The 144,179-nt window shown below is 40.9% G+C and overlaps 2 protein-coding genes across 2 annotated transcripts; one reads left to right on the top strand and one right to left on the bottom strand.

The window, feature by feature from the left end:
* Window positions 1–38,058: 38,058 nt before the first annotated feature.
* Window positions 38,059–122,183, top strand: STAB2 (stabilin 2). The gene is made up of 69 exons (XM_051785077.1): window positions 38,059–38,429; window positions 41,091–41,224; window positions 42,048–42,163; window positions 46,150–46,235; window positions 47,051–47,120; window positions 49,368–49,463; window positions 49,769–49,894; window positions 51,824–52,020; window positions 53,044–53,177; window positions 58,095–58,228; window positions 59,981–60,063; window positions 60,717–60,866; window positions 62,142–62,285; window positions 63,042–63,104; window positions 63,191–63,310; window positions 63,907–63,960; window positions 64,644–64,724; window positions 65,687–65,839; window positions 68,922–68,984; window positions 69,747–69,830; window positions 70,986–71,072; window positions 71,590–71,701; window positions 72,962–73,142; window positions 74,139–74,232; window positions 74,447–74,605; window positions 75,001–75,096; window positions 75,861–75,956; window positions 76,915–76,962; window positions 78,938–79,074; window positions 79,438–79,552; window positions 80,500–80,577; window positions 80,749–80,841; window positions 80,959–81,066; window positions 83,818–83,949; window positions 85,001–85,126; window positions 86,396–86,452; window positions 87,677–87,772; window positions 88,499–88,694; window positions 89,224–89,319; window positions 90,307–90,352; window positions 91,811–91,887; window positions 93,359–93,484; window positions 94,018–94,091; window positions 95,867–95,938; window positions 97,844–97,963; window positions 98,476–98,523; window positions 99,585–99,668; window positions 99,770–99,916; window positions 100,300–100,425; window positions 100,764–100,823; window positions 101,364–101,540; window positions 101,623–101,712; window positions 103,003–103,149; window positions 104,222–104,278; window positions 104,741–104,864; window positions 105,933–106,082; window positions 107,912–108,016; window positions 108,404–108,511; window positions 109,191–109,384; window positions 110,361–110,502; window positions 110,829–110,962; window positions 112,081–112,246; window positions 112,478–112,584; window positions 113,193–113,312; window positions 114,096–114,254; window positions 116,477–116,584; window positions 118,833–118,961; window positions 119,932–120,051; window positions 120,686–122,183. The coding sequence occupies exons 1-69, from the start codon at window positions 38,283–38,285 to the stop codon at window positions 120,734–120,736; spliced, it is 7,710 nt and encodes a 2,569-aa protein (XP_051641037.1). The 5' UTR covers window positions 38,059–38,282; the 3' UTR covers window positions 120,737–122,183.
* Window positions 122,050–143,730, bottom strand: NT5DC3 (5'-nucleotidase domain containing 3). Its single transcript, XM_051785078.1, has 14 exons — window positions 143,475–143,730; window positions 140,274–140,458; window positions 137,270–137,344; window positions 136,790–136,845; window positions 133,385–133,475; window positions 131,784–131,921; window positions 130,210–130,270; window positions 129,883–129,985; window positions 129,644–129,745; window positions 128,581–128,662; window positions 128,170–128,256; window positions 126,846–126,986; window positions 126,420–126,484; window positions 122,050–125,323 (listed from the first exon to the last, which is right to left on the bottom strand). Exons 1-14 carry the CDS (start codon window positions 143,713–143,715, stop codon window positions 125,062–125,064), a joined length of 1,689 nt encoding a protein of 562 aa, XP_051641038.1. The 5' UTR covers window positions 143,716–143,730; the 3' UTR covers window positions 122,050–125,061.
* Between the last annotated feature and the right edge of the window lie 449 nt (window positions 143,731–144,179).

Here is a 144,179-nt window from a genome sequence, read left to right as displayed (position 1 = left end):
GAAATAGATGCAAATAATTTATCAGTGTATGAACCCACACTCTCCTGCATGATATGCAGTATATTGCAGACACTTAACACATCTGCCACTCTACAGCAGCATTTTATTTAGCGCTCTGGAAGTACAAATGCTTCCCCACTAGTGGAACCACACAGTTTCCAAAAGCTGTCTTCCATTGAGAGGACAATTGTTTTCTATAGAGATGAGAAACAAATACCCATGACCCACGTCACCTTGCCCCAGCAGGCTTTTGCTGCGGCTTCCTCTGTGCAAATACAACAAAGTCTGGCAGCAGTCAATCCTGCCAGCCCACACTGAGCCACCACAGAGTGCGTAGCTATTTACCCTTCCTATTAATCTGTCAGTGTTCTAGTCAAACATGTAAAACAATATGGTGTGTGCATATCTTGACTTGTCATTGCTAAGTTACTGAGGAGCAACATGAATGAGTGGAAAACCACGCAACAAATTATAACATTAGATTTTTAAAGTATGGAATATTGGAGTTTTCAATTGTCAGCACGAAAGGAGCAGCCATGGTGTTCGTAGCATGATGACAATAATGCAAAAGCCAGAAACTATAGCCAGTGTGCCTCTTTCAGCTTACAATAAACGGGTCCTATTTGTTTTGCTTAGATGCAGATTTAATCCCAACTCTTTCATAGGCTCACTGCTCTGTGCAGTCAGGAAACAATTAGGAAACCTGGGATCCTGTCCCTCACTTTACTTCACACAATCAGACTGCTGCTGCAGTGCAGAAACCAATGACTGCAGTCACGAGGAATGTGGTAGGGCTATATTTTGAAATATTTGGAAGTTAAAATACTGTTTAATTACAAACCCTTTTAGAGAAACCCTGTTGAATCTAAAAGCTGTGTAGTGGATAATGCCATAGCATCCACTGCAGCAGTCCTCACTCAGATATATTCAGGTAATTGGTGGTAATCCTTGCCCAGGAGAGCACCTTTAAGAACAAGTCAGTACATGCTGAGCCAAACACCCTGCTTGCCCTTCTCAAAGTAATAATCTTATTTGATGATGCTTGAAGGCCCTATTAGAGCTGGAAATTCACACTGCCTGCTATCTCTTTAATCCATTTCCTTGTCATGAATAAAAGGAAGAGTGTGCATATGAGAAAGCAGAAACAGAGGATATAGGTCAAAGAGTATATTCTGAGTGTCAGGAAGACTTTATCTCAAAAAGAATAGTCTTTCCACAGTCAGCAAACTCCCCAGAGCCAAAGAGAACTGCAAAAAAGCATGACTACAGACATTACAAAACTAAATGACAAAGTGCAAATAATAGTATTTAGACATTTTCAAAAACCTTGACTCATTCTTTGCTTTATGGCCAGGAGTTCTACTTTGGCACTGCTGGAAGAGAAGATACATTTTGCATACATGCAAAAGAACATATATAAATATACATGTCTGAAGGCATTTATATATATACACCAAATTATGCCAAGCAATTCATAATGAGCAAAGGCACATTACAGACTCACTGCTGCAACCACTTCAATAGTTTTATACTTTTAGTCCCATCAGCTTCAGTAATACTATTTATGTATGAAAGTATTCAGATGGATAATCCTTAAAGGTTTTGGCCTCATGGCCAGTCTTGATTGGTATTAGCAGAACTATACAAAGCTGTAAAGAATTCCTGGATAAGGCTGCAGATTAGTGATTTACAAAGTGATAAATTGCAAGAATTAATTATGTTGTAATTGTCCTAGCCAATACCCATTTGAATATGAGGTTCATTGCCTGATCAACTTCAAGTTGACCAAAATAGGCCATAGTATACATCTCTTTGGACTTCTGAAAGATGAATAGTCCAGAGATGTCCAAAAAACTGTCTGGAACAGATCCAAAGGCAAAGAATATATCTTAATCTCAGTCCATGGTCAAGCAACAACTAACGAAGCATACAGAAAGCAGATCTGCCCCACACAACCAAGCTATCAGTCTCAAGTTCTCACAGGAAAAATATCACCCTTCCAGTAAATCCCTGTTGGCCACATTGAACTTATTTAACCTCATTATCACAAAGGACAGGTAAGCACATCAGCATTTCAAAAGGAATTGGAGAACCACGGTTTTGCCAGAAACATAATTAAGGTGCTAAAATCCCTGACTGCATGTGGCACTGTAATGTCTTTAAACGTGCAAGGAAATGCCACTTATTCCCAACCCTGTTCTGACAAAGCCCATGGAGACTGGGAACAGCAATAGCTCACCTGTCCCATCTGCTGCTGCATGCTGAGGTCTGCATGTTATCACCAGCACACCAAGGCAGAATCAAGTTTTCACAAAATAACCCAAAGTTTGTCCTAAACAAAAAATTTTGGTTATGCTTTAGCCAAAGATAACAGATTGCTGTTTAACTCAGGGTAATTAATGCAGGTTCAGATTCTAAGAACACATGCATGTACATTTGATTTAAAATTCCTAGATGTAATACACTTACTGTTCTGATAAGGCTTGCCCAAAGGGGTAAAAACTCACAGAATCAGACAAGTATGTCCCTGCACAGCAATTTCAATGAAGTTTTAAGTGAGCCAAAGCCCACTGAGGTCAACAGAAAGATTCATTGTCTTTGACTCAACTCTACAGTTAAGGTCTCTCTAAGGAGTAAAAAGCCATTTCTTCCAGTCATCTTAATACAAAAGATAACTACTAGAAAAGTAGGAGTTTTTCAGCAGGAAACAATGTTTTGAACTACAGTACTTTAAACTGCAGCTTTAATAAGACATACTAGACCCCTACAAGACTAAATTGCAGCTTTAGAATTTTCATACTAAATTCTTCTTGTGCAAGTATCTTCAGGGTTCTTAGACATCTGAAAGGTTTCCAACTATCTTTAAAAAAAAAAAAAGTGTTCTTTTTTTAATAAAGCATATTCAAATTGTTTAGGGAATAGAGAAGATTATTTCATTTCTTAAGACAAAGTAGATCATATTGCTCAGTTCATCTTTTACCATGAGTGGCTTCCAATTTGTTCCAATTTGCAGGAAAGTTGTACAAAGGAGCTGCAGGTCTCAGGCTAATGATCTTGAACAGCCAAGCATTCTTTTACTTCTGTGGATCCCTCAGAAAGGCGACTCTCTATCAAGTAATACCTTAAACTGGTATTTGTGTACCAGTTAAAAAAGTCATGCTTCAGTCCAGAGACTCCCAAATGAAACAAGATGTGACAGTTCAAGGCACTGAGGAGTGTCATAGGAGAGATGGGTGACCATGCTCTCATTTCCCCGCCTTTGATTAATTCCCTAGCCAAGATATCAGATCACTTTCTAAATGAAACATGCAGCAATTTTCTCTGGTTCAAATATACTATATTTCAATCGGTCAACAAAGTTGCCTGCCTAGTTATATTGATAATTGAAAAGAGGTAGGAAGAGGTAGGATGACGTTTGGGGTCAACTGAGGAGACTTCTTTTTTCTTTTTTTTTTTTAACAAAGTTTTTAACAACAGAATTAATCAAGACAGAGAATTATGGCTTTTTATAATTTACCAAAGTAAGACACATTTTAGTAAATTTAAGATTGCAGAGTAAAAAGAAAACATACCAAGGGAAATGTGGACTCTTAAGGAATTGAATCCAAAAGGAAAAACTGGGAAGAGAAAAGGGAAATGGTGAAGGATATAGAGAATCATAATAAGATATATCAATTTGCTCAAATTGCAAGACAGTCTGCTTCATACAAAATTTTAATTTTATGAAATAATGAACCACTTTAACTGTTCTGGAGGGAGAAGAGGTTTCTCTATGGGCAGAGCTCTCCTGGCTGCTAATGAGGATCTTCATTACAGGTTTTGAAAGAAAATAACTACCTATTCTGAAATGGATGGGGCTGTTTACCCCAAGAAGTATTGGGGACCTGGCTCACACTATAGCTACTGGAATGAGGAATCTTGGAGTGCAGAGATGTCTACTTCACCAACCTGAAGTCAGTGAAGCTAGGGAGCCTTTTTATATGTCCTCTTAATCATATTTTGTTACTTTATTCCAACATAGAAGAGGAAGAGAAAAGCTTTTTTAACAATCTAATAATATTTAACTAGTGTCTAGTACCAAGTCTGGACTGAGCCCCCTTAGGCCAGGTTGTATATGTAACAATGCTCCCAGGACTTCAGCTCAGGTCCTCACTTAACAGACTGTGCGGATTTGGTGGCCATTTCAGAAGGAATAATAGAGTCTTAGTTCCTGCAGCACTGTTGAAGAGAATACTGATACCCTGCCAGATTACTAGGTTGATCTTTCCATTTCTCTTTTCACCTCATTTCTCTTTCCCAAGCTTAGCATCCTCTAAATTCTGGCATTTGTATTCAGTAATATTTCTGGGGCTTCTCTAAACTCCATAGTCTCAGATGAGTTAAAAAGCCCACCATTGTAAACAATTGTGACATGCAGTGTAACTTGAATACAATATCTTGCCTCGCTATTTATATATATTTTTTTGTTTGTGTCTTTTACAGCTCCCTCTTTGAAAACTACAGGTGTTTGCAGGGATAATGCCCCCGATGCTGTAGAAAAGAGTTTATTGTGAGCAGCCTTTTCTTTGCCACTTGTCCTGAACCTGTTCGCAAAGTGCTACATGCGTTCTACCGATCACCATAAAAATCAAGGAACAAGAAGTCCTCTGTAAGCCTGCCCAGCAGCACCACTATGACATTGGTTGCGACAGCTTTGTGACCCTGCATTGTTTTCCATTCATTCACAAGCTTCTTTCTTTGCTTTTCTTTTTTTTCTTTTTTTTTTTTCTCCACTCCTTTGGGAAAAAAAAAAAAAGGGAGGGGTGAGCTTTTATAGGCATTTTTATCTACTGTAAAAAAAACATGTGTGTGTGTGCTGCCATAATAGATTAAAAAAAAGCCAAACAAAGAAACCCCCACTATGTGATAGCTACTTTAGAGAACACTGCGTGGAGTTACAGTAGTTATAGTTTCAAAAACCACCTGCAAACGAGTGCAGATACCATAGCAAACTGCCCTTAGGATTTCTTTTTTCTTTTTCCTTACATTCTCCTTCTTTTTCTTCTTTTTTTTTTTTAAAGTTCCCTCTTGCCATTCTAAGCCTGCCATCAGTAATGAATTTATGTGACAGCTATGAAGTAGTATTAAAATTGTGAATAGTGGCTAACAGTGCTCAGGCCCTCAGTGTTAGCATCTTCACACAGTGGTGAATGCAGGGCTGAGGCTGCTGAAAGGGAGGGGAGAGAGGGGCGTGGGTGGGCAGGCAGGCAGGCAGGCAGGCAGAGGGCCTGGGTTTTCTCTCTTGTTTATCTGTACACCAGTGTCTGAGGGGGGGCATATGATGGAAGGAGCAAGATGCAAGCTCCAGGGCTTCTCCTTGTCAAAGGCACCAGCTTTTGCTTTCATTTAAACACGTTTGAGCAAACTGAGGGAGTTGTGGCCACAGGCAGGTACAGGAGAGGGCACACACCCGACAGGGCAGGTGGGAGCAAATTACTTATCTCCTCAGCCTGTTTTCTGCACTCATGCACACAAACAAGGTTCAGGGGGCAAAAGGAAGAGGAAGAGAGAGGTGAGTCAGTGAAGGATGTGTGCCTCCGTGGGTCGGGCTGGGGAAGGGGGCAGAGGGACCTCGCAGTCTCCCCACCCCTACGATGAATGGGAAAGAGGGCAGGATGGAGAGGGGTGCAAGGTGGGACAGGGCTAAAGGGTCTTGGGGAGTAGGGGAGGTGGCTGCATCTAGAGAAGGGAAACGGTGAGCACTCTTTGATTCTCTCTGCTTGCAAAAGGATTTCAACAGGAGAGGAAGCAGGGCTGGAGCTGGGTGGGCAGGGTGAAGACTCAGACTCCTCTCTCCCCAGCAGCGCTGGCAGGCTGTGATGACGGGACAGGGGGCGACCCGGGGGAGAGGAGGGGGGAGATGTTATTAGCGGAGAAACCTCAAGACCGAAGTTGAAGCTGAAGAAGATAAAAGGAGCAATATGATCAATATGGTTTCATTGTTGAGCCCCGTTTACCTCGGCGGGAGACCATCTGCTCCCTGTCAATGCATCACCTGCTTGTCTGGGCTGTTGGCTGGGCAACGCGGGCGGGGGGATTAAGGGGGCAGGGAGAGTCGGGGGGCCCAGCCAGGGGCTCTCCCCTTGCCACCGGGGCAGGGACTGGGGGAGGCTCACCCGGACTAGGTGGGAAGCCGAGCTCGGGGCTCTGCTATTTCCAGAGGAGGACATAAAACAAATGCAGTGTTTTTAGCCAGCGGGGCGGTTTCAGGAAGGCCCTTCCTGCCCCTGGAAGTCAGCATTTTGCTGCACGCGCTGGATTTAGGGATGCATGAATGAGCCTGCCACAATGGACACCAAGGGAAGAAAGGGCAGCCGAGGGGTCCCCACAAAGCCAGGCACATCACCACCGCAGTCACAGAAGGGAAACAAGGCACAATGCTCCCAAATCCTCCCCACCCTGAAAAAAAATTCGCTGTGAAAGAAGATATTGAAATAGAGCTAATATTTCACTAATCATTTTAATGCCACCACAAAATCAAGACATTTCCATAGGCTCAGTGTAAGGAGGGGGAAAAAAAAAACAAAAACAAAACAAAAACCCTAAGATGTTCTACAGCAGTGAATGCAAATAAGGTGTTGAGTCTGTGTGTGACCCAAAATATTTGATTTTTGGATAATTTTGAATATGTTTGATATTAAATACCATCCACTTAACAAGCAGATAAATAACAGCAGATAAATAACCAAAGCACTTAACCAATCCCTCAGAAACTGTAACAGAGACAAAATGCTGTGGGTGTGGAGTACCCTTGGTTTTGGGACGTGCATAAGGATGGGGCTACCTCCTGCTCCTCACTGCAGCCAGGTGCACCCCTGCACCAACCACAGGAGCATCTCTGCTCCTGCTGCATGAGCACACCGTTCTTTGCAATATATGATTGCACTGATTGGGGGGGACATTAGGTATCTATACATAGAACTTTGTTTACATATATATGCGTATGTTTGTGCCCATGCGCTCCCACACACATCATCCTCTCAAGAGACGTTGCATCTGCTTTATCCCACATCACCATTGCCAAAGCAGTGCCTGCTCTCTGTGTTTTACAGCTGCATTACAGCCAGCACCAATACCCACAGTGATCATGTTTGGGTATTTGGTTTCAAACCTCACCTGTGAAGCAGATTCTCCCCAAAGCAGGCTGACGTTCTTCACCCAGGGGAATCATTGAAGATCCACAAGGAGTTACACTTCTAAGTCAACAACGCCAATATTTTGAGACAACATCACACCTTACCACCTAATAAACAAATTCACAAAACCCTTGGCAAATCTTGGTGGTCTATTGAGTTTCTCATTAGCAATTTTTTAAACTATTCTAACCCAAAATAGGAGGTCCAGGCAAGGATGAGGGTTTATAAAGGGAGTGCTAAACTCTCACCCCTGCAGAGTTTTCTACACATCAGTCACCGGGGAGCAGATTCCTCAGATGAAAACCTGGAAATAACTTCCATTAGAAAAAACTGTATTTGGATATTGTCGTGCACTGCAAAGCTATAACCAAGCAGACACAAGCAAGTACTGTTATTTAGAAGTACCTCTTCTTACACAGAGCAAGCCATTTTTCCACTGACTTTCTGAACACAAGCAGTAAATGCTTTTAGGTGTCACAGCTAATAGCCCTCACTCCTTGTCTGAATCAATAAGAAGAAACCAGACTCTTAAAGATGGATATTTTTTCCTCAGAATATTATTATTCTTTTACCTACCATGTAGTTCAGAGCAATGCACACAGAAGGAATATGGAATATTTGAATTCTGGATTTACCTTGCATTTTAAATTCTATATTTCTAAGCCAACAAAAGGTTACTGCATCAAGTGTACAATAAATGTGGAAGAAATGGGAAGAATCACTTCTAGGAAATAAAATCAATAGATGGATAACTAATACTGAAAAACAAAGGTAGAGCACACATCTCATGATGTTATATAAAGTACAATTTTTGCAATCTCCTTAACCAAATTATTGAGGAAAATGTGTATATGTCCAGTGCTAGCTTCTTTTCCTGTTTTTTCCAGAAAGAATATTTTAATTAATTCATTGCCTACAATTCAAGATGCAACACATCAGGACAAAAAAAAACCTAAAAAAATATCCTAGTTTAAATGAATAAAGGGCTTCTGTTATTTCTTCACTCTCTAATGTACAGATTCACAAAGGCATTTAAAAGACTCCATCCACTAAGATGTGATATCCTGAATGTCTTTTCCAGTCTGAACCTTGGAAGTCAGACATCAAGACCTATCCTGCACAAGGGGAGTAAAGGGAACATTTCTGTGCACTTGAGAAAATGGGCCATTCAGGTCAATGAACATCACTACAGATTACGTCATTAGCTTGTGTTCCTCACACTTTTTTACTTCACAGGCTGTGCTGATACAGTGCATTTGAACTCACACAAGACATCTAATTTGGCAAACCAAGGCACCTTAAGGAAAACCTGCTTTGTAAGGAATGAACATGACATGCATTAGATAACATAAACAAAGACTCACTGTTTCAAACATAAGTGATCACAGCATTCCCAGTTCAAAGCTGGAAGGGACCTTTTGAGATCACCTGGTCAAACCTCCTGCTTCAGCAGGGCCCAAGGAAGCAAGTTGCTCAGAAATTGTCCAGATGTGGTCTGGGTATTTTTACAGACAGAAACTCCACAGCCTCTCCTGGGTGACTCTCTCACAACAACAACAAAAAGTTACTGTCTTTCGTTCAGATGGAATTTCATGGGTTTCAGCTTGTACACATTGCCTCTTGTCCTGTCACCAGGATCAGCAGGACATCCTGCTGATAGCACCAGCTATCAAACTGGAATTATCCCATATTTCCTCCTAGAAATAGACTTGTTCACCTTTATCAGGAGTTTTACTGTTTGTACTAAATTAGAATTCAGGGCCCCATCTAACACCCGTTTCCCCTTGGGGAATTATATTATATTATTTTATGTTATCTTTATATTATATTATTTTATATTATTGTATTATTTGTATTATCAATCTCTGAAAAGAAGGGCAACTTCTGATCCAAACAAATTTGTATTAACTAAGCTAGTATACCTTAAAAAAAAACCAAAACAATAAATACTGAAATGGTAAACAGAAACAGATACAGGTAACATCGGTAAGATTTCTTAGTTGCTCTGGCCAGCTGTGTGCAGGCTGTGATGCATATGAATTATTTTAATGACCATTTGCTCTCAACTAGATTTTTAAAAAACAAAAAGGTGAGGGCAGACCAGAAAAAGCAGCAGCAACAGATAAAATGTGTCTAGGGACAGACAAATCATTTGTCACAACCAGCATCATTGAATAAAATGAAGGTGAGATAGAGTGTTTTTGAAAAGTAGCCTAGATACAGGAAATAGGGATGTTGCAGAAGAAAAAATGAAAATAAGAAGCAAAATCAGGATATTGAAGTATGGAGAAATTTGGAGAAAAGACTCCAAGATGATGGTGATATTCTCTATGCGATGCAACAGAAACACCTAGACAGGTACAATGGATGGGGCAGGCATTCAGGAAGTTACAGAAGTTAAACTGATCTGCAGGTGAGGGCCTGTGTGAAAGTTTCCACAGTGTGGATTAGTAAGAGTAGCCTGTCTCCATGAGACATAACAAAGAGAGAGACCAGATAGAGTTAGATATAACACCACAGTGAAGGACAAATCAAAAACAAAGTAAAGTCTGGAGGAATGTTTTGGCAGGATATTTTGTTAAACCACTCTAGCCATGGAGAGTAAGACTCTTCCTTACAAGTTGTGCTTAGTGCTTGGTCTGAGCAGAAGCAATCTGGCTGTACTAAAGCCATGCACGTGGTAGAAAGTTTCTCTAAATCTGGATTACTTTTCACCAAAGGAAAAGAAAGCCTTTCTTGTGGAGGTTGTATAGTCACACAGGTTTGCAGGAAGTACTTTCAGTTGGGATTCATTTGCCTATGAATATCACCATTTTATATATTATCGTCATTTTTTTTCTGACCCACATCATCCAAACCCCACATTCTATGCATGCAAAGAAAGGTAGCAAATTCTAGTGAGATCTCTAGAGATAGTCAGAGACTAGTAATAGTACATCCTTCATTCCTCTATTAATTGGAGCCTGAAAGAGTAGAGGCTTCAAAAAATCCTTCTTAGAATACATGAGGATCAAAACCCACTTTGTACCCTGTTGTGGTGATCAGTCTCTAGAGAAGAGAAACTTTATCAATCTTTCATACTTCCCAGGCTTCTGTCACCCTATATGCTATTTAAGATTTCCAAGCAAACCCACTGAACAACGTTTCACGGATATATTTGGCCATTTTATATTTTCAGTTGGTTTCTAGCAGATATCAGTTATCTGTAGGTTACATCCTTATTTGCTCTACCGTGGAATTGCTCTACTTAGAATGGGTCCACTGTGTTCACATCCAGGTGAAAATTAAGCAGTATTCACAAGTTAAAATACACCACTATGGTACTGTATGCAGTTCTGAAACTACAGGTCACAATAATAAATGAGTTTTTTTGTTTGTTTTTTTTTTTAATCACAGGAATCAGAGGTATAGTCCTGTACAACTCTTGTATGGAATAGTCTATTCTTTATCTCAAAACTGATTCTATTTCCTCCACTATCATTTCTTGGAAGTTTATTGTTTGTAAGTTCCATACAACTATCTATACAATCAGTTGTAAATCCATGAAATGCCACAAAATGTCTTATCCAACCACCATACCACAAAAACATTGTATTATATTCTCATTTGCACTCAAAGGATCCATCTGTAAGTAATAGATAAAGTTCATAATACCAAAATTCGTAATACCAATGGCCTTCTTTTAATAGTTTAATTTCTAAAAATTAAGTGCTGAAAAGATAACAGCTTTTCCAGGTAGAAGATAACCTACAGTTCCTTGTGATAGATCTGTGGTGTCACTCTCTTATTGACTGTACTCTGTGGTCAAGGTTTCACTATATTTAATTTTTGCAGGGGAAAAGGAATATTAATTTTATATATGTGATGATTCAAAATGTACTAGGATATAGAGAGGGGAGCCCAGAATTTATTCTCCTTTTTGCAGAATTACCTATGGTTGGCAAGCAGAAAGCAGAGCGACCTCACATCCCCAAATAACTTTCGTCTAATCCCCCAGTGCTGCCTCTGCTCAGGCTGGAGCCACAAGAATGCAAAAACGGGATGATGTGAAGCTCTTTCACAGATGAAAGTCTGTCAGCACAGGTAAATAAAAATATGTGGTCTGAGTTCAGTCGTGAGGAAAAAATTACTTTGGAAGACATTGAGTCAGATAATTAGGTGGTAATGAATGCAGAACTGCACTTGGAATTCCACTTCAGCACACTGGGGGTGAGTATGGGCAGGATGCAGAGTGGGGTCTCTGCCGCTCCTGCCATGCATCACTGAGGCCATACACAGCATGGCCTTGACTTGATTATTGCTGCTCTCCAAGAGGTTGTCAAAATATGTAAACTGTCAGCAGGAGACACACTTTTAATAAAAATGCCTATTCTCCAGTGATATTTTTCAGTTATGAAAACAGCATCCTTTCACATAACATGTGCATGTGAGCAAGAGAGCATGTAAAACACCACAGCAGCATTCCCAAAGAACAGTATTTTCATTACAAGGAGGCAAATTGGATGTTTATGTAGACTAACATGCTCCATGCTGTCTGTTACATGACAGCAAGATGATTTATTGTGAACTGACAACTACACTGCATTTGCAACGTGGGTAACCTGAAGTTTCATAATGTCAGTCAATCCCTTGATTTTGTCAATTCATGTGTCTTAACTCATCGTTTTGGGTGAGAACTTACAAGCCCAATTTTCAATATTGCTTGTTTGCGTGTGTGTGTCCACATCTGTGCGCGTTAGAGTGGATGATGACTGCAACACTAAGGTTTGAGATGCATCAAAACACCTTTAACACTCATTATGGCCCAGAACTCTGTGGATTCGCTCGAAAACATCTCCTTTTTTCTCTATGAAAAGAGGTGTAAATGGAGCCCAGCTGGTCCACAATACCTGCTAAAATAATCATGGAGGAACAGAGTTGATATAAGCATGTCTTGCATGTCCTATGTTCCATTTCAAAACCAACAAAAGCATTTTTAACAAATGCAAATTTCAGTAACTTCTCTGAGATTTAGGACTCTACATTTCTCAGCTGCTTTAAAAATTGCGGTCACTGTCGGAGGGAGAGGAACAAGAACTAAGGAGATGTTACAGATTCAATGGACGTGAGAAGAGGATGAGGGCTGCCTCCTCCTAAGCAAAGATCAAGTACCATCTGCCCTTGCAAAGAAGGAATATAAATGCAGGTGAGTGTATAGATGAAATTGCATTAGAGGTCTAAATGTTGATGCCTAAAAGTTCTGAAGGGCTGGATAGGCACGGCTGTAGAGGAAGCTAGGAGCCCTTTTTCTGAGTACCTTGAACCACGGCACTTCAGTTCAAGAGCTTGGCATGGAGATTGAGGATTGTAGTGACTAGTGTGTACAGTCATTTCATCATGGGTGCAGAGGAAAATGAAGACAGCAAACACACACTGATCTTTACCAATTAACAGCTTTTCCCCCCTTATAATATACCTTGTCAAAAGCATCTCCTAGACAGCTAAATACATAAGAATTATTTTGTTACTGCAGTCTATTAGTATGGTCTCTTTTTTTCTATACTCTTCTGCCTCACGTGGTCACAGACCCAATAACAGTGCCAATGCTTCCATAACCAACCTTCTTTTTTTTTTTTTTTTTGTTCTCTAATAAATTATCTTATTCAAAAACAGGCTTCCCCTGCATTGATCAATACTAGTGGGAAAAATAACAGTAGTCTTTTCAAGAATGACAAAGTAAAAAGGGAAAACATGACTCCACACAGTGCATCTTTCACAAATAGAAGTTAATTGATATATTTGCATTTGCAGGATTTATTTTTTATTACAGTTTATCTAGGATTTAATTTTAGATAGAGTCTTTGTCTCTTCCATAGTTTGTTTTCCTACCACTTTACTTTTCCATTGTGCATCATTCTACTCTGAAGTTTCCCCCACCTATCCCTTGTCTGCTCATTGTGTGGGTTTTTCTCCCCTGCATTGCCACAAATGTCATAGAACTATCAAAAGCCCATTTACTTTTTCTTTGCTATAAGAGAGATTTAAAATCCTGTAGAAAAATAAAGTGACAGCCAGGGAATCCTTTATATAGAAGGGAAGTGTTCCTCTAAAGTAGCACTGCCAAAAACTAAATGGGAAAAAAAAAGGAATGGCCATATTTTTTCCATGCCTTATATTTTGTTCCTACAAATAAACTGTCTCAATCTATGTTGACAAAGAGGTCGAGGACCACATCTTTGCACCTCAGAATCAAAGATCAAAACAAACCTGGCGATAGGTAACCATGCACTAGTATTTGTCTTCCTAAGTAGTTGGTTTGTATTTAAATTTATCATTTTCTAATGATTGCGGGCTGGTTTTGCTTTTTTTCTGCCCATGAAAATGCCTCGAGCAATTTTCTGTCAGGGTAACCTGTGACTAATATCACAAGCAGACTAAGATAAGTATTATGTTTAATTCCTCAGATGATGGAAATGTTTGAAAACATGGCAAAGAAAAAAAAATCACATTATACTGTCATGAGCAGGAAAGTCAAACACAGAAACAGCCAGAAGCCAGGCAGGCACCCATAGCAATGGTTTCTTCTCTTAGCTCAGCCAGCTGTCAGCAGCAAAAAAAGACTCAAGCTATTCTTCAGTGCTTTCCTTCATGAAGAAATATGAATGCTAATCAGGAGGCTGATAGACAAATTAATAGACAATGTCTATCAGAGCCCTAATTAGTACACATAACCCAGTAATTCTCTCTTTGTGAGACACTGCTTACCTCATTGTTTTGGGAATCATGCAGCAAGGAGACTCAATAGGTATTTTCAATCTTCTTTCAATCAGAAGGACTCTGATTTAACCTCTACCTTTTCTAATGGCTTTAGGTTTATCAGCCATAGTCCTGCCTCTGCCAATATGGTGATTTTGCACCAAGGTCCTCCTGCTCACCAGTGAGCAGCGTGGTACTTACTGGGACAGCATCTACAGGAGTGGTGGCAGTGGGCATCCACACTGGCCTCACCTCCCCTGGCTGCAGGGTTCTGCTTCTCACAAGCTGACCTCACTTCCCCCAACTTTGTACCCTTCCATCCTTGCCCTGCTTTTCGCTTCTTGTAGCAACTGTGCAGGTTTTATCCTCTTTGGGCTCTGACACTGAGATCTCTGTTTCTGTCTTTTTTTTTTCTGTCTTTCTTTTTTCTCTTGTTGTCCTGACTCTAGATCCAGCACAATCAGGTTTCAGGGAAATGTTGATCCTTTAATATAAACTTCATCCCATAAAGCGTAATTCTGTGGATTGGCAAAGTCTAGCTGTGCTGTTTGCCATTATTTCTGAATTGCTCACAATGTGAGGTGTTCAGCTCTGAGCTGCAGTTATGACCTAACCCTCAGAAGATTAGTTTCCTCCCATGATGACAAAAGATATAACCTCAGCTCACTCAAAAATGCTTCATCTTTCATTTTGGTTTCTGATATAGAATTAGTGCAACATTCCTCAGCACAGTTTCACACCTAGCCTGTCCTGCCAGATTTAACTATAACTACTGAGGCATACCAGAATATGAAGCTCACTACTGCCTGTAGAAATAATGAGACTTTTTTGCAGTCCTCTTTTATAAGCACACACGGCTTGCAAGCACAAAACAGTGGCCCATTTAAGGCTTCCCATACTTTGGAGAATTTCACTGCTGGCAGAGCATTTACTTGCTATTTTCTTAATCATAGAATCATAGAATTGACCAGGTTGGAAAAGACTTTTTATTTTTGGCACACTGTGGTGTTTGGGGATGTCACTCTGCACGAAGGAGCTTTGTTTTAGTCAGTCTGCCTCCTAATATTAAGGTACGCAATCTTTGTTATACCTGCCTTTTTTTTTTTCCTCAAGAATCTGCATCCTCAAAGGACTCCAAAATACCAGAACATCCATATGCACTCTGAGCTAGAGGCTGTCCTTCCCTACACAGAGAGGGGAGCATCTCTAGGAAACTTCACTGTCAACATGAAGTTCAAGTTCAGTGATTGACAGTGAGGCTGCCTCTACCCTGCAGGCAGTGGTTGCAGGTCACCATGGAGTTTGCTGCTAACTTGCTAATTCAGGCATTAAAACCACCCAGGCTTCAGCAACACAAAACACAATGCAAGCTCCAAAGTTCATAAAGAATCTGGATAAATGATCATTTCTTCAGTCATGCTGAGAGCACACTGCTAAGGCTACATGCCAGTGGTAACCACTGCAGCTGGCTGAGAGGCAGCTCCACTGTGTGTCCAGACGAGCATTCACACTGTTTCACCACAGTGTAGCCATACTAAACATCATCATATAAGGCTTCTAGTTTACTTATTTATAAAATCTCTATTTCCAGTCTTTCAGGAAAAAGAAAAACAAAAACAAAACAACAACCAAGACTGAAAGTATTCTTAAAAGCTTTTCTAAAATTCTTTTTTCATTTTTCAGTGGGATTCTGTTGCAAACTCGAATGTCATTCTTCAATTAAAAGCTGCATAATAACACATATACTGCAGGAGATTGCTGAAGGAGGTTTGGTTTCAGTGTTTCTTAACTCTTACACATCTTTTTCACAATGATAATGTTCTAAACATAGTTCAATGTAGCATTTTAAAACAGCTTACAAAAATTAGGAACAGAAATATAAGTCCCAGAGGCGATGGCACAATTATCTGATGAGCCATATCTTTGACACAGTATCATGTATAATTTCTCCAATTAAATTTTATGGGAAAGAGATAGCACAAAGAAGATAACTTCCTCTCATTACTGTCTCACATCAGTCTGAGAGAAAGACTCCACAAAGCTTTTTCACCAGGACCATATCACAAGTCAAAGGTCACAAAATATAGCCTCAAGCCAATATATAGAATCATAGAATCATTCAGGTTGGGAAATACCTTAAAGATCATCAAGTCAAGCCATAAATGTAGCACTGCCAAGTCCACCACTAAACTGTGTCCCTAAGCACCATATCTACGTGTCTTTTAAGTACGTCTGGGGATGGTCACTCCATCACTTTCCTGGGCAGCTTGTTGCTATGCTTGACAACCCTTTCTATAAAGAAGTTTTTCCTGATACCCAACTTAAATCTTTCCTGGTGCAAATTGAGACTCTTTCCCCCTATCTTATCACTTGTTACCTGGGAAAGTTCCTCTTTCTCCACGTCCTTCCTTTGCTCTCTCCAGTCCTTCCACCTTCCTCAGCTGGTCTCCTGCCCTGTCTCCTCTCCTCTCTGTGTCTCTGGGGCTGAGAACAGGTATCAGACTGGCCTGACCCAGCATCACAGCCCCTTTGGAAGAGACTTTGCAGAAATGTCACCTAACAGGAGATGAGGAGGCAGCAGGTACATGAAAGAGACAGCTTTTGGTCTAGAAGATCTTGGCCCTATTTTGCTCCCATTAAAGTTATTCAGGATTAAAACAGACGACATCAGTGGCTACCACATTAGGCTCCAGCATGTTCAATTAACAGAAACAATTCCATGATACAGAAAGATACTTATCTACCCCCATTTGCCTTTCAAAGAGGACTCTTCTCTGTGGACTTCATGTCAGTCTTCATGTTCCAACATATTTCTCACATGCTACCATGCTACATTGGGTTATTCACATTAGCCAGTGCCACAGACATCTAAGTGTTCTCCATTCCCTGTTGTTGGTTCACCTAGTTTCATCAGCCCAGGTTAAGAATACAAACATTATATATATAATTCACGTTGCTGTCTAAATTTAAGCCATATTAGACTTTACAGTAGGGGCCATATTCTACACTCAGCAGGCTCTGCCTAGTCCCAGTGTCCATGGGGTGGTACACAAGTGAAAACACATCTTTTCCCTAACTATATTAAAACTCAAAAAATCAGCCAAGCTAATCCAGTCTTATTTGATGTTCAGCTTGCAAGAAATAAATTACTCCCTTTTCTAAAAAGTCACACAAGACTATGCATAATCAGGTGGGTTTTAGTAACAGTGCAATGTTCTGGTAAGTTAAGTTCACATGAAAAAGAAGATAGCACTTTTTAAATAATTTTTCAGTGAATTGGGTACAATTTACCCAAAGTACAACCTCAGCATTTGCAGATGATAAGATTTGTAGTTCATTTATAAAATTCATCTTTTCATGTATGTTAATTACTGAAACACTGAGGATAGAAGTATGTCTAAGAATGCTTTGCTAATGATCTAGAACTGTTTTTTTCTTTAATGCTTCCCTCTCTAATTCTAAATTCTGCATGAAATGGGCATAGAGATGGTTCTATATACCTTTTTTTTAAAAATGAAGATATTTCAAATTACTTAGTTCTAGTCAACTTCTCTGGATGATAGTATGGAAAACAAACATGTTTCATCTAAACAATGGACTACCACATTTATATCTAATCCTGCTCTTGTCTGTGCTAACATAAATCAGGACAATAACTAAAGCCAATAGGATGACATGGGGTCAAACCAGTTTGAAATCTGAATGAAGACCACACACTTTTCATCCTTTAGAAACACTCATACCATTTTGCTGTTGCTTCTCTTAACTAGGCTTTGCTTTCTGTTTTTACATACCAAGCATAAGACCAGCACACAGACATTCATGCATTTAAACTGAAATGTAACAAAAGTAAATTCAATTACATGCCCCTCTCCGAGATTGTCAGACGAGCTATAAACTTTCTGATGTATTTCCTTTAAAGATACACAGGATTATTTAAAAAAGCAGTTTTGATGCACTTTGAAAATTGCTGTTATAAAACTCTTGATCTGGTTATTTTTCACTGCATGGTGAGCCTAGAAAGCTTTCTCAGCTTGACCAAGGAATTAGGGGAAGAGATCCTTCAGTCTCTGACAGCAAAACAGGATATTCATTGACTCAACAGAAGGGACACCATCCAAAAGTTCACAGAATTCTGTGAATCAATGGTGATTTGGACCTGGGGTGGGTAAAAAAGGAAAAAGATGATTCCAGAAATAGTTTCTCATCCAGAAAGGCAACAGAATCATGAGACAAGGAAAGCAGCTCTTCATCTTGCACTCATTGACATCTAAGAAGCACTGATTAATATTGTATTTTGGGGTCCAAGGCAGTGCATCCATACTACATAATTAAATATATTTCACGTTTTAATATATATGTTTTGCTGCAGTGGCCTTTTCTTCCATTTTTTTTTTCTGCATACTTTGCACTTTGATATTTAAATGCAGGTGAAAAATGCTGAAAGAAAACATTCAGTTTTGAGATGATGTGTTTCTCTGTATCATTCGAACTGCCACAGAAAATTTTATTTAGGGGTTTTTTCTTTGTTATATTTTCTCAGTTTTTCCTAATTAACTGTATGCTTTGTTTCAAATATTCTTCCCTTTTATTTTAAATACCAGAGCTCATATCTTAGTCTGTTTGTGGCACACAGACTCCTTCTGCATCCTCAGATGGGAGTTTGTCGTGCCCTTCAACTGCTCATAGTTCCTTTTAAACAGTAGCTTTGTCCTCTCCAGTTTGAGATAAAAATCCTTAAAATCAAAGGCTACTAGTTAGAAGAGCCTGCATTTGAAGTGCCTTGAAGTCTTTGGTTTTTCTTTCATTTCTGTGGGCCTCGGATCAGCCTGTACAGTTTTCTTTGTTCATTTATAAGCACAAAGAGGAGATTCTCTTTCATTTATCAGAACCGTAGCCACTCAGATTAAAAAGACATTTTTTTATAAGGCATGTTATGGAGTTATTTAATTATCTTATAAGTGGAAAGCTCGTTATGTGTCTCCTTTTAGACCCCTGCTAAGGACCTAGCAGGACTAGCCCACGCACAGAGACAGGGCTTGTCTGGCTGGTAAGCTGAGCCCATGTCTGCAGAGGACTCAGACTCACTCGAGCATGTTGGCAGAGCGAAGCCAAGCACGAGCCTGAGGTGGCTTGCCAAAGCCAATGGGGTAAATCAGAAGCTGGGCTTGGCCCCACACGTCTGTGCTGGAATCTGAGCTGTCACCGCCACATGGAGCCGGGATTGACTTATTAAGAGTTTGACGAGAGGCACTTGGTATTCCACGAGGAAGGCGGCCTTTGCGTGTGCGTTGGGAATGAAGGAGTTATGGCGTTTCTATGGGTCCTGCAAGCCTTTTATTTCATTCAGCTCTCCGCTGCTGCACAGCATGAACTGACTGAGCCCCAGAAGAGGTTAACGAGCACAACAGCCATCATTTGTGAGGAGTGGGAAAGAGCCATGTGCTGCACCAGCTTCTTTTCAAGGCTTCTGATTTTTTTTTGTCTTCACACTGGCACAAGGGCAAGCACCCAGCCTAGCTTGTCTTGAGGAGCTTGGCAGCATTTTCCTCTCCTGGCAAACCTGATGAAGCCAAATAAAGTAATCTGTGCATTGTCTATTCCTTCGCTTGGGTGACTTTTAAGTTGAGGAAAAAGGGAGTAGGGGGGCGATAAGACTTTTGGATTTGGGGCCCTGTTACTGCTCATACTATGAGCATCTTGCATGGGACAAACTAACTGAACTTGTCTATTGAAATACCAATTATTAAGTAGAAATTATTTTTTTTGAGACAGCTACTTCTCCACCATCCACCCTCCCTCTTTTCTGAAACCATCATTGCATAGATTTATTCTATTCAGCTCTCACATTAGCAGATGTGAATGAGGGAATCTGACTGAGCCTGTCAAGGCAAAGAAAGCCATGAAAGAAAAGAGAGAAGAAACATTACACAACTATAATGGCAGCCACAATGGAAATATGCTGGCGTGAAAGCAATTAATGCAATCGGTGCTCTAAGTTCACGGCTTACTCCAAAACCAAGCAGCCCCTGGAAGTAATGTAAGGGACAAACCCTGAGCCACTGAGGAAAGCACAAGTAAAAAGGCTCTGCTGCGCATACAAAGCTGCTCCAGGAAAGGGCTTTAGCAAAGGACTTCTCTGCCATAAACTGCTGCAAAGGCCGCTACATGCCGGAGACCCACTTGGGGACCAGAACATGGCCAGGGTAATGTACCTCGAGGCTGTGCCTTGTTGATGTGTGTGGACCCTTGAGCTGACCTGAGCAGCCTTCCTCTCTGCCATCCGAGGATCCAAACTCTTCCTGTTCCCAGTGGAACAAAAAGCCAAAATCCTGAAAAGGTTTGCAAATCAATAGCCACGGGGAGAGAAAGAAGGGGAGGTTCAGATGAAATGTTTTCTTTTTATAATCTCAATTGTGCCAAAGTAGAAAAACAAAAATTTCATCTAGAAAACGCTGAAATATGCAGTTTCCAGAATTTGTCTTTTCCTGAAAACAATCTTTGCTGTAACTAAGTTTCATCCCACAAGAAAGAAGAAAGAATTTTTTTTGGCAGAATCTAACTAGCTCTGTTACAAGTATACCCAACTACAGCTGACTTCAGGTGTCCCTCATAGCACTTATGAGTCACACAGGACTAGTAGTAAAGTACAACATTTGAACAGCAGAAGTGCTGGTTTTCTGTAGCTTATTGCCACTAATGACACATGGGAGCAGAAGCAATCATTAGACCCAAAAAGTGAAGTATTACAGAGCATGCAACACCTTACTATCTTATATGGAAGCAGGTCTGAAACAGGATTAAAATCCATAAGCTAATTTGGATATTTTTACCTTCCAGGACTAATACAAACAAGACAAAGGAACACAAGGGAGAGAAGTGGAAGTTTTCCTCTCTGAGCTGTTACGATGTAGGAAGAGGTAAGAAGAGAAACTTTCTGCTGATCTCAGCGGTCAGACATGTGACCATCTAAGTCACCCCCCATCTTGTGGGCCTGGAGGGCAGAGATCAGGCGTGCCACGGAAGTTGTTAAGGCTCCCACTGAGCACTCCCAAAGATTTCTCCCACACATCTCCTCCATTTCCAGGAGCACCCTGAGAGGACAATGATTTTTACCCTTTGAGGCAGCTTGATTTAATGTCTTCTCCACAAATATAGGGGCTTTCTTCAACCTGCTTCACAGTAACAGTAGCACTTTGACTCAGTTGTCACTGGATCTACTATCTGGTATGGACATGTGTATAATTATTCAAGAGGACATCCAATGAATGTAGCTAGTTCCTGCTCTCTTTGCTCACATCAGGATTTACTTTTGAAAGAATTCAACCTGAATTATAGGTTAGATAGATTAATTTTTTTTCTATTATCTACAAAAGGACTTTTTATTTTCTAAAATTATATTTGTATATATTATACGATAGGTTTCTATCTGTCTCCCCACATTGTACCATCTCATTCACATCTTTTTTTCTTTTAATTCAGCCATAAAACAACAGTACATAAATTTTAGTTCTATTTATAACTTATCTCCTTGTATAAATAGAAATGATCCCTCAAAACACAAAGGAGATTCATCAGCACATTTTTCCTTTCTTTCTTTCTTTTTAGAATCACTTCTTTCCTTTGTAGTTATAAATGAGGCTTCTTTTCTTCCTTTTTGTGAAGTCTAGGGGAGCTATCAGTCACTGCTGTAGGTCACAAACTTGTTACACACTATGGTGATAAATCACTGTCAGGAGGCATCTACTGTAGAGCTAAACAGGGCTCTGCCCAACGTTATTGAAACAACACATTCAAGTGGACCTGAAGTGTCTCACTTCACCTGAAAATCCTCAAATCCACACAGTTATTTTCCAGAAGAGTCCCCAGCAAGTCTCTTCTGTCTTCTGTTTTCCAGGGGAGGTGCATGTTTCCACCGAATTCTGTAGAAGCCTGGGTGCTCCAGGGCAGTCACTCTCAGAGCATGGAGCTGGAAGATCTTGGGGGCTGCTTTGGCATTCCAGGTCCCAAAGAAACAGTTAATGAACCAGAGGGAAAGGAAGAGAAGAAGCAGGAGGCAGTAGGTGACACGTAAAATCTGGCCATGAAGAAAAGGGGCTGAACAATAGTTTTACTGTTATAGAAAATAAATGACTTTAGAGTCAGTGCAAAAGTACAGCACTATCAACAAACTCAGATTGTTAGGAGAAGGTTTGACAAATGCCAAAAAATAAATCAGATATCAAGTGTCATACACCAACTTTCAAATCGGAGTTCGAGCCTCAGACTGTGGAATTAGTTTGTATCTCAAATTTTAATTTCAAAAGGACAAAACTATATATACATTATCCAGTTACCTTCTTGCTCCACTTCATATGCAGTCCCTAAGGTGGTACTTAAGATATCCAAAAGAATATATTTTCTCTGCTCCTTTTTTGTTCAAAATAGAGTAGACAACATAAACAAGATGTTATAAGCCCACTATGCTAATTAGATTATTATTAGAATGCACAACTTCTAACTATTTGACAAAAAAAGCAGGGAAAATGAGGAGAGCAGCGGCAAGCGGCGGTGTTTGCCAGCTCTCTATTATGACAGGGTGTAAATAGAGGTTAGGCTCATGCCTCTGTCTGCGAGGGGGTCACATCAAACCGCTTTCACCCCACAGGCAAGGTGAAAACAAGACCACACAGACAAAGAGGAATTGAGCTTCAGCTGGCATGACTGGAACCAATGCCAGTCAAAGAGTTCATTGAACAGTTCAATCATTTATCTTGACAGGATATGATTCTTTTCAGGCTCCTTCTAGCACTCAGGCACAGCCAGCTTCTTAAAAACTGACAGAGGATTTAATAGCTCTAATGATCCAAATGAATATTTAGTCTAGAAAATTAACTTTTGATAACAGTGGCTGATATACCCTCTTATGGCATACTGTGTTTATCAAATGTTATGGTAATTCATCACCGGGGAAAACAGAATGTTAGCTTTTATGGACAGACTCCAGTACTTGTTTTTAAATGGAAGTTTAGAGAGGGATTTACAGTGGTCCATACCACACAGGTTGCCAGAGGATGAATTTGACATCCTTGAAGCCAACACACATACCTCTGTCACTCGAGAGGAGGCAACAGTGCTGGTGGACCTCCCATTCAGCAGGGTATGAACCATATTTGAAGCATTCATCTGGCTTAGTCTGAGTTCCAAACCTAAAACTACCAGAGAATTTTCACATTCTCATGAATTACATTACTGACATGTTTTAATACCTCCAACACAGGAAAACCAGAACTTAAATATAGAAGATTTAGCCAAAACTGAAATCAGACAGTAGCATGTCCCAGTTTTCTTGTAGCTTTGGCCTGACTGAGTCATTTCCACGTAGCTTTGGCCTAACTGAGTAATTTCCATGTTTCACAAGAGTTTTGCTGAAAAATGTTCAAAATAGAGTACTGGAATAAAATCATGTAAATTTGTAACATGCCAATCCATCCTATGCTGCATCACAGCACTGTGCTGCTGTTTTGTTTTACTGTTGATTTTCAGAGGAATGAATCCAACACTAATTACTGTAGAAGTCCTACCTATGACATCTCTAGGCCAACTGACTGGAGCCAACAACATATTCTTCCTTTTTAAATCACTCCTTTTCTTACAGCTAGATGGCTCTTTTTCTTAGCTGTTCTTGAATGAATTTTGGAAATACCTCCTTAAGTCACAAATCAGTTTTTCTCTCCTTGTTCTGAAAACATTTTAGTTATAATCAGGTGCAATTTCTCTACTCTGCTGCCATGAAACCACGAAACCACCTTTTGGGCTGCAACAAATGCGGAATCCAATCTACCTCATAAGTTCAGCTTTGGCATTATTAGCATCTCTCTGACAACAACCCAAAATCAGGTGATTTAAGTGAAACATTCCATCTTGTTCAGTCATAATTCAAGCACGCATCCAAGCCAAAATGTGCAAAAGGGCTAAAGCCCCAAAGACCAACATGGGCAGAAGTTACAGACCAGTCCCCACAATCCACCCTAAGCCCTCCAGTACAACACTTAGTCCCACTCATAACTATTCATACAACTGTAGCAGACGCTTTTGAAAGATACCTAAAAATCTCCCTTCACTGCTTGGTGACTCCAGCTCACTCCAGTATGTTCTTATCTGGACTAATTGCCTCAATTATAAAAAAAATGCATTGTGTTTCTCTTCTGAAATTCTCTAGCTGTGCTTTCCTACTACGTCACTGTCTTAATTATAGAGATACTAGCTAGCATTTTTGCTATTAGTTACCTCTTGGCTTTGTGTAATTAAACACTTAGCCTCATTAATCTCTTACACAAGCCCAGATTTTTCAAGAGCTTTGTTTTAACACTATGACATTGACATTACTTCATTGTGGCAATTAATTTCTAACATCAATAAAAGATAAACTTGTGTTATTGCCTATGTGTTCATGTCAGAATTCATAATTCCCAGTGCTCATAATAGAAACAGGCAAAATATTTGACTGATAATTTTGGACCAACAGCATCAATATGAAAGTTTTCATGAAAAATCTTAATTATGCTTTATATTCCTAAAAGAAAAAAAAAATAATTAAACATTCTGTTTCCTGTAAATTTTCCATGGTGTTTAGATAAAGAAATGCTTTCTACCAGACAATTACAGAGATACCACTTCAGGAATGCAGGTATTTTAGCAAGACAGCAACCCTGTCCCAGGGCTGGTGATACATTTTGCAGCTAACAGACAATGGAAAAATAACCAAAGAGAGGTCAAATCCCCCATTTTCTGAATGACTGCTCTAACAACTAGGTTGTTTAAGAGAAGACAAGTGGCAAGTGGTACCAGCAACACCCCAACATGTGCAAACAAAAACATATATATCATCCATGAACCATATACCTCCTGAATTTCTTGCAGGTCCCACTGCCCATGCTGCCTTGCACTACAGGTGGGGATGAGCTCTTGTGTTCTTTGGTGGCAGGCAATGACTACAACATCATTATGACCAAAGATTAATAACACGAGACATACTCTAACACAGGCCTGGCAAGCATTTATGAGGAGCAGAGAGATCTCTTCCCCTCTCCATCAGGTTACCCAAGCCAGTTAATTGCACCCAGTTCATAAAAGGATGCTTCACCCCTTCTCAGACTTTGCTCCTGCCAGGATGACAGTGTATCCTGGCGCCCACAGCCCAAGAGAGTGAGGGGCTCCTCAGGACAAAACAGAGGTGCAGGCAGGAACAGAGGTGCCCAGGCATACTTGGTGGTCCTGGACCTCTCCAGTTCACAAAGAGAGCAGGGTGAAGAGACATCTAAATGTTTTGTGGGCCTAATCATCCATGTCTTCAGCTGCACTCAGATTAATTCTTAATTGAATTAATTAATTCTTAATACTAAACATTAAGAAGAAACACCAAACCCCTTCTTAAGTAAATAATAATCAGAATGAGAGAGATTTCTGAATACTTCTGTAAAGGGTTCCGTGTGACCAAGACATCTAAGAGACAAAACATCTCAGTGCATCTATCATACAGAAGACAATTACAGAAAAGCAATCTGTAGCACTTGCTGACAAATAATAATTTAGGAAATAGAAAATAAAATTCACCCTACCTGGTATCATAAACTGTAGTTTCACCAGGGAATATCATGGTGTTATTAAGTTTGAGAGACAAGCTCAAGTGGTTTAAATAATTGAAAGAAGAAAGTACAACTTCCACAGCATCATGTCTCAAAGCACACTTCCTTGTGTATCTAATATATAGGGCAGCCTCAGTCCAAATACATTTGAGATTTTCTATTTCATGTTCTGCAGATGATGTTTGCAGCTCTGTGCAGGTATCTAATTTCCAACCAAAGAAAATACATCAGGGGCAGCATGAGGTTATAGCAACGAGAGAGTCAGAAAACAAGTTATTCAAAGACTGTTCAAAATAATGCTGTAATTCTATCTATTGTGCAATACACTGCTCACCAGAGAGAGTTTTCATGAAGCCGACATAATATAGTTTAGACACCCTTATCCAATTTTAAGCAAAAATAATAAATATTTCACTTTACAGTATCACTTCCATACTAACTTTGGTTCTGCATGAATCCCAAATGACCAAACACTTTTCATTTCTCTGCCTCAAACAGTAAAAAAGTGTGAGTACATATCTACACCAACACCTTGCTTTGTGATAAAGAAATGATAGATGAAATACAAAGTTTTTGTGACAAGTTGATGACACAGCTGAGCACCTCGGTCAAGAAACTGAGATAATAGATTTTCTTATGCAGTACTTTTAAGAATAGGAATTAAAGATTTGTGATTTCTTTAAGACAGATAGTCTGCTCTTCCAAGGAGTGTAGATCCTCAATTCCATCAGAGCTATAGCAGTCCATATGACCCAGCCATTCAGGCTCCAGAGCATAATAGCCTTTTACATAAGCCTCTGAAAGGAACCAAGTGGTATGGAATGAAGTTCCTCAAGTGGATTATCAACTAGCTGAAATAGTAAATAAAGGAAAGGAACAGATTGCCAATTTTTCACATTACACTGAAAACACTGGCCAGGAAATGAGATGCATGACTATGCTGAAAGCATACATGAAAATGGCATTAATAATGAGGCAACAAAACATATCATGTTACAAAAATATTTGGAGAGGTTGATTGTAAAGCTAATTGAGTGAAGGGATGCAAGAGCATTTCACAGCAAGTTGGGGGAGAAGCAGTAAATGAAATCCCACGTTCATCTACACACACAGGAAAAAACAACCATGACCCAAGGAAAGCCTTTAAACCAGTATTCACACTCCATAAAAAAATCTGGGACCCTTGTGCCTCCCTCTTTGCAACATCAGCTCCATGATTAAGAGTAGACAGAAAATCATATACAATGCTAAGAATTTTAAGGTGAATTGAGAACAAAACAGAAAAAAAATACTGTTAAATAACAATAGAAATCTGAGGCAAAAACATCTTGAATGTTGAAGGCAGTTTGTCTCATCCCATTTCCAAAGCAACAGAGGTGAACTAGAAGAGGTTTTAGCCCAGAGAAGGGCAAAATTCAGGTCAGAGGCCCAGGAAGACTCCCATTTGAAGAGAAACTACATCAACTATAACCCTTGTACCTGGGAAAAAAATAACAGGGGCAGAGGATGGAGGGATACGATACAATTCCACAAAGTCACAAACAGAGTATTGGTTATTTCTCACACCCCAGCATGCAGGGACACACAGCACAGTATCTGACAAAAGGTTGGAAATAAAAGAGATGAGGTTTTTCACATAGCATGAAACTACATTGTGGAAATCACTGCCACAAGATGCTATAGAAGCAAAAGAATTAATATAAACCAGACAAAAATAACTTCTTAGAGGTAGAATCTTGGAAAAGCACTTTAAAAACATTATTCTACATTTGTCCTGTTTCTTATTCTCTTTTGCTAGACCTCCAGTACTAAGCACTCTTGGAAAGAGGACACCAGTCTAAATGAGCCTTTGATTTTACATGGTGTGTTGCTATGCTCTTGCATTTTCACATATATTAAGGGTTAAATTCAGAATAATGTGTTCACTCAGGAGTTTTGCCAAGAACACAAATTCTACCTTTTAAGCACTGTGATAGGAATTAGTTAAATCCAACTTTGTAACAGACACAGTGCTTAAAACCTTCACCGCTGTCCCCAGTGCCGCCATCCTTGGGTGCAAGGCTGCTATCAGCACAGTCTCTTTTCCCCCTAGTCTTTGGTCTTGAGGTATAACACTAACTGAAGAATTCACCCTCATTCTTCTACCATGTCTGCTGTTGTTACTCATCAGCAAATACGGAAACTCTGCTCAATAATAGCATTCAAGTTTTAACACGATCAATTCGTCAATAGGAAGGCTGCATTTCATTGATTCTGAATTAAGAATAGCACACCCAAGTGTAGCCTATAGCTGCTCCACTACTCTAATTTTGCGGAAACTGTATCTAAAACAGCTCAAATGCTGAGAATATATAAAGGCAAATCACATGCAGGGAACATGAAAATTTAAGTTTGATAATATACATTGCTGCTTGGTAAGATTATCCGGAAAGAGTCAGCTTTTACAACCAGACTCAGATGCTATTTACTCACCTAAATAATTATTAAGACACTTTCAAAGGAGTTCAGCACTCAGTCTGTTGAAATCTTTTGAAAACCTGTTCATAATAGTCACAATAGGAACTGAGTTCTTTTGAAAAACTAGTCAACAGCAGAGAGTGCCAAGCCTTCGAGAGCTGGGTCTTGGGCAGAAAACTTATTTCATAACATCTCTTGAAATACTCAGCAGTGGTTGATGGAAACAGATGAGTATCTACTCTACCCTCTGATTGCAGCCTGCATCAGATGAAAAACACATGATTCTTTCTTTATATTGTTTTTTCCAACAGAAGCCTTGGCTCCAAAAAACCTTTTCTAAGTGAAGATATTGATTTCAAGGAATCAGTTCGATTTTCCCTCATAACATCCTTTCCATGCACTGGTTCCCAAGACCTCCAGGCAGCCTAAGTTCCTAAGTTGTGGATTAACAAGTGAGTAAGAAGGAAAACTATATCTTAAAAATTGTGATTCTGTAGATGTTTGCCTAATGGGGACTAGGAAAGGAGATATCTGTGGTCATCCTAGGCCCTGTCCTTGTAGTCCCATTATCTCTGCAGCTCTTGACACTTTCAGGTTACTAGTTCCTTGGAGTCCTTATGCCCATAGGGTGTGTTTTAGTTGTCTAGGACTGTTTTAGATGCCTCATGGTATCCATGTGGCTGCCAAGTGTTACCCCAGGAAATCACAGCACTCAGTAATCCTGAACATCCGAAGGCATCTAAAGAGGCACCAGGTGCCTGTATTTAGGCACCTAAATTGCTCCTCAACAAAGTTTGAGACAAGCTACTGCATCTCTGAGGGGTCCAGTGTGCTAGGCAGATGCTTTATCCAGCAAGTGAGGTAAAAAAAGGTGAACATTTATGTTTTCCCTGCAGTAAAATTTCTTCAACTCAACCTTGTTGAGTTGAAATAAAACAAAGTTATTCAAAATATTTTCTACAAGAAAAAAGAATTTCCTTCTTATAGATTCTAGCTAAATTCTCCATAGGAAGTTTGTGGAACAATTTTCTGCTTTGTTCCTCTCAACCACAAACTTCTAAAAGATGTGAAGACTTACCTACCTACAATTATGCAATAAGAAACTAAGAAGTTGCATTAGCAGAAAAGACTAAAAGTTTTTAAACTCTTATTTGCAAAAAAATAACTTTTTTTGTCTTTTTTTCAAAGTAATTCTTTCAAAAATTCTCTTACTGTAGAATTACAGTAGTAGAAAACTTGAGAATTTCCCATTTATTATCTCTGTACAGGTCATAATACCTCTATTCATTTTATCTCTTTTTTAGTCTTCTATCTACTTCACACAGATGTTCATGACTTCATAATTTTCTAATATTTGCCATTTTCATTCTCCAGATTCTTCCAAATCATTCTATAACCTTCACAGGATGGGATGACCAGAACTAGTCACCAGAGTCAAAAGAAGAATGAAGAGAATCTTTGTCATTAACATATTCAGGCCATATCTTTAATTACCTATTTGGTCTTCTAGGAAGTAGAGGTAGTATCTCCCCAGGAGATCAATAATGTAATTTCCCCAATTGATACCTGAGGTATTTATGTAATTTCACTTCTGCAGGTCAAAATTTTAAAATAAACAAACAAAGCTGATGCACAGAAAAAGGATGCTGAAGAGGGTGTGAATGTGAAATAGTCTATCTTTACATTGTTATAATATTACTCATGTTAAACAATATTAAAATACATTCTGTAATCACAGAGATAGATAATGCTGGATGAGAGTCTTGGAAGACTATCTGGCAGTACCAGGAAAAAATATATATACAAACATGAGTGATGGTATCAGGGCTAAAGAAGTGGCATTGTTCCTGCTTAGGGTTTCACATCAACAACCTTGTCTCTGTTCCTTATAACCTGCGTGGATTTGAAATGACTACATTAAAACTTCATTTCTAGGTGGGTTTGGTTTTTCTTTTTTTCCTCTTTTTTTCTTTTCTTTGTTTTAATATTTTAGGTGATTACTTTTCCAAAAATTGAAAAAAAATCCAAAACACAAACCCCCAACATTTCCATTTTTAAAATTTAAAAACAAGTCAAGCATTCAAAGACTAGAAAGTTTCTAATTTATAACCCCTACATACTATATTTTTTCCTCTGTTCAGGCGAATACTTCATGATATTGTCTAACTGCTAAAAGGAATAATAACCTTGGGGAGGACATTTAATTCTGGACTCTTCATACTTCTAAATACTTGACTTCTCCATCAAACTTTTCAAAACTGTAGCTCTTTTGTTTTACATTAGACATATCCAAAACTTATCTATGACGACTTTGCACAGTCCTTCACAAGTGCCTCCTGTACAGAGCCTTGCTACACATAGTGAGCCTTTGAAGAGATTTTTTTGCATGTATGCTCAGCTTAATCACATTGCCAGTAACACTGACTTTACATTTGCATGTTTATTTAGACTTTCCAGTATGTTTGAAACAAAGTATAGCCTTTTTATCATACCTTTTGGGTAATTGGACAGAATCCTTGTGTGTTTACTTCATCACCATAAAACCCAGTAAACTTTCTTACGAAAGTTAGTCTTCAACATATAAGGTACAAAGTAGAAACTTTTAAATGGAACTTCAAGGGACAGTCCCATGTACTTGAAAGCCTACAAAATTTTTGTTCATAGTGTGTGTACAGCTTTGTGGGAGTCAGAGGAAAGAGAACAGTTCCCTGGTTGCTCATTTTTTGAAACGCAGCATACGTTTGTGCAGGTATCTGATATATCCTCTCCTCTCTACCTCATGTACTACTCGGTCATGTACATGTGCCTCATGTCTATGCACCCTTTGCAACTAGACAACTCAACTGTTTCCAAACTTCTCCATCATCTAAAAACCATGCATCATTTTAATATTGCTATAATGACATTTTTATGAATTTATTTTATAGATTTTATATTTATTTTCTATATATCTATGTTCTATGTTTATTTTATATTTTTATAATTATTTTATACCATTTAATATTTATTTTCTATATTTTATGCATTCATATGATTGTTTTGTATCTTTTTACATTTTTAATATATTTTATATATTTATATGTTACCATGTTTGTTTATGTATTTATTTTATATTTTAATTTTCTACGTTTATAACATATTATATATTTTAATCTACGTTTATTTAAAATATTTCTTTATACCCGCTTTCTCTCGGATTTTTAGGAAACCACCTCGGTCATGTCAACGCGTTCACGCTCACACCGCGGCTTGTGCGGATTACCCAGGCAGGGAAGCTGCCTCCCACAGGGCTCTCGCAGCGGGTCGTGGGGACTCGAGGAGCCACTTCCAGGTGCTGCTGCCCGCGGGTTTGGGGGGTTGAAGCCGTGGCTTGGGCTCTGCTGCCCTCCGGTGGTCCCGCGGGGAGGGTCCGGGACCAGGGACGGACCCCCGCCCGCCCCCGCCTCCGAGCCCGCTGCAGAACTGCCCCAGGGGTTCTGGCACGGGGATCGGAACTGGAAGATCTTTACGGTTCTGTGAACTGAACTGAAGAAGCCTGGAGGATCCTGGTGGAGAAACTGTATTTTATTCTTCGGCATTAACTTGCACAGGAGCCATCCTCGCCCCAGAGGCACCGACACAGGGCCATTGTGAAAGCCAGACAAACTACAGAAAGGCAGAAAGAAGATGCAGCCAAGGCAGAAGGGAAAGTGGCTTGTCTGTATCTTTAAGCAATGGAGCCAAAAATGCAGCCTGATCTTCCTTCTCCCAAGGCCAGCTCTATTTCCTAGGGCAGTGGTTGCTGGCCAGCCAATACTGCACTTGGCTCTTCCCAGCAATATCAGATGTCCCCATGGGCAACCTGTTGCCCTTGGATCACGGCTTAGGGATTTCCATTCTGCATTCCCACACTGTGTTACCCAACTAGTACAGCACATAACAGAGCCCTGTAACTTGATATAAATCACAGCAAGTTTACACATCATAAGAAGGAAGACAATGAAAGAATAACATTGTGTTGTTCTATTTGTCGAAATTATGCCCTATTGTTTTCTGCACAATTTTCTTTCTCAATCATATTTTGATATGGCTTTTCCTAGACAAGATAATTTGTAGCTGAAATCAATCCACTATAGCCATAAACACACACATTTAGATAGTGTTATAAAGGCTACATTTAAAAGGATGAAAAGAAAACCTGAGCAGGAGATGATTGCTCCATATCATTATCTACAATTCAGTTCTATTAGTAGTAAATTATTAACTATATTAATCTAACTTTGTTTAAGTCTGACTAGTCAAAACTATTACTATGAAAGGATACAAGCTCTATGTAGGCCAAAATTACAGCAAGCTCTCTGTGTTGTCTAGAGCAAGGAAGGAAGTCAGCAGAGCCTCTCCTCCTTCCCTCGACTCCCCAAAACCCCTTACCTTATGGTGCCTGGATTTTCCAAAAATCCCCAGTCCTACCATGGCCTACTGCTAAGCTGAAAAATGTGTGCTGCTCTCTGTCCTGCTTCTCTGCCACAGGGTTAGAAAAATCAATGTAACATTTACAGCACCAGAAATCCATGCCCTACATCCCTCTGCCCATCCTAAATCCTGGAATCTCAGGTTTTTCCTGGTATTTTTGCTTTACATACTGCAACCTTAGCAGAACTGCAGAAGTACAAGACATATACAAACAACCCCAGTCTCCTTCCTGCATGTTTATAAACTGTGAAAGAGGTTTGCTTGAGAATTGCCATCAAGATCCATTTGAGCTAACTTCTTATCTTGTGGAAGCCCATTATTTGTTCCTAGCTTCCAATATCTTTTGATCACATCTTAAAGCTGAAGCTCCTTACATGCTGACATTACACAGATGTTAAGTCAAACTACAAGTTTGTTTTGGTGTATTTATCCAGCAGCTCATAAATGCAGTTAATTTTATTTCAAGTCTCTGCAAGGAATACATGCTATATTTATACTCCATTATATAGGAGATGTAATGATTCTGAAGTGTGCTATATCACCACAAAGACCCATAGTTTTTTTAAAAAAATTCAAGATTTAGTACCAGGGCAGTACCTCCTCCGCTTATCACACCATTAGTGGCAACAACATGGAACCAGAGTCTATGCATGGTCTATCCAGAACTACAATGAAGCAGATGCAGAGTAGAGACAAGGACAAAAATATAGTTTTAATATTCCTCTATGCCAATTACACATCCAGGTCCTGTTTACTAAGTCCTTTCCTGGGTAGCAGTGGAGGCACTGCTACCCAGGAACCCTGTAGCTTCATGCCCTTGTACATCTGTCTCATGGCTGTACATGGGGAACACTTTCCAACAAATCAGGGACTTATTTATACATCCTGTATCCTACTGGACCTACAAGACTTGGGGCCTTACCTATTGCTTGAGGATTACTTTCATTTTTTTAAACAACTTGCAATTATAACATGAAAGGGTAGCAGAGATACCTCTGAGTGGGCCCTGATATTGTGGTCTTTCTCTTTAGAGCATGATTCTGATTATAAGCTCAGCCTTACAGCTCCCACACTCAACACTCCCCTTAAAATTTGTAGTAAATAACATTGTCCAAGTTAGTGCCGCGTACACTACTCTACTCATGTCTCCTTAGCAAAGCCCTCTCTGCCACAGCTTTGGCTAGAATGCCTTTTGTTTACAATTTCACCAGCTGAAAGACTCTTTTGAGAACACAAAAAAAAAAAAAAAGAGAAAAAAAAAAAGGAAGGGAAAGAAAGAAAGCTGAAGAGGCCACTATGAGGATCTAATCTATGGCTAAGACCACCCCTTGACTGGCAGTCTGCATTGCCATCAGCTGTATGCACCATGAACACATTCGGGTTTAGATCAGCTGTCTGTGCCTTCTCCCTCATTAACATCGATAAAAGCGATGGCCTCTGCCGGGTGCACAGCATTCCTCAGCATACCAGCTGCAGCTCCATCTTAATGCATCCCGTGGGCTTGGAGAATTAATTAGTTCTGATAGTCACCATGTTTCAAAATGATGGCTGTCATAACCCCACAGATAAAATTACACACCCCTGGCATTTTCCACATTGCCCATTCAGGCTCTCCATAGGCTGCCGTTGGCTTCCTCAGATGTATGGCACTGGAAAGATTTAACTTGCCAAACCTTTTTTTTTTTATCTCTTTGTTACGTTCCAATTAAGTCTGTGTTAATCAAATGCAGTATTTCCCAAATATTCCCCCCTCCTTTCCCCAAGCCTCCTCCTAGGCAACTTGATGGTTTGTACCCCCCTTCCTCCCACCTACAATTAGCATTCAGACGTTTCTCTTGGCAGAGCCAAAGCCTCCCTCCCCCTAGGAAACTTTCTTCTTTATGAACACATTTTATCTTTCCCTACCCGGTTGCAAGGTGCTTTAGCCAGTTTCCAAACAAAGAGCAAAGTGACTTCCCTCAGACATGTGGAGCCTCAAACATCCCTGTGATAGTTTTCCTGCTGTGATTGGCTCTAAAACAGAAGCCACATACAGTAAAAAAACAGTAATTCATTTATTTTCTGCTGCTTACTTCCAAATTAGTAAGTAAGAATATTAATTTTAGCTCAATACTGCCCTCACCCTTGACACTCTCTAAGATCTCACTAACCAGGCTGTACCCCTGGGAGAGGAGCTAAGTTGCAAGTAGGGCAGGACATTCAGATAAAAGCAGTACCAGCTTTTATCACACATAGCTCACAAATGTTCAGACTGCAATGAGTGCTTTGTTTTGAAACAGTCTTATTTCTTTTTTATTTCTTCCTCTGAGATGATGCTTTTGCCATATGATTGTGAAATAGCTGAGCTTCGTGTGAGTCTCTGAGAGTTCATCATATGCTGTTCAGCCATCTCTGGTTGAGAGAGCTTTAAATTCTGAAAGTTAAGGGGAACAATATACAATGCAAGTTGTGCAGTCAATAATCGATTAAAAAATTTTTAAATGCAAGAAATTGTGTGATCATCAAAACTGTGTAGAGGAAAGCAAGTACTGCAACCATCATGTATGTCTGCCTCTCCACTTTTTTTTTTTTTACTTTTAAACTGACCTCATAAACCAGTGCCTGGCTGTGAAAAAGAGCAACTGCCTCATTGTAACACTGAAATAAATTGTAGTACAAACATTGTCTTCAAAAACATCTACATAAATGAAGCATCATGTTTTCTCTGGTTGGTTGACATTTTCAGCACAGAAATAGGAGTAACTTGAAGAGAGGCAGTAGGTGGAAGAAGAAAATAAAAGAGCAGCCAATTCACATCTACTTGAAAGCAGGAGCATCCAGTCCAGGAATGCAATAGCAGAGCAAAGGTAAGTTGTGACACACACAAGGATATGCCACAGCACGTGTAGTGACACACACAAGGATGTGCCACAGTATGTACAGTTGCAGAATTACAGCATACACAGTGACTCTTCCTAAATTTTTTCACCAGGTTGCTTGCACCTTGAATGTTTTCAGAGGTACAGGGGTGACTAGCAGCTGAAACACAGAGCATCCAATTGGTTGGAACATCCCCAGGGACAGTTGGCTGAGCTCCTCCATGTCAAACTGATCCCAGCTTTCAGGTGTATCCATGACCACAGCCACTGCCACTCCCACATTTCTTGCTCTCACTTCCCTCAATTGTATCAATATTATTTAAAAAAAAAAAAATCCAAGGGAACAAACTCCACAGAGTCATTTGTATTTTGATATTTGTCATCTAAGGCTTCCAAAATTTTCATCTTCTTGCAGGAACCAAAGATATCCAAGACCTCTCCACCATTCCAACTGGACACAGAATGAGATACAACACAAAGCTAAAATAAGATATCCTGGCTAAAGCCAGGAAAAAGTAAGAGCAGGGAATGCAAGAGCACAAAAGTCTCAGCAAGCTATATAAGCAGCAAGATAATGAGGATGGGATAGCTTGCCACCATGACCATGGAGGAGGACAGCCCCAGAAATACATGGGCTGCAAGGCCAGGACAGGATGAAAACACATCAAGAGAAGGAGCTGGCGGATGGCCAAAGACAAAAGTTGGCGCAGTTGTGCCAACATGCAGAGCAGCACATTGACGAAATCCCTACTGGGGATCTCAGGGGACTCCTCAGCATTCTGTGGCCCTGGCACAAGGGGAGGAAGGACTCAGGTTCCAGCCTGCCGAGAACACCACTATCATGTTTCCAAAAGCAAAGGGCAAAACCTGGCAGTCAGGGCTTCCTGCCCATGCCAACAGCACGCCAGCACACAACACCAGCATGGCTGCTGGCACCTCAGGCCAGGACAGCCTCCTCCCAAGCAAGGCAGTGTGCCAGCTCCCTGGCTGGAGAGGGACACTGCCACACTGCACAGGCTGCTTTAAACATTGAGGTGTCACCTTCCCACACTCTGAGGCCCAGCAAGCCCTGTCCTGTGTGCCAGGGGACCTATTAGCCTATATTTCTGCCCAAAGTAGGGCAGGAGCTGGCCACACAGAATTATAGTTAGAGCCTGGCACAGTCTGTATTTACCCTCCATGAACAAGGAAAATGCCCATCACCAAAAGGAGGAAAGGGTGTCTGGTTCCTCTGGAGCAAGGAAAGTGGCCGTCATGGTAGTTAGTGGGGAGGCCATGCTCTGACAAGGGAGAGGAAGGAAAGGGAAAAAGAGTTTACTTCACACAAATGCCTATACAGGAGGCAAGAGCAGATAACAAGAGAGCTGATGTTGTTGCTCTTTATCTCGATCTACAGGACAGGAAAGGGACGTGCTCAATTTACAGCTCCTTTCATCGCTGTACTGCCTGAAGTGGTAACACAGGTAAGAAACCCATCTGACCTCAAGCTGCTGAAGAAGCTGTTGGCTCCTGCCATCACCCACGCAGGGACCAGGCAAACGTGTTTGCCCAGGTAGCACAGACCCCTCCCAGTCAGACATTCTGTCCATGCTCCAACAAGGCACATCTGCAGCAGAGGGAGGACAAATTTCGCTCCCAAACATCCCACAGAGAATGGGATGTGGCCGTGAGCTATCACCACATGGAAGAGAAGATCCTCCAGGATTCAGCTCTTGGAGAAAATCCTGAGCCATTCCTTCCGCCACGCCAGATTTTACATTGTATGCAAGGCCAAAGCAGCATAAAAGGCCTTGACCTCATAAAAGAGAAACAGCCCTTCTCAGGGACATACATATTGTCAGCATGTACATCACAACCCCTGGCTGCTATCATGTCTGCATAAACAAGAAATGATTTACCTTCCTCATCGTATAGCAGAGAGGAACAGGATCTGATGAGTGCACAGGAAACATCTTGCCCTGCCGTCTCCTACCAGCAATTTTGCAACATTCTGTTAGAGCACATAACAAAAGTAGATTAATTTGTACATTATATTATATCACACTTCTTTCTTTAGGAAAACAACACAAAATTAAAGATAAGATGTTACAAAGCACAACTTTGTATTAAGGCAGTCTTACGGAGTGTCTTCAAATGACTAAAAAAATTATGAGGTCAGGGGCACCAAGAAAAGATGACAATCTGGAGGTATCCAAGTTATCAAATATTTAAGACACAAGAGAGTCTGCCCTTACAAGACTGACCACAGCAGCAGCAAAGAGTAGCACTAGAAAAGAGCTGAAGACCTCTGAGAAGAAAGAACAGTCTTGCTTTTGACAAATCAAATTGTCTGTATACTCATCCCTCCTAACCATATCCAATAACATCTGAGTTAATTTTCCTCTGCTTAGATCCAGAAAATGAGTCAAAATTATTTAACAAAAATAGCAAAAATGGGAGGAAAAAGTGCCCCTTTTATCCAGCTAACCAAAGCTGGAAGATGTTCGTTTGGTCTCCTGAGATAAAGTCCCTAGTATTTCTCCCAAAACCACATTCAGGGGACGCACTCTTACAGTAGGTTAATTGCATGGCTGATAAGACAACTTCAGAGATCCATTGCTCTCCTTTAGATCAGTTAAACAAATGAATGATAACAAGCACAGCAGTTACTCCAGTCCCCTATCAATGCCCACCTAAAAGAAGAAATCCTCTTCTGTCATAACAGTTCAGTGTCCTTCATTTTGTACTGTCAACAGTTTCAGAGAGAGGAATAAATGATCAGAGCCCTGTCAGGATATCCTGTCATTCAGTTAGGAAGGCTTTATTCAGCTTTCCAGTGAAAACTTTCAGCTAATACCCTGCATTTTGGAATCTCTCCTGGCTGGGCAAGCTCTACATGCCAAATCCCACACTCATTTACATTGGGGAACACAAGAGTCCTGTTAAACTATTTACCTAAGAATGCAGAAGGAATAGCACCTCTGAAGAACAATAATTTTATGTCTGAATTTGAGTTTCCATGTTTGGAGGATTCTGAAAGAACAAGAATCCAATTTTTCACAATGGGAAAAAATCCAGGTTTTTTATTCCTTTTTGCTTTTGTGGTTGCAATGAAACTGTGTTCGTCGTCACAAGTCCAAGATGAGGTAAGAAACAGCTTTTTATTTAAGTAATGGATTATTATATGTCTGTATTACTCTGTGTTATAGAGAGACCAGTTACCAGATACTGTATCCTATAGAAGAAAAATCCACCTTAACAATCATTGATGTATATGACACTGAATTATAAACCACAAGTTCTGTAATTCAGTCCTCTGAAATAACAGAAATGCATCTGTTTACTCCCCATGAGAATTTGGCTCAAATGAAATGTTATGAGTACACTGAAAAAGGCTCTGAAAAATGGCAAATGTGGCAAAAGACTGTAGCTGATGCATTTATCAAAAGAAAATTCTTAGGATTTCTGATAAGTCAGAAGATGAAAGTAGAAATTTTTCTGTAGTGAAAATTATCCACTCTACTAACTGCAAGAAGGGACAGCTGTTTCAGATAAGTAAGGAAGAAAAATCTAAGGAATTGAGTTTTTGAAAGTAATTGTACAAAGTTATAAATTTAAGATCTGTAGTCTTTTCGGGAAGTGGTATGTTTGTCATGTACAAATCCTATGGATCTGTGAAATATCACAACATGTGTTTCCATCACCCTTGTAGAGAGGCAGGAAGCATTGGGTCACAAATCTAAACCAGGAGTTCAACAGTGAGACTCTAAACTGTCTCACATCACAACATGAGACTTTAACTTACCGTGTTCTGAAATAAAAACACTTGTAGAAGAGGAAATAGAAAGGCAGAGATAATTGGAGAGGGGGGGAAGGCACTTCAGGTGTTTTGTTGGTTGGTAGTTGGGTTTTTTAAACTGAAAGATATTTTGAAATGTACAAAAAGTACTAGGAAATGTGTTAAATTTATTCTATCTCAAAAAAAAAAAAAAAGTCACTACAAATTCAACTTTCTTTGATTTTCCCTAAAACAAAAAAGGAAATGAAAGAAAGTTGAAATAATACCACCATTCCTAGTGTTGTAGATCTGGTCATAGGGGAAGGGTATAAGTTATTTTTATTTAGATTTTACCTTTTCAAAAATCCCTTTGAATTTTCTCATTCCAAAAATGAAAATCTACGGCATTCCTTCTTTTTGATGACAACATCTGCAATAAGATCATTTCAACCACTAGTGCCAACAGCTTTTCCGCTTCTGGACCTGAATACTCTACAGGCCCAGCAGATTATCCAGCCTCAGGCTTACACCAAGCAAGTGCAAGGAGCAGGGCTTCAGTAGCATACTTGGTAAAAGACTCAGAAAAATCAACCAGCACTCCAGATTTTATGATTCTTCAATATTATCAGTAACGATACCACCCAGTGGAAATGCTCATAGGATTTCATGTGCATGAACTGTGCATTTGTGCTGTTTGGTTCTTACTCCAGTGCATGGGTGCTCTGGTGCTTTCCTTAGGGATGAGCTGTTGAGGTGGTCACACTGGTGCTGAGCACCAGGATTATTGGAAACATTCAAACTCCCTCATGTTGTTGCCTCATCAGGTGGTTTTGGTTTTTGCAACTCATCAGGTGCAGAGGTGCTCTGGTTTGAATTTGTGGGAGCCTGATGCCAAAAAAGCCAGGTCTTGTCCAGTGCTTCACCAGTGCTGGGTTCTGCTGCAAGGGAAGGGAGGCTGCTAAGCCCTGCCAGCATGGTACTGCTCACCACTGCTTTACCAAGTGTCTGATCAAGCTGTGTCCACATCATAGCCACATATGGAAAAAGGTCACATTTTTACTTCAAAGATACCTGAAATGCATCTACACAGCAAGGGGCTTCACTACCCAAACACTTGAGCACTACCCAAATTAGATTTAAACAGTGCATTTATAGACTAAAATTTGACAACTAAATTGATGTTGAAATGTACTTACAACTGGATGATGACAATCAAGGGTAGTCCCTCAGAGGTTATCAAACTAAATCTCCTCATCATGTCTGTGATACATCCTCATGAGCTTTGCTACTGAAATGTTCATCTCTCAAGAGGAGAAACCATAGGGGTGAGGGCCTCATCTGGGACTACCAGGCAATGGGACATGTAGAAAACCCAAGGTGCCAGTGTACCCACCTAGACCAATTGTGTGCTTCTGCAAAGAGGCGTCAGCATCCCACATGTGCCCAGAAGGTCCAGTACTATCTGGACTGCACAGGGTCATTTTGCTGGTTTTTAAAAATCATATTCTGCATTAGATCATTTCTCACCATTTGTGAATTATAAACTTACTTCTACAAATAGCAGGAAGAAAGAAGATGAAGCTGACATTAGAAAGAAGATAAAGCAGCTCATCAAAGACTTGCTGCTTTAAAATAGGTTGACTGTTTAAATGGTAGGAAACAGACACTATATTAGGTATATAGACATTTTCACATCTATGATTTCTACAACCCCAAAATATAACGCCACTACTGTGACAATACCCTAAGCCTTTTCTCCTTTTGTCACCTTCTTGAGTCATTTGTCAGATCTGTATTCTTGAAACTAGGACCACAACAGCAAGGGGCACAAGCCTTTGGCATTTAAGTTATAGCACTATAGTCAGGTTTCCCAAGCCCTTTGGTCCAATACAGTGGTGCTGATAACACAAAGTCCACTTCTGAGAGGAACATGTGTGTGGGAGTGAGAGCAAACTTGAGGTAATTTTTTCAGAAATGTCACTGGGGGCAGAGTTTTTCCTTCTTTTTAATTATTCTTCTCCTATTACAGATGAAGAAGCAATGTGATCAAAAGTTGCTCATTAGAATGAAAACTGAATGTGTACCTTGCTCTTTAAACCTTGACACCCGGTGCCCTGCTGGTTACACCAAAATTACCAATGGGACTGGGATACCAGACTGCAGGTATCTCTTCTGTCAGAGTTTTTCTCTGTTAATGCTGTTCCTCATGAATTAGAAAATGTTAATTCATATCACAAATGCTCTAGTCTATGCGATTTCATTATAGAACATTTGCTATTGGCTTCATCAACTCCAGAACTCAAGCTTCATTCAGAGTACTTGGTGCTTAAACTAAATCAGCAAATGGTATAACAGGAAAATAAACATTGCTATTAATGGTTATCAAATTTTCTTTTGAGTGATATCATATAATCTCTTCCTTGTTTTTTCTTCATACTTGATATGAATGATACAAAAATATATTAAAAATATATATAGTATCAAATTACATTTATGTATTATCCTTATCATATATTATCATGTAAATAATAGATTTTTAAAACTGCCAAGTTGGGGAGGTGAGGGGGTGAAGGGCAGGGAAAAAATCTCAAAGCAAATTTGAAATATTGCCTTTCAGACTGGAAAAAAAAAAAAAAAAGCAGTATTTTAGAGAAAATGCAACTATTTTGAGTTTACTTAGCCTTTCAGTAACTTTGATATTAAATAATTTTTAAAATACTATTTCAAATCAAAACTTACAGAAAAAGGTTGTATTTATGTTGAGGGGGGAAGATAAATATACTATTCAAAAGAAAGAGGATCCAAGGATCTTTTTAGGCCCTTACATTCAACATATGTTTTAATGAAGAAAAAAAGGCAGATCAGTGCAACTAAGCTTAAAATGCTCTTGTCTGACACTGAAAGGAGAAGAGGAAGTTAAGAATTTTATTTTTCCCCATGGGAGGCTTCTAAGTACTTTAAATCAGCTCCAGCTTCTTCTCCTCAGGTATTATCTGGAAATTAAAACACACACACTTTCTTTTCCGGGATGTCGGCATCATTGTGTGAAGGAATTTGAACAACCTGAGTGCTGCCAGGGACACTGGGGCCCAGACTGCATGAGTAAGTTGTTTTGGTTTGGTTGGGTTTTTTTTTAAATATATAATTTGAACAGAAATAAAGCAGTGACTGTCATTCTTTTCAGAACCTATTGCTATGAGAAGTTTGCTCCTCAGAGCTTATTACAGAAGTAGAAATAAACGGCAGTTTTCAGCTAAAACTTAGAGGATTTAAACAGATATTCAAAGCTTCATTTAAAAAGAAAAAAATATAGAAAACTTAAAAAAACTCAGGAAATCTCCGTAATTTTGAGATTTTCAAAACAAATCATTTCAGTCAATGCCTGCAAAATTATTTCATATTTTAAAAGTTAAGATTTTTCAAACTACAAGTTTAAATGTTTCATTTTAAGTCAAAATCACCCTCACCTGTGTCTGAAATATTTCCAAATCTCTTTAGTTCTCTACTTTCTGATGCAGGTAGGGTCTTTTCTTTTAGATCAACTTGAAATAGTTTCTTGAACTGCCAGCGAATCTGAAGGCCATTACTGAAGCAGGGGTAATAAGCTACCCCTTCCTCAGGAAAAGCCTTTCAGCATCTCCACAAGTGCATCAAATCTCTGGCTGCCAAGATAGGCATCAAGACCCAATTCCAAGAGGAAGTTTCCCTGCCCAGCCAGAGTGTTTCCTTCTTTAGTTAATGGTGTCAAGGTCTGTTTCAATGTCTGTGAAGTCCTTTTGTCCACAAAATAGATTTTAAAAAATATAATTTTAGCCCGAGCTATTATTTAAGCAGTTATTTATCTACTAAAGCAAAACAGTCCAACTTTTAGCTACTGCAATAGAAAACACAAGCAAATATCTGAGTGCATAGTACGTGGTCGTGTTCTTCTGAACATAACCACTTGAGGTTGGTGGTTTACCATCCCACTGCCAAATGCAGCCTTAGTGCTCATCATCCCATATTGAGAGTGCCCTGGGAAGCCATACAAGGGACATCAGTAGTTCTGGAGAGGAGCAGAATTCACTGCCCCTGAGTCCAAGCCCTGCCTGTAACACTGCGTGAAGGAAGGTGCGGAGGCAAGGAAGCCCTCTCTTCCTTTGGACAAACTTCCTGACCCCAAAAAGCAAGAAATCAGGGTCTCAGTATTGTTTTTGCTGTCGTTTGTAGGAAGAAAATAGCTCTCTATGTTATCACAATCTTTCTAGTAGGATACAGCACAACTTGAAATGTTTGGAGGAAAGACGGCCCTTCCTGAGGCCAGTGAAAAATCCCTGACTAGGGGTTTACTTCACGTTTAGCATCTGATGGCAAGGATAAAACTAGGTCTTAAATAACACTCTGACTTCCTTAAATGATAGCTGAAATGCACAAAGTGAATGAAAGATGTCTTGTCCCTTTCCCTCCCACGAAGCACACCAAGCCATCCAGCCACACACCAACCCCTCTGTAAAAAGTCATAAAGTCAAAAGGGAAAAGTACCACGTGGGGAAAGGTCCAGGGGGAAAGATCACAACCTTTTAACACTGCCAGTATAACCCAACCCCAGACACCACAGGTGGTGGATCTCAGATGTCCCCTGTCTGTAACTGATGGACTGCAGCAGGAGCTACTCCCTACCCCAGCACTGGTTCCCACTCTGGGCAAATATTTACATGACTCCAAAGAAAAGCCTGGGTACCAACTGAAAGGTGTATGATATGACCAACTGAGCAGAAAGCACTGTAAGACTAAAGGGGGGGTTGGGAATTGTGAAAAGTTAAAAAAAAAAAAAAAAAACCAAAAAAAAAACAAAAAAAAAAAAAAAAAAAAAAAAAAAAAAAAAAAAAAAAACTAGAGGAACAATAATACATTTAATTCTGTGCAACTAAATGGTCCAAAACACATCTTCACAAGTTCTACCCACTGCTTCGGCCTCGCAGGGAGTCAGGTGAAGCAAAGGATTTTAAGAGGCTGCATTTGATGACACTTGGGAGGTGCTGAATTGAACTGCATGAGGCAAAAAAAAGGCCGATAGATTTAAGCTCTTTTGGCCTAGATATGAAGATTTGGCCTCTATACTCTGACTGCTGTAAGAGATAAGCAAGAACATCTTTTTCTCACTGCTTTTCAAAAGCAATCCTCAATAAAAGCAAAGGTCTCACTTCTCCCCAGGGTGGCAGCAGGTGACTGTGCCCAGCATTGCTCCTGTGTCCCAGCACTGCTTCCTGTGGTCCCCCTGGTTGCAGGAAGCACTTTACCTGCCTGCCCAAATTTGTACAACGATATGGTAAATTTGCTAAACTTCTGATAAAGCTGTCCCTTGGTAATGGTATCAAAACAAGAGACAAGATGTAGTGAATACAAGGGGAAGTGTAATGAATGCCAACTGCAAAAAAAGCCTATTTTGTCAACAATTTTAACATAACATTTCCTAGAAGTTATACCATAAACTGAGTTTTCTGTATCTTTGCACATTCAGTAAAGCATCAATGCAGGTAACATTTTCCCACGCTGTGCAAATACTAAAGAGGTGGCACAAGTCCTAAAGATGAGATTTAGGTATTGTACGGTAGCCAGAAAACAAGATTCACTAAAAGCAATTTTAAAGATTAAAGTATATATACATATATATTTATTACTTTACCTCAATTCTGGTTATTTCACCATGTACAAGACAAACTGCACTAAATTTTTTGTCTTTAAATTTATTAGCTTTTCACAAGAAGCTTACCTGGATACAATAGACCTCACAGACTACATTAAGGAATAAACTAAGAAATATTAACAGACTGGTACAAAGCCAAAGCTTTCAGTGAAATTAGATGTATGCATAGGCACATCGACTTATTTACTCATCACTCTGTCCAAATCAAATTCATTTTTATTAAAACTTCCACATTATTTAAACACTCTAAACCAGGATTAAGTTAGGCAGTGGGAGCATAAATCCAGTGCTGCCCAGCTCCACTCACATAGAACAAACTCTGAGACTCTTTATAAGCAATAAATCTACGAGTAAAGTGCAGCAGAGAACCTGTGAGGCCAGTAGGAGTTTGATACAATAAGATACCACTTGCATCTGAAGTATGGTACCTAATGGGAATTCTAATTACAGGAAGGAAGGGCTTATAGAAGAGAGTTAATAAATCATTTCCAAAGAGTGGCTGGACAACTATGAAAAATAAGGGTATCCCTACAGGAGAAAAAACCTGACAAAATTATTTCCTATAAGATACTATAATATACAGTTCCTATAGACAATCTTTTAGTGAAAATTTGAATTTTGAAACATTTCAGACAAAAAATAAACTATTTTTATTTGGAAATATGGTCATTTTCTCTTATCCAATCCTGCTGGCTAGGGTTTTTGTTCAGACTGTCCCACCTGGTATACCACTGCCTGTAATCATGGTTTTAGCAGCAGAGGATCTGAAGAGCATAACACATCTTTGGCACACAAGTTTTCCTAGTGACCCCAGCCCACTGGATGGGATTTGCTTGTGAGATATCCAAATTCTAAATTCCAAGATCATTTGAATCAATTGTCACAGTCCTACCTAAGTAGCGGGGAAAAGGAAAAACTTTCCACATAAAGCAAATGCAATCTGGAGGGCAGGAGGGTAAGTCTTATTAAACTCTAACTTAGTATCAAATGTAATTCTGAGAGCAAATTTTCAATCCATCAGAGTTGTATTAACATACAGGAGTGATCAGGCAAACTCCACTTGCATCAGAAAAGCTAACAGCTTAGAGTGTCTGCAGAGAGAGGTGGATTTTCAGGGACAAAGTCATTTGGTACTTTAGAATAAGAAAACTAATTTTTTGTTCAATCCTTTGACTGTAGTCACTAGCTTAAGTTTACAGACAAGAAAAGACTGTAAACAGTCTTTACAGACTGCTGAATTTGAGATTCTAGTGAAGAGATTCGGGCAGTTGCAAAACAGCAGCTGTCACCCAAAATCCCTGCCTGGCCCAAAACCCTGCAGCTTCTGAGGCTTCCAGACTGTGCAAGGGAAGCATAAGGGTCAGAGCAAGCTGACTGATGGCTTAAACATTGTCATGTCTAGCATGTCCAGGAGGAGCTGCATCACCATGCAACGGGAGAGGACAGTGCTCACAGGGTATAACTGGAAATGGAACGTGCACTTGTCAGGTATGTCCTTTCTTTTAAATGGAAAAATACAATGATAGTACGTAAGCTCTGCTAAGAAACAATGCATGTTTCACTGTATAAATACATTAAAGCTAAGTATTCCAGAAACAGCAGAGAAGATCAGCTTGGAGTTCATTTTTTGCTTGGATTGCAATAATTTTCACACTATTATTTCTTGAGCATATTCAGGTGAAATTCTTAAAAACTTTTTTCATCTTGCCTTTACAAAACAGGTGTTTTGAGTTCCTCTATTTTTTAGAGTGTGTTATTACTTATTACTTTTTTTCCTAATTAGAAAGTCCTTACACATGCAACTGAACTCTCAATACAATGTTCCTTTGCCGAGAGTGCAACATGTAGTGCTTAACTTCAGGCAAAAGGATTTTTTTAAGACAACAACTCAAATTAATCTTTTCTACCTCCCCCTCTACTGGTTGATCTTTTCTTTACATCAAAAATGTTTCCTCTGGAGACATGTGAAAAAGATACAGAGAGAGAAGTAGTCAGAAAATGCAACCTAACAGTTGTAAGACTGATTAGGGCATTAGGATTGATTACTGCAGTTTATTGTTAACTTGATAGTCAGAACATCTGATTTGAAGATCTACAAATTATTTTTAATAAAGGTGGAGGGGGGAAGATTATTCAAAAGACAATGTCTAGATTGTGGTAGTTATTTTTTTATTTGCTGATTGAACTTTCATGTTATTTTCTTTTGGCAGTGAAAGAGGCTATTTTCAGGCTGCTAATCATGTATCTATCTGTACTGAATAGATGAGAAACCTAAATTTTGATTTCTGTTGTGTAATTCACAGAAAGGGTTTGGTGGGACAGCCTGTGAAAAATGTGCTGAAGATAATTTATTTGGTCCTGACTGCACATCAGGTAAGTTTGAGTTTTCTTTATTTGATTACATAAAAGAAGGTGAATGAAAGCTGTATTCAGACACTAAGAAATCACAGTGAAATGCATAGAGGGCCTAAAGGCCTCTCAGGGTAGTGCTACAAAAACATCTGCATCTTGTCTTGAATATCTTTGTTTTAGCCAACAGTCAAATAAACTAAGGATTAGAATCATCCATGTGTTCCCACAGGTATGGCTCCCTGTTGGCCAGTTATCACATTATACATTTTTCAGCCTAAGTTATGGATTTGCATTTGTTTGATCTAAATACAGAAGGTTGTTATGGTGTTTAAAATATTGGATGGGAATATATCAACTGCATAATATGTCATGGCTTACAGTGTTTTGGTAGATTTTCAAGCATATCCACAAACTGAACCATCTGTATTAAGGCATGCAATACTCATATGGTATTTAAATCAGTATATCTGACACAAAAAAGGCCATTTTTAATCAGGCCAAAATCTTTCTAGCCTAGTATCTCATATTGGAGGCCAATAGTTTATATCTAGGAAAAGAGTAGAAGCACCCAGAGACTGTCTCTGAATCCAACTTGCTTTTGCTCTTCACTCTATTCTGTGCCAAGGAGCTCCACCATTCTGTCAGAAGTATAAAAGAGGGTGGGTTTGGTTTAGTTTTGGGGTTTGGCTGGTTGATGATTTCATTGATTAGCCATACTTCTGTCAGGAGAAATGGAACATTGAGGTAGGGACCAAAACTATGTGTATTTTTTTACAGTGTATATGTATCACAACTGTATATATTTATACAACATTTTCCAGTCTCACCTGTTTCTTAATGATCTCTAGTATTTTATTTACCTTCCTGATCCTTGCTGAAAATTAAACTGACAAACCAGGAAACTGCCTGAAAAAAATTAAAACTGTCTCATTCTGAAATGGTAATAGTTGCTTGTTTATCTCTAAGTAAAACTCCCTTTCTTCCCTCAAGATCTACATAATGTTACTTCTGAAGAGTTACAAATTATCTCAATTTAAATAATCTGTATTCGCCTTTCTACACTAATCCTACACCACTGCTGACTCAAAGGCCCTTTTTCCACCAGCTGTCCACTGGATGACAGTGTTGATACACAGAAATGTAACTGAGCCAACATTTTCATGAATATAGGGTACTTGAATTAATTCAATATATACAGGTAATTATTTTCCAAGAAGCTACTAGAGGATTCAACTGCATATTAATTTAAGCAACACTTTACCCTTCAACTTTCAGATATTTGAGCTCCTCCAAGTTTTCCAGAATAAATAAAATATAAACAATTTTTCATTTGTGGCTAACTGCTTTTCAGTAATACCTTAGACATTCCTGGTTTTTATATTATGAGTACAAACATAGGTAAGAAGTTAATAATTAATTAGTGCAGGTGACTTGCAAGAACACAGGATATATTTTTAAGAGAAAGAGGATATGCTACCTCACTGCAGCTTAAACATGAAGTCACCAATACAACTCTGTACATCTTATAGGCTTTTTCAAATGTAACTATAAATGGCCTTTTTAAAAAGCATCATTACCACAATTCAAACAGTTATAACTAGAAAGTTTTTTGAGTATACTTAAGGCTTCAAAAAACACTTACGGCAGGGTTTCATAGTTGCCTGGACTCTGAATGCAGCATCTTGTGTGCTTATTGTCACAGGGTTTATAACCAGAAATGACAGAGTATAGGAAAAGGAAAGAAGCCTGAGACCTATACTGTGATTAATTATGCTTTTAACTAAATAAATTCTGTTTAGGGATGGGAAAAAAAAGTCACAAAACTCAACTCTTCTTGAGGTGTTTGAGAGACACCAATAGAATTGAAGCAAACTCAAGCAATTTGTTAAGAGTTATAAAAATTGTCTGTATTACATGTTATATCCCACTCTGGCTCCAGACTGTATGTCAAATTTTACAAGTTTTATGGCATCAGCAACTAGTCAATTTGGTGTTTATAGTGTGTATCCTGTGAAGATTTTCAGATCTCAGGCTATTAAGACCCTTCAAAAATTAGTATTTTTGAATTTTTTTGCACAAATTTACTGATATGTGCAACTGCAAATACTGATCTTCTCATTAATGGAAGCCTAGAAATTCAGGCACTCAGGTCAAAGCTTGGTTTGGCCAAAGTTATTGGCCAGTACACCCTTTGCTATGAGTAAGCACTAACGATGCCTTTCTGAACACCATTATTATTCAGTAAAGCAAATCCCTTTCTCCATATAGTTTGTGACTGTGTTCATGGAGTATGCAACAGTGGAATTACAGGGGATGGAAGATGCACTTGCTTCTCTGGATACAAAGGGCTCAGCTGTGATCAGCGTAAGTAGATTGTTTCCTATGTAAGATACATTCAGCATCTCTGATACGGTTAGAATTGGTAGGGACAAATGTGAAATTAGTTTCAGGTTAGACACACAAGAGCAACCAAACATACACTAAACCTCAAACCCCGTCTGTAATTCCCATAACTGTCATCACCTCTTCAGTCAGCAGCAAAAAAAGATGACAGCAGTGGGATCGATGGTGCCTGAATCAGGGACACTTTGAAGTGGTTTGCTGCAGAATGCAGTGCCTCCTGACACAGTGTGTGGGCATAGTTTAACCCATCACCCTCTGTTCCTCAGCGATAGCTGAATGTGAGGCCTTGCAGTGCCCTGCAAACTCCAGATGTACTGCCTCAGGTGAGGATGGAAGACGACTGGAATGCACGTGTCTGCCCAACTATCATGGGGACAGTACACGATGTGAACGTGAGTAATTTTCGTGTCTACCTAGTTCTTCGAATACAACATCATTAGTATTATAGTTCAGATATATGGAATGTGCTTTTGAGCCAAATCTCACCCTCTAATTTTTCATGGTTTCATATCCCAAAGCACAAACTAGACTCCTTCAGAATCACATCCATCCAATTGCTAACAAGTTTCAGCCCATGAAACCAGAATAAAGGTAGGAAACCCCCCTGAAATACATAGGGTGCATACGAGGTCATCAGTGCTTACAAATCTACTCCTGTCATATCTCTCTGCTTGCTAAAGTTCAGCCTCAAAGCTTGCTTCCATAAAAATCAACAACGGGGACCAAGGACTTATATTTACTGAACATCCATCATGTAGCAGCTCAGCTCCATCACTGAGCATAAACTCTACAGAAAAGTAAGGCTCATTTTAGCTTTCCTATTTTTCATGAAATGAAGTTAAAGAATCTCAGCTAGAGGAAAAATCCGGGAGTCTTTACAGACTCCTCAACTTGCCACTGAATGCCCAAATTTACTGTATTATGAGTCCAGATTTTCCTTCTTCTACTTACATTACGTCTTACAGCACCAGCTCTTCCTTCTAGACCAATTGCAACGAAGAAAATTGCTTCATCTGACGCTGGAAGCACTATTTAGTAAATGTTGGTTTGGATCAGGCCACAAATGCAATGCTTCTTATTCTGTCTGGAAATACTTGCATTCAGTCCTCTTGGTCCTAACTACGGTGTCATCCTCTCTGCATAGGCTTGAACACCATCCAAAAGCAAGATATTAGCAGGTCATTCCTCAGGATTCCTGAGGTTCTTCTAGTAGGCAGCACAGACAAGTAAGACATAAAGAAAATGCAGAAACCAGCAGAGAAGCAGGATGTTACTATCTCTCCCTCTCTCGGGGTCTATATTGATGCAACCTGCATGGATGCTGATCCTCTGTCCCAGCACCTTTAGATAAGTGGTTTAAGACTGTGTTTTAAATTTGACTGGCTGGGAAGCACAGATCAAAGCTCCTCCAGAGAATCTAAGTATTTAAGTGAGGATAGTGGTGGCTGCCTCAGTCTCAGCTTGGAGGTGACACTGTTTATGCTTGATTTTGAGCATGTGAATATGTGTGTGAGTTTGATTTCACACTGGAACAGAAGAGAAGGCTTGAAAAAATGAAGCTGAGCATTGTCAACTCTCTCAGTCCCAGCTGAGAGGTAAGAAAGGGAAGAGGGGAAAGCAGTGAGAAGCATCACTTTTTAGGTGAGTCCATGGCCTGCCATCTTGTAGCTACACTGTGCACTTAACCATAACCTAAACTGGACACAAAGGTGTATGAAGATGCTTTCCAAGCACTGCTTGATTTTGAAAAAGAACAAGCAATGCCATTGCCTCGAAAAAACAGTTCATGGAAATAACTAATGGTCTTCTAGTGCAGTCCTGAAAATAGAGCAGTGTTGAAGACTCGACCAAAGTACTTGCTGGCCAGTTTTCCATATAGCTGAACTGATGACATTATATTGTTTAATTACCAGAAAGAAAACAGTGAAGGCCTATTGTCTCGAGAAATATTTTCCAACTGATCTTACATGTGCTCAAAGCTCGTACAGACCTCGCACCACCTACCTGACCTTCTCTAGTTAAAACCCACTGCAAACAAGGAAATAGTTGTGATATTTTAATGAGCACGTTACAGGTTTTAATCTGTTTATAACTCAATTTGCCAAGTTAAGAGATCATTTCTGTTCAGAAGCAAACAGTTGGTTGCTATGTTAGCATTCCTCCCTTCTGCCTTCATGCTGCCACCATACTTTGGACTTGGCTGTTATGAAAAGTTTAGTCTACCCAGGCTTTGTTTGGCATAGAGGTGCCCTGCTAAATCCTTGTCTTCAATTTGAGAACTGTGGGCAATAATTAATTTACCTCACTTCTTTTTTCACAAGCTATCAACCCATGTTCCAAAAAGGTCTGCGATCCCAATGCTGACTGTGTTTACCTCGGACCAAATCAGCACAAATGTACCTGCCAGGAAGGTTACAGAGGGGATGGTCAGATCTGCTTACCTGTAGACCCTTGCCAAGCAGCACACGGGAACTGCCCTGCACAGTCCACCATTTGCATCTATGACAGTCCAGGAAAGGTCAGTGTTAAAAGAGGGCCCCAGATGTTTCCTATGGCAACTGCCTAAGAAGAAATAATGCTTTGTCTCCAAAAAGGAGCCATGCAGGTATGGAAACAGGTCTAAAGGAGATCAAACGCTATTCCTAGATTTGGCATAAGCCAAATGGATGAAGAGTGAGTCCCTTTAGCTCCCTTTTCAATGTATATATATGTTTCCTACTCTGAAAATGGGAATGGCAATGGTGTTCTTTTTTCTGAGAGTATTTTGGCTCTGATTTGCCTCCCCAAAATGGAGGCATTGAAATTAATCTTCTCCCAGTTAAATTTTGTCTCTCTGACCACAGAGGGCTTGTAGGACTAGTACACAGGTACCACAGATACACACCTGAAGTCAGTTTATTTAGGAAAGAAGTAATCTGGGTCTTTGGGAACAATCAATGAGTGGCACTTTATATAAACCACACATTATTCATGATGTTGAGAACTGGCTCAGATTTCGGTGTGTAAAACTCACATCATCAAAAAAGCAAGAATTGGGAAGACCATGCCAGGTTTGCTTGGAAACCCTGAAAAGCCAAAAAAGGACTCAATCACTCCGGGTCGTTCTGCAGTTCATGTTCACGTCTCAATGAGCTGCACATAGCTGACACCCACAGGCTGGTGTGTACAACAGCAGTGATGATAAACCTCACTTGTTAATGGTGTGCTTGGGCACTCCTTTTGGGAAGCAGAGGGCTGTGGGCTGGAACAGAGGTAAAAAAATTAACCTAGCCACACTGATTCTAAATGTTCTCTGGTCAGAAAAGGAAATCTACAGGGCTTTATCTGAAGAAAATTTATATGAGAGTCAGTAGCCTTCTGGAGTGGATAAAACCTGGAAAGGAGCTGTATAAATATGGGTAAGCTTTATATTTGCATTTGAACTCACCAGGTGATTAACTAAGGTTCATTGTCTTCAAACTCTAGTTCCAGAAAGTGTGCTGAAAACCATAACTTGTGCATGGCTAATTTTTCTCTCCCCTCTCACATCCTTCTCATTTAGTCTCACTGTGAATGCAAGGAACATTATACACACTTTGTACCTGGGAAAGGATGCAGCATGATGGACATCTGTGAAACAAACAACACCTGCCATAAAAGAGCTAAATGCTTAACAGTTGCACCAGGACAGATTACGTGAGTCTTTTTGCTTATTAAAGTTTCACACGGTTTCTCCCTCCTCCCCCAGTAATAGGTTGCTAAAACAAATGCAGTGGATGAACACCTCCTGAAGTTATCATTAATGGTCTCTTTAGCAGGGGCAAATCACAAGATTTAATGGGGTTAGGGTCAGCCAATTAACAGAGTGTTAGATTTCATGAGACCATTTGGTAATACCTGTTAAGTTTCATTTTTATAGCACTCAGAGGTCATTTCTACACTAGTAAATAAAAAGAACCAAAACCTCTTTTCTCTTTCTGAGGACAAGCAGCATTGTCTGTCTTACAGCTAAAATCTCTTCCAAAACAGAGTAACTGCCTCCTGGCAGTAGTCCCTGGCACATGCTATCCCTTCGACTGTGCCTGGGCACTGCCTGGGAAAATGCTACTTGGTGTGGGCCAGAAACATGCCAGGCAGCATGCTAAAAATTAATCAGCATTAATTATCATGGAACAGTGCTGGAGCCCTGCCTCGTTTTAGTATCCTAATACAGATAAAACTAGGGAATCTGACCCCCATGCTGTGAAAGCAGCACCAAATTCAGAAGATTCCTCAAAATCTCGAGTCAAGCAGGTGGGAAACTGCAAAATTTCTGGAAGAGTTTGTTTTCCTGTACAGAAGTATGCTACACAGATGTTAGGAAGAAATTCAATTTTTAACACTTAACAAAGCTCTCTTTGTTAAGCCAATTCTCACAGAATTTGGCTTACATGTTTCTGTAGGCCAGTGATGGCAAGAACTGGGTATAAAGAGCTGTTCCTCAAATGTTAGTTTTCAGGAGCTGAGAGTTTGAATGCCAAAGACAAGACAGGCCATTAATTGTAGGTTAGGAATAAATTATCATATAGATCTGTAGACAGAAAGCATTCACTCAGGAAAGTATTTTTATTGCCAGTTCTTGTGTCACTAAGGAGCTTTCTCTTGCAGTGTAATATCTACATCACTTTTATGGAAGCTATTGTGCATTCCAAACAAATTTATCTAGAATATCCTCTAGTTCAGTTCTAGACCACAGTATATGACTCAAACTGCTTAGTGTATACTCATGCTATACTTAGAGCACTTGAGTTGAAACTTTAAAATAAAATTCCACATCACACAAATCAGGAGATTTTTTTTTTCCTAATTAATCACTGTTTCACTGTTGCAACAGAATTTTCAAAAGCTGAGGAAGTTTTGAGAATTTCAGAATGGGAAAATGAAAAATTTTTGAGTGGGGGATGGAAAAAAATAATCCAAATGCTTTGCACATTATTCATTCAATGACACTTAATGGCAAAAACAAGTACAGAAGAATGAAGTGGGATCCAAATCAAAATAAACTACCTATTTGGCAAAAGAATTGAAACTGTATTGAATAGTTTCCAACTAAGGAAAATCCATTTATAAAAGAGGAAATTTTCAAAGAAAAACATTGATTGGAAAATGTGGGCACAATAAATTAATTCTGATAAGTGACAGGCTGTATTTTGGCTGCATCCCAGATTTTAAATGTATTTGGGAGGGCTTTTTTTGTCATTGTTTTTTTCCTTCTTCTAAAACACAAAACTGTAACAGAGGCCACAAAATTGCATTGCCTCCTTTCCACTGTTTTGCATTTTGATTTTATTACGGATACAGTTATGCTATTAGCTTTCTCCATACAGACAGTTCTACTTACTCCAGAATCAAATGACTTGTAAAGGAATAAATCTCTCATACAGGCAAAGATTGAAAAAAGACGAACGTTTAGTTTGTGAATACAACATAGGAACCTCCTCAAAAGTCAAAATCTCCTCTGTTTTATGTTCCCACATACATCTTTCCTGAGTGAGTACTGACACTTTTCTATAGCACTACTTCAGCACAGTAATCGTGTTCAGCCTTACCCAGAAGCTACGAAGCTTCAGCCAGTGCAGAACTACACTGCATATTAGATCATAACCTCTCTGGTTTCCGAGGAGAAATGCCTTTCCATCGCATAAACTCTATTATTTTCTTTCTCAATCCCATTCTTATTTTTACTCTATGTCTTCAATGCAGAAATTAGTAGCTTCATAAACCAAAACTCTATCATAGAGGTTTGGTAAAATGGAGACAGAAAGCTGATGTTTCCTCTTATAGTGAGATAAAAGTTTTCTTCCCCGTTCTCCGAGCAAGCTGAAATAGTAATAGTTCCCATCTTTTTCAGTCCTGCCTATACTGTCTGTGCAGCATACCATGAAAACATCAAACAGCTAAGCTTAGGTAGTCCAGTAGAGTTTGCTGTAAAGCTGCACCCAGCCCATACACCATGCAGCCAAAGCAATACCTGTAAATCCATATGCACTATGAGTTGCAAAGCAGTTTCTCCAGACAAAGCTAAGACAAAACAGATCTAGTCATTCACCCAGTTGGTCTTTCCCAAACCCTGCCACACAGGGTAAATTACCTCATCAGAAGGGGTGATGGGTTCAATCCCGTGCAATAGATGCTATCCTGTAATTGCTAAATGCTTTCCTTCAGCATACAAATCCAAACTATGTTGCTTGGATGCCCACTCAGTTATAAGCAGTATTGTCCTCAGAAGGGAAGTTTCAAACTAGGTAGGTACTTCTGCAGTTCATTGTGACCCTGGAAATGATAGCCAAAAAAAATTACTCTGTTTAACCACCTGCTTCTTTATGGACATTTGATGAAAAAGAGAAGAGAGCTTTATTTTGAAACCTTAATCTGATTTGTGCAATATTTCAAGGGTAGTTCCTTTTTTCTACTAAACTATTTTTCAGCTCCTTTGAATGCTCAGGTTTTTTCTTCTCTGTTCAGAAGTGGAAGGGGGCTGTCAACATCAATACAGCAATGTTTACCCCACCAGAAGAAAGGGATCAGCTCCCAAGGAACAGATGTTCCTCTATCCCACCCCTAAACTTTCCATCTGGGCTCCACAGTCATACTCTCTCTGCACAAGAGATGCCCTTAAAACAAAGAGGGCTCGCCCTCAGAATCACATTCTAAAAATTTAAGATGCTTTTAGACTGCCCTTTTTACCCAGGATCAGAAAGAACCAAAGCTTGAGCCTCTTGTCCCAAAATGCAGCACCCCTCTGAGACTTTATGCAGCTCCCCAGATTGCAGGGACCCTGGGGAATTTCAAATACTATTGCTGTCTCTAGAGATACGGCTACAGCAGAGACCATGTGGCAAACAGGAGAGGGTTCAGCATGGGGTTGATACTGCTGTGGGGCAGATGTGAGTGGCAGATGTGTATTTCTAACAACCAGCACATGCAAATTATTAGGCCATTAGTTATTTAAAGAACATTTTTTGCTCACACAAAGTAATGTTCCTTCTCTAATGATGCCATTAGAAAAAATATCCAGAGAGATGAATCATTATGGATAAGGCTTATATAAATACTGAACACACTGCAGACTTAATTAGGAAAGGCACAATTAAAAGCCAGTGTTTGACAACACATACCATATAGCTGTTTAGCTTCCTAAATATAGTTAGGTGTTTTTTCTCTGTGTGTGTTGATGTGTGCCTGCTTTAATTTTAGCACTAAGGATGAGTAAATGACTGAGGTGACAGCTCTAGCCAGTCTCCCAAGTGCAGGCAAGGAGGGGCTGATTTCCTGAAGACTGCAACAGAAAGAACTCAGGTTGGCAAAATCAGCAGGCATCAATGGCCCCTCACATTGACAAGGCTTGAAGAGTCCAGATGTTTTAGAAAGTATTAACCACCTCTCCTGGTGAACAATCAGGCTGACACAAGGTCAAGGCACACCCAAGACCTAGTTGTTTTTCAAAATGCACAACCATTTGTACACACCAGCACCTAATAGCAAGCATATGTCAATCACATTGACAACCAACGATTTCTTCCCCACCTCTCTCATGAAGCTGAGGTCTTTCATGGCCACAATATTGCATTTCCATAAGGAGTGTTCCCTCCCTCATAGGGCAGAAAATGTAAGGCTGATGCTTGTGGTGGTTCTTTCATAAGTCTCCTTTACATTTTGCCTTGACTGCAGCACACTACTTCAAATGTAGTGGACATTGAGCCCATCTTGAGGCATTGCCTGCCCATCTCTTGAGCACTGCAACCTGAATTTGTTTTAGACACCCATAGTACTGGGTCAGGCATTCTTCACTGGTATCTCTCACAGGCTGGAATGCCCCGGCAACAGCCAAGGTGTTACATATGAGATGTTATTTCAGTACAGAGACAGCAACAACACAACATATACATCTAAAAAAGCATGGGATTCTGTGCTTCAACAGCTTCAGGATAAAAAAAAAGATAATGTTGAAAGTACAAGTATTATTGCCAAAATCATTGCATTTCTTAAATGGCAGGGTAACAAACCACAACTTTACTTTGTTGAAAGGACTGACAACCTTGTCTGCTTTTTCTACAAGACCCATACAGCTAGTGCAAGGACTGATGAGCTGCCATCTCCCCCTTTAACTACCATTAATCCTGCAAAATCCCACATCATGAGTGAGGTCTTCACAAAACAGCCTCTCCGCTGCCAAGGTAGCACCCTACACATTTATTCTGTACCCACTCCTCGCCCACAAACAGGCAGGTTCAGTAGCTTTCTGGGCTCCAGCAATCACAACATTTTGGGACCAGAGGCTACACTGCAGCCACAGATGTCAAATAGCCCCTGTTCAGAGGAGTCCAGCAAGATAGACACTGCTCCCTCCTGGCCCAGCTGACAGGACACCATTGTGACAGGAGAACAGGCAAGAAGCCATCAGGCTGCCCTGCACAGTGACATACTTCACAACATGCAGAAGCAAAGATTAAACTAAAATGCGTTGGTGCTCCCTGAAAATGTCTTCAGAGAAGCAATAGGTAACACCTGGTGCCAGTCAATTATGACACTACAAGGCACCAGCACACAGCTAAAGTCACAATCTCTTCACAGGTGTACATGCCAGGGGGGCTCCGTGGGGAATGGTTTTGTGTGCTATGGAAACATCATGGAGCGCCTCCAAGACCTGAATGCAGAAGTGAGAGGACGGTGGCAAGGCAAGCTGACATCCATCCTATCACTTCTGGGTAAGCTCAGGCAGCTCCTGCCCAGTGGGTTGATCTTACCCTGTCTTCCCCAAGCCCCCCTGCCATAGGAAGGTGCCACAAACAGCATGGCAGAGAGTGCATGTGACTCACTGCAAAGTCCTCCGACCATCTACAGCTGCTTTGCTCATCGTGCCACATAGTGTGCAAGAACTTCCAAGCAGAAATGCTAAACTTATTTCCTCAACCCCTCACACGTCATTTAATATCACCAGTGGATTTTGTACCGTAGCTTAATAAGTGGGATCATCCCACTTCTTCTTCTTCCCTGCCCCCATTGATTTGGACAATTGAGATTAGATCTAGAACAACACACAGTAGTGCACCAAAACCACTGTCATTCCCAGCTGGGTCTCTCTTCCCCAGTCCCTAGCCATCAGCAGCAGCATTGCTTTCACCAGGAAAGAGGCTGAAGGCAAGATGATGGGACTGATCCATCCATTGTCTCCATCAACCTTAGGACCCCCCAGCAGAGCACCTCAGCCATAGCTGGGTGGTCTCCACATTCCAAACTGCCTGAAGAGGTGAGATGAAGCCCCTATCAGGGCTCACAGCTTCCAGCTCTTCATAGTTACTGCAGTCACCTTGCGAAGTGAGCAGCTTAACTGCCTTCATCATCTTCTGTTTCATGGCCAAAAATTTGAGCTATGAACAAACACTGCTAAAACTGAGCTGGATCTTTGAGTTAAACTTGTAAATATGAAAAAAAAAATCTTCTGTTTAATATAATTTGTTCAATCCTTTTCACAGAGCCCAGCAATTAAAATGAAGAGTATTAATTCCTAACTAGAAGGGAATGAGAATCCCCCATAGCTGGCCAAGGGCAAAACCTGGCAGTGACCTTCACATTCAGCACTGAAGACCAATACCCATTGCCTCAGCACTGAGCGCTCAGCTGCAGTTTCTCTGTGTATTTCTCCTTATGTGTTTGAAAAATGCCCAATGTGCTGAGTACCACCATTTGTTAACAATCCAGATTTTTTGTTCTTTGGTTGTGTTTTGGACATAAATATGCTGTAAGATTTACTAGCCAGAAGCTACAAAGACACATTAACCACACAGGTTATCTTACATTACATTCATTACACATTGGTGTCTTTCAAAAGCTAAGAATACACAGATGTTTTGTAAGATAGCCTATTAATTTTGAGACACAACACATCTGTAATGACTGTAAATATTTCTTCAGTTCTGATTTTATACCTCTAGAAAAAGAGCTCAATATTAGAAATATTTAATGCTTTCAGCTGTAGAACCAGTGGTCTCATGCTGCTGTCTTGGACACAGAAAAAGCCGCTGGGTAGTAAATGAACTCTAATTAACTTTCGGTGCATCAGTTTTGATTACCAGTTTTGTGTTTGCTGATATTTGCACTACCAGCAGGTTATCCCTCACCCTATGGAGACTGAATTGATTTAAAGCAAAAGGCTGTCTTCCTGTAAGGACACATCTCCAAAGAAACTATTGGTTTCATGTTCATTGCCCTGGCCTGCATGCCACAGAAGCATTCTGAATGTTCTGCCTCATCCCTGTGTCAAATATGCAGCAGCACCTGGATTTCACATCCCATCTGTCTCTCATCTTTTAACAACTTGGATTCAGAATCTTAAATTAACATTTAATAACCACAGACAGTATTCTTTCTTATTCTGCCCTTGCATACTTTGCATAGTCCCTTTGTCCAACAAGCTTTTCAATAGGCATTTAAACTTTTTTATTTCCTCTTCTCATAAGAAAATACCTACGAATGGCCGCTGAGCACTCTGGGACCATTTACTGTGCTTGTACCAACAAACAAGGGGCTCAAAGGTACAAATGTAAGTAAGCAAGATAAAGGGATTTACATTAGGGGGAATTTGGCTCCTTCAGAAATCTCTCATCTGTAAGTGTTTTGATTGAAAAGATACAGAAGAACTCTTTGCTCTAGTACACTTCTGGACACATTTATATCTAGGGGCCAGAGATTGTATTGATCCTACTTGAAAGAAAAACAAAATAATTTGGTGAGTTAGGGTAAAATACTCTCATGCTTCAAGTTTTGGGCTGTCTTACATGTCTCTGATCAAAGTCTTTTCACTTGGTTGAGACAGGGGTTGAATTAAGATCTGAACTGCCAGCAGGGATGCCTGAAGGTCACCTTTTACATAAGGGGGATACAAAAAATAATAGCTTTAGTGAGAAAAAAGAAGAGGAGGCTGATATGTAAGTAGTCAGCATCCATTACCTTCCACTGACATCAGGACAATTCTAGAGACACTTATTGCTCATACAGGGACATAAGGGTGTAACGTGAGCTGAACTGAAACCAAGAGAAGTCTCCATTCAGATTCCATCACCTGACTTCAGAGGAAAACACATAATTTCAGAATGTAACAGCTGGAGAGGACAAAAAAAGCATTCAACTTGACTTTTTTTTTTTGTTTGGATGAAGTCTACATTGAAATGCATCTCTGTTTCTCTACTTTTCTAGATAAAGGATCTTCTGAATAATAAACAGAAAGCCCAGTACTTCACTAAACTTCATGTTATTGCTGGTCAACTTAACACAAGTAGCTTGAATAATACCAGTATAATATATACTTTGACTGGGAAGTCAGGAGAGATATCAAAGGGAGAAAAGGTAAGTGGCCTTTCAGCCTACCACAGCAAGAATACTGGTCTCTGCTCCCTTGAAAAGGAGTAGGAAAGTTCCCTCTGCAGTGAGACATCAAGTGGAAGGTAACTGTTGGATTATGAAAAAGCACAGCTGTGGCCATGCATTACAAGGACTTCAAGTAAAACCTGAAATCTTGCTAGCATCAAAGATCTCACTAAAACCAGCAAAAACAAAAATTACCTTTAGACATGTCTCACCGCTGAGTGACAGAGCAGACTAAGACAGACTGCTCTAAAACTGTTTGCTAAAATGAAGTCATCTTCAATCTGCAGGCATGACCAATGAGGGAGGTGAGGGAGGAAGGGGAGGAGGAGCATTAAGAGAGCCCAAATGAAAGAAGAAGTGGCATGGGGAGGGAGAAGCGAGCGTTTGTGCTGGAAACCTGCGTATACTGTTTACATGGAGCAAATACTGACTGCACTGCAGAACCCACCTCCCACTGAGCATCAGCAGCCTTCAAACGATGTAGGAAATAGAAGCCTTCAGCATAAATAGAATGCACATGGCAATTAAAATGAATAGTAGAGTTCATCATTAGGCCAGCTCATCTGATGTCAGTAAACATCAGGGCAGTCTGATGTCACAGTTTAAAAAATTTGTTCTCTACAGATAATATACTAGATTTTATAATCTAGAATTATTGTTCTTGGCCCATTAAGTGTCTCTTAATGGCTTGGGCCTATGTGGAGGCTGAAATCAAGTGCTTCTCATGTTTTGCAGTAGATCGGTGGCATCTGAGAAGAGAGATCTATTTTTTGTCTTCGATGAGTACACACTCCATTTGTAACAGGGAAATACCACTGCTGTCTGAGCCCTGTTTTTTTCCTGCAGGCTTCAGTACAGTGCAGAATCAGCAACATTTTATTATTTTAAATATACATATAATATAAGGAAATGGGTTGTAGTCCCTTGAGATTACAGAAGCTGAGCTTTTCAGTACAATGACATTTTAAATCATTTCCTGGCAGATTTTTATTAGTAGCAGTCATCAGAGCCCTTTCAGGTACACTGCTTTCACCACAGGACCTGTCCCTGTTTGTCTTCTGAACCTGATCCTGATCCAAAGACAAAGGAATTTTTTCCATTTCCTTGATAAACATTGGAAGCAGTCTTTAGCCTCCCCAGATTTAAATTTCTCAGGTGTTGGCAATATAATGGGATCTTAGACTGCATTCAACATGTGTACTCTCTTGTCATTTTGTAATAGAAAATTCATTATCCATTGCCTGCTTCTTTCAGGATAATCAATTAAGAATAAGAATCCAAGGAGGAAGGAGGAAAGGGAAACTTTTGCAGGGAAATATTATTGCTTCCAATGGAATTTTGCACATTATTGACAAAGCCATGGACAATGTGGAGCCAACATTTGAAAGCAGCAAAGAGGTGAGCAATAAGCTATATACATGCAATGGCAAACTTCCTCTTAAAATAGTTTCACGTTGATTGAATGCAAAGGAGGATGACTGACAGCAACTAAACAAACTCTACTGAGCCATCGTGCCTCAGCTCAGCAAAGCAACGTTCAAAGTGAAAGGTAATGACACACTTTCCACAGCAAACAGACATATGCTCTTCTGCCAGACTACTTCATGGAGGATTTGGACTCACTGCATTTGAATGGTTCTTTGGAAAACTGGCAGTTATAATCAGTGAATTTCACTGAATTCCTGAAAAGCATACTAAAAGAAGGGACATCTGAACAGATATCAAGCAAGACTTGTATTTAAAGTTACAATTCCTCCCCCTAAAAGGCTAATATTATAAAACCCGGTGATTTTGGATGCTTTGGGGTTTTTGGTGACATGCTTATCATACTTCCTTAAAAGTTCACTTCTTTATATGATGTTTTTGCAAATATTTTATTCCTCCACCCTTTCACACTGGGAATGAAGAGATAATAACCCTTTCCCCATATGCATACTGTTTTTTCTGTGGCTACACAGGACAATGACAAACTCTAACTATATTCCACTATAGCACCAAGACAAGCCATTTCCAAGCACCACCAGTCACCCAAATAAAAAGGAAACCAAAATGCATTCAATCTGTAATAACTGAGACTTGCACAGTAACTCAAGAAGTGTCTTATAAGAACTGGCATTTATTCCACGTCCCCAACTAAAACAAATCTTATTTCAGGAAACCATAATGTCACTACTTCAACATAATGGAAGATACAGCCAATTTACATCTTTGATAGAGGTAAGGATACAGAAAAGCAATTACATAAAGCTATTTCAGGTGCTATTCAATATTAATATTTCACTTTCATTTTTAAACCAAAACAGAAAACTGGCCTGGGAATGGATTTGCAGCAGGACAACAGGCCTTACACAGTGTTTGTTCCAAGTAATGAGGCTTTGAATAATATGAAAGCTGAGGTTCTGGATTACCTGCTTTCTGCACAGGTATAATCTTTCTATAACGCAAATCTTTCTCAGATAGGAGATGCATACAGATGTTGTCCAGTGTTCATCTAAACTAAGCTCCTATGACCAAGGTTTAAAGCCATCTCTAACAATTAAAAGATCAAGACAACACCTAGAGGGGAAGGGGATTTGGAGTATCCCATCACATATAGTGACAATGATCCTCCACACCAGGCCCCCAGTCCTCTGCTCTTGCCCAGACAGCCACATAGAAAAGCCCCAAACCCTCTCCTGAAAGGTGTCACCCTTGGTGGGAACAGTCAAGATACCACAAGGTCCCCACTGCATGGATACGCTGCTGGTGGGTTCCCAGGAGATGGTTATTGGTGTCCTGTCCCCCAGACACCTCCTGCCTCTCCCAACACACATGCAAGTCATGGAAGGCCCATGTCAAAATAATAGGTAGGAGTGAGGACATGGAATGTCAGGGTGCATGCCACAAGCTGAGCACCACCACTGACAAGGGGTTTCTCGTGCACCTGCCAGTGGTGCTGTTCTCTTCACCATGGCCTCTCAACAGGTCAGGCTGTTGAGACTCTGTTTGGGGTAAAACAGCCTCTTTTCTGCATTGGCAGGGTTCATGGAAGCTGCTGGAGCTCGTCCGATACCACATTGTCTCCAATACTGAGGTGAGTACAGCTGCTTTACTGACCCAGAGTGTAAGAGCAAGAACCACTGTCAGGGGGTACTGTCAGGACTGCAGGCACAAATAGCAGGAAAAGTACTTACTGCCATCGAAATCAAGCTCTCTCTGAGCCTATTCTGATAAAATTAGTCTCCTGTTTTTCAAACTCTAAGCGAGCCCCCCATTTTTCCCAGCTGGAAGTTCATCCCCACCTCAGTCACTGTCATGGGGGAGGAAGGAAAGAAGTGATTTTATTTTTACTGAAAGGTCCCACTCAGAGCATCTGAGGTGGAGGCCACTCCCAGCACAGACCGGGATCAGAGGGAACAGAGACATGAGATGCTCTCGTGCAAGTGTACCTTCATGGGATACCAGCACCACCATTTCTACAGTGGTCTGTGGATGCAAAGAGGGCTATTTTTAGGGAGAAGTGTTAACTCTATTTAGACTGGTTGCTATAATTAGAAGAAAAATTAATATTCGTTTGAGCATCAAGCTCTTCACACGCAGCAACCAGCAAGCTCAGTCATAATTTAATGACACTAACTTTGTTATACAAGCAGGTTAGTCAGTGCAAGGCTGCCCACATTGATAACAGGATCATTTCCTCACCCCAAAGAAGGTCTTTCTGGATTTGAGAAAAGTAACGTTTTTACATTTCTTTCAATCAATTTATATTCATTTCAGCTCGAGGTTGCCAGCCTTGTCTCGATAGAGCACATCAGAAGCATGGCAAAGCAGTTCATTTACTTTAACAGGACCAGCACTGTAAGTCACAGCTTTCACCTGTGAACAACTCACTCTGACTGAGGAAACTGTTCACATGCAGGGGGAATAAAAGAAGGGGGAAGGGGGGACATTAGCAGAGGAATTTCTTGCTACAATGAGGCAGAAATTTTCAACTTGCCACTCCTACCTGCTGTTACCATTAGTAATATAAAGGATGCAGAGGAAATGACTGGTATATAAGGACAGCCTGCAGGGTTTTTTCCCTTATGATTAGCCCCAGTCCAGGAATGGTCCTCATTCATGCTCTGCATAATTTTTTTAAAAATTTAAAATCTACTTAAAATATTTTAAATTATTCTGTAACATGTTTTAGTTATTTTAAACACTTCTCAGTGCACACAAAGATATTCTTTAATTCTCTTTACTATTAGAGTTTCTGATTCTGATGTACCCAGTGAATACATTTTTAAAGGTGTTAATTTTTCAGTACTTTTGCAAAACCAAACTTATCTATTATGTTAGCTTCCTTCTGTCCTGGAGCAGAGATGCACCTATGAAAATTCTAGTGAAGGCAGAGCAGTTGCAGGAATAAATGCAGAAAGAATACTTTTTTTTCCTCGTGTTAATTTACATAGATCATGGATTCTCTCTCACTTTTCTGCCTCCTCCTTTGCCAGAGAGAGTACTAAAGCGTGTTTATGCCCTCTAAAATCAGTGCCTGGAGTCATCAGTAGTCTTCTCATTTTGGCCAGTCTATCAGTCACCAGTTCCACAGGCTAACAGTGCATATTCATAGTAAAATCTTTGATACCTCTGCTGTAGATCAATAGTCAAGAAAATGTACAATATATGTGTGCTTCTTGCATAAACAAGCATGATAAAAATCAGATAGCCAATTTTAAAAAAAAGCAAGAACAGAAAGTAATTTAATTTTTTTTAAATTAAATTATCGGAAATTGAGAAGCTATGAACATTATTAATGATAATTTATTGTTTCATAGGGACAAGTCTTGGTGAGTGGAGAAAAAATGGAAGAAACAGATATTGTTGCAAAAAATGGTCGTATTTATACTCTTGAGGGAGTTCTTATCCCACCCACAATTGTTCCAATTCTACCACATCGGTGTGATGAGACAAGAAGTCAAGTCACAAAGGTAAGAGAATCACACAGAATTGGTAGTTCTTAACTGTTCAAGGCACTCTAGCTTCTTCTTTAATAGTTTTCTCTGATATTATTCATTAAAAAGGGGTATTTTGGGAAATTAATATATCAAAGACATGCAGCCACCAACCTAGCAGTACTGCACAGATGCAAATTATTTGCAAATAGGGAACTCATATGAACATATTCTACACCATTTAAAAAAAAAACTGGTTGTTGCAGTAGCCCTTTGAAAAATGTTGTCTCTCAAATCCAACTCTGTCCTCCAGTTCCTGAATTCCATCTGTACATACAAGTACATGGAAGCAGTGTCAAGTTCTCAGGGAAACTACTCTAGATCAATATTTTCACTTCTATAAATATGCAGGGAAAGGAGACAGCAAATTAAAATATTAACATAATAATTAATTTTATATTTGTATATTAGGAATGTGTTATTTTCAGAAGCCAAAATTTCCCCTAGCCCTGCTTTCTTTCAGAAACAAAACTGTTTCATATTTAAAAGGGTGGATTTTGACATACCTTGCTCAGTTAGGTAACACAGTACAGGCCTTTATTTGGTAACATTCAGATACTATTTCTGGTAAGAGAACAGGGTATCAGACGGAGCTTTTCGCTTGCAGTGAGTGTGGCTCCAGTGAGCTGCTATTGGACCATGTTCAAGCACATGTCTGGGCCAGTAACAGTTCCGGTACAAAAGGAAAATATTTACTGGCTTAACTTACAACAGTCCAGAACCACAGCCTTGAAAGAGGTTCCCAGCAGAGCTGGACAACATCAAAATGTAATGAAGAAAACACTGGCAGTAACAATCTATTACCTCTGGCGGTAACTACAAAGTGCTGCATGTGCAATATAATCATAAACGGGGCAGAGGTCCAAGCAGCCATCTCTGATACAAAAAGCAATCCCCACCCAGAAAACTTCGGTAATCTGAATTCCTAACCAAAAAACTACTTAAAAATTAAATTCAGCACCAATCAATCCTAAAGTAACACTGAGAAAAAAAAATTGTTTAAAGAAAAAACAAATAGTCACGAAAATTATTCCCCAAACTCAAGTTAGGCACTCCTGTCAGCTTTGAAAGTTTTGTGCATAGTTTAAGGTACAACCGCTTATTCAAGGTTTTAAGCAGAACACTGCTGGCCAGGAGAACACCAGAAGGGAGCAATGGCTTTGGCAGTTCTTACTTTGCATGAAGCAGTTTCATCACTCTCAGAAAACAGGAGTAACACCACCTCAGAAATACTGCTTGTATTCAAAGAGTTAAAAGGCACAAACCTTGTAGGAACTGGTAGGTATATACACTCACAAGAACTTTGCATCCCTAAAGATGATGCCATTAGGCTAAGGCATCCATATCCACGTAACCATACCAGAACTCTAAAAGCTTCACTTGAGTCTAACTGAAGGACAGCAGTGCTTATTCTTAATGTCACAAAGAGCACAGGAGGGACAACAGGTCTGCAGTACCTGCCTGATGTGTGGACCGTGGCCAATTCTGATGACCTCAGACAGGAGGTGGTCTGAACAATGAAGGAGTAGCTGACCCAGCTCTCTGCTCCACCTCCTCCCAGAGCATGGCCCCTGTGGCAGATTTGATAGAGGGGAATATATATCCATGCTTCAATTACTTCAGTGCAAGGACAGTATCTTAATGTAGCACTGAAAATAGGCAGATCTGGCCTTGCATGGAAGTGCAGACACTTTTCTCTGTCCTTCTCTGTGACATGGCAGAAGAGAGAGACAGGACACTCATCCTCAGGATAAGGAGGGAGCAGGTACACGTCAGTGGTTGAGGCCATTCCAGGTGGAGAAAGGGAGTAAATAGGTGACAGCAAATGGCACTGAGCAGCAGGGAGAATAACACCAACAGAGGGAAACATTGTCCACAGCAATTAACCGGAGTTTTAAGTTCTAAAGAAGCAGACACGCAGGGATTTTCAGAAGCACAGAGGAAGGCAAGAGCCTAAGTCAGCTTCAGGCATGACTATGCAGCTTGTAAAAAAGCTTTTGTAATGTCCAAATGTATTTGCCAAAATACATCTGACTCACAAACCTTTAAAACATAATAGTGGCATCGGTACCTCAACAATTTGATGCACAAATGCTTTTGTAAGTCTGCTCCTTTATTCCTATAAGTGCTGTACAGCATGAGGGACTACTAAATCCAAACCAGTACCTGATTCTTTCACCACAGCTCCAGTGAGAAACCTTTGGGGAAAATGCCATAATTCAGCCTCGTGGCCTCTTGTCCAATGACTACAAAACACAGTGATGGAACACATTGGATGCTGGCTCTAGGTTTTATGCTAACTTGACTGAAAAACAAGACATCGGTAGTCACAAGCACCACAGCTCTGACAAACTGCATATCCACATTCTGAAAGGCTCAACCTCTCTGAAGTTACTGCATGTTGAGCTTGTAGAGGATTCACCTTTAAAACTGCCACTGGAGTTTATATCTCCTCAGTGATGTAATTGCCAGTCACTGTCACCACCACATGGTGATAAATTAGCAAGTGGGAAAGGCAACCAGAAGGTGAAAACATAAAATTAGCTATATATCACTGGATCATAGTGGAGTACAGGATCTATTATGTGGGAGCAAAGACTTTTTCTCTTCATCACCTATACACAAGACAAATTTCTGTTCACACTGTCTGTATAAAAGACTCAACTAATTTTTGGTCTTCTAAAAAATTCTCATAGAATTTAAGTGTGCAGACTGCACTAGACTCTCAGACAATATTAGTTCTTTGTTATACTCAGTTGAGTAAAGGACACCAGTGCATTCATGTCCCTGTGTTCCTGTTGAGGAAGCTTCATATTCTTTAAAAGAAGGGAGCAGAGGAAGGACAAATGGAGATTGGAAGGGGAAGGTGGAAGTGAACAACCACTCCACAAAAGTCAGAGGCAGTAGATATAGTCCTGCTGCTGCTCTTTGGATGAGAAATCATGCTTAAGTCATAAAACATATTCTTAAAATTTACAGGGTGAATCATTCTTAAGTATGTATCTCAGCAGTTGGTATAATACCTTTTCAAATTACTATCCTTATTGTTTCCATCTAGGGTGTCTGTGCAGGTTGTTTATCGCATTCATTGGCTCACTGCCCACAGGATTCAAAGCCCATCGTAAGTGACATTTCCTGGCAGATTCACCAGTTGTACAAAATGCACAGAGTAAAGGCATCCCCATATGTTGATTACTGCTCTCCCAAAAAATAGTGATCAAAAGAACCAGATATGAATACAGGGGACTGAATAAAATACAAATATACATGGTACTTTAATGTCTTTTGGGCAATGACAGGATTATCAGGTAATTCCAGCATTATTTTGTTTGCTGTTGCAAGACCTCTCGTACAATTCACAGAAGCTCTGACTTATTTCTCAGGTGAAGTTCTATTTCAGCAGAAGAGAGACATGAGGAATGAGAATCACTATGATGATGCTTTGAGAATTAGCAAACTGGATATGTTTAAAATAGACCTCACATCTGTTAAAAATTTCCTTTTGATTAAGCTTCATCCCTGAAGTAACAGTCTGCAGACACAGGTTCAGTAAGGATTGAAAATCTTCCATCTGCTTTGCATCTAAGAGATGCAAATCTGGCTACGTGTTTCTCCACATACAAAATTCAAGTCTAGCTACCACAGGAATTTTATTTCCCATGTTATAAAAAATTCACTGGTAGTAGTCCTATAAGTCAGTATCCAGTAACAATAAAAATGAAGTTCATATTAGGAAAAAATATGTAATTTAATAAAATTTTAAAATAAAATACTAGCAGGGTGCTCTGTTCTCAGGTTAAGTTATGTGGTGATATTAAGACTGTATCACAGAAGGTTGTGTTGCTTAGAAATAACTAATGCTTCCATTTTGTGCGTATTCCAGCCTTTCTCAAAACGGAGATGCATTATTGAACACCCAACATTTCAGAAAATCGGCTGTGCTAGAGACTGCAACATAACAATAAAGGTATAGAGTTATGGTTCCCTAAGGAAAGGTTCTTTTTCCTTATACATTCTGAACTTTCCTTTTGGAGTTGAGAGGTGTTTGGAGATGTCCATGTAACTTCCATACAATTCTATACAGCAATATAGACCTACTGAGAGGACCTACTGTAAATCTTAGAGCTAAATATGAGACAAATTCCAGAGAGGTTTTTTAGCTGTCTCACATCATTGACAACACCACACTCATACTCTGCAGGAGTTTTCAGATAGGGCTCCAAACCCAGCTGTGTTTGTTGCCCCATACAGCTTCACCCATGAAGAACAGAACAGCTGGGTCTCTCCTGGTCCCAGCCACTCTTGTCCGAGGACTTCACATCATATTGGATAACAATGAATGGGAAACACAAGAACTTTGGTCCAACTACTGCTTGACAAGTCTAGTTCTCACAGAATTCATTAGCCTCTAAGAAGTACTTACACCTTTCCAGCTCCTGGGGCTCCTAAATAGGCTTCTGCACTTCGTGAGTGCCACTTAGTAGTAACAAGCAGATAAGTCTACAAACTGTAAGCTTTGAAAGCCTTTTGCTAATCCCTATTTCCCTCAAATCACACACATAAATGAGGTTTTTTCTAATGCACTTTCTGTGCCCTTGATAAATAAACAGACCAAGCAGCCAATTCATGAATAAAATAAAAGATGCAGTTGAAAAAGCCATTTAGGGTTGTGTGGTGGCTAAATCCCACACTGGTGCAGAGGGGAAGGAGGAAGATCAAAGCAACATGTCTGGCTGTCACAGCATCTCAGATGCAAAGGAGACTGCCTGTCTCCCAGTTGCACTGCAGTCCCACTGGCAAATATAAGAGTGCACACAATACAAGCAGACACACATAGACATGTTCGCACGTGGGGACAGGACGGGGTTTTCTAACAGTGATGAGTCTGATAAGAACAAGGGAAGGACCTGGTGGCCTGTGCATCCCCTTCTTGGGCTGCCAGCACCCTGCCTGGTTTTGACAAGGCCATCACAGGGATGGTTCTGGTCCAACACAATCCTTTTCAGAGCCAGTTATCCCTATGGGCCTTTGCCAGAGGGCCAAAACACAATGGAGAGTTGGGTTTTGTGTACTGCCTCTTCACTAAGGCACCGTAAAAGAGGATATTTGCTTTTTTTCACAGGAACCAAAGTGTTGCAAAGGCTTCTTTGGCCCTGACTGCAGTCCGTGTCCAGGAGGTTTCTCCAAACCCTGCTCAGGAAATGGGCAGGTAAGAAGAGCATCTGGCAGCACCCTGCACTCCAAGGGAGGAAGGACAGGCTGTGTCCCAAAAGTCCCTGGAGCCCTTCTGCAGAACTGGAATGTTGGGCTCCACAAGAGCTGTCCCCTTCATTTATGGCCATGAACTTCAGGTTCAGTCATACAGAGGAGGGAAAATAAATTGGTCCCCTCTCAGATGTCCAAATTGCAGATTTTTGAGGTTCCAACATACAGCACATAGGTAATGCTGCATGTTCCATTCCCATTGTTTTCGTTTGTACAGCACGGAGTAATGACCCAGCTCACTATTCTCACCTTAAAATTGTAAAGGAAGGTAGAATATATAGCAGCAAAGGAAAAGCATAAGGAAAGCTTTTACTTTGAAACACCTTTGTAATCAAACCTGAGGTGCTTCCTGAGAGTCTATCATAGTCATAATATGTACAGATATATAGTCTCTTCTCTGGGGTAAGGGTAAAGATTTGTTTTAATTTATATGTAGCAATCACCACTCTTCCATATCACAGTGCATGGATGGCCTGGATGGAAATGGGACTTGCATTTGCACTGAGGCATTTCAGGGCTCACACTGCCAGTTCTGCTCAGACCCTGGCAAATATGGACCTCAGTGTGACAAACGTAAGTAGAGCAGCACATCCTCAGTGTAAGAGCTTGGGCTATTTCTTTTGGACCTCTGGAACATTATGTAGGTAGGAATTAACTGATCACTAAATAGTCCCTGTGGTGGATGAGCAAGATGTCTCTGGGGTACTTTCATTTCTTATGGGACACACCATAAGCGTACAGTCAGTGTAAATCTTCTCATTGACTTAATTGGGGACTTTTGCAGGGGGCATAGCTTACTTTTTACTTATTTACTGTTCTTTTAATTTTTGTGTCCTTCATATAAGTAATAGAAAAGAAAATCTTTGCTATTCTGTTCCCATCTGGTCTTGCCCACAACAGAACAGATTCTGCCAGCAATTACGAATATATGTAATCTAAGAACAGCTAGATCTATAAACAGATTTTATTTAGGGCCACTTAATAGTCATCCTTACTGAATAATTTCTGATCTATTGAATAGTTTTCAGTTCTACAGTCATCTTTCATATACTGACAGATTTAATCCTGCTAAGTCAAACCATAATACATTTGAGAGTCCACAACATATACAATATCAAACACACATATATCCCCCTTCTATAACATAATTATAGCCTTTTTTGCTATGAGACAGCCTGTCATTCATGAAGCACAGCTCACTTGAAGGTTCAGAGGTAACTGGAAAAAAGCTGAGAGACAAATTCAATAATAAAATTTTTTAAGCTCCAGTCCCACTGAAGTAATAAGTGTTTGCTTAACTAGTCACCACTGGCACTGCTTTGGAATACACAGAGCTTACCTGCTGTGTCCTTTGGGCACACTGCTGTGCCTCCCAGCAGCATTAATCAGCCCAGTCCCAACAAAGTGCTGGTAGGTCTGTGCTGCTGCTCTGTGTACCAGCCCAGCACTGTGCAATCTGTAGGATTGTGGGTTCAGTATTTGAAGGCTTCCCATACCATTGAAAGTACACCAAAAGTTGTGCAACTAGTAACTTCAAACTTAATAGCCTAAAACATAGCATTTTGCTCCTACTTTGCTGAAGTGCTTTGAAATTAGTTGATAGATAAGTGCACTGTAAAGATACAATGGGTTTTAAATAATTACCCATAAAACACACCTGAAAAGACATGGATATGATTAATAGACAGTAAGTCCCCCATCAAAGTGAGACTTAAAAAATATGAAAGTTTAGATTCTTGAAGAAATAGAAGGATCTGATTCATAAGAAATGCTATGTAAGGATAAATACCTTTTACCACTATGGAATTGCACACTGTAATTTATCTCTAATAGACTGCCTCTGCATTTATGGGAAGTGTGATAATCGAGTAGACAGCAATGGGATCTGTCTTCCTGGATCATGCAGAATTGGATACACAGGGAAACTCTGTGATAAGCAGATTGTTCCCTGTGAGCCCTCCCTACATCTCTGCCATGTACATGCAGACTGTCAGATTAGTGATGGTGCAGTGAGGTAAGTCAGTAACTCTCATCAAAGTAATATTAACTATGCTGCAGCTCTTTGCCATTTGCTTGATCAAAACAGTCCCTGGCAGCAGTACACAAACATCAGCCACTGCAATACTGCTATGCTGCAAATAAGCATAATCATGTACCACATTGACCTTGAGTTGCAAGATAGTAATTAAGAGATCTCATTACCCTGTCCTGTACCTTATACTTAACACTGAAAGATAGATGCATACTGAAAGATAGATGATCTGACCCTTCTTACCTTCCTACCAACATCTACATAGGTTCTCAGGAACCCTTTATTTCTAGTGATTTAGAAGTTTGAGCCTTGCTGAAAAACAATGGAATTCTCAAGCAGTTTGGGGATAGATATCTCACTCTGGTCAGCTCAGGCAAGTTTTGCATGCCACAGCCCTGCAGACTTCAGCACAGGTTCCCCAGTCCTGACAGGACTGGTCACAAACCTGTGTTACTGCTACAGCTGCCTTGCACTTGCCTCAAGCTCACCTTCAGATGCAGCAATCCAGTGTATTCATAATGAGTCACTGCAGAAAGCAGAATGGGGGATGCTGTCAAACTTGAGGGCTTAAGTAATTCCCTCCAATATAGGTTAATCCTGGGGGAGGGGACCCAGGCAAACAGTTGTCTTGCATACGTTTCAGGGAGAGAGCTATTTTTGACATCACTGAAAGAAAGAACACAGCCAGCTCATAAATAATTTAGAGCTATTAGCTCAACTTTGCAATGATCATATCAGCTCAGAATTAATTTCACTCCCCATCTCGTACACAGAGAATAGATCCCTGATTTGACTCAATTAACCCAGTCAACATTTTGGAAAAAAACATAATGTATGCACTTAGGCTACTTGCATCATGAATCCAAGGTTACCAATTTTAAGCTCCCTATAAATAGCATGTTACAGTGGAAAACAATCACTTTATTTTAGAGCTGTCCTATCACGTTTAACGCCTCCCTCCTCCTCTTGTCCCTGTAGCTGTGTTTGCAAACCTGGCTATGAGGGAGATGGCTTGAGCTGCAGCAAAGTTGATCCTTGTGCTACTTTAAACCCTGGTGGCTGCAATATCAATGTAAGTACGTGCTTTCCCCACAGAGCTTGACACCATGAAAAAGTAGGCAGAGGGGAAGGTGGGGCCAGAAACTTTTGCAGAAGAGTCACGATGTTCATTGGAGTTCCAGGCTCTTTCCCCAGATAGCAGGATCACTGTGGCTTAGACAGGCCTTGCACTTTATGCCAGATGCCACCTAACTGTCCTGAACCGATGCCTCTGCATCTCCCCCTAGGCTGAGTGCGCTCAGACAGGCCCAGGAGAGCACATGTGTGTTTGCCAGGCAGGATGGACAGGCGATGGAAGGGACTGCTCAGCCATCAACAACTGCCTGCTACCCATCATGGCAGGGTGCCACGAAAATGCCACCTGCGTATACGTTGGGCCGGGTCAGGTAGGTCCTCACATCTCACATTCATTGCCATCTTAGGTGCTAGTCCTCAACCCTTTTGCTCTGCTTCCTTATCTGTTCTCTTCCCCAAATCCTCCCCTCCCTCCCAGCTATGATGTTATTTCCACACAGTGCTCTCTACCCAAAGCAGTCTCCTTCAGTTCTTATCCCAGTCCTCTCTCCTTCCTACATGGTGATGCCATGGCAGCAAATACTTCTTCAGTAAATAAATTAGTAGATGTCAGGTATAAAGGTCTTCTGGAGATATTAATCAGTGTCATTCCACTGAAGTCAATGCTAAGCTACACAGAAACACAGAGAAACTAATTCACCATGTCTAGAATATGCACACTATTTTAATCATTTTAATGAATTGCTGTGTTTCATTGAAATGACAGAATGACTGCAAGTGTAAGGATGGATTTCAGGGGAATGGAATTGAATGCACACCCATAAACTCGTGCCTGGAACAAAATGGAAAATGCCATCATCTGGTGAGTAATTTATCATTCCCTGAACAAAGTGTTCAGATACATATCACACCTCACCTCCTGCGCACACCATAGAATTTACTTGCCATTTCAAGCCTGCAATTTCTGTTTGAGAAAGCATTTTCCAAGCAGTGCTACCAGCACCAAAAATGCTGTGTGAACCATGTCAGTACGGTACATGAGCTGAGGACAGACTGCAAGGGCTGCTCCCAAATCTGCCTGCACAAAAGGATTATCTCGAGCCCAGTATAAATAAGTGCTGCTTCTCTACCAGCAACTACAACTTGAATGCACCGGACTATTGGGATGTTTACCCAAGTCACACATCTCTCCCTGGGCATCTATCAGCTGTATCAGGAGCTGTATGTGCTCTGCTGTGTCCTGTAGTGCCTGCAAGAGCCACACTAGCGTGGGGGGGGCACAGGGACAGAGCTAAAGTGAGGAGCACTGGGGAGCAGAGGATCAGTCTGTCATATTTGGATGAAGGAATAGGGTCCAGTTTATGTAGGGAGGAAATAAGGAAGGTGGAGCAAGAGTTTGGATTCCTACAGATTTAGTGCAGGGTGGGTAGGTGAGGAAGTTAGTGCCCTGGGCTGATGGCCTGTGTCCTATAGGAGACTGAGGACATCCACAGAAGATGGTACAAAGATCCTTTATAAGTTTGTGTTTGTATATAAATGGATTCCAGTAAGAGGCTTTACAGGCCATTCTTGCTCTTGAGTGGTCTCCTGAATATCTGACAAATTCTCTCTCTTTCTGGTTCAAAGGCAACTTGTCAGTTTGAGTCTTCTCATGGCTGGAAGTGTGTGTGTCCAAAGGGCTATGAAGGAGATGGTACAATATGCTATGGAAATGCTGCAGATGTAAGTAGGATGGTCACTTTCTCTGAGCACAGGACCTACTGCACAGTTCTCATGCTGGATCTTAACCAGAGGGATAGCAAAGCCTTTATAAACAGCTAGAAAAATATGATGCCCATCAGTGCTATCCGCAAACAGTCTGTTGTGTTTAAAAACATAGCTTGGAAAGTGGCTTAAGGAATCCGAGCATATTTCTTGCTTAAAAAAAAATTTAAAAATGCCAGTCCCAGAGTCCAAACCTGCAAAAGTGCTAAGCACTCACCTCCCAGTTGGAAGCAGCAAGCAGTCAGCTCTTCTGAAATTCTGCCCTGAAGTCTTTCTCAGTGGAAATGATCAATTTATCATGTTGGAACAAACCATGCTGACCCACAGGCAGATAAAACAAAAGCAAGTAAATTGGTGAAATAAATATGCATTTAACAGTGTAGGAAAAATGAAAGTGTCCTCTGCCTCAGCCACTGGCAATAATCTTTCATGGCTTTCAGCACTGTCTGCCGCCCCTGCTCATATTATCATCTATCTCTGTTCTAAGTACTGTGGCAGAATAAAGGCTATCTACTTGCAGCATGATATGTAAGATGCTGTACAAACACCAAACAAAACAACATGAATTCCAATTAATTTTGCATGGAGTTAAGAAAAGATTTAGGTTTAGAAGCCCTGAAAATTAACATTTAGCCCGGGGTCAGTACACAATACACACCAAGGTCAGATACACTTAATACACCTAAGCAATCACCAGCCTGATTTTCAAGAGTTGGTAACTCACCATTTCCATTTCCAGAAAGTATTAGAATTAGAAAAACACTGATGTCTTCCCTTTTCAGACACACTGAAAACCTCCTCCTCCATGTCACATCAGCCAGGCCAGACACAGTGAGTTACACCACGGGCAAGAGTACTTTGGTACAGTTAATTACAGCTTAGCTGCTCATTACTCTCTCTTCCTCTTTCTAATCAGGAGCTATCTACTCTGTCAGAAGCAGCTGCATTTAACCAGTGGGTTAATGTAAGTACACTTCATGGCTAATTTTTTTAGTATGTTCCAGTTTACATAAGCCTTGTAGCCTTTAGGAATGGGAACCTTGCAGCAGTATTGCAATCAGAGAACAGAGGCTGCAGCTCTGGAGAGGCATCAGAGTGCCTATCCTACCACTCATGGAGGGGTTGATCATCTGGTTCCATATCCCTTACTCTTTTGAAAAAGATCCTGCTAAAAAGTCTGCCCTGTCTTTCTTATAAGCTCCCTTTAAGTACTGAAAGGCTGAAAAAGTTCTTCCTGGAGTTCTTCTCTTCTCCAAGCTGAACAACCTCACTGAAGGAATAGATTAACTTGTATGGCTCCAGATTATGGAAGAAACACCAAATTAAATTTTACAAACCGAAGTTCTGGATAGATGGATTGTCACAATCTACTTTCTATTTTCATGTTATCATCTATTTCTGGAGCAGCAGTAACATTAGAGGTCCTACCCCACTGTGATTGGCACTGTAGGAATAAAGATCAAAACCTGTTTCTCTCACAAGGAGCTTATAACCTAAATATAGGAAGTGTATAGCAAATACAAGGCAAACAAAAAAGAACAGTGATGTGTTAATGAAAAGCATCAGAAGGAGAAGTCACAGCACATTAGTTGCTTTCATGCTTTTCAAAGTTAGATGGCTTGGAGATCATTAAAGCACACAATTACAACAAACACCTCAGGGAGCTGCTTGAAAGAGAAGCTAATGTGGCTAATTCAAGTCAGTTATCTGCCTGGCCCTGAGCTCGGACTGCAGCACTGGACACTGCACAGAGAAACTTAAGAAACTCAACAACGGTAACTACAAACATGAGCAAAATAGGGAGGTAGATCCATCTGTGAGGTTTTTAATTTCATAGTTGAACAGGAATGTGATGTTTACCACTTTTTATAGCCATATATTTTTCTTGCTGATCAGGAAGGATGAGATGGGGAAGTGTGTTGCTATTTCTATATTTAAATATTTGGAAGGTGGCTGAGATGATGGCTAGAAAGAAAGATGATTTTAACAGAGACAAAATTCCCAGCTATTTAAGGGAGATGATTCCCTTCTTGATTTAAAAACCAATATGGGTAATGAAGGACTGTCCAAAACAAGCCAGCTCCCAGGCAGCATACCTGCTGCAAAAAGGTACAACCTATACTCATATTGCTCCCTTGAGTTTTGCAGCATCAAAAATGGCAAGGTGGAGCCTGTGAAAAGTTTGGAGAATCCCATCTGCAGCAAGATCACGCTCAAATCTTTTGCTCTCCTTTTTTCACTCCACAAAAACAAAAAAACCACACAACTGGAAAAATCCTCTCCAGTGGAGGCTTTCTCCATCCTTAAGGCAGACAAAAACATATGGAAGATGAATCAATTCATGCACACTACAGAGCTGACAAGCCCCACCTAAAATTAGAGCTGTCAGCAGCAAGCTCCACTGTAGTCCTAATGGACACAAATAAGTCCTGGACATCTTGAAAAATGCCAGCCATGTTAAATAGTCCTCTTTGGAATGGGAACATTGTGTCGTGGGAGTTTCTTATTTCACAGTCCATAGTCCTTCTATCTTTTAAATAGCATAGAGTGCTCTGTAAGTTACTTGAAGTTATCAGTAACTACTAGTATTCATCATCTTGTTTATTTTTCAATATTCAAGTGCATAAAACAGAATCCATGAGACAGACTAACTTTTGTAGGAGACAAGTTATGTGTTTCATAATAAAAAACAGTTCTGACTCGAACATTATTTCTGTCCTTTAAATGCTGGCAATCTATTGTGTAAAAAATAGACTCTCACTGACCATTTTTGTACAGCTCAAAGTACTGTTGTTCAAGTCACTGCTCAGTATAATAGTTTTTCCTCTCCGCGTTGGTCACAAAGGACGTCACATACTCCACCTTGCTAAGAAGTCACCAGCTGCTATTTATAGACTGTCCTGGGGATGAATTATTTTACTCTCTTTACTTTCATGCAGGAGGCCAAGATAAACTCAGTGTTATCCACTGCCTCTAATCTAACTGTCCTCGTGCCTTCTCTGCAAGCAATTGAAAACATGGATGAAGAAGAGAAAGCCTTTTGGATGTCAAAAAGTAACATTCCAACTCTACTGAAGTATGTTATTTGTTTGGGGGGTTGTTTTTTTTTTTAATTTATTTCTTTTTATGTCAAACAAGCCTTTGGTTTGAAGCCACTAGAACAAGACAGGTTTTATGATTTTAAAGGAAGGACATAGGATTCCCCTTCTTGTTACAGCAGTATAAATCTCTGTAGCAAGTCCACTGGAAACAAAGCATTATCTGTATTATGTCAGAAATGTTTAAAGGCCAAGCTAAGATCAGAACACAGCTGAACTAGGTATAATACAAACAATTCCTATTTAAAAACCATGGTTTTAGACACACTAACCATATTTATCTGGGGGGGGAGAAAGATAGAGAAAATACCAAACCTTCAAATCCAGTTAATTTCCTTTAGGTATCATGTACTGACAGGAGCTTACAGCTTTGCTGATTTCCAGAATTTATCGTCCTCTGACGTGCTGCCAACATCGCTACAGAGCAAATTCCTACACTTGTCGAAAGAAAATGGGGTGAGATGACCTGAAAACCATTTTGGTATCATGCACTAAACCCTGACCATCACTGCCACTGACTTTCTTGTATTACAAAACCACACGTTATATTTAAAAAAAGACCACGTAATAAAATTAAGGGAATAGATCGATTATATTGGGCCCTCTGGGAGAAACATGAGCTTGATTTTCTCCACCACTTTACCTAGCTGAAATTTGTCCACAATATTATTTATTCCTAATGTCCCAGTAGCTGCCACAAACTCTGGGCTGTCTTGTAACCAAGCAAAAGGGCAGTTTCTGCCTGGAGCACTGTGTGAACTAAGTTAAGACAAAGAGCATCAAGGAAACCCAATAACATATTTTAAAGAATCAGGAAGATAGGAGGAAGCAGTCATAACACACCCATCTCCAAATATGCAACTCAATAGTCCTAAATCACAAGAAGATATTTTTGAAGGTAAATAACTACAACTGACAGCCCTTTCCACTTTCTATGAGGTAAATTCTGTATTCTGAGGAGGATTTTCTGGAAATACACAAGGCACATTTAAATACTTCATCCCCATTAAGGGAGGGGAAAGTTCCCCCCATCTCCATGTCCCGAAGGAAAAATCATGACGGGGTCTTTTAAAGCTGCATAGAACCAAGTTGATGTGAATTGGCACAGGGTTCAGCCTGCCTGCGGGTGGGGGAGTGCACCTACCCCAGGTAACCACTCCAGAGCAAGCAACCCCATGGCTTTGCCAGTCTGCACACAGGGAACAGCAGAGAGTCCCAAAGCCCCCTCTCCTGTGCGTGATTCCCAGAGGGTAACCAGCCCCTGGTGTGGACTGGTGCGAGCAGAGCCATGGTGGAGCCCTAGGCAAGCATTTGGGAAGGTGTGGAAATCCACAGTATGAACTGCTGGGAAAACGCCACCTCCGTGATGTGAATGAAAACCCTGCCTCCTCGCCCTCTTTCAGAATCTCACCGTGGAGGGCGCTCACATCGTGTCTGGTGACATCGCATCCACAAACGGGGTCATACACGTTATCGACAAGGTACACGGTCACACAGGGGAGGGTTTGCTCCTCTGCACCACAGGCAGTGCAAAATAATTAACTGCCTTTGGGAAAAAAAAAAAAAGTGTTTGCACAGAACAGCATTTTGTCCTGCATCTGATCCACAGCAGGTGCACACACGCTGATGTGGGATATCTGCTCCCTTTCCAGGTTCTGACCCCCCTCCGCAGCTCTGTCATGCCAAGGTTGCTGGCCCGCCTGGAGCAAATGCCTGATTATTCCATTTTCAGGGGCTACATCGTTGTAAGCTTTCACATTTCTTTCACAATGTTTTAAGAACAGAGGAAGTTCTCTGTTTTGATTGCATTTGGACTGATATCAGACAATCATTATGATTTGTTTCTATGTGTTTCACAACAGCAATACAGCCTGGCAAACGAAATAGAAGCAGCAAACATGTACACAGTCTTTGCCCCAGATAATGATGCCATAGAAAATTACCTAAAGGATAAAAAGTCTGCTACTCTGGTACGTATTACTCACAAGGTTTGTCTTAACAGCTCAGTATTTCATCACAATTTCAAGTGGATGGATTGAGAGGACACAAAAACAGGAAGAGAGATCTGTTGAGTTTGGTTTTTTTCTTTAACACCAGAGTTGGTGAGAAGACACAGATCTATGTATATTTTCCTGGCATGCTGGAAGAACCTAGCTATTTGTTCTGGGTTTTGTCCTTCTTTAGATTAAAATCATCCTGATAATATCCAAGACATGTCAGCGGTAAACTTTTTTTGGTTTGGGGTATTTTGAGTGGTTTTTTTTAATGCAAAGATAAGTATAGGAGTGACCAGGAAAAACACTAAAATGAGTTTTCTAGGTCAACAAGTCCAGCCCCCTGACATCACTAAATATCCCATTATTAATAATGCCACAAAATACTCTGACTCTTTCTTAAAACTATCCAGATGCTTGCCCTTGTCACTCCTGCAAGAACACTGTTGCCCAGCTACTTCCCACATATGGTGTCTAATCCCAGGTTACAAACACAGTTGGTCAGTCCCAGGGCTCACAAAAATTTCTGACATTTTTGTGGCAACAAAAATTTCCTCAGGCAAAGCCCACTGCTGCTGCCACTCCCCAGGAGCCCCACGATGGGCTCATGCCCGACTGGCCACCAGCTCCTCCCACCAGCATGGGTGTGTCCATCCCAGCTCCCCTGCTGACCTCAGTCCTCGTGCCCTGAGCTAGTTTATATTATTTTGACAGCATACCTCTGGCCAGTTTATACCCCTTTATCCTTATACCAGGAATATGCTTTAGCTGAAGCAACTTTCTCTTTCTGGCACTCATGCCCTGGCATATTTACAAGGCAAAACACCCTTCTCAAGCCAGTCAGTCTCCTCTCAAGTTAAGCTATCCTTTTTCTGAATCATCCCAGTGGCTTTCTTCATGTTTTTTTCAATTTGAAACAGTTTTATGGAATGCATATATGGAGAGCCACACACCTTGCAGAGGAAGTTTTACCCATGATTTGCTCAATGACATTAATGCTTCCCTGTCCCTTCCATAAATATTTACCCTGCCACACTCTGTCCCTACTTGCATGGTCTCCATTTGCAACCAGGAAGCTGAAGGTTCAACTAAATCATCCCAAAGCACTTACCACCAATGGCAGACCCATGGCAAAAGCCCCACTTCCTACCTCACCAGAAGAATTCACATGTGATCAAGCTACATCTGCTCAAATGACTTTTGAATGCTATTTCAGGTGTTTTGTGACACATCATCATCATTTCCTCATCACTGCAAGAAGCATTTATAACAAACTTTGAGAGATGCACAGGACATCAATCCCATTAGGTCTGGGTTACATACACAGAGAAATCCTTTTCACTTCCACTATTTACCAATGTTCCACCTGTCTTTCTTTCATCCTCCCAAGAGGAGGATGGAACCTTGCCGTGCTCCCAACCTTGCCTGATATGGCAATCTGACAAAAAAAAAAAAAAAAAAAAAAATTGGAAAACAACCATGAGGTTAAGCCTGCCTGAACCTTAACCTCTTTGTGAAACACTTGAGAGAACTCTGCTGCAGAGGCAAGTGCTCGGCACAGGGAGGAGAGCCCATTTCTTGGCTTTGATGAGACAAGATGTCCTAACTCTACTGGTGACAAAAGACAGAAATCAAGATGGATGAGAGTTAACTTTTCCTCCAATTTATCCAAGTCAGGAGCATTAAAAAGGGCTGGATACTGATGGAGATTAGCTCTACCTTATTTCCCACCTTCTCATCTGCAAATATTTTTTTGCCAAATCTGTGGAAATCAAAATAGAATGAGGTCCACCTCAAGAGATGTCAAGGCCACTATTTCACTCTGTGGGCAAAGTCAGGCTACATCACAAATCTTGCAGCCTGGAGCTGCTTCATGCTTTCACACACTTTGAAGGAGCCAAAGAATGAGAAGTATGAACATTCAGAACAAGGGGACAGCAGGCAGCAGGATTTACCACAAGCACCTTTTATTGCAAAGACATAAAGCTGCAGAAGCACTATATCTGTCAGCTAGTCAGCCCCAAAACTCTCCAAATGCCTCAGTTTCTCTCACATCTATAAACCTCTCCCAAACACATCTTGTTTCTGCTTCCTTCCTCCTGGAAGTCTCCTGCTTCAGAACAAGATGCAGAAGCTTTGAGAAGCCCTCACAAAATTTTGATGTATAGAGAATAACTTCATCACTTTTCAATGATATATGAATAGTAATGAGGCATAGAAAACTTTTCAATTAACAGGTGTGGCTCTAGCTCTTTATTAACTGAAAATTACCTTAGAGATGTATTTTATATATATATATATATACTCTAAACATTCATCCACAGATCATTCAGGAAGAAAGAATAGGTATGGAAAGATTATAAAAGCACACACAAATATGCAACTTTTGATGTCAAATGAACTCATGAAGTTCAGAGTCCTAAAATGTCATCTGACTTTTCTCTGAATCTATCAGCCAGCCTCAAGCACAGAAACAGATGCCACAGGGTCAAGCAAACCTTGGCCCTCACAATTCAATACCTTTTCACTCTCCACGGTCAATAAAAAATTTATTATGACAGGAATGCAGGGTCTCTACAGTAAGAAGTATGAAATAACCTGCCTACTGGAAAGGTTTCTCTTTACATTCAGCCAATCTAGGTTTGGCTTATATCCTCTGGAAAATGTTATTCCCAGTAACTTTTCATGCTCTGCTACATAACCCTGAATTTAACTGTCTGTTTGCAGGATGAAGGTCAAATCCGCTATCATATTGTACTGGATGAGAAGCTCCTGAAGAACAATCTGCACAATGGCATGCACAGGGAGACCATGCTAGGGTTCTCCTACCAGGTTGGGTTCTTCCTCCACAACAGTCAGGTACTGCACTTGTGTGTCTGCACTTGCTTGGAGTAACAGGTTTCCTGCTTTTTACAAATCCAGTTTCAACTTTAAACTAACATGCAGTCCAAAGGAGCTCTGCATCCCCCACCAGCTTCTGCGACATAACAGCACAAAAGTTGTCTCTCAAATGCAAGGCCTGTCTCATACCTGCTTAATTCAAAGTCACCCTTGAAGGGATCTTTGACTGAATTTGATTTCAGTTGTGCTGTTCACATTTAGCATTGCATTTCAGATGTCTGTCTCTAGCAACTACAAGCCTGCATTCCAAAGCAGTCATTAATCTGACTTCCAAGAGCTATTAGGAACCTGCCCTTAATTATACAACATTAATTCTATTTTCTGTGTATTTACTCCACTTTCAAACCTAAGAGCTCAAAGCACAGGGCAACAAATATCAATTGTCTTTCAACACCACTCATGGAAAAATCAGGCACAGCAAGATTAAGTGAAAGTCAGGAAGGGAATTCATTCCTCCTTCTCTGTCCCAGAACTCCCTCTGGGAATAGGCAAAGGAAGACAGAAATCTTCTCATCCAAGTAGTTTTAGCCCTGCTCTTTTCCCACAGCAGAGCCTTGGAAAAGTGTCTGCAGTGGGGCTGTTGCTGGTGAGAGCACGATGGGAGTGTGGGGTAGCGCTGAGGTGATAAAAGTCCTCCTTGAAAGAGCAGCTGCTAGGAGAACTTCCCCGAAGCCCCCCACCCTCCAGACAGCAAACCCACCTTTTGGCATGCTATAGAGTCCTTCTTCATATACTTTACCTTAAGATACCTTGTTGGAAAAAGCTGCTCCCCCAAATCCTGTTGCTAAGAAACTTCAACAGGCTGCAAGTCATCTCATGCCCTCCAGTCCAGTGGAGCAGTTAAATGCAGCAACAGGAATACGAACAAGTGCCTGATGTTAACTGCCTTTGTTGGTTTTCCTGAAGTGATACTTATACATTGCTCCCTCTTTCACCTGCTACTGCTCTAGTTACCACACAGCCACCAAACAGCTCTGCTGCTTTCTAACTGGTTGGATGTCTTTTGCAGCTGTTCATAAATGATGCACCTATACGCTATACAAATATTGCAACAGACAAAGGAATTATTCATGGACTGGGAAAGGTCCTGGAAATCCAGAAGAACAGATGTGATATCAATGATACCGTGATCATTGTAAGTGGTTCTGTTTGTATAGATGCTTAAAGGCCCATCAGAGAGATCTATAGCCAAACACAGCTCAACTGTACACGATATGTAACACACATTTTCTACAAATTATATTACTAAAATGAGTTTTAGCATCTCTTAAGACAGCTTTAATCCCGCAACCAGTGTACTGACAGCTTGGGTATCATATAATCAGAGTAACACAGGAATAAGCAATTCCTGAGCTATAATTTTCAGGAAATAATAGTAATGCATTATTGTAATACATCTTCTTAGCCAGGCCACTTGTCTATAAAGTAAATAAGAGGGGGGGAAGAATGGAAAAGAAATGTTTTTTGTAAGGAAAAATAATTTCTTTTCATTCCAAGTGTACATGAACTCCTTGGTACCCTGTGAGCAAAGCATTCTCCCTCCTTCATTCACTTTACATTTGAAATATAAATTGTTTCACATTCCTCTAAAGCATAGGATGTGACTTCCTCACAAAGGTGTCCTTTGTCTTTTCTCTTGAGTGTATCAAATTGGACAGCAAACAGGCAGCTTTCCTCCCTTTTCATGGATCATGCAACAAACTAGACAAGGAAGAAAAAGTCAGACTTGCACTTTAGTTAAAGCAAAGTTAACAGGCATGAACTTCTGCAGCTTTTCCTTGGAAAACAGTCCCATATTTCACTCAAGGCTTTTCTACAGCTTGGCTGCGTCACGTCCTCTGTTTTCCAATGGAAAATTATCTTCTCTGTTTTATTCAAATGCAGAAACATACTAAAACATTCACTTAAGCCTTGCTGAAAGTAAGGATGTAGCTAAGCAAACAGGAATAGTATTAAAAACTGTGTAGTGAGTGCAACACATACCTAAGCATCTTGCAGAAACCAACCTTATGTGTGTGAACAATTCACACACGTGGCATGAGTTTTCCATTTCCAAGCTGCCCTTGCACCACAGGAAAGCTATATCCAAGCTCAAGATTTGCCTCTTATTGTGGTTTAGATGGGAAGACCTTTGGGAAGCGTCACTTTAGAAGAGCAAATAAAATTTCCCAAGTGATCTTTCTTTCTCCTTCCCATTGGCAGAAGACTTCCCATGGGGTGGCCCTAAAAAGCCACTGGTAGGGATATTATTCCTTGCTGAGCACCTTTACCAAAAGTGTTATCCTAATTATGCACCACAAGGGCTAGGTTTAGAAATATAGCTGGAAATCATGCATTTTCTATGACACAACCTGTCTGCAGCTCTACACAGTCTGTTAACTACTTTCCATTTCTGTTGCTTAAGGAAAAATGCAGAATTTGTTCACACCCATCAAGTTGCCCCCCGGGAACAAAAGAAATAGTAAGTACTTTATCATTAATGCTAATTTATTTTCTTCATATCAGAACTGAGTACACATGCATTCAATTCCATTTTTAATACAATTGCCTCAGTTTCAACAAAAGTTATCATATTATCATAGTTACTTCAGCCTGCTACATACATTGCTTACAGTCAATAGACTCAATCCACCCTGACCTTAGAGATTTTTATAAAAAATTTACCTTTGGTCAAGGTAGCAGAAGGGCAGCTTAAAGATAGCTTTTTCCTTCAAGGCCAGCGTCTAGTACGCATTGGGACAACTGAAGACTCCTCAAATTGCAAAGTTTACCACTACCATGCAAAACTGAGGGAATTAAACGTGATCTGGAGTATGCATGAACTACAGAAGTGGTTCTGAGCCCTTCAAATCAGAGATGTACAGAAGGGCAAACTCAACCCATCCCCAGCAATGTGCTGTGAGTAATGGTCACAAGGAGACCTGGAGACTGTAGAGACTTTGGATGCCTAGATCCAACACATGAGAACTGCAGATATTTAGATTTTCTTAGTATCTAAGTTTATCTGGGAAAGCTCTTCCATTGAAATTACATATTTTCCTTTTTTATTTATTATTTTTTAATTAATTATGCCAGTAATAGTATTCCAAAGCAGATCAAGTCCCATCTACCTCACTAGAGTACTTGACTGGCAAAACCAAACTGTGTACTCGTGGGTAAAACCCAAACACCTTAACATTTCCTTTACAATGAACAGCTGGGTGGATGCTTATCTCAATCTCCTCACAAGTATACAGTGAGAGCTAAAGTTTTCTTTAGCGAGAAATCTTTCCTAACTGTGTCCAGACCTGAAAGACAGTGTTTCAACAGCTGTTTTTGCAGAAGTTCAGAACTCAGCTTTCCAAAAACTAGAAAGATCAGAAAATGTGCGAGAGAAGGGAAAAAAAAAAAAAAAAAAAAAAAGAAAAGAAATATTTTTCAAACTTCAGAAAATAAAACCTGTTCAATTCTGAGCAAAGGCAATATTTGGACATATCTTTAAAACACCACAAGACACTGAGTTAAACTGATCATGTGTTCACTAGGAAAAAAATCTTTATTTCTAAAAGTACTTCCTTCATTTTCATTGTGAATATATGAATCAGTGCACAACATGCATTAAGGTAATGTCCCATTTTTTCAAATATTTTAAAGTAGCTGATCACTATTACCCAGAAGTGCATCTGTTTCTCCAATATTTGCTCAGGCAGGGGAGAGGAAATACTGTGTCCTCACAGAAAACCACATGAGAATGTACACCATCCAAATCGGGTGCCAGCCAAAGTGTGCTAAAACCATCATTGTAAGTACACTGCTTCTATTGAGGTAAAAGCCAGGAACCCCCATCCCTGAACTTCGCCCTCCTCATAATCCCTGCTAAGCACACACAGCATGTCAAGGCAGTTCCTGACAATATATTTGTTGACCTTTATTATGGATGCAACACAATGCAACATTAAAGACTGATAGCTACAGCACAGGAAAGGCTGGGAGCTGAGGGTGCAGAGGGAGCACAGGTTTGGGAAGGGTAACCCTATACATGTCCCTAAATTCCTGTCCACCTTTCCCTGAAGAGGTGAAGGGCACCTTGGTCCCACCAAGGACTCGGGGTGGCAGCCTGTGTCCTGCCACACTGAGGAGTGTGGTCACAGACCAGCAAAGTCCTGCTAAAAATCACAGGAGCATAGAATGGCCTGGGTCGGATGGGACCTTAAAGATCAACTACTTCCAACACCCCTGCCATGGGCAGAAACATCTTTCACTACACCAGGTTGCTCAAAGCCCTCTCCAATCTGGCCTTGAAGACTTCCAGGGATGGGTTATCCACAGCTTCCCTGGGCAACCTGTTCCAGTGCCTCACCACCCTCACAGTAAAGAATTTCATCCTTATACCTAACCAAATCCACCTTTCTTTCCATTTGAAGCCATTACCCCTTGTCCTATTGCTACACGCCCTTGTAAAAATCCAGATCTCTCGTTCACCCTGCCTGCTACCCTGACCCTCAACACAGCATTTCTGGGTTTCCAGACAAGGGAGTGCTGCGCAGGTTTCTTCGGGCAGCAGTGCCAGCCCTGCCCAGGAAAAGCAGGGAATGCCTGCTTCGGAAACGGCGTCTGCCTGGACGGCATCAATGGCACAGGCACCTGCCAGTGCGAAGAGGGGTTTGTCGGTACAGCCTGTGAAAGCTGCACTGAAGGCAAATACGGCCGCAACTGTGATCAAGGTACTGAGCATCCCCAAACCACACAGGCAGCTCTGCCAGTTTTGTCACACGTCAAAACCTTCCCCTTACATCTCCTAACCATGTCTGTTCTAGATTCTAGAAAGGTACAGCACTTTCAGGGTAATAGGCCAGTCTTTAAAACATCATTAACCTCTTTTCTTTCCTCATTTTGGTGTTTAATCTCTTGTTTGCAGACAGTGCCTCCTACTCTGGCACACTACAGGCTTAGAACAGTGTCCAACAAGAATAATCCCCTTTAGCACTGCTATTTCTCCAATGTTTTTTCATTAAAATACAGTTTCCGTCCCTGTATTTGGGGACAGAGGAAAGATAAGCATAGTGTGAATTTAGATTTATTCTGTAGTTAGAAGCCAAAAAGCACAAGACAAAGCATTTTTTGAAGTAGCCTACAGCAGATGCTGCCATCAGCAGATGATGTCTGGGCCCTCTCTCCAGCCCTTCCTTCCCCTTGCTGTGCACACTGGCACACTGCACAGGGACTGTGGCTTCCTCCCATCTCTCCCCACAGCGTGCACTTGTGTCCATGGGAAATGCAGCAGTGGGATCGACGGGGATGGCTCCTGTGAATGTGACGTTGGCTGGAGAGGGGTGGTGTGTGAGACTGGTGAGTGTCCCCTCCTTTTTTTTTCCTGAGGTGAGAAGTGAGCATTTCAAGAAATGACAGAACTACAGCCACGATCAGGTCCCAGTGCACTACCAGATACCCAGTGACTTCCCACACAGAGTGAAATACGGGTCCCACTCCCGTGTTACGGCAATTAATTACTGTATTAATGGAGAGCCAGCTGAGATACTGCTCATGATACTGAAACTCTCTAGTTAGCTACTTCTCTACCTGTGTCACCCTGTATCTGTCCCGAAGAACATCCCATTTATAAAAGCTACATCTTTTCCAGAGCAGGATTACCTAGCACATTTTGATTCTCAGATCAAATTTTAGCCTCTCAAGTGCTCCAATAAGTTGATTTAGCTACACCACACTGCCTATTAAATTATGTTCTTGCTAATGCAATAAAAAAGTAAATAGCAAATAAATAGTTTTGTGTTGGCTAAATCCATCTCCTATATCCAATCACATTATATTTTAGTTGGACGTAATTAAAATGTGTTCAATAACTATTTCAGAACTCTGCCTATAATAGGATAAAATAAAAAATGCTATAAACCCATTAATAATAGCATTCAATATCAGTTTTAAATTTTCCCAGGGAAAAAATTAGTAATGAATAGAATTTTATAAGAGAGTTGCTGTATCTGAGAAAACCTACACCTACATAATTAAACTAATAATATGCAAGATTCACCAGACTAAATACAGATAAATGAAAATGGGTGAAATATTTTCCTAGCAATATCATGACATAACTCTTACTTGCAATTGAATTTAAGTGGTATCCACTGACCTATACAGATGGAGTCTCTATACAGATGGATTCTCTATAGAGATGGAGTTTCTATACAGACTGAGAGCACAGTTGTCTGGTGCAGAACTCAGACTCCAGCTCCACATGATGGGATCAAAAGACTCTGAGCTTCAAAGGATCTGACCCAAAAGATTCTGATCCCTGATTCATTTTTTTTCCACTTGCAGAAATCAAAGACGACGCATGTAACTCTTCATGCCATACCAGTGCTAAGTATGTATGAAATCCACTTATTTAAAGGAGAGGGGAGAAAAAGGGGATCTCTTGCAATGCAAAAAGCATAGTCCATCTTGCTCATGACTTCCCAGCAGTGTAGGTAACACTCATATTTTCCATCACAGAGATAAGGAGCAATGCAAATGTAATGTACACAATGAGAAGGCCAAGAAGTTCAAAGTGTTCATGTTAAAATGGGGGAAAAATAGGATTTTTGGGGTGAGGAAAAAAAAAAAAAAAAGAAAAACGAGAGGGGAAAAAATAGCAAGACATTCTACCATGCAGTATATAAAGAAATGGAGCCTGCAGCACTAAAGAGAACAGCAAGTCAGGTCAAGACTAATGACAAAGGTGGGTTTCTGAAGAGACCTTTAGGAGTATCAGCTCCTCCTATTTGCCCCATCCACCACCACACGTATCACTGAGAAATGCCATTGGCATTAGGGACTTCCCCAAAGAAAACTACATTGGACAAGAAACAGCTCTCCTCTTCACATCAAAATATACAAACAACAAAAAAAATGCCCTCACCAGTCCAGCACACCAATACTGGGAACTAACTAGTTTTCAAAGGAGGAAGTGACCCCCACTGGTCCCTCATCACTGACCAGACAGCAAGACCTACACTAGCCAAGACACTTAAAAAAAATGAGAAAAGATGGCTGGAAAGACTCCTCACTTTCAGCCACAGCTCTTCTTTAGGAGCTGAGAAATCAGAGGGGCAAAACCTTTTTTTCCTGATGCAGATGATTGTCTCCCCTTTGTGTTAGTGAACAGCAGTTCACAGCAGTGATATTTGAACAGGCTTTTTTTGGAAAACTCCACTCTCAAATTTGCTCGTGGGAACCCCACACATTCTGTCATCAAGACTGTTTCTGACAGAAGCAGACTGCTCTTCTCTTGAGTATTTTTCATCCACTGATGTACACCTGTATGTACAAGGATAGGTGCAGGCATGGCAGAACTGTGCTGACTGCATTGTGACGTTATCCCTGAGCGACACCAGGGAGCAATCCCTGTATTGCACAGAGCTCACGGGGCAATAAGCTCACACTTGCATTCAGAAGGCCAAACTGCCCACAAAAAAAAAAAAAAAAAAAACAAACTTGAACCCAGAGAATTCAGATGTCTGGCCCCTGAACATCAGGGCTGCTGCATCCCTCCAAACAATTTATGCACAGTTTTTGAGGGGGTAGACATGTGAACTCTGGAGAAAATAGGTCACTTAATGGCCAAAGTGTAGAATTTTAATACCTAAAATAAAACATTCAAAATACATTTGAAAAGCTTAATCCAGCTAGGTTTGTTTTTATGGGTATAGTTAAATGCCTTGCTATTTCTATGCAATGTTACCTTCAGAAGAACTCACAGCAGTACAAAAGACTTGACTGCCTTTTTTTCTTTCCTTTTTTTCCTCTTTTTTTAAATGTCATCTCCCTCTTTTTACTTCATTAGCTGCCTTCTCCTATCAAATGGCACTGCCTATTGCAAGTGTGCAGCTGGGTTTGAGGGGAACGGGACGTTCTGCACAGGCAAGTGGACTTTGTTTATTCCCTTTTGAAAAAGAAAAGAAACAAGGTTGAAGCATTCGCTGGTCACGGTAGAGTTGGTGAGAGATGAGCACTTCCCCATGCACCAGTTAAAAAACAGGAATTGCTGCCAGTTCACTCAAAACAAGTAACAGCCCAACAGGTGTGGATTCATAGCAGACAAAGGGCTCAAAATCTCGAAGTTGCAAGGCATTGTGCTAAGGGAGACCAGAGAAAAGGGAACATGCCGTGCACAAGCCCAGCCCCATTGTTTGCAGAGTAATGAAACCTGGTTTATGACTTACTCCCTTTCCCAACAAAGACCAGCAAAGAGAGGCCAATTCAGGGTACAGTAACATTTCCAGCTATTGGAAGCTGTATAGCCCTACCACTTCCTCAGCTTTCTGAACTTGCTCAGATTTCTGGTATGGTAAAATCCATGTCTTTAGACAAGAGAGATTCTGAGAGACCCTCAGAAAGGGGCAATAGCAGCTTATCCTAGGTGTTCCTCCAAGAGTCTGGGATATCCAGACTTACAAAGTAGACAGCTTCCAGCTACACTAATTGTAATTAATTTTACAGTTGTGTTTCTTAATCCTTAACTCATTAAAATACTAATGCTTTTGAGAACAGAATATATTTTTCTACTTACTCACTGTGGCTGACAGGGTACTAATCCTTTTCTCTTCTGGCACAAAACAGCCAAATCCACTTTAATCTAGTGGTGGGCAATTCCCCATGTGCAGGAAGATCTGAGTGACACAGGTCATCCATAGTGACTCTGCCCTCACCCTTGTTCCCCTATACAGGATTCCTGAGCAAAATTAGTCACGGGAAAAGTCAGCTCCCTAGTGTGACTGTTAAGGCTGCTGAAACAGCAATTCAGGATAATTTGAGGCAAAAACTATAGCAATGTTTGAGCTGATTTTATTCACACTTCAGAGAAGGTTCCCTCCCTGCTCTCAGGGTAATCCACACAAATTCATTCTCTGACTCACCCAGAGTCAGAGAAACAGTAGCAGTTACCATCTGAATAACAACCAGGACATTCTGTCACAGGAGGGGCTAAGTGGCATTATACTCTAGACCTCCTGCAAGAGAGAAGGAGTATGATCTGTGTGCAGAAAAAGTCAAGCTCAGGGAAAGCTTAAAATGGCCATTTAAACTAGAGAAGAATGCAAAAGTCTCTTGTTTTGTTGCTTCATTAAAATGGGTGGAATTGGAAGATGGGAAGTTACTGAAAGTCAGTCCTGGATGAATTCTTACCTTCCATACTAGAAACATCTTCTCAGCTTTCCCTCTTTAAACAATAAAATGTGTTAAATATCTGGCACTAGTGAAGTCTGTGGCCTCCTAAATCAGGAGGACTCTGTGTTCTGAAAATGTTAGTTAATCCCTTTAAAACACAGAGACAGATTAACCTGAAAAGCCAGTTAAGCACATTGGTTTAATCTGTGTTGTTGTCACTGTTCAGCTATCAATGCCTGTGAGACCAGCAACGGTGGCTGTTCTGCCAAGGCAGAGTGCAGGAGAACAACGCCAGGCAACAGAGACTGCGTCTGCAACGCTGGGTACACCGGGGATGGAATAGTCTGCATCGGTAAGCGTGGGTGTGTCTCACATACTACCCAGAGGAACACCACAGGAGTGAGTTTTCCTGCAGGTGGATGATCCTCCTTCCACTGTGATCCAGAAGTGCAGTTTCCCGACACTCTATAGGCTGATGCCAAAGGCACCTCTACCTGCCATGTGGCTGATACTACTTGGCAAACCACGCAACTGCAGCAGTGTGGTGTGACATCAAACGTTAAACGAGAGCTACCTCTCAGCAAGGCTAACCTCATCTTCACCAGCTTGATACACTCACAGTCCTCTGACCATCACAAACCTTAAGACTTTCAGACATTGTTGTACCACACATCCCCAGGTTTTAGAAATGCTGATGGCAGAGTTTTAGCCTTCACCCAGACAACTAAAGGCCTAGACTGAGGTACTAAGCAGCTAAAGGAATGAATTTTACTGATTCACAGTTGTCCTAAACCTGCATTCCTGCTATGCTCTACTTAAAAATTCTCCCTTCTTGGGTTTTCAGAAGTCAATCTTTCTTTATTACACTGTCTATGTTTTATAAAGAAATCAACCCTTGTCTGGAGAACAACGGTGGATGTGATAGAAATGCAGAATGCACACAGATTGGACCCAATCAAGTAAGTACTTTGTGAAGAAAAATAAGATTGGCCAAGTCTTACAATTGTGTAAGGAAAGATTTGCCCATCTTTGTTTTTAAATAGAGAAGTGGATTTCAAACCAAAAATTCTCAAAAGTATATTTTTCTTTAAAAAGGTATTTGAGAGGGAGGGTGGGAAAACATGAAGAAATTCATTTCAGTAAAAGAAATCAAAACCTGCAGAGGAAAGCAGTGTTTTGCTATCTCAAGTAGTTGTTTTTCTCTTTTGGGAGGTTTTGATATGAAAACCTGTCAGTTTGAAAGTATTGCCAGATAATGTTTCTTTTATTGTTATAGAAACTCTCCATGGAGAAATTCCATTTTAGACTAGCCCTTCTCCCAGCATATATCAAACACATTCACAAGGAAACAACATGGCCTGACTCATAGTTCTTGCATAGGGGTTGCAGCATTCCTGCATCTGCTCACTCCTCTGCTGTTCTCATTCTCTCCTCTGTTTTGTCCCTTTTGTTTGCAAAAGGGCCACATACTCTCCAAAGAGAAAGTAGCATAAAAGAACAAGGGGACAAAGGTCAGGGCAAGCAGGTGACAGAGATTAGTGATTTTATTTCTCTAACAGTTTCAGAAGAAGCTGAACTCCCTGATTCTAGCACTTCTTGTCATCTTCCTATAGTTTCATATTGGCAGGACTGTAATCCTCCAGCGAGTACTGCACAACAGTATTTCTTCAGGAGCAAGGCAGGAAACAGAGACCGGGAGCCAGAGGCCACCTCCTGACTTCCAGTTGTTCAGGGACAGAAGGGGTAACAACCCCATTAGCCCTTTTTGCCAGTCCAAACAAATAACTCTGTGCCTTGACTGTCATTTGTAAGCCAGTACATTTTCGGTGAAAGCACAGAGCCATCTTCCCCACCCCTCTGGACAAGGCAGGTGATGGTTACTTTCCTCCATACACCTTCGCTGGGGATAGAAGTAGTAGCTACAACATGTCTGTTTATCCCTCCTTACCCGTGAGGATGTAATTAGCATCAGAGAAATAACAATGTCCACCACAAAATCCCAGCACTGCAAAGGTAAACTTGTAGGACAGAAACGTGTTTGCTTTCTCTAGGGCTGTCAGTCACCCAGAAGATACATAAAACACTGTTATTGCACCACCTCACAGGTTTACTTCTGCTGCATATTAAACGTAAATCCTAAATTGAGAACCATTAAGTAGTGAATTGGAGAAGATAATTAATTTCTTTGCAACTATGCTAATTTCTCTTTTTTTTGATAATTGCAAGTGCAAAATAGAGTAATCAGGACATAAGTGTCAGATGCATGCCCACTGGGAAGCTGCTAGTAACATCAGGACATAATTCCAGGTGTGTTTTGAAGATACATTTCATCACAGCAGGGGAAGGAAAGAGACAAGTGGGGAACACCAACCTATGCAAATAAAATGAGGGAAACAAATTAAGGGTTTAGTCTGTTTTGCCAGCAAGACAATTATGTGCAGATGTCAAAGGGGTCATGTCAAATGACCAGGGCAGCAGAGAGGAAACCAGAAATGGATAGGCAAGGAAAGGACAGACGGAGCCCCTTGAAAACTGTTACTCCCCAATCTCAGTCTCCGGTTGCTCATGCTGGCCAAGAAACTGCTGCAGGAGAGATGATGTACTTTCAAATTGTACAGCATATCATTATTAAATGATTGAGGGGAAAAAAAGCAAATTAAATATATGTGTGCTGAAAAGAAATAATAATCAAGCATTTTTCCATGTATGCATGTTTTCTGGTTTTGTTTTGTAGGCAGTATGTAACTGCCTAAAGGGATATTCTGGAGATGGTAAAAGATGCACATACATCAGTCTGTGTTCACAAGTAAGTATCCATTTAAGGTCTCATTATAATCCTTACACTTTTGGGGGTTGTATGCATTTTAACTAAGTCAGGTATGCTAAGAACCAACTTACATTAACTTTGCCAATCTATAAATATTTTTAGTTCAGTACATGCTTTAGTGCTGTTGCTATGATAGAAACTAAATATGCAGAAAGGGCTTTTCTTGGACCACAGCCCGGACGTAATACAAGTGAGGTCCTGGACTCATCATTAAGTCTTAGAAAAACTACTTAAAATCCAATCCAGAGAAACAGTACCTCGTTTGTAGTGGTAAAACTTAAGTCATATCTTTTTTTGTCGTTGCTAGAGTTCATACAAAAAGCCAACACAAACTGTTTCCATCCACAACACGCAACCCAGGACATCCCATGGCATTCTTCATTCTGTCCCTCACTTGTCATTGCAGGCTGAGAATTAGCCAGATTCATTTTGCACAAGCTACCTCACACACTGCAAACCACATATTTGCAAGCAACATGGTTCTCTGCACCAGCTGCATTACTCTGCTTCTTGGCAAGCTGTTGCAGGGACATATCCACTCTCCTGTGTACATTAATCCTCTGTGCTTTAAGCACAGCAACAATAATTCTTGCCCTCCCAGCCTGGCCTGTCAGCAGGCTTGATCTAACCTTGAAAGGTTGCAGAGATGAAAGAGCAAGGGCAAAACCAGAAGCTGGAGGAAGGGGAATTTAAAGTTATGAGCCACTGCTCCCTATGATTTTGTATTCTTTTGCTTTTTCCTATGCCTTGTTCCAGCAACTCTGCTTCCACTTGACTAATTAAGCCAGGCTAATTATGTATTTTAAAAAAATGATAGTGTTGAGAAGCACCAATGTCAGACCAGAGGCTTACCTGGTTTCATGGTGACCAAACTTCTGTACAGCAAAGCTTCACAGGTAGCTAAGACACCCAGCAGTCTTTCTAAACCTAGACAAATACATAGCAAGCCCACCCCAACCCACTGTTAACAGCCAGGTAGTTCTGTGACCTGTAAAGTCAGGCCCCACTGGTAGCTCCCAAAGGAGCTTCTGCTCCCCCTTATGCCCCAATGGAAAGGATCCCTGAGATGACCAGCAACAGAAAAGGCACCATGAAACAAGCACAAAAAAGAAAACAAGAGACCTTCTCAATTTTTCCCAATTTGCTCTCAAGTGCAGGACAGAAGCTTATTTGCAAGCTGAGGTGCTAACTGGGGAGAATCTGCCTGTGACTGAGCAGAGATCTGAGCCCCAGCATGCTGCTCCTGAATGAGGAACATCTCACTTTAGCATGGGGAACTTTCTGGAAGCAGGCAGTTGGGTGAGATGCATCTGCTGCACCAAGCCCAAGGTTACACTGGCAGTGGACCCAAGGGACAGATAGGGGATGTTTTAGAGTCAAAGACCTATAGCAGTTCCCTGTTCCAGTTGATCTGGGCCATCAGACAGACAGGGAACAATAGACAGTCCTGTGCTAATACTCCTCCATAAATTCAGGCTCCTGGCACCGTTTAAGTGATTTACAGCTGTAAGTAGTTCCCTTTAGTGTAAGTCAATTCTGCTTTGGCAGAGCAGCTAAGACTCATCCCTAAGATCCAGAACGAGACTTGCATGTAAAAATTTTGCATCCTTATAGCATCATGAACTAAAGATATAAGGATTGAACCAAAACTATGTCCTCTGCTTAAAATGAGAGTTATTTGTTATAAACTTTAAATGCTCTATAGTGTTTGCAAGAAAGTACATGTCATCAAGTACCAGTAAGATGTGATTTCAAAAAGCTGTTGTGATTAAGTCTTTCTAAACTATAAAGTATGTAAACGGGGGGGAGAAAAGTGCTGAATTAGAACTGGTTTTTGCACCTGGCAACAAAGGAATTCTATATTTTAAAATTTGATCTTACAAGAATAATGGAGGCTGCAGTGAATTTGCCATCTGTAATGACACTGAGCTGACGGAAAGGACCTGCACCTGCAAACCTAACTACATTGGGGATGGATTTATGTGCCGAGGCAATATCTTCCAGGTAAAGTGCTGCACTTTGCTCTTAGTTTCCTTCAGATAGTTACTTAATACAGTAGTTGAAACATGCCATTTTTTCTTGGACAAATTTGTACCCCAGAATTTGAAATTACCCCAATCCAAGAAACAAGGAATAGGAACAGGATACTGGAAGATAACTGCCTAAAACAAACAAACAAACAAAAACCCCGAAACAAATGAACAAAACAAAACAGACAAACAAAAAACCCAGAAAACCTAACAACAACACAAAAAACCCAAACCCACACAAACAACAAACAACCAACCAAAAAAATCCCTGATGATCAATCATTATGACTGCAGTAGCAGAGCAGTATTAGGGAGTTTAAGTTTCAAAGCCTGCTATTTGACAGAACAAGGTAAGAAAAGAACAGGAACAATATTTATTCCAAACCAGAAGTTCCCCTTCTTGTCTGAGTGGTGCATTTGTTTTGCACTCCACAGATGTTACCTCACATATTCATCACTGTTACAGAGTCTTGTTCTCCATTGCAGGAACTTCTCAGGAACTCCAACACATCTAAGTTTTATTTCCACTTAGAGGTAAGAAAAGGTTGAGTGTTTCTTTCTTTTTTCTTCTTGCCTCAATGGTGTAGATGGAAGGGGAGCAGGCAAGAACCTGGCGTGTACCAACATCCTTCAGCATAATTGGGACTGGATTTGGATCTCCAGTCACTGATACTTGAGATGCTCTAATTTAAACTATTAGCTGTCACTAAAATCTAGAGTATTAATGATCAAGGCTAAGATCCCAGGGAAATGTAGGACCTCCAGACCAGACATAAAACAGAAGCTTTTAACCATTCATAGTCTGAAGCAATAAAATACCACTCATTTACTAACTCTGCATTTCCAAACAGCAGTGTTTTCAGTTGCCTCTCCGAAACATCGCAGGATGCTGTGTGTGTTGTGAGAGGGCCAGTGTGCACCACCAGCTCTCACTGCTTTCTGGAGACTGGCAGTAGCCATTCTGTGTTTACCCCAAGCCTCAGGGCAGCACAGACCTCTATACTGGCCTGCTAGACTAAAGACTCATATTCCAGCTTCAGTTCTGTTATCATGGTAGACAGATGGCTTCCCCTCACTTTAGCAGAGATCTCTTCTTCCTTCAGCTTGTCAGTGGACATTGCAAAGTGGCTGCAATACCCCAGATCAATTTGTACCCCTAAGAGTAATTAATCCACTCCTAGGTACGAGCAACCATGTATCAGCTAAATGCATATACACACAAATGCATGTTATCCTCTCCCACCTTTCCCAAGATGAAAGGGTTTTTTCATCTTTCCCTTGCACAGGAGGGAATAGCCCCCTCTGCCCACCCTGCATTACTGTCTGTTGGGAGCTTTCCCTCTTCTGTTTGCTATTGCTAAGGAGACAGAGAACTTGGCTTTAACCTGGAAGAGCAAAATCTTCCATTCCTGTGAGTGGAGGCGACAAATGGGGATAGGAATGAAAGTCCACATGAGAGTGTTTCTCTCACCCTTGTGTTGCAGGGAAGGGAACCCAACACATGGCAGCATTGGGGCTGCAGGCATCACCTCCCCATGACTGCATGCCATTAGGTGTATTAACTCATTACTGCTTTGTCCTCTTAAATTTGGCAGGCCTTGTCAATCAAAGATATCGCAGGCCCTGGCCCTTTCACTCTGTTTGTACCTCGCACAGACATACTGAACACCGACCCACGAGTAAGTAAAAGGGCCAGATGTTTTTGGTGAGGTGGACATGAGCTTTTGGGGTTCAGAAGCCTTGTTCAACTACTTCTCAACTCCTCCACTTTGCACTGTAGGTCAAGGACTGGATTGCCAAAGGAGTGATGGCTCAAGTCCTTCGGTACCACATGGTGGGTTGTGCCAATCTGTTGTACAATGACCTGACAAGAATCACAAACATCACCTCTCTACAAGGTGACCTGATACACATCAGCTACTCTCAGGTAATGGAACAGGAAGAGGCAGGGAACAGAAGAGTTAAACAGCATACTCTCATTCAGCTATTTTAAAAAACTTGAATGGTTCCATTTCCTTCTCTGATGCACAAAAATCAATGGCATTCAAATAAGATTGCTTATTCAGTTGAAGTGTTCAGCACTTACCCAGCATGCCCAGAGTGGAGTTATATAACCCTTGCTTTTAAACATTATTTTATCCTCAGACTGGCTTTATGAGCATGATGAGAGTTTGAAAAAGCAAAGGGACATTTATTAAAGCTGAAACTGCTATTTGCTGCAAAGAAAAGATGGTCTGGAATCCCTGTGTCAAAGCAATTCAGCATCAACCTTACTGTCCCAAAGAAAACATGTTTTTGTTGCCTTTCCAGAACTCACTGGTTTTGAATGACAAAGCTGAAATCATAGTCAGTGATGCTGTTGGCACAAATGGTGTGATCCATGTCATAAATCAAATCCTGGTCCCATCACATATGCAGGATTTTCCCCTCAAGAAGGTATGTACAGCCCATTGCCATTGTCAACCCAGGAGCTTTTCCACAGTTACTGTTAGATATACAAATCATATAAGTCAGGAAAAAAGCAGTGATACTAAAAAGACCTTGTGCAAACACTAACACTGCTGCATAAATTAAATGTTTGTTACATTTAAAATTCACCAGAATTACAAACAAACTAAGAATAGCATAAGAGGAACTTTTGCACAGGACTTTTACAGTGGCTTTGGTTATATAGCAAAAAGTGACTTACAGGGAAAAGTAAGCTCATATCTTGCTTTCTAAATATCCATATGGTGTAATTTCTAGATAAATTACTCATATTTCTTTCTTTGTAGGAAAGCCTTAAAATGGTTGCAGCCAAACATGGATACATCCTGTTCAGCAGTTTGCTAGAGGTAAGAACACCAGAAATGGGAGCTATTGGACAAAGGTTGCAAACTATATTTTTTAAAGACAAAAGCACACACATAGCACATGGCATCACTAGCAGGATGCTGTTCAGAGGAGCCAAAGGTCTCACAACACGATACACAGCAATCTGGTCACCATGCAGTTCCTCTCCCACAGAGGTGAGAGGATATCTCACAGACTCACAGCCACCTTTCCCCCCTTCGCTCAGCTCTGCCCTACTGTATATTGAATTACATGATCAAGGTTTGACCCAAGTATGACCTTCTGAACCCAAAGCTGGGCCATCAGACTGGTTTTCAGTGAGCAGTCCTCAGTGATGAAGCACTCCTGAGAATTCTGTCATATAACTCAACTTGGGCAGCTCAGTTTAGACACCTGTATTCTAAAGTCATGGTGTTTGCAGGCTGGTGACCAGGTACCCCACTGGCCACTGCATCCCAGTGATACTAGACATTCACCCCATAGGGTCAGTGCCATTTTAGATAGGGCATTAATCCTCCACCCCAATTTCTGGTATGTTGCAGAAAAACAACCTGCTTGGGCTGATCAACGACCCTATTCACAAACCCGTCACACTCTTCTGGCCCACAGACACAGCTATCCGTGGGCTCCCACAGGAGCAGCAGGACTTCCTCTTCAAGAAGTCCAACACTGACAAACTGGTGCAGTACCTCAAATTCCACATTGTCCGTGATGCTGCGGTAAGCCCTTGCTTTTTAGGAGCACTGCCAAGGCCAAGATGTGCAAGCCCAGACACCTGCATCTCCCCTGCTTCCTTCCCAGGTGTTGGCCTACCAGCTCCCCAGCTCTACCTCACTGAAGACCCTGCAAGGCTCCAACCTCAGTGTGAGCTGTGGGGATAACGGGGACATTGTAAGTGTTTGCTCTGCCAGCACGTTTATCCCTCGCCCTTGATGCAGGATCCACTCATGCAGAGAGCACTGTGCCTTTCCACAGCCCCCAGAGAGGGTCAGAGGCACCAAAACTTCATTGGTCATCTCCAGTATGTGTCAATGGCCACACCAACAGATTCAGCAAACTAGATGGTTTGCAGGGCTCTCTGGAGCTGTCATTTGCTCTGATTCTATGTGTTCAAAACAGCTCTCAGCTACCTTGAAACTGAAATATCAGCACATTTTAACTTCTACAATGAAATACCAATGGAAACCCATTAAGATTAACCTGTCTTTGAATTCCATCTGCATGCAAACTCTAGTTTGTAAGCACCCACAAATTAAGATTGCAGGCATGCACATAGCCTGTTAAATCAGAACAATGTCACATTTTAATTTGCAAATGTAACAGATCATATCTGACAAGCATCTAAGCCTAAATATGCATAAGGTAAACCTGTGGACGTAGGGCTGGCATACTCTGTCCTCTTCAGCAAAGAAAAAACATCATAGAATCATAGGATGGTTTGGGTAGGAAGAGACCTTAGAGATCATCTACTTCCAACACTCCTGCCATGGGTAGGGGGACCTTCCACTAGACCAGGTTGCTCAGAACTCCATCCAACCTAGCCTTGAACACTTACAAAAATGGGACATCCACAGCATCTCTGGTCAACCTGTTCTATTGCCTCATCAACCTCACAGTTAAGAATTTTTCCTCAATAGCTAATCTAAACCCACCTTCTTTCAGTTTGAAGCCATCATCCCTTTTCCTATTACTACATGCCCTTCTAAAAAGCCCCTTTCCAACTCTCTTATAGCCACCCTTTAGGGACTGGAAGGTCTAGTGTCTCCCTGGAGCCTCCTCTTCTTCAGGCTGAAGAGCCTCAAGTCTTAGCCTCTCTTCATAAGAAAGATACTCCAGCCCTCTAATCATCTTCATGGCCCTCCTCTGGATTTTCTCCAACAGGTCCATATCCTCCCTCTGTTTGGGGGCCCCAGAGCTGGACACAGTACTCCAGACACACATCTCTCATCTATGAGGTTATAGCATCCAGCTATAAGAAGAGAGGTTGCAAAATTAGTTTAAGCCCCTACAGCCTTCAATGCTACCTACAGTATAGTTTGACACACCAGCTTGCACCAAGAACTTTCCTGTCCTCTGGGGAAAGGTTATCCTCAACTCCATTCAGGCTCTGGATTCAGCCTGGCCCCAAGGAAGAACAGTTCATGGCCTCTCATACCCTTCTCTCCCTATCCTGTCTCTCAGGGTGCCCTTTTCCTGAATGACAGACAGTGCAAAATAGTGCAGCGGCAGCTGGAGTTTGACGGGGGCATCGCCTACGGCATCAACTGCCTGCTGATGGAACCCAGCCTGGGGGGACGCTGCGACAGCTTCTTCACTGTGGATTTCATGGTCAGCCCCCTTTTCGGTCCCCCACCCTGATAAAGACATAGCCCAAGGGCCAAATTTCTTCACAGAGACTGGGGTAACACTTGCTGCAGTTCTGGTACTACTGAGAGCACGTCCCACCACTTCAGACTGGCCTCATGTGGTTAGAGCTCAGATTATGAAGTGCAGCACTGCACCTGAGAGATAAACAACAGAAATTCTGCATCCACATTAAGCAACATACAGGACAAGCAGTTTCAGTTAAGACCACCTTAGCAAGCCCTGCCCTGTTTTCAGTAAGAACAGAATCTTACATATGCAAGCAAAAATTTGAGCAAGGACAAATCTTTTGATCGTGCTTTTAAATTAGTAGAAGTTCACACTCTGGATTTGTCCATAGCATTTGCATTTACAAAGTTCCCTATTACAAAGGAACAATATTGCTGTCCCAACAGCACAGGGTATGAATGGCACAAGATAAAGAACTACTTAGCCTGTGTCAGTCTCTGACATTTCTTGCTTTCACAGAAATATTCTTTAACCCACCTGAACAGGCACCATTAGAGCGGAGGAAGTTTCCTCTGTGAACTCTGATGAGTCCCACAAATGGAACATTTTAAAAGCCATTTTGAAACAATTTCAAGACCAAATGTTCTTCAGTTTAATTTGAATGTCTGAGAAAATTACCTAGAAATAAAAAAATTTTCCCCTAGTCAGTCTTAAAAAAAGCTTATTGGAATATATGTTTCAATTATAATACCAACAGTTGTGTGTATACTATCTGCTCAAGTCGGCTTTTGTTTCACAATTTTGTTAAATGAAACTAAATTTTTTCTTGCAGAAGTTATATTCTGGTATCAAAACTACTTTCTTGTATTTTGTGGCACTAAATTATTGCATCTATTTTGTTGTCATTCTCGTCTCTTGTTTCTCCAGAGCTTTTTATGATCTTTTTCAAGTGTAATAAGTCTTACCTCTTCTCCACTCATATTTGTTTGCTGCTCTCAGAAAAATGGATTTTTTTGTCTATGTCAAATAGCCTTCTGTAGCCATTATTTTAATATGCTTTTTTCTCCTTTTCCATTTTATACAACAGGGGCATTGTGTTAGCTGTTTCAGTAACTCCAAATGCCCTCCAGGGACAAAACCAAAGGTAACACATTCAAATCTTGCATGTAAGTTGTCTAATTTTTCTTCTCTGTACTTCGTATAAGCAAACTAGAAAAATTTTCTTATCATAAATAAATTAAAAGGAAACCCTTGACAGTGCTACCACACTACTAAGTGATGCCATAAACCCTCAAGGACAAAGCTGTCCCTGGGCAAATAGCCAGGTGCTGGTGATGGGGGATGCTTGTTGGTCTCACACAGCATCCACTGTAGCAAGTGCTTTGGTTGACATCAGAGCAGCACCACCACTCTCATTAATGGTGCTTAACATGTCGGGAATCAAAGAGAGGGTGGGGGTGTCACACCTGCACCCTTCACACATCACATTTTGATTCAATGTACATCAGAAAATGTGATTTAAAGAGGAAAAAAACAACCCCCACACAGCATTCATTTTCCTGTGTTTCCCCCTTCCTCTCTCTGTGCTGGCACACGTGGTGCCCAGGAAGGAATCAGCTGGTGCACATATGAGTCCTATGGGCTGCGGAGGGATGGTTGCCGTCGGAACTGCTCCATGGTCATCCACACAGCCAAGTGCTGCAAGGGCTACTTTGGACCAGACTGCCAAGGTAGGATTCCCACCTACACTGCTGGCCTGTGGCCTGCCCCAGTACAGCTGCATAGGGCCCAGCAGGCTGAACTGAGACAGTTGGGATAAGGGGCATGAGAGGAGACCAGCTGCAAGATGGGGGAAGTTGGTTGCAAGAGCCAAAGAATACAGAGATTGTTATTGCTCCAAATAATCTGATTTTACATTTACAGCTAGTTTTGAAGTCCACGGTAGTAGCAAAGTGAACACTATAGAGAGTAAAGGCTGTCCTGCTATAACCAAGCCTGGAGAGACCTAATTAGTCACCAGCTGAAAGCCATTTATACACAGACAGACATGAGATTCACACATTTACACCAGCACACACCTGAGGCACAGTGCTTGATTGCTCAGCCACATGCAGGTGCACACACCCGCAGAATGAGCTCAGAAATTGTAGTTTTGAAGACGTGTGAGACAATTTGAGAGGCTTTATCTCAGCTGTTAGTTAGCAGACACTAACAAACTGCTCCTTCAACTTCCCCAGCCCTGTAGGGGAACAGTACAGAGGCTCCCACCAGGACACACAGGATCAGGGTGCAAGTAAGAATCTCTGTTGGCAGACAGGTCCAGTGACATATAGTCCCGCCAGCTTGCTCTGTCCCAGTTTCACAGACAGACACATACAGATCCCATGTAATTTTGGCCAGGCCAGCCTGACCTGTGCTTTGGGCTCACCCATACAGCACGTAGACACATAGATATGCACAAACAAGGCTCGAAATTGGCAGGGTCTGGGGAGTGCCATTCACAGATGGGTCTGACTGAGCAAGCAGCCAGACAGCAGCATCCATGACCCAGGGCTGGAAGGGTCCTCGGCACCTTACTAATAGGAGTTGTAAAAGTGTGTCAAGGAATTCAGAGCAAAAGGCTTGCAGTAGTCAGAAGTGTCACAGCTGCTTTTACATGCCTCACCAGAGGTGCATTCAGAGGCATTTCCCTGCTCAATTATTTTTACAGAACAGTAAATAACCAACAGTGACAATGAATAAACACTTGAGCTAAAGAGCTGCTTTTTCTTTTTCTTTTTTTTTTTTAAACCTTTCAGCTTGCCCTGGTGGCTCAGAGACCCCATGCAACAACCATGGCCTCTGCAATGATGGGTACACAGGGACAGGAAAGTGCCACTGCAACAGGGGCTTCAACGGGACTTCGTGTGAGCTGTGTTTGCCAGGCAGATACGGCTTCAACTGCAGACGTACGTTTAAGTTTCCTTTCCACATCGATGCCCACATCAAGCCTAAACTATTTCGTCAGCAATGAGTTTCTAAGCAAGTCAAAGAATGCTTCCCACTTAACACCAACATTTTTCCTGGGTGCCTCCTCACATGGAGAGATGGCACAAAGTCTCGGAAGGGAGGAGAAGGCAGGGGGTGCAGAGGCTGTGTAACTGTCTCCGCACAGCGCCTCCTACTCTTACATGGTACATAAGGAACAGGGAATAGAGGCAGAGCCTCCAGCAAAAAATGTTTTTAACTACAGCACAGCCTTCTCCCCCATCCACATAAAGCTTAAGACTTTTTAAGCATTTTAGTAATGTGGTTCCTCAAGGATTGCAGGAGGCCAAGGCCATGCACTACTTCTGCAGAGAAGAAAAAGGACACCAAGATGAAGGCAATTTGTGAAGAGAGACAGTCAAGCAACTGCTCATATAATCCCCTTCTCTGTGGTTTTAAATGTAAAGTAGGTGAAATCAGGATCAATATCACCCTTTAGACTTCAAGGTTTTCCTGACATAAAGCCTTCAGATAAGACGCTGTAACACTAAACCTTCCACCCTAACCATGTACACCTGTACTTCTCCTGAGGCCCATAGGATGGGGAGGTTACAGGCTAGATATTCTTGGGGTGTATGCAAGAAAACAGCCTTGGACACCAATGTTCAAGATTATGCTCACCTACAATTTATCCAATTTATAGCACACCATAACAGAAACTGTATGAGCTGTTAGTCTGAAACCCAAATTTTCTAAGAAAAAAAAGTTTTCTAACCCCTTATTTTTGATGTGTATTTATGTCAGCCAGAAATTAAGTAACCAGGTGAAAAGAAATGAAGCCAGCAAGAGAAGCTCCCTTTCAGCAGGACAGGTTTTCAAAAAATCAGTTCCACCAACCCCACATCATTTTCTTCTTTAAACAACAATATTTTAGGAAGAAAGATAAGGCAAGAAAGGATGCTACAGCATTACCTTATAAAGCAGAGAGCCGTCAATAATTCCTTAAGAATGACTCAGCATAGAAGTTATTGCAGGACCCAAAGAGTAGGGCAAAAAACATCACCTATAGATTAAATCACCCCCTCGTGCCTCAGTTTGCAGGGCACAAGGAGTAACATCCCATGTGTAAAAGGAATTCAAAAGCTTTTAGTCACAAAAATATCTAAAACCTTAAAAAAAATACAGGTAACTTGTCCATGTTTTACAGCAAAGCTCACTAACCTCATCGCCGGCTTCCTTCCTCAGCTAGACCTTCTCCCACACTGCAATCAAACCCTCTCCCTCTACACACCTTGGTTTTCTCTGGCTTCCTCACAATTACCAGCTGCTGCTCATTAGGACTGATTCACCTGGGTCTTCAGCTCAGCCATTAACTCCTTCCTACCACAGTCCTTTGTGGAGTTTGCTACTCCACCACAATGCAGATCAATACTCATTTTCAGAGGCACATTGAATTAATGCCAGCTCTAAAATCATTGGACCACAGGATAAATCAAGTTTGAAGGGGTTTCAGAAGGTCTCTAGTGCAACCCTCTTCTCTAAACAGGGTCAGTCCTGAGCTCATGTTTTTCAGGATTTATCCTCTCAGGACTTGCAAACCTCCAAGGATGGAGATTGCTCAGCCGCTCTGGAAAGTCTGGTCCTCTGCTGATTGGCCTCATGGTGAAAAACCATGAGGTTAGACTCATCCAAATTCTTGCTGGATAATACTGGATCTAAACTGACAGTCTAGGTGATGTTTCTGTGGAGAAAGATCTTCCCCTTTCCCAATGGCAGCTCTGCACGTGATCTCTCTGTGTTTCTTTTCCAGCCTGCGAGTGCAAGAACAACGGGCAGTGTGATGAAGGATACTCAGGAACAGGACGATGTTTCTGTGAAACAGGATGGACTGGCCGGCTGTGTGAAACCAAGCTAGGTCTCTGCCTCCTCTCATCAGACCCTGTCACATGGAGCCATGGGTTGAAAGCCCTTGCAATTCAACAGAAGGTTTCCATAGATAAGGGAGAGAAAGAGTTAATTAATGTCAGGAGCCATCAAAGAACACTAAGGGACTCTGGACTGTGAACAAGTCCCTTCACCCCACTGTCTCCTCCTTTGTGATATGGGAATAGGAGCTCTTACCTCCCCTGTGGAGGTGCATGAGAGAAGGTATCACCCCAGGGCCAAGCAGTCAAGAAAAAAAATATTCTTACAGGTTTTCCAGTTAGCAAGACTGGTATGAGGGAGTTCTCCCTCTGCATGAAAACAAGGGCATTGTGATACAAAGAGCTCTTTCATTCCAGCTGTTCTGCCTTCCCCACAGCTCTGCCACCAGTGTGTTCCCCCAGCTGCTCCCCCAACGCTGTCTGCACAGAGAACAAGACGTGCCAGTGCAAGCCACTGTATGACGGGGATGGGATCACATGCACAGGTGAGCTCCCCCTCCCACTCACAACAGGAAGGCAGGTTGTTCCCTCTGCCACATACACATGCACGCGGCTAATGTCCAGTATGAAATGCCTGTTGAACCTAAAAAATTCCACATAGCAGCAAGTGAAACAAATTTAGAATATATAGAGATCAGGGTTTTCTAAAGCATAAGGCCGATTTTGCCACACTTTACCAACCAGGAGCATGAGCAACAAGTGCACCTCAGTCAGGTTTGGAAGACAACAGGGTTTTAAGCAGGGTTTCCCAGACAGCATTTAGAGTTGGACTCGATGATCTTAGAAGTCTTTTCTAGACTAAATGATTCTATGATTTTCTTTGATGACCTTAATCAAGGTAGTACCCTGGTAACACTGTTGCAGAAACAGTTGTTCTTTCTCAGCCAGGTATTTTGCATCTTCCAAAGTCAGCCTGGCCAGAAGTCTGTAGGGTGATGCTGTGTCTCTTAAATCAAGAACATTCTGACAAGGGCTTCAGAGACCTAAAGGATAGCCTTCACAGAAATTCAGTAATGCCTCAGGAAAAGGAAACGGTCCTTTTTTCCCCAGCAAAATTATTCTAGTACTTTAGTGTACCTTGAAAGAACCGGTGAAGGTTTGTCTTTACGAAGAATATGATCTTTAAAAGTAAACTTTACTCACTTGCTTTTTTTTCCCACACAGCTGCAGAACTTTGCAAACAAAACAATGGTGGGTGTCACAAGGCAGCTGACTGCACACAAATTGGGGTGAAAGTCTTCTGCAACTGCCAGAAAGGATACAAGGGAGATGGGTTTACGTGCCTTCCAATAAATCCTTGCGCTGATGGGTTCAATGGAGGCTGCCATGAGCATGCCATTTGCACTGTCATAGGACCTGTAAGTTGAATGATTTCAGTCCCCAGCAGGGAAATCTGGGGCATTTCTCCCTGGTGCCAGGAGAAGCCTTTCCTCTGGTTGGATCATGCTCTGTACCCCTTTAAGTCCCTGTTTTCCAAAACAACCTTTACTGAGCTCTAACCTACTTTCCACATCAGTTTGGTATCCTTTCAGCTGAAGGGTGAGAATAGTTTGACATCTTTGCTCTGGGGAATGAGGTACCACAGAGGATGGGATATTTTGCACGCACAGTTTTTCTGTCCCACTCTTGCCTCACCCTAACTGATACTTTTATTTGCAATAGGAGTTTGTTGGATTGAAACTAAATACAATTTGGAAGCTAAATAAAGGGACAGTCAAGGGAATAATGTCACTTGCTGGACTCAAATAAAAAGCTCTGCAGCCACATAATAAAAATTCCACAGCCCACATGGTCAATGTGATTTAGGAAACTTGTGCTGGTGACTTGACCCAGCATTTGTCTTGGTGCTTTCAGGATCACCTGTCTGTTCCATTTCGGTGTCTTGCCTGAGCTGCCTTCCAGGAGTGATCTAGAAAAGTCTTGCCACTAATCCATTTCAGCTGTCAACCATCACAACCCCTGGATGTCACCAGTTCCTGCTTGGTTTCATTTATTACTATCAGTGGGCTGTTAAATTTTTATCTTGCTTCCATGCCCAGTCATTTAAATATAATTTTTATATATTTGCCATCCATTTTTGTAATTTATGTGTCATATAACTCTGCTATGCATGTTATTAATTTTGTGAGTGAAATTATGCTTTGGTGTTAATTCAGCAAAGCACCAAAGTACATCTGTAAACATTTTGGTTAGTTGTTAGTAGCAACTCTCCTGTTTGTCTATTCCTGCTTATATCAAGTGAAATTCTTCCAGTAGTTCAGAATGTTGCTTGAAATAGCGGTTTTATGTCAGCTAAGTACTTGACTTGGCCTTTTTCATTCTCTCTCTGACCAGGACAGACGTAAGTGTGAATGTAAAAATAACTACATTGGTGATGGGCTGAACTGCACCGTGATGCAGCTTCCTCTTGACCGCTGCTTGCAAGACAACGGGCAGTGCCACCCCGATGCTGACTGTGCCGACCTCCATTTCCAAGGTGAGGATGGCACTCCGTGCACACCATCATTCCTGAGCCGCTGCACTGAGGCCAGTGGCCAGGATCTGTGAGCTCACTCAGCCCTTTACCTATGTCCCCTTGAAACCATGAGAAGATTGCAGTTAGAACGTGTGCTTACGTATTGTGCAATACCAGATTTATGAAGCAAGATGTGAGGGCATTCCAGGTGGGAATGTTACCCCTAAGGAACCAATCTGTCCTAACTACATTTCACAAAATTCATGAGTATTTGCGTGGGACAGCTGACTCTGCATCCAGACATGGAAACCCCTTCAGGAAGAGCTGGTTCTTCTCTCTCTTTGCAGATACCACGGTTGGAGTTTTCCATTTGCGATCCCCACAAGGGCAGTACAAAATGACTTATGAGAAGGCAAAGGAGGCCTGTGCCAACGAGTCAGCCACCATTGCTACATATACCCAGCTGCTGTACGCGCAGAAGGTGAGGCAGCCTCTCTGTGGGAGGAGATCCCCAGAGTGGATTTAGCCCCACACAGATGGAGAGGGAGGAGCAAGGGGGCTGCTCTGTGCTAATAAGCTTCATTTTCCTTCCTTTTCTTCCCTCATGCCATGTTTGGCCAGGAGCAGTTTTCAGGCTGTTTGTTGGTTTTGTGCCTGCTCACGCAGCACTGAAACCACTTGCCAAGTTCTTGTTTCCAGTGATACTGGGGTGAGAGGTAGAGTCAGACTTTCAGAGTATTTTCATGTGGGTTTTAATGCTTCTTAGAGAAATGTGCACCTCAGAATTATGCTTAATTTATTTCTTTCAAGTAAGTCTCCAGGAATCTTTTCCCCAAATGCTGTTAAGTTAGCAGACCCATTTCTGTATTATTTTCCTTGAGTATGTTATAGACAACACATGGCTGATGTCAGTGGGATGAGCATCACAACTTGGATTTGCAAAACTCGTTTTAGAAGGTGGGTCAGACTGACTGCCTCTTTCTGATCCATTCACACCTACTGAAGGAAGAAAGACACCATTTAGAGACACCTTTAGCAAAATGTGAGGCTGTACCTCGGTCAGGACATACACCTCCTTCTGCTGCTCAAGGAGACTCAGATTGCAGCCAGAGCTGCAGGTTCCCTGTGCTCCATAGTCTAAATACTTCCCTTGAAGCAGCAAAGTTGGCAATGGGGCTGGCTCCAGAACTTCTGGTGACTTACTTTCTGTGTTGAGCTACTTTGTCAGTCCTTCCCACACTGGCAAAAGGTGGGCTGGCACACAATAGAATTGCACATCACCTTTGGCTTTCACATCCACCTCTGATACTGCACTCAGGGAAGCTTTTCCAGGAAAGGATCTATTGGTCTGTATCAGGAGACACCAACTTTCAGAGGTGCTCCAGTCTCTGCAGCCCCTTAGCTCTGCACAGGGCAGGCTGCAGGACAGATGGATGGACAGAGACTACTCAGATGCACACAAAGGCAAGGCAGGTGCTGCTGGCAAGGCAGGTGCTGCCTGAGCACCCCGGGGGGATTGCTCATTTCATCCAAAATTCTCCAGCCCCACCACCCAGCAACTCCCTGTGTTTTTTCCCCTTATGGCTGTGCCAACCACAGGCAAGGTACCACCTGTGCTCTGCTGGCTGGCTAGATGGGGAAAGAGTGGGCTACCCGACCGGCTTCTCCTCTCCAAACTGTGGCTCTGGCTACGTCGGCATCGTGGACTATGGGAAAAGAGTCAATCTGAGTGAAACCTGGGATGTTTTCTGCTACAGGGAGAAAGGTAAGAGGGTCCTTTGCCACATCCCTCTGGGCTAAATGGGAGCAGCAGCCCAGGTATTGGTTCCTTTCATCAGCTACAGGCTGCTAGATAACACTGCAAGAGAATCTGATGCTTTTTAACTTAAAAAAAAAATATATGTTGCCTGCAAGTTGTTCCTCAGGCACAGGGCAGCCTAAAGCCTTCTCGGGAAGGGAGCCTGCCCAAACAGCTGTCCGTGTTCATATCTTTCAGAGGTGAACTGCACCTGCAAGCCAGGCTACGTGGGGGACGGCTTCTCCTGCAGTGGGAATTTGCTGCAAGTGCTGATGTCCTTCCCAACGCTGACAAACTTCCTGTCGGTACGGCCCGTGGCTGACACGCTGCTTAGGGGGGGAGGGAAGCGAAGAGGAATTTGTGGGTTGCATCTCAGTGTTTGCTTTACTAACACAGCAAACACACATAACCACAACACACAAGTAAAGCAAGGGGGTATGATCTAAACCTGCACCATCAACATCAGAACTTAGTTACTGTTTTTGTAATTGCTGGCTCCAAACAGTTTTCTGGTTTCTAAAATGTATTTGGAGTTAAAATGCTGGTGCAGCTTTAGCATAAAGGAGATTCTCTACACAAATGCTCCTGGCTTTTTAAACATCACAAGGAGCACTGTGCTTTGGAACTTTATTATATTGCTACCGGGAAAAGAAAAAATGTTAAAAGAATCCTTTCCTTGCCAGTACTCAGAAAGGCATTATATGTACAACTACAACTCAGTTTAAGATGTGCTCATCCAATCAGCAGCTAAAGCTGGATTTTGAATACAAACTTCCTTTGTAATGTCACTCCACATCTGCTTCATGGCTAATAAGAGAAAGTTCCTTTGTTATTTATATGGTCTCATCTTTTCCACTCTCCACACAGGAGTGCACAATTGCCTTTAGTAAAGCTGGATTTTGTTTCTGCCTAGGACATCATGGCTTACTCCAACAGCTCTAGAAAGGGGAGAGAGTTCCTTCAGTTCCTCACGGACCTGTCAGTGCATGCCACTCTCTTTGCTCCAAATGATAGTGGGTTAAAGGAAAATGAGGTCAGTGGTTTTTTTCTTTTTTTTTCCTTCCTCATTTTAATAACACATTTTAAACAGCCATTAGGGGTTTCTGTATCCCAGTGAAATTTAAGCTTAAAAAAAAAATCTTAGTATGATGTGACTTCTATGTAACCCCATATAATTTAAACTGTGCTCCTGAAAGAGGTGAATTCATTGTTTCCATTTCCCTTCCACGGATAGAAGTGCAAGGTTATCAAGCATTTGAGTAACTACAGAGACTTTTCCATCAGGGATTTTAGTTACCCAGTTATGAAGGAGTCTGCCTGAGATGAAGTCTGTTCTGGTTTATTAATATTGAGAAGTTATTTGAAGAAAGCAGCACACAGCTTTGGTATTTCCCACAAACACATTAAAAGCATCTGTTCCTAGCTTCCTTTCTATGCTTATCCCTTCTATTCTTTCTTTCCTTCCTTCAATTAAACATTGTCTCAAGCTATTCACATGGGTTTATGCACTGGCTTACATCGTTAAGCTGTTTGGGATATCTCTGAGGCTAATCACTTCAGCTCATCATACAGAAAAGTAAAATCCTTTCTCCTGCAGGAATTCAGGTACTGCCTGCTGCAGGCAGCTGTCAGAGGCCAGCAGGGACCAAGGTCCCACTGTTCACATGCAGATTTCCCCATAGCCCCTATTGCTTCTGCACTGGCTGCAGCATTAACAGCAGAGAGGGGAAAAAGGTCACAGGCACTTAGCCTGCTGGTAAATCCAGAGGATTAATGAGATCCATTAACGCTCCTTGTATTTTGCCCTCATTTGCAGACACTTTCAGGGAGAGACATCGAGTATCATTTATCTAATGCCAGGATAGTGTTTTACGAGGACTTGACCAATGGAACCACTCTTCTAACTCATCTAGGGAAAAAACTCCTCATTACAAACACCAGGGGCCAGGAACAGCAAGCCCCCACCGCTGAACAGGTACCATTGTAATAAATTTCCTGTCCTCCTGCTTTTCCCCCTGCTCATGCTATACCCTGTAATCGGTTAGCACACTGCTCTGGAGAGCAATTCCATAAGGTTAGAGTGGGCAGCAATGAGGGACTGAATTCAGAAGGCTCCTTCCTGCCCAGAGACTGTGGGATAACAACTGGCAAACTGCAAATCTACAAGTTTGCAAACAAGCAAGCTCTGACCTGCAAAACTCAAAGGAAGCTGTTCAAGTGACCTGCAGGAATGGCAGGATGGGGATACAGGCTTGATTCAACCCTTCCTTCAGCCTGGCAGGATTGTGGGAAATGGCTGTGATAGGTGAGGAGATGAGAGCAGCAGTGTATCATTAAAGGTAGGTGTTGGCATTTGTAAAGTTTCGTAGTAACTTTCTGGGAGAGGCAGGAGACTCCAACACAGCCTTGCTCAGAGCAAAAGCAGACAAAAGAGTGGTTTGCCTTTTTATTACTATTTTGGTGGGGTTTAAATATGAAAATGTGTATTCTTTTTGCAAATGGAAAGTATTTTTTGACACATTAGAGGAATGCATCCTTTGAAAACACAGCCAGCTTCTCATTTGTTATTAAGAAAACACTCACTGCTCAAGTGTTTCAAATGACCTCTGTGGCAGCAACCCCTTCAAACCAGGTCTGGGACTCTGATGGGGGTAATGCTGTGTAGATCAATACAAAAATAAGAAGCTTTGCAGCTGTGGGCTTGCAATTAAAACGTGCTCTAGAGAATGGTGCCTAACGTACCAACTGGGGCCCAGGGCGGATTTTCATGGACACCAACCATGAAGAAATAGGTGCTGCAGGAAGAGGTGCACAAATGATTCATCTGTTGCCTTTGCTGCCTTCCTCCTCCCCCTTTCAGAGGAAACTCCTTTGGCACAAGAATCACCACTCATATTTTTAAAACCACCTTATACTGCAAACCCAGTAACTGCATTAACAAAGTATATCCTTCAGAGAGATCAGGTGCACCAGCACAAGGCTTACCTGTATCACTCAGTAGCACACCAGGAGCATTTTTGGGTGACTTTGATCTGATATATGAGCTAGAAGACATTCTCCATTTAAAGAAAAAAAAAAAAAAGGCAAAAAAACCCAAAACCACAAACAAACAAAAAGAAACCCCGCAATCTCCTCTCTTCAAAAGCTGCCAAGGGAAGACTTTGAGGCCATTAACACACATCTTGTTCCGGGTTAGACCTGGTTAGAAATCTGTTGATTTTCCTCCTTTGTGGAGGACCTGAGCAAGTTCTCGGTTCACCTACCTGCAGTAAAGCTCAGCTGGGTGCCAGGGTGGGAAGGAGAAGTGGCAGCCAAGCACCCACCTGTCCCAGCACGTGTGGTTGGAGCCCACAAATCTTTCACCAGGACCCTGGCAGGGCAGCACAGGGGTGAGGGAGAGGAAGGACACAAGGTGACTCCCACAGTGCTCTGCATTGACACCACACTGAGCCCTTCCTCCCTGGGCACAGAAAGGTGCTGTATGCTTCAGCAGCAGTGTACTGCCTCGTGCCAGGGGCAAGAGCAGGCAGCAGCTCCTGGTTCTGCCCACTGAGGAGAAACCACTTTGCCAGGATGCAACTGAAAGCACAGCTTGTAATAGTGCAGATGCCCATGAACCTACCCTCCCAAAGCACAAATGCAGGCTGGAGAGACTCAGGACCAGCCTGAAGCAGTCAAAGACTCCCATTATCAGCAGAGTTTAGAGAAGTGTTGGCTTGGCAGCCACTGATCCCATCCTGATAACCTGCCAAATGGGGGCACCAAATAAAACATGTGCAGTGATTCCCCATCAGGGCTGACCCAGCTCTCTTGAGCCTGCAAACAAGTGACAGCCTCAGCCCAGAAAGCAGCTGCCTGGTACCTGGGAGTAACAGCGATGCCAAGAGCTTGGCACTTGCACAAGCATCACAAAACACTTTACTTAGAAAAGAGAAAAGGCCAAGGGGGGAAAAAAAAGGAGAGATGAATGCCTGAAGGCAATATGCAGTTCATGATGGTGGCTACTTCACGCACAGGAGAACCATGACCAGCCCAGGGCCATCCCAGGTTGATGTTCAGGGAGGCAGCAGTGTAAGCTCTCATGTGTTTTTTTCTCTCTGGGTGTCAGTAACTGAGCTGGGGAAGTAGACGATGTTTATTTCAGTCCCAAAGGGAGAAGCATCAAAGCTCAGCTCTCATTCCTCTTTTTCCTGTCAGAGCGAGATCCGATATGTGGACAGAAGCGCTATCGTTGAGTGGGATATAATTGCCTCCAATGGAATAATCCACATCATTTCAGAACCTCTAAAGGCTCCACCAGAACCTGTAAGTACATACTGATTTAGGTTCTTGATGTGATGGGAGGTGGCTGTGGCTTATATGATCCTAAACTCATTGCCGAACTTCATATATTCCCAGTTTCCCTGTCATATATGCAGTTCTCAACTGAAAAGGCTACTTTCAAAGAGAACTGGAAGTTGAAAACAAGGTGCCATTGAAGCTTAATCAAAATGTTGCCATCTGAACAATTTCTTCCCACATTTATAAATTTATTTTCTTTATATAAAATAATGGAGCTCATGTATGTAATGGAGATTTCATAAAGCTCCATTTTAGTTCTTCCAAAAAGATCTTTCAAGCTTCTAAGGAACATTGTTTACTCTTGCCCTGGTGTTCTTTCCTATCCAAAACAACACGGTGTTTTGAAAACGGATATTTTTTTTTGCCTGCATGAATTTCTGCAAAGGTTCTAGTTATCCAGCCATCGCCTTGGTCCACAAGGTTAATCCTATTGACACCCTATTTCTCACCTTCATTTTGTTCTGAGCAACCCTTTTTCCTTTACAAACCAGCTTTTTATGTGCAGGCATATTGCTAGAAGCTCAGTAACATGCCTGCACAATCTCAGTTCACAAAAACCTCTTGCAGCCTACAATTCTCAGAAGTGGGAAACGACACACTTGGGTAATAGTATAAATTAATGCCTGCAAATGATTCAAAATAATAGGCAATTTCTGTCAGTCTACAGCATCATGATATTACACTTATTATAATACCTTTCACATGCTATAGGGCAACTAAACCTTTTCTAATATTTAGCTGTCCAGCTGCACCATATAAATTGTTTTCTAAAAAAAAAAAGACAAACAAACAAACACAAAGACAGCATATCTATTAAGACAACAATATGATTATTTTTGTCAGGGTATGTTTAATAATTTTTTTCCTAAGTACAAGGCCACAGAGTTAAGGCATTGTATGAAAAGCAATACAAACCTCTTAACTGTTCCCAGACCCTCCTCATCTCCCAGAATGTCAGCAAAGAGCACAATGCTTTGGGGAGACTGCAGCCTGAGTGGCTGCGTGCCCTGGGGCCCCTAAAGCTTACCATGACCCCCAAACTATCAGTCACCTTCACGATACCTGTCTGTCAGGCCACAGAACTGCAGAAGGCAAATCAAGTCAGAGTCTAGAAGCATTTCTTCCCTTTAGATTAAATCCAAATCATGTGAGAATGTTTTCAGTCCTTCACCTACATATTTATTAAAATATTTATAAAAATTATACACAGTTATATGGATTGGCACTTTACTAGCTTGACTGAAGAATGATTTCAGGATAAAGGCTTTGCATGTGTTGAGGCAAAAGGACCTAGAGAAAGCAGGTGCTGGGCTACTGGCAGAGCCAAGACCAGTCCTACAACCCCTCTGCACAGGCTACAGTCCCTCTGACCAGTGATGAGATGGGCCTAGGTCTCAGATTTGGTTTGCTTTGAGCCCTGGTAAGCAGGGCTTAGAGGATACTATGGCTACTGATAGTTGGCAATAACCATCGCTTCCCCAGTGCACAAAGCAGTGGGGAGTGAGCCTGAACCCATGCAAAGCCCTCTAGAGTTTGTAGGACAGGTTTACAAAACTACTCAGGCAAATCTGGTACCTGTTTCTCTTCCTCAAGCCAGGAAGGTTTAAGACTCATTGTAGCCCCTGTTGCTCCTTTGAAAAACTTGACGGGAAAAGATGCCTCAAGCATTCTTCAAAACTTTCAACTTTAAAACCATAAAGAAGATGAAGGTGTACTGGAGGCAATGTCCAGTACCCCCACAAAAGTCTACCTGAAAGGAGGTTGTACCAAGGTGGAGGCCTGTCTCTCTTCCCGAGTAACAGGACAAGAGGAAATGACCTAAAGTTGCATCAGGGGAGGTTTAGACCGAATATCACGAAAAATTTCTTCATGAAAAGGGTTGTCAAACATTGGAACGGACTGCCAGGAAATGGTGGTAGAGTCACCATTCCTGGAAGGCTTTAAGATGTGTAGATGTGGCACTTCAGGACATGGTTTAGTGGTGGACTTGGCAGTGCTGGGTGAATGGTTGGACTCGACCTGTTTCAACCTAAACAATTCATGATTCTATCAAAAGGCCACTTCAGCTGTCTCTAGGGAACATGTACCAGGAATTCAAGCATGAGAGCAACTCAGGATCAGAGCATATCTCCAAGGAACACTACATGTGCTTGGCTGTTGGAAGGTGACCAGTGCCCACCCACAGCTCATTCACCCTCCTGCTTGCTTCCAGGTTCCTCTCCACGCCAGTACTGGGACGGGAATATTCTTTGGCATCTGTCTAGTGACTGGAGTTGTGGCTCTTATCGGATATTCTTACCTCAGGTTCAGGAAGAGAAACACGAGCTTCCAGCACTTCAAGGTAGGTGGCAGACAGGAACAAAAAGCATGGGGGGCTTCTCCAGACCCATTGCACCTCCCAAATTCACAACCTCCAGTTTCTCCGCGTATTTTGTTAAAACAGAAATACTCCCCATCGCTTCCCACTTGAACTGTTCAGACTGAGACGGAGAAAGTGGGGAAGGCTCTCACACTGGTCTTGGGCACAAGCTTAAATTTGCCCCCAGACATCTCCACCCAGGGTGCCCAATGGGCTCCTGCATGCATGGAAACCCAGCAGTTAATTGCAACCACTGAAAGTTCTCCTCCCCCTCCTCTGTGGCATAGCTAATCATTCTTTTGCTCTGGAGGTTGAAATGTTTGATAGGAAAAAGGCCAGATTCAAAAGACAAGCAAATTTAAATGGGTGCAGGTTTTTATACTGAGGTGCTCTCATGTTTGATTTCTCTTAACTAACTTTGCTATCTCACGTCACATGATGATGTGAAAACAGCCAGCAACAGCCAAGCTTCTCAGAGATAAGGGATGACAAAAAAAGTTAAGACTACACAAGAACCAATCCAAAAGAAAGTCCACCTTTAAGTAAACAGAAATTCCTTCCTGTTCTAGCCCCTGCATATAATATGAATCATCTTCTAGAAACAAAACACAGGACCCAAGAGCCAGGGGAAATGCCTATATTTTTATACAGTTGCAATGAGAGCACTTGGGACCAATCAGGTACTTTTTACCCCAGGCACAAGGTCAGGGCCACACTTCCTCTCCCATTCTTTGCTGAGGCTTAAAAATAAGAAGGGAGAGGAAAATCAGTGTTAGGTGACCTGAGTAATACAATAACAATCCAAAACATAGTTTATGCTCAGAGATAGTGAGTTAGATGATACAGCCAGTTCAGTCACAACACTGCACTGGCTGGTAGTGAAGCATAAGTGCTCCACTTAATGCACTGGAAGGAGGATGAATTTTAAGCAGGCTTATGTGCTTTTGTGTAGTCAAAAGATGACACTGATGCATCATCACTGGACAAGTCACAGCCTTCAAATATCACCAACCCCTCATATGAAAGTTCTTCTGTGCTGACTCCACCAGAACCTACTTATGATCTTTTCTCAGTAAGTGTTCATTTTGGTTTGAGAAACTACGAATATAAGGTTAAGAGGGAATGACTTCATGAAAGGAAAATGTCTAGTTGGAAAAAAAGAGAAATTAATTCAAGAAAACAACATATAAGTTCCTGGCTCTCCTGTCTCACCAGTGTGTGGAATTGGGTTGTTTCTTGTAGCAAAACTGAGGCTGTGGTCTACAGTGGTATCTCAAGTCCACCTTCAAAGAGAGCTGAATTAAACTGGACTTCGAATGCCTCTGGATGACAGTGATATGTGTATACAAACTGTAAAAGCCTTCTAATTTTGTCTTCGTGTCTCTTTGCTGCAAACATAGCCGAGTGCCATGCCAGCACTCCAAAGAATCTGAAACACAAAGGGGGAGGGGGCTGGGGATCAAGAGAAGAAAGGATTGAGTAAAGCCAGAGTATCTGAATAGCTTCAGTGGTCTAAGTTAGCAATACCCTCATGTACATGCAGAGTCTAAAATCAAAATATACCTTTTTGCATCCAGTAAAAAGTCATTTGATGCAAAAATGTTGGGTGCCAACTCTGCCACCTGTATGGACAAATGTGCCAAAAAGTTACTTTCATTTCTTAACGTAATGTGCAAGTCTGATTTTCTTTTTGTTCTATTTTATAGGATTCGGATGACCAACAGCTTGTGATGAGTGGTCCTCATGATCAGAACTAAAGACTGAATTGGGCATTAGTCAGTTATTAAACACATTTCTATTTAGTTACTGTGAAGAAAACCAGCACCTACACATTACAGGGAATAAAATCTTGTTACAAATTAAAAACCAAAAAAGCTTGGCTTTAAGATGCAGTCTATATAACTCACAGAGTTACCAACCTCAGACATGTTGGCTGTATCTGAGCAGTAACAACTATGAGCACTAAATGCAAGACTGAGTCTCAACAAACCTAACCAGAAGCAAACAGACTCCCCTCTGGGAAAAGTAGATAACTTTCACTAGCCTGCTTTTTAACTGCTTTTATTCTTCTTCACAGACTTTAAAATGGCCACAAACACACAGGGCTGCTAACTTGGCAAATATCCTACATTTCTTAGTTCTCTAGGTCTGTGCTTTCATTTGGCTCAGCTACAAGCATGAAACGCAATATGTGTTAAACATCTATTTTTAAACTGAGGGGATTTTTTTGCTAGTGTATTTCCAGGTAAGATATTCAGCAGCAGGAAACACAACCACCCCGTCTGCCCCACTTGCCTCTGTCTTTCCTTGAACTTGGCTGGTTTGTTTACATCTCATCTCATTGTACAAAGGGAAGTAGTCATTGAGGTATCTTTAGCAAGACATGTAGGCTATGTGAGAGCATTTAAATGCCAGTCAATCTTTACCTGACCCATTTTTGTGACAGACAACGAATATGAACATCCCCTTACCATGCAATGCCCACATTCAGATTTTCGGGTCCGGGAGGAGCAGAAGCTGCTTCTTCACAAACTGTATTTTCACAAAGCACAGCAGTAACAGCTGTGACTGGCACCACACTGTTAGAAGTGAATCAAATAAGTTTCCTTCAACCAAAATATTCATATCATAGCGATACAGCGAGAACACAAAGGAAACCACAAAACAGCAAGCAAAGGAAGATCTTTTTGCTGGCAGCAGTAACACCCCCCTAATGCCTGGGGGGCATTAGGTGGTGTCACCCCAGGATGTCTACTGTCAAGACAAGATAAGCAGGCAAACCCAGGGTTGTTGATGCAGCTTTCGAGCACAACAAAGGGAATCTAATGTGTAAAAACACCTGGATTTAACAGACAGACCGAAGTAATTCCCCAAACCTCTTCCCCTGCACCCCTACATATGCCTGCTTTTTTTTTTTTACCTATATTAAAAAGTTTAGAACACAAACACAGTTAAAACACACACTTATGTATCTAGGAGTTTTCCCCAGAGAATTTTGCAATTAATACAGATCATGTTCTTTCCTTCTCCCCAGTCACCCAAAATATTAAGGCTCAGAGAGACCAGAAGATAAAGTCCAAACATTTATTTTTGTAATAATCATTAAATATTTTTATCACAAAAAAAGCCCCACAGTTCATAAAACTCTTTCTTTTACTGACAGACTATTCACTTCTGTGTTTTTGATAGAACAGAACAAAAATTTCTTCTTGCTTTGGTGTTCAAATGAACTGTACTCTCAAAATTAATATAAAGAAACACTGCCTTTTAAACATGCTCAAAAATCTCTTTGAAGTCAATAGCATAACAAGGTTAAAATAAGTAACACAGAGAGTGCCAAGGTGAAATCATTAAAAAAATGCAAGATATTTTTAAAAGTTAAAGAGCTGCATTCTAGCACTGAAAAATAAATAATACACTTCAATATTCTCACTTAAACTCATATTACATATAGTTGGATTGTTTTAAGGAAACACAACCCTCTCATATTTAATTCTTTTCATGCAACGTTGTTTATTTCAAGAACTCATGCAATATAAACAATATTTTACTTGAGCTCGCTGTTGTAACATAACTTGGTACAGAAGTTTGATTTTTAAGTTAAGAGAACGGAAGGGTAAAAGAAGAAAATCTTGAAACAAAATGCGTATTATGTGGATAACACCATCCAAGCCAATTAAACTGTTCCTGCTTAACACAGGAAAATTAAGCAAACAAACTGGCTCCTAGCCAGCTTTGAAAGAATAAACATCACAGAGCTATAATCAACAAAACATGATGAAGTTCAATAATACAGAACTGAATAATACAATCTTCTTATTTGCTGGTAGTAAGATGGAGAATGTAGAGTGGTTTTGGTGGTTTTTTTTTCTTTTCTTAAAGAGTGAACTAAAATCTCTGGAGCACGAGTGGTGCTACACACCTGTAACACCAAGTTCAGTTGTAGCTGAGCATTAGAATAAAGAACTGAAGGCAAATCGGGATATTTCCATCCCCACATTTCATTAACAAGTTATGCTAAATATTTCTTGCACAGCCTCACCAACAAGTCTCCTGATAAAGTCAGACTAACTTCCTGCAAAACTTTATCTTTCCATCCAGCAAAACAGCAGGACAGTCAGATGAACTTCCTCATTTCAAGTGTATTGTATTCATCTGTTTAAATACACAAACACACTTCAGGCATGTTGCACGTCAAGTTTGAAATAGGAGCACAAGAAAACAAAATCCACAATCACCTCTGAGGACATCATACTGATTTCAAGCATACAGGAAAACTACTTATAAAATTGTGCAGACTAGATTAAAATACATTCTTTACTTTGCAAACATGCTTTTAAAAACATGAAAGATACTGTATATGAAATTCAATCTAGGTAATTGCACATAATACAGACAGGTTAAAAAAGAAAAAGCCAAAACAAGAAAACTTTTGGTCACCAAAAGTTTGTTTGCCTGACAATCATGAGAAAGCAAGTGAAATTAAGAACACCAGATGCTATATGTTTTGTTAATTGTATGCTTTTAAAAACCAAGGCTTTAATAACTAAAATTTGGAAGTTATTAATCATATTATACCTGCTAAAATGGCTGGACTGGGAAGCACCAGTTAAAAAAAAAACAAACAAACAAACAAAAAAAACCCAACCCATTTCCTTTGGATCCAAGAGAAAGAAAATAACTCTTACTTAAAAACAACTATATAGCAGTTCTATAAAGTGCCTGTAAGAGGAAACACATCAACAGATGTTTTCCTTGTGCAAAATAGACATTTTTCAGCTCAAATCTTTGGAACAAATGCTACCCAGAGTTTGTGTTTATGCATTACCTTCATGTTCAGTAATTCAATAAAACTTTTAATCTGCACCACCAAAACTATTTTTCTTTATGCAAAATCTGCACCATCCCTAATTCAGCTTTCAGGGCTTGAGCTAAAAACATGTCAACAGAAATACTCTGGGTTTCATTTTCTCATTTCTTAATTTTTCTTTTAACTCCTCTGCCCATTGTGCGTATTTACTTCTGACTGTAAAAGGCTATATGAAATACATTCTCTCCTAGCAAACAGCAAAACCACATTGCATACCACTGTAATAAGACACTGTTAAAAATTTTAAAAGCAGCATTTAGGATCAAACTAAAGCTTGATGGAAAGATCAGTCTCCACTTCGAAATGCAAAATGCAAGACCTCTTGAAATTACTTTATTACTAGAGAGTGGATATTTGAAGTGTTTTGGAACTTAAAAAGAAAGGTGCCTAAAAGTTAACAAGAGGAAGCCGAAGCAGCCCAAGCTACTGGCAGTTTCAGGTTTAGGCTCAGGTCCACCTGCAGCCAAGCACAAACATTACAAGAACAGAAACTGCACAGACAGTAGAAAGAGCCCGTCATCCTGAGCCCGTCAGTGCAGCACAGCCACGCCGACACTACAGCCATCAGCTCAGTCAGGTCAGGCTCTAGCCACAGCAGCAAGGAAAGGTACAATATGTACACTATCCCTCTGAGTCTCACCCTGACCTGGTTATTAGCTGTTTATCTCTTTCTGCTGTGCCTTTTGCAACCAGACGTGTCTATCTCGTATTGGCCTTTTCAGCCACCAACGCGCTTGTAACAAACATGGGTAGAGCCCTCCCCAAATCTTCGTTCACGAAGCCCAGCCATGACAATGACAATTGATTAACACTGGATTTAAGCTTTTCAGTGCCAAGATCCATTAGAGGCTCCAGCTGGAGTGCTGAAAAGGGCCAGAAATGAGAGTACAGGTATTTCTCTGTAAACCGCAAGGCTGCAGATCAAAGTTTCCAATAAACAAAAACAACCACCTCAGAACACCACCAGTCCTTCCCCTCAGATGTGCTGCCCTCCCTCCTGGCCTACTACTGTTTTGGCAGTCCATCATGTCTTCTGTGTGTAAGAGGAGTTTTCACATGTCTGAGCAGAAGAGGAGAAAACAGTTACAATGAGATTAAGTATGAGATACATCTAAACCAAGGTAACATATTTAAGTGACTTAAATAAAAATACACATATGTTCAAAAAAACCAAGATATATTTGTCCATTTTAGACAGAAGTCACCAAGTTTTCATTTGATCTGAACTGTTTCTTGTAGGAAAGGTATTCTGAATGTACCAGTGCACAGCTGATCTGACCAGCCTGGAAGTTCATGCTGCAAAGGAGTCCTTCTTGGATAAAACGTGTAATCAGGCTCATAGTTCAAGAGACAACTCAGTGATGCCATGTAGATATCCGCAAATCTAGAGAGACGTCTTAAGAAATAAGTTGGATTCTCATCAGTTCTGAATATGCTTCCGAAATGTGCGTTGAAGAAATTCCTGTTCATCTCCCTGTCCCACGAAGAAAGAAAACAAAGACAACGAAGTGAACACACCTGCACACATCTCTTCGCTAGCCAGCATCCAGAACCTGAAGCAAGCAGTTCCTGTAAGATGGTCTATGCATTGTTCTCTTGCCATTTTACTTCTAAACACTTAAATGTGCCACATAAGAAATTTTCTCACCCCTCGCACACACGTAGCCCAGATCTAGAAATCACAGCTGTGAACAGAAGAGCTTCAAACTTCTGACATTCTGACAAGTTGCTTCTGACATTAGAAACGTGACATCTCAAGCCTTCTTTCTAGAGACTGTGAAAGAAGACTTTTACCTTTATCTATATCCTAGTGACATCCACTTGTTCCAAAGATAACAGACTTTTTAAAAAAAGTCAAATATTTGGCCTAATGCACACAAAAAGCTTAAACGCTTCTTGGAATTAACTTCTGTCATTAGTTGCTGCCAAGCATCACTCCTATTTCATTTACTTCCATGTTTCTAGGGAAGGCTGCTGCTGGTACAGCTGCTGGCCTTGCCAATTGTGCCCTCCACACCCCCTGCATTTAGGGATTACTCCTCTCCTTCACGATAAGAGATTATTAGACTTTTAGTCCCATTACCTATCTTCATGATAAATCCACTGCTAAATCCAGTCTAGTGCAGAGCCCAGTTTCTATGTATTCTAAAACATATTACATGTCATCTGAAGAAATCATCTAAAAAACCAAAAAAGTAACCTAAGCCTTGACAAAGAAATACATTAATTGTGCAGAAGCTGTGTAATCAGCAGCTGAACACAGAGGGAGAGGAAAACCAAAATGAGAAAAGTATTTGATTTGATGTTACCTTTTCATGCAGAGAAATAACATCTGTTCTAAAGAAGGGGAACAGGGAAAAGGGGTTCATATGCACAAAGTGTCAGAGGAGAGAAGAGCTACACAAGAGACAGGTAGAATACTGCTATAGAAAAACATTTTATAAGGTCTGTAACTACCAGGGAATATAAATCGGGGGGGAGAGAAATTCTGAAAAAACCTGTGGAAGACATTACATAGAACCCTTGGCTATCACTAAGCATATTGCAAATCTTCATGTCCTGTGTCTTACCTCATTTCCTTCCTTTCCTTCTTCCATTCTTCTAAAATCATCTGAGAATCAGGATCACGGTGAACCTGGAATGCAAAGTATGGATAACCTGTAACTAAGGATAGCCTCATAGATAAGCCTTTCCATTAATAAACCCTTATCAGCCAACGGGACATGAGCAATACTTCAGAGATCAGTATACAGAAGTTATCCACATGCATTCTAAACAAACAAAAGCAGGAATTGATCCAGGCTAACCAGTGGAGGAAGGGGATGACATTTTGAGAAAACTCATATTAACTAGCCACACAAATAACTGCATTTATTTATCTACAGTCAAACACTTCAATGAGACTCGAAGCACTTGCAACATCGATGTCCAGCATGTAGAAACTTGGCTGGATCCCTTCTGCTACACAGAGCCGATTACAAACACACAGAACAAACCTGCATGTGTTCCAATAATCCTGTCAAGGTTTGCAGCCAGGTCATGGTTTGAATGTACTTCTCTGTGTTCATGATTTTAATCTCCGACCGTAACTCTGGAATAATTGCACCAGTGCGCCAGCCATGCTTCAGGGTCAAGTCCTATTTACCAAGAATTACAAAATACAGGTATTAGTCTTAAGAAGAACTGCTTAAAAAGAACTGAAGAATTTGACTATTGTGTATCCCAGAGGCACTAATTGCTTCTTACGTATAAGCAGGAATATGAAACCGTGGGACTTAACTGTGCCAATAAGCAATAAAACTTAATTTCAAATTAAGCTTCAAATCCTGTATTTTTGAAGAGAGATAAAGAACACACGAGCACTTGCAAATAAACACTAATTCATTAGGTTTAAAAGAAACAGCAGGACATTTCTCTTGTAGATGAGACCACTGTTGCTGTCGGAAGTACCTGGAAGAACCATGTGTTGGGTTTGTGATATTTACCCTAACATTCAGCTGACAGAAGGCTCCTATCAGGAGCCCCAGCTATTCAAACTCCTCCTGACAGGTACAACACAAGGCAGATGCCACCTCTGCTTTCTTATCCGTTGTGCCAGACTAGAACACAGCTGCATCCTCCTTTTTTTGATCCTCAGTCTTCTCAAGCACCCAAACTTACTCTTCTTTTCAAAAGCACATTGGGGAAAAAAATGTTAACATCATCTGCTGCTGAAACATGTTACCGTAGCTTGGCAGTGGAAAAGTCCTATCCAGGCATTTGTATGATATCAATTACAAAAGACTTAAGTAGTGTTCACTTACCCTAAATTAACAGCTAAAATACATTTTCTCATAAGGTGGTAAGAAAATGCTCAGAGAGTTGGAATACAAACCAGAGCAAAGTCTTAAGAAGGAAGTTTACCATTAGTGACAGGAAGATTTCCTCCTGCATTCAAAACAGAAATTCATTCAGCTCATATTACACTTGGCAGTAAATGTCATCCAAATCACGCGTATACTGTATATTTGGATATCTCTGTTTACTCTGCTACATCTGACACAATCAGTATCTGGATCAGGTATACAAACTCACACATTCCCGACCACAGTTAGTAAACAAGTTAAATGCTACAAGTCAGGTGGAAAACATGGTTGGTCTTTAAAGAAACCAATGTTCTTCACTGCAGAAAAAAGCAATATGGCTTAACCACAAACCAAATTTTGTTGTATTTCAAAATCTCAAATGAAAATGTCTTATACTGAATAACTGGGGAGGGAGACAGGAAAACTAACAAAAAGCCTCTTCTTTTATCTTATTTTGTGAAAGCAAACTACTTACTGCCAAGTCACTGTATATGTGGTCACCAAAGTAGAGCACCTTAGAGCCCCTCCAGCCAGTAAGCTTCAGAAATTCATACAAGTTACCCTGCAGAAACAATGACATGTACATTGCAGAAGCATAAAACTTGCATGAAAAAGGAACTTAGTACACTCCTAAAAACACTTTCATATCATTAATCTTGTTCTCAGTTTACATATTATGAAGCCCAAATTTTGCAAGTGGTTTTCAGTAATATTATCATTTCAAGAGGCAAGGACATACAATACCAACAATGAATTTCTACAATTTCAGATATGAAAATAACTTTAAGAATATATTACATTTTAGAAGCTTTTATGTCTAAAGAAGTTTGGGATTCTAGGAAATAGGTGTTAAAGTTGAACCAAAAAAAGTTTATTGAAAGCATACCTGTTTGTAAATCTGACCTTTCTGCAGCTTGTGAATCTTGTCCCAAAGCAACACCCCCCTTTCATTCACCTTCCGGAATGGTCTAGAATAGATATACAATTGTTACGTTGCTGTAGAAATTCTGTCACTTCTTAGGAGATTAATATCTTAACATTAACAATACTCATCTCTCAAAAGGAAAACATGCTGTCTAGCACCTGAACATTGTATAACAGAAGAAGCAAGATTCCAAAGCTTCCATTTTAACCAGTGAAAAGCAATGTATCTCTCCAGTATACCTATGACATTTATTAGTTTGAGAACAGCTGTTGAGATGTAAGGCAGGGACCCCAGGCAGAGGGGAAGACACAGTATGAATTGTCTGCCAAGAAGGAGAGAACACAAAAAAACTGAAGATGTGTAAAAATCTTGCCCAATACCTCATTTTCTACACATGGACAACTGAAGAAAAGGGTAAAGGAATGGGGGCAAGATGTACAGCAAAGTTCTTTTTAAAATAAAATGAAGAAAAGTAAAGGGGAAAAAATCCCACCTCCCTCTATCTCACTTTCAAATCATAATTACACATAAAGGAGCAGGTCTTTTTCAAATGTAAGAATAGTGTATGCACATTACAAATGTGTTTACTTAATTGAACAACTAGTCCAAATATTCCAGTCTGTCAGCCAGAGAGGCACCCTTTAAATATAATTTGTAACTAAAAAAAACCTGAAGCAACGGAAGACATTTCCAGATAAAGGGATGATTCTGAAAGGCATCAAAATGTCTCATGTTTCTTAGGAAAGAAGCGCACTTCACCAGCTTACAAGCAAGATGTTAAAAATAGCTTCTGTGACCCTGACTCCAGTAGCTGTGATAGCTCCTGAAACTGTCTTAGGTAAGACATGGTAAATATTTAGACTTCAGAATTGCATGTTGCTGCATTTTGTAGTGACCTCATACAGGATTTCACCAAGTATGATTTCATTTTACGTTGCAGCCAGATTAAAATATTTCGTAACACCCTCTACAGCCTTATATGGAATAAGCTGCTTGAGTCATTCTTTACTGACTAAACACTCACCTTCGCTTATCATTGAAGAAGTTTGGTTTATCAGCCTGGACAATGACCACATCAAAGAGATCCCTCCAGTCCTTGCCAACTATGAACTTCATGCCTTTGTCCCTAGAAAGGACAGAGGGATATTAACAGTGAAGCATAACAGATGTGCAGTTATCAGAGCAACATAACTACACTGGAGAAGCTCATTCTCCCCATGCTTTAAAAATGTATAGTTAAACAGAAAACAACTGCTCACTTACACAAAGCTGCTGGGACTGTTTGTGATGAGAAACATCTTCTTGCCATGATCAGCCAGCTTAGCTAACACTGCACGAGTCTGCTCAGCGTAGCAGATGTATTTCTCTGTCAGGATTGGGGAAAACACAGTATTAATTGAGAAAGTTTTTCAAAAGAATTTTCTCTGCATTCAACCAAGGGGTTCAGAACACAAAGCACTTAACAAAGGCACCTTTGACAAGCTTTCAAGCTTTAAAAATTTAGAATTTGTATTCTTAAATATGGAAGCCAGAAAGATCAGTATACTATCACTGAAAAAAGCTTTGATAGATTGTATCGTTAGTACTTACCAATATCTGCTTCAATTGCTCTGTACATTATTCCTTTGATATGGACATCCCTGATTGAGTCCTGTAAGGAAAGCAATAGAGCACCAGAGAACTTTAAAATCTTTTCAAGTATAAAATCCATGCTCACTGCATAGCAGTAGCAATTTGTTTGTAGAACAATTCCTTTCTCAGAACTGCATTTTACAGAAATGCCATGTAATGTTCATCAAATATATATGTCACTACTAAAAGAGTAAGCCTGTCCTCCAAGACACTAACTTTATAATTTTGGGAAGTACAAAACTGTATAGCAGAGGGGCTGTTTTACATAACTACTGTGAAAGGTTGCTGAGAAGGGTGAAGTGGGGTGAAAGCCCTCTGCAGCAGCAGAGTCACCACAGATTTCTAGTGACCTTTGGAGCAGAACACATTCCTCTCCTCTTGCAGGGAAAAAAAAAAAAAAAACTAACCAAAAGTTTTACATCTGACAGATTTTAGATTACAATCACTTACAAATGCCCTGGTTATTTAAATAAGGAATTTATGAACAGATGAAAGAAGCTAAATGCTTGAGCAAAGCACTCGTAAGGAGCTCTGGAGGCATTTAGCAGCTCTCATGAGCCAGCTCTGCACCAGATCACTTTGTTTAGATCAGTGGCACTGCCATTTTAGTACTTACATGGACTACGTCCTCAAAATCCTCAAAAAATACCAGTAAAGGGCTTCCAAAATGCTGGTAATGCTGAACAGTACAGAAATTCCTACACATACTTCAGCAGGAATTACATGAACTAGCCTTCTGACTCTATGCAACCACAGGCAGAAGCGAAAATTACTCTAGAGGTAAAAAATTTCTTAAAATCCATATGATCTACTTGGAAAAGTGAGAAATTCAACATATGAGTGCATCACATGTGTTGAACAACTACACAAGTTGAATACAAGTCAACAAGGAGCCAGGAAAAGGTTTTGGATGGAATGCCTGTGCAGACAAATACTATCACCTTGGGCATTATCTCTTGTGTTCTTACACAACCATGACATAAAATGATCTCCTCTGCAGGATAGATCCTGAGGAATCAAGAGGGTCAAATTACTAGATTAGTACTAGAGTTTTTCTGGAAGAGGAAGAGAGATAAACAGGCAGAACAGATAGCCCAGAAGCATAAGATAGCAAGTGATTGTATACTAGCCAAGATGTAGAGGCATTACAACTGAAAGCTCCAAACTGGAATACCCTATAGCTTCTCACATTCCTGATAGTGAGAAAAAGGCTTTGTTTAATAACAAGCAAAAGAAGTCTTATCAACTTGAAAGAACTTCTCCACTTTCCCTCTATCCACTCCTCAAACCTACAAAAAGAGCAACAGCCCTAGAGGATGTCAGATTTCAAAAAAATTTCAATTCTGTGTTTCTTTTCCAAGTTCTACTTTAATTTTACTTACGTTTTTAAGGTTATATAGCAATAATTACTCCATACAAAACCTAAGGTGAGGTATTTCACTGAGGCTGACACAATAGGTGTAAGCTTCCTGAAGTGCTCACAGAGAAGACACACAAATATAGAGGTTTACCTAAATCTTCAAAGCTACTACCTTGACATCTTTGTACAGATGAATAGGTTCGTAGTCTATGTTGTTTTTCAGAAAATATTCATTCACACAAGAAAGGAGTCTCATTTCTGGCAAGGAAAATATATCCATGAATTGCTTCATTGTGTTTCCTTGTGAGCTCTACAGTGGTGGGAAAAAAAAAAAATAAGGTCAGGCATTTGTCAGATTAAAACACTTTCATTCATTCCGTATAAACATTTCAGCTTAGTTGCAGATATTCAGGTTTTGCCATCCCTTTCACATGGCTTCAGATTCTTCTTGAACTAAAACCTTCGATAAAGTATCTCCAACAAAAGCATTGTGATTAATTCTTCAAATAAATCCAACTCATTACTCTTAAAAGCAGTATTTTAATTCATCAAAACAAGACAGCACTCAGCTTAAAGTCAAGAAAAGCCCTTAAAGGTCTTCACTGGAAATCTCCACTTCTGCAAATAAGGAGCACTGGCTATTGTGATGGGGAATGGAGGTTTTCTTATTTGTTTGGGGTTTTTTTAGTAAGTGGAATACTGATTGGGATTGCAAAACAATTCACCTCCTTAAAATAAGATAATAAAAAGCTTTAAGAATCTACAACAGCTAATGCAGTAACAAGGGAAGAGATTTCTAGTCTGTAAAAGCTATAATGATAGTCATATCACCCTCACAATAAAGAAAAGTCATCTTCCTGATGAGGAAGCACCCTGTGTTTCAGTTTGTGTCTCTTGCCTCTTGTCCTGTCACTCTCCTTTCCAAGATCTAAGAAAGTATAGGCCTAAAGAGGGAGGCCTACAGGGAATGCCAGGATGATATTCACAACTGCTGCGGAGAACAGACTCGGGAATCCTAAATTCAGCTCCTTAAAAAAAGAACAAGTGCAAGAACAATAAACTGCTCCACAGCACAAAGAAGGTCCTTTCATGCCAAAATGGAATTAACACCCCTAAGTAAAAGGTGTAAAATAAACTTGACTTTTCAGTAAAAAGACAGCACCATTCTTCATTTGGAAAAGAGGAAGGAACCTACTTTTCCTGAGAAAGTCAGATCTTAAACCTAAATGTTTCATCTCTTATCATTCCTCTTTTTTCAGATCCTCTTACTATCACTCTGCCAGTTTGCACACAGGAGATGTCTCCACACATTGACTTGCTGCTACATCAGTCAAGCCATCAGACCACCAGGAAGAAGTACACAGCCTGGGTAAAGCACTAGATATGGTTCATTTCTCAGCCTTTATCAGATTTGCTGTGCAACACTAAGCAAGTCACTTGATTTTCCATGTTCCACTACTCTGTCTGAATGACTGGGCAAAGGAGCAGTCAAAGAAGAAACTACAAGAAGCAGGAAAAAAAAAAACTTTAGAGGGCAAACTTCACATCTAGTACTATAAGTCAATCACATGTTGAGAAAATATAACTGCTAGTTATAATGAGAACAAAATTTAGACACCACTACCCTCGCACCAAAAAAAAAAAAAATCAAAAACCTCAAAACCAAAAACAAACAAACAAACAAACAAAACAAAACAAAAAAACACACGTGACGACAACAACAACAAAAAAATCCCCCCACAACCATTTATAAAGATCAATTTGTGGTTTTACCTTTCCATAAAAGTCACTCATTTGTTCTAAAGGGATATGGGAACCATCATACATTGCAATAACTTCTTCATCTGGGACAACACTGAGGCCTCTGGAAAACAACATCAGCTTTAGTTCAAAAGTCACATTAAAATTTTCAAGTAATCACCAAAGTCCAACGGATTAACACTTAGACCTGGACCTTATTAAAATACTAATAATGTCACAGGAACACTTTTGTCTATAAGCTAAACCAGCATCTTTTCTTACCGAACAAGCAACATTTTAACAGACTGATACACACAGAACACATTCCAATTTTAACTTTAAAATTTAACTTTACTTTCTTACAGAAAAAGAGCTAATTAGTCCATTGAAATTATGCCTCAAGGGTTTGTAAGTAGCTAGAGCTTACAGTTTCTTATCACAAAGTAATTTCTCACTGCCTTCCCTTCATGGAGTATCGATGATGTGATAGCGTTTAAACCAGACTATTCTGCATCATGACCTTGAAGATTCAAGAGAAAGAAAAACATACACAGCCTTTAACTAAATAAGAATTTGTTTTAAACTGCACCAACATTTCAGTTTCACAGAACTTAAGATTACTTGAAGGATGGTTGACAAGTAATTAAAACATAAAAAATACAACAACAAACAGGGAACGAGGGGATATGATCTCTCCCCAAAGTTTCTTTATGAACTATTAAGAGAGTAAAGGCTTTGGTTTGGTTTTAGATGTTTGCATCATCGAGCATCTTTTACTAAAGCATCTAAAAGACTGCAGGCATGCAAATATCCTCACCAAAGGACACAGAAGTGTTGAGATTTTGCTTAGGAATAAAAACCACAAATGAAAACCAGATCAGCCAGTCTCTTTTTTTCTATGCCTACTTATGGTGTTTTGCAGCTTTTTAAAACAGGCTGTTATTTCAGTGCCTCCCTTTCCTGGTCTCACCAAGAAGTGTTTTCAGGCATTAAAAAATAAATAAATAAATTGATTAGCCTAGTACTTTCAGTGCTTATCATCCACACCGGCTTTGCAGTGAAAAGGCATGCTACATCAACTTCCTCAGGGCTTCTGTGGTAGCAGAGTCCCACATTAACCAGCTCCTTTACTGCTCTTGTCAATGCTACACTGACTAGTACATAACTCTGAGCTATTCTTGGCAGGACTCCACCATTCAAGTCAGTATTGCACACAAACAGGGCAGATAATACTTCGGTTTTGTAACATAAAGAGTTCAACATCACCCATTCCACAGCAGAAAACACAAATGTTAAATGCAACTAAACGTTAAAAGGATACCAAGTAATACCATCAGAATTGAGAAGGTACCTTCTGGTCTGCAGACAGCTATGCCAAGTGGTATTTGAACACTGCTAAAGAAAACACTTGTGGATCTGTAACTACTTAAGAACAAATCAAGAGAGGACAACTGTAAAAGCCAAAGTGGAGAGAAAGTTTGTTTTATTTCACTGACAGCATGGACAAAACTAACAACTACTGATATGCAGCACCTGACAGCAAAGCTCAGTGTTGGTACAGAAGAGAAAAGGTAATATCGTTTTAAACAAAATTAAGAGAAAGTACTAAGTGAAGTGGTAGCTTTCACTCTCACGCTCACACAGGTTCATAAATAACAAGATGTGCTGCCTAGCAGTCCATCCAGAATTACTTTGGGTGACAAGGAGAACAAGGGCCACCAGCACTTCATTAATCTCAACATCCTTCTAGAGTTTTCTTGCATGGTCCTCATGTTTTGGTTTTGGATGTGCTTTTTGTACTAGGAGTTGACAACAACCTGATTTTCTGCATCTTTATTCTGTCTCACTCTGAGCCATAACACAACACTGCTGATGGACTCACCACCCATTCATCTTCTCATCTAGGACACCTATACGGTTCCAGTCCTACCACTGCTCTTCCTGACATCATTTCTCACATCCTCCAGCCTCTTTTTTCCTCCCCTCATGACTGTACAGGTGAATAGGGAAACAGCATGCAAATGTGATGAAATTCTGATGACCAACTCATGCAGGCACCACCAACACATGCCATCCTTTTGTCCCCTCCATCAACATTTCTTCTGGTGCTCTCATATATACATGTTTCCATCCACACCAATCTTTACATTTCTACTACATACTGCTACAGATAAACATAGCTTTGGTTACCCCACCTGGCCTTTAATCTAACAAACCAGCATTTTTCACAGCAAATCCTACCACCAGTAACCTTTACACCGAGTTCTCTGATTCCCTCCTAGCCCTGCATAAATGATTTCTTTGAAAACCACAACAGGCTTTGTCAGTTGAAACATACAATAATTATTCTACATCAGCACACACAAATAACTGGTATAAAGTTCCCCTCAGACTCTGATGATACATACAGAACACATTGTTTTGGTAGATTTAGATAGCTACTGTGTTGATGGTAGGAGCCTAATGCTGGTCCGTGCCATCTCATGTCCTTTTTCATTTTCCTTGCCTTCCTCTACCCTCTCCCAAAAGGCATCTCAGCCAAATTAGTACAATAACAGATGAATGACTATGGCTGAATCATCTTGCCTATCCGCACAACTGGCAAACAAAAATAAGTAATGAGCATATTATCATCATTTCATACTACCATATACAATCCCCCACAGTAAATCACTTCAAGGTCACATCATCTTTTGGTCCCAGATGAAAACTTTTTGTCCAATGACTTTAAGAAAGGTGGTCTGGCTTCTTGCTTGATTTAAAATCTGGTACTGTGTGTGGTGTTCAAGTCAGTCAAATGTGTACTGCTTCATTACAGCAAACTGAGCCATACCAAAAACTTTCCTGTCAAAGTTCACATATAGTAGGTCTATATGATGCAACAAAGAACAGCACAGAGATTACCCATGTTACATCAATTCAGTAAATTCAAAAAGTGTCAGGCTGTGTCAAGCTTCCTTCTGCAAGTATGATGTGGTTGATGTGTCCAAACTTAAAAGCTCTGTGCAAACACAGCAAGACCTCTCAAATGTCTCCACAACCACACCGAAGTCACACTAACAGGCACTCTGTGACTATTTACATAGAAAGCAACAGCAGAAAAGTCATCAGTGTATTTTTAGATGTCTTTCAGCACAATTTAACAGCCGGAAACAAAGTGAGTCAGCACTATGTGACCAACCAGCCTGCCAACTTCCCCAGCTGGACCAGGGAATCAGCTGTACTGTATCAGTCAGTAAACGTGTACACATGTCTGTGTGTACACACAGAGGTGCAAAGAAACCCCCTTTCAGTAAGCCTGTAATGTTCATTCAGGTCTGTGCTTGTCAGGGCACAGTTCCTGATACGAAACCAAGATGTACAGTAATAAATGCAGTTAAAAGATTCAAAAAATAAGAGTAAACATTCTTATTATAAATAGAAAATAATTTTACCCACCTGTAAACTGTTCCCAGCTGAATATAATGAAAAGCATCGATCTTCATTAACAATGCCTTGCAGGAAAAAAAAGAAAGTAACAGTTTTTATCACATCAACTATTTCACATGAAATTATAAAAGTCAAACCGATTTTACCTTTAACCTGTCTCAAGAACACCTGAGCACCCTCACTTCAACTTCCTTCATAGCTTCCAAAAAACTTTTATCAATTGGTTTTACCTGGGTTTATTCTGTTGCACTCTTAACTTGCCTTCCCCTGCCCACCATGAGGACAAAAGACCCAAAACGTTTTCTAGTTAGGAGCTATTCAAATACAACTACTAATAATAATGATGCTTACTATGAAAGAGGAAAATATGAAACAAAATCCTTACAAATCAACATAGAGTGGAAAGCTGGAAGACTTAAAAGCTCTATTTAGTTTCTTTGGTTGGGTTCTTAGCACCAAGTAACACATCACAAAGTTATTTATACATACCCGGTGCACATCATAATGAAGTCCTCTGATGGCAAAATTTGGATCATAATCATATTTTCTTATTTCTGCAGGATACTAAGAAAAGAGAGCAGTTAATTTAAATCCATAGTAGAAACAAAAATTGTTTCCGCAGAACTTTAAAAGTCTAAGTTTTCCATGCTTTTCATTTTCTCTAATTGTTAAGAGGCTTTTGATAGGCTGGTGAAGATTTGCAGGAACATATGTACACAGTGCAAGACAAGTCAACAGTTTTTCCAAAAATCCAAGGTCATTGTTTTAAATCTAAGTCAATCATGGTACTTAAAGCTGGACATCCAGGTATACTCTGTAGTGATTAACTTTGAACATCAGCCTCTCATTCAGAAAAGTTAATTTAATATATTCTTAATATATTTTAAAAACTCATTGTTTAGAGTTGCATGTGAATTGAATGACTTTGTCATGTACCCTTTCCCCATGTTCTTTATATGTAACGTAGGGAGCTCACACCACTACTATATAGTTTTCTAGCATTTTTCAGTACAAGCTCATTTTCAGTCCATTGTAATTTTGTCCTGCTTTAACTATAGGTTGCCATGAAAAAAAAATGTTAGATGTGTGCCTGGGGCTAAGGGTTTTGTTTTTAAAAGGTAAAATGCTTCAGTCGTTTCAACAAGGCCTGAGAAAACTATCAATTCTTTGATTAACCCTCTGAAAGGCAATCTTTCATTTCCCTCCCACAGGCTACAGTAGTCCTAGATCTTGACAAATCCATCTCAGGCACATTTTTCACCCTGTCTACAACAGTCTCCATGCATGTATGGCTAATTTACAAGCCTTGGTGGGGGGGGTACATCATGCAGCTTCAGTGGAGGCTCTAGCCACTCTTACAATAAATAAATTAATTGCAATTTTGCCCAAAGTTTTTATCTTGCTGAAGAGGACTTACCCTGCAACTTACTCTGCAGACCGTGCCTGCATTGAGCACAGGCATATACAATTAAAGAAAACAGTCCTTTATCCTAACTATCATCCCTACTACCACTTCAAGAAAACATGTGGTAGGCTACTGATCTGAATGAAAAACAGCATCAAAAGCCTTCAGAGAGGTTAGAAGACAAAGATTTGGCCAGGGGACATGAAGCAGAGGCACAAGGGACATCAATGAAGGATACAGAAACATGATCAATTAAAAGTTACCATGTGAAGAACATGACCCAAAGCAACCACATCAAGCATGTACAATGAAATTTATTTCTGACTTTTATCAAATTTCTGCATACTTGACTTGCCTACTTTATTCTACCAGAAGGTTGTGTTTTCACATACATGGTAGTACACAAGAAATAAAGATTGAGCCTACCCCAGCACACAAATCAAAGCTTCCTTACAAACCAAACCAAACAAAAATTATAAAAATTGTACTGTTTGCTTACTCCACTTTTGGTAGGGATAAACATAACTGCACTGAAAGAGCAGTCCCAATAGGATGGCACAAGGCCTGTATGCGAGGAAAGAAATAAACCCAAGAACAAGAGCTTACACTGAGCACCTGCTGCCACCTCTGTGATTAGCACTAAACTGATGTTTATTCTCTTGGACATACTTCAAAATTCCTTGCTTCCTACACTGCATTTTGCAATTTCTGATGAATTACCTCAGACTGCAATGACCAAAATTGGTCATCTTTTAGACTGACTGTAACAGTCATAACAGACAATAATATCTAGATTTTTTTTTTCTAATGTTAAAGGCAAAAAAAAATTAGCAGCATAAGCAGTTACATAGATAGCACCAATAAAAACTGTTGTCCCTCAGTAAATTCCAAGAGGAGACAATGTATTTTGGTAAGCTGTCTCAAAAAGTAATTACAGCTTTGTTTACTAAAGCTCAAGAGACTTTAATCAAGAATCATTTTTTAATCATTTTAACCATTTCAATTTTTGTCTATAAGAAAAAATCTTGACTCCTACAGTAACACTGTTTTTCACAAGAACCACACAGCTTTAATAAAATGTATTTACACATCCTACAGAAATCACTACCAAGGCACTATCATGCCAAAATTGTAGGGGGATCAAGCTTTGTATGCTTGTAGCACCCACGAAGTTTTGTTTGTTCTTGCAGCGATATTTATAGATGTTTATATATAGCTCCTAACCTTTAGATTCAAATACGAAAGTAGAATAACACCACCCATTCAGATTTAGGTTGTATAAAAATACACAAGCAGTTTTATTAAGTTCTCCCATGGACTTTGTCTTTTATTTTCCTGCAAGTCCTACAGTTCAATAACCTTTGTCTCTTTTAGTCCACCTTTTTTTTCCCCAGTCTTTATGCCAGCAACACCTTCAGTTTCCTTCGTCACCCATCTCCCCCCTGCCCTGCTTCCCAACACACGGGAACTTTTTCCATCCCCAAACTACACAACAACCAGCTCCAAAATGCTTGGATGTCAACTGGTCACCCCTGCAAACACAGTGGCGAGGGGTCAGGGGACTCCTGAGCTGAACACTGACTCATATCCAGGCTCTGATTACAGTGTCACTGAACACGCTGCCCCTTCAGCAAACACAGCTGAGACGCCCGGTGCACACAGAGCACCTTGCAAGCACACAGTGCAATCAAAGACCCTCCTCAGAAGTCAATCTAAAAATACTCCATATGGAAAATAATCACTGCACTCACAGCAGTAGATAAAACAGAGTAATGGTAAGTTTTAAGCTTCTTATTCATTAATGTGACTCAAATAAATGACAGTCGGGAACAAACAACAAACCACACCACCACATTAAAAAATAAGACAAAAATAACTGTACTCATTAACAGACTGTGCTCTGCTCAAAACTGCAGCTGAGAATAAACCAGCACTTCTGTTGTTCATATGTAGCTGTTGTACAAAATGTGCTACAAGGGAGACAAGCTAGGAATGAGGTATGAAAAGATGAGTTATGCCTCTCAGTCAGAAATTATTTATTATACTCTTTATTCATAAATTTTTTGTTATTCCACTAATTTTACTCACCCGATGTTCATTGATAAGAAGATCTCGAGCAGCATTGAATATCAGCGTGTGCAAATGTTTAGAATAAAAGACCAACGTGTAGTCATAATCAAAACCATAAATTTCAATGTCCGACAGGCTCATTTCATTGTTTGAAAAAATAGCATCTGGATTCAGCATGTTACTCATAATTGAAGGAACCAACTCTGTGAAGAGAAAAAAGTTATATCAGCCTTGCAGTTTTATTTAAATAAAGACATAGAAATCAATGAGCAACTGTTAAATATAGATAAATGATGATGGAAACTACCAAACTAATTCACACTAAGCAGCTATTCCTTAACAATATGATGCTATTGAACATGCTGTCCCAAACTTGTCTGGATGACCCATAGTTTTTATTTGAAGCACACTTTTCTCTGCACAGTCCAAGTTGGAGAGAAAATGCATTTTGCCATCTTGCTTATCAGAGAACGGCAGACATAATTTCTTGCTAACTCTGTTAATACATTTATTAAGGCTTTTGAAAATTAATTTGGAGTTGGAGAATGATATTATTATTATTATTACTACTCCTCTAGGAACCTTGTCTTCTCCTCCCATTACTTGGTCCAGCTCCTGCCACAGAAGCAGAACTGACATTGCTTTATTTTTTTTGCTTCACCATTTCAAGGTTACCACATTACTTATTTGAGTTCAGTAAACTTTATATGACTGCCATAGTTTCCAAACAACTGTTGCAAACACACTGCTATGCTTACTAACCTTCTAGCAAATCAGGAAACCAAAAATATTCTGCTTATTCTCTACTTAACATGCCTAGAGTGTGTAAACCACTTCCATTTTTAAGGCTGTTTCTCTTGATATTTGATGGAAAAGTATACAGAGAAGTTAAGTCCATAATATATCAAGTAACTTCAGACCAACACCAATGTCAGAACTAAACACTAAGAATGTTTATATTTCTTGTTTAGAAAACTTGAAACAGCAACATTAGGAGGCTAAATACTACTCTCCTGTCAGCATAAAACACGAGTATGTTTTCCTTCCTTCCTTTATCATAGACTATCTTTATATATTCCAGACTTCCCTACTGCTGGGAAAAAAAAAAAAAAAAGGGGAACTATCATCTTAAATCTGTGCTTGGAAAGGTAAGTCTAAAGGGAATATGGTCTGTTTGGTTACTTTCTATATAGGTTTAAAAGGAATTGTTCAAGTTTATCTCAACACCTTCAGCTCTGAGTACAGATCACTACATGTTCCACCACCAGAGGAACATCTCAACAAGGTGGGGGTAGGTGTGGAGACTCCAGGTCTGTTAAATAGCACTCCATTTTGAAAACGGGCCAACTCATGGAATGAGAAATTACACTTCTTTTGTAAAAGCAATGCCTTTAACTGCTGCACAGTTGACAGGCAGATATAGTAAGAAACATAGAGATGCCCAATTACAGTCAGTAATCTGAAACCATTCAACTTTATCAGATGCAGATACCTGAGTTTTTTAATTTTTAAGAGAGGAAGAAAGGCAAATTCACTGAGTTTAATTTCAAATTTCAAAAAAAGCCCAGGAATCATATCAAATGCAATTTGACATGCTACAATTAAGGCAAATACTCTTCCTCTATAAAAAGGGCCATGAATCATTCAATTAACTTCAAGACGTAAGCATAGTTTTTTGTGAACTTCTAAAATCACGTTACAATACCCATTTCTGCATTATAGTTAAAGTATTTTTTCAAATGTCAATTGTTCAGCCTGGTGACTCAACACTTGTTTTAAAAACAAAGACATTTATATAGCTACACATAGATAAAAAGATATTTCAGCTAAAAAAGAGCTTGAGTACTGCCTGTCTGAAAACAGACAGCATAAACGCTTGGTAGCTATTAGACATTCTGGCTAGCAGAAAGCATCCAAAATGCTATAAACCTTATTTCAAAAATCAGGGGAGATGTTGAAACATCATCTCAACATCATAACTAAATGAAACGTCACATATTTGAAGCCATTGGGCGACTTAGGCTGTAATATGAGTCTAGAAGCACTAATATTCTAGAAGCACTTGCCTCATCTTTTGCCAACTCACACCCACTGACCGACTTATTTTTTCATAACATTACCCTGAAGTATTATTTGGGTGTGGCTTAGAATAAGAGAAAGTTAATTCCCAAAACAAGAAAAGGAAAAAAGGCTCAAAATAAAAGGCTCTTCTCTTTTTCCTATCCCTTATCTGACCCTCCAAAATCCCACAGCACTCTCTTGAGATCTCTAACACAGTTTTTAACTTCACTTCTGAAATGCTGATGCTGTTTTATGTTCACAAATGCTTTATTTGCACCCAGCATTGTGAAGCCCACATTCAGGACTCTTAGGTACAGAATAACACAGTAATTTCTTTTTATAAGGCCAAAACATGCTATCTAAAGGTTATCCATTGCCACTACGGGACAATCTTTTTCACTTGATATTGTAGAACACACTCTGCCTCTTTCACTTTCAGCTCCCAAAAAAGATCACATGTTCAAGCTTGCACTCGAGCAAGTATTACCTTAGTAATACTAGTCCCATCAGAGCAAAAGCAGAAGCAAGGAAGCAAGCAAGCATCTGTCCCCTAGCTTTTTGCCTAGCTGGGCCAAAGAAGAGGGCTCCCCAGAGTCGGACGTATCACGAGCATCTTACAACGCTTTATAGTGTTATAATGGAACCACAGGAAAAATGAAAAACATCATCCAAAACTTCACAGGATTTTAACTTTTCGGAAGAGCAGCTTACTGCAGAAACTGCCTCAAACAGACGACCAACTTCTCGATTTCCTTTTTACACCTGCTTTTCCCCACACAACGCATCTCCAGCACCTGCCACCTTGCCCACGCTGCACAAAAGGCTCCTTCCTCGAGGCACCTCCGAACACCTGCAGCCCCGGCGGGTGCTCTGACGGGCTCAGCCCTGCGGACCTGCCGAGGGGACGGTCCGACCCCTCTCCCAGCCCGGCACCGGGCAGACCACGGGAGGGGAGAGCGCTTCGCCAGGCACTGTCGGACGGACCCGCGCCTCGCCCCCCGAGCCCCTCACGCTGCCCCCACAGCCTTCGTCCTTCCCCCGCTCCCAGCCTCCAGCCCGCATCCCTTCGCTCCGGGAGCGGCGGCGCCCCGACCCCCGGGGCAGGTTGCCGGGCACGGCGGGGCGGCGGCGCCGCTGCCGCCCGCGGGCGCCGCTCACCCTTGGTGACCCTCTTGGCCTCCTTGTAGCGCGACCACAGGTAGCTCTTCATGTCGGGCGACGGCTGCTGCTGCTGCTGCGGGGCCACGGTGCACAAGGGAGCGGCCCCCGCGGCGGGCAGGGGCAGGGGCAGGACCCGGCACCGTCGCCCGCCCGTGCCCGCCCGCCCCGCCGCCAGCAGCGACCGCGCCGCCGCTGCTCCCGCCGCTGCCGCTGCCATGCTCGCTCCCGCCGCTGCCATGCTCGCACCCGCTCCGCGCCGCTCAACCCCGCCGAGCCACAACGCCGCCGCCGCCGCCGCCGCCGGCTGAAGTCACTTCCTCGGGCCCCGCCCCGGGGCCGCGCCGAGGCGGGAGGCGGGTCCGGCTGCGGCCGCAGGTACGGCCCGGGAGGGAAGGAGGGCGGGGCGGTCGCTGCGGGGTGAGCAGCGGGATCCGGCAGGAGGGTGCCCTCGGGGCTCACCCGGGGCCGCCGGGCTGGGACTCTGGGATCTGCCGAGCCGAGGAGGGAAAGCAGCGTCCCCCCCATCCGTCACCGCCTCCAGCACCTGCTGGTCAAGGTCAGGGTCAAGGTCAAGTGGAGCCGCTCAGGGAGTGTCCCCCAATTTCATGCCTCTGCTGCTCTTCTGGTCTCTGCTGTGCTCGGAGCTGCCTGGGGTCCTTTTACCACAAACGCCACATCAGATGTTTACCTTTTCAGCCAGCG

Source organism: Manacus candei, unplaced genomic scaffold, assembly GCF_025592945.1.
Source record: "Manacus candei isolate 608988 ecotype Guabito, Panama unplaced genomic scaffold, ASM2559294v1 h1tg000018l, whole genome shotgun sequence".
Lineage (NCBI taxonomy): Eukaryota > Metazoa > Chordata > Aves > Passeriformes > Pipridae > Manacus > Manacus candei.
This window is presented reverse-complemented; position numbering and strand designations above follow the sequence as displayed.

What these genes read in the sequence shown, in the direction of transcription:
- STAB2 (XM_051785077.1), top strand. Translation starts at nt 38,283, where the DNA reads ATGTCTGAATTTGAGTTTCCATGTTTGGAGGATTCTGAAAGAACAAGA. An exon ending in AGGGCTCAGCTGTGATCAGC is followed by an intron (nt 49,464 to 49,768) that starts GTAAGTAGATTG and finishes TCTGTTCCTCAG; the next exon opens with CGATAGCTGAATGTGAGGCC. An exon ending in GGACAGTACACGATGTGAAC is followed by an intron (nt 49,895 to 51,823) that starts GTGAGTAATTTT and finishes TTTTTTCACAAG; the next exon opens with CTATCAACCCATGTTCCAAA.
- NT5DC3 (XM_051785078.1), bottom strand. Translation starts at nt 143,715, where the DNA reads ATGGCAGCGGCGGGAGCGAGCATGGCAGCGGCAGCGGCGGGAGCAGCG. An exon ending in TTCTTATCAATGAACATCGG is followed by an intron (nt 137,345 to 140,273) that starts GTGAGTAAAATT and finishes CTCTTTTCTTAG; the next exon opens with TATCCTGCAGAAATAAGAAA. An exon ending in GATTATTGGAACACATGCAG is followed by an intron (nt 126,485 to 126,845) that starts GTTTGTTCTGTG and finishes TTTGCATTCCAG; the next exon opens with GTTCACCGTGATCCTGATTC.